Genomic DNA, 127,589 nt, shown 5'->3' with positions numbered 1-127,589 from the left:
ATGTACCCAAAAACAATATTATAAATTGTATATTATATTCTAATATATTATATTTGTATGTTTTGCTAAATTTTAAATGCAATATTTTAAAGAAAAACGAACCATCAACAGTTTGTAAACAACAAGAATATCCAAACCAAGTTGAATTAATTCATATAATATTCTGATTTATGAACTTGTAATATCGGACTGTTCGTACTCCAAGGATGGAGTATAACGATGTAAAAGGAACATGCGCATTGTACTTGGGAAATTTGCAAAATATACTCCCGATAAAAATGTCACGTTTCAATTCGCATGGACATACCGACATATTATACATTAATACATTATATATTTATATATTATTATTATACATATACAAAACATATCTGCGTTAAATTTTGCAATACATTTTGATCGATGACTATGCGATAAAAATACTAATTTACACGGGAATCCGTCAACTATAAGCTGTATCGATTAATCGTGTCACGTCTCGCGTTGTTCATAATAATAATCATAGATTTAATAACTAATAATGGTTATTATGTCTATGATAAATGATAATAATAATAATATATAATATTTGCGGAGTCGAATAATGAAACGTAGGTAATAAAATATATATTATAACATTTCGCAAAACTATACCAATATGTGTTGAACTCTGGGGAACAAAACGAGATCGAATAACACGGGCTCCGTGTCTGTTTTTTACCCGCCAAATATAAATAACGCGTACACGATATCATAATATACACTCATTATTATACAATATCTCCGGGTTGTATATATTATTATAATAATATAATATCATCATACTGCGGCTGCAGCGTGTTAATTTTACGATTACACAGCACGAAACCTTTTTTGCGATTCCGTTCACCGACGATGACTATAGGTGGGTGGGTGCATAATAATAATAATAATAATAATAATAATAATAATAATATGCAGTACCTATAAAGTATTATATCGTATTGTAGTGCCTGCCGTACGTTTTGTGAGCAAATAGTGTTTATTTAATGTTGCGCGCGTGTGCACATAATATAGTCGTCCCGTGTTATGCAAATCGGATAGGTAGGTACTTAGCGAGAGAGAGAGAGAAAAAAAAACGAGAGAAATTAGTCGTGGCGAGCAATAATAATTGCGTTTATCTATTATGATGGTCATTCTTATTTTAATTACAGACCGACGCCTGATAAACGTCCTCCCTTATTTTATATTTTATATCGCTGTCCGTAATAATAATAATAATTGTAATAGGTACGCCGCCATCATCGTGACGATAATTAGCTGAACGACGATGCTGTGTGTACATCATAGCCACCATAATGTGCGAAGTTCAATTGCAGCGCGACAGTCCGCAAATTGTTTATTGCTCCGCCGCCGCCGCCGAGTCGAGTCCGTTTTCACCTCGAGGCGCGTCTGCCCGATTACAAACGTATAATATAATAATGATATTATTATAATATACGTATTAAATTATACACGTACGTCACCGCGTACAGCATCGTTCTGTAAATTTCCATCGTAAAACGCCCCGTGGTTTCACGTTACTCTATACAGCTGCGAGTCTAGGTATAATTTATAATACTACATAGGTATATAAGGTAGGTAGGTGGGTATCTACCCATAATATCTACGATGATGCGTAATATAATAATGTGTTGGATCGTATACGTTGTGTATTTGGAACACTTTACACAATATCATTATTATTATTATTATTATTATTATACTATTCTAATACGGTTCGGATATAATAGGTATAGCGCGCGATTAGCCGCAGCTGCTGTGCTGCTGCAGTTGTATTGAGGCGTAGCGTTTTAATGTTATTATATTTACCAAAGATTCGAAAAATGTTGCATTCACGTGCGAATTATATATTATATGTATCTAGTCCGACGTCTATAGTCTGTACCAAGTCGTTCGCAGTATATTATATTAATTATTATTACGGTCGAAAAGTATTTCTAAGGTCATTTAAATTATGCTGTGTTATTATTATATCGCTGTATATATTATACGTATATCTATTTAAAAAAACATAATATATATTTTATTAGGTCATATATCATCTCAATATGGTCAACTAAAAATAATTCCATCATTCATAACACGTTTTAAAAAATGGTTTAAAGTATCTTAACGGGATTTAATAGTATTATACAGTAATGCGTAATATATTAGAAAAAAAAAAATGCTTAACACATTTTAACATTAGTTTTTAATTTAAATTATGTAATAAACACAATTGCCCGTGATAATTGTGGTTAACAAAATAAAGTGGAATTAATTATGTTTAATTAAAATAACATTATCTTCGTATAATTAATTTCATTATGGTAACGAGACATTTTAATATTGTTTAATTAAGAAGACCTTTCGAGATAAATAATATGTAATTTTTTTGAAACACTTGACTCGTGCCATATAGCTATTTTATTACATTTTGTTATTAGTTTTTATTACGTTATAATTACACGTTATGTTAAAACATATTTTGTATATACATTTACTAAAGTGAAGTTTATTATCAGTTTAAAAAAAGTGAAAAAAAGAATAGTTTGACATAAAACTGTTTATTTAAGTAATTTTGTATGCATCAGATGTTCAGATGTACTATATTAATTAACATATTGGCTATAACTAATTAACACACATTTATTGAGTTACACTTCCACAATTAAATTTTAATGTAATTACGGCGTGGATTATAGTTACGATAATTATGTATGTATGAGTGGGTGCTCAAAATATTGTCGATAGTCGATAGACGGTTGAGTTGATTTTCAAATCGTTTACAATAATTGTTACTGAAGCATACTTTATTGTAATAGCTAATAGGTATTAAGTATTAATAATATGGTTTGTGGTTATGATCGGGGACGGGTTGGGACATAAATTCGGCCCAAATAAACATAATGTGCGTGGTCCTTTTAATTACATTTTAAATAAAATAAACGATACCAGCCATGATCGGTTTAATAATGAAAATAATTATATTTCCCAATACAATGTAATCATTATGATTTTTTCTTTCTTAACTGAGAGTAACAGTGATTTATTAAAATAAAATATATAAAGTTTATATTATAAACTGTGTAAAACTATAGGTTATTATCTACCCGACTATTCCGATCGCTCGATTTTAATCCATACGATATATATTATATACCATCTAACCCACCTTCCTATATGAATTATGTATGGCAATAATTGTCAAACGAATATTTCGGTTATGCTGAGTAAAGTCGTTTTGTTCTTATTTACTCATTGTAAGTTTGTAACCGTACATAATTCATTATTCGTTCGTTACTCGTCAAGTTGTTATTGATTCTGGATATATGGTATATTTTAATGGTTAACTGTCCTTGGGAATATTCAATCAAACTTCGATGCTTTGACAGCGTATTATATATTATTATTTCCAACAGAGCCACCGAGTAACAGACTTATGTAATACCAATACCTACCATTGAGTATAGATAGTACTATCTATACTCGATGGTAATTGGTAATACTCAAATAATATGAATTCAAAGCGTATTTGGTAAAGTACTATTAATTATATTTAAGTGTACCTATTCTTCTGAAGAAACCGTTTACCTATATAATATCCGAATGACTCAGCGAAATCGAAAATGCTATACCTGTAAGTAAAATTTACGATGGAATACATTTTTCTTGGTTATTGTACTCGTATATATTTTTAGATACTAAGCGGAGGGAGGTTTTCAATGACATGTTTTTTTTTAAAATTAAAAAGAGCAGACATTTTTGTGCATGCGAATTTATATGTAGATTGGAAACCGTACAAATCCGCCTCAATGTAGTGCCCACACTGTATTATATATTTTTTAATATATGTATATTATTTAACACACGCATTTATATAGCGTTTGTGTTGCACGAGTTAAAAATAATCCTGATAACATTTCATCACGTGACGGATATGATATATACATTTTTACGTATAAGTACCTAAGTAATTACTGCAGCCAGGTGTGTCGTTTTAGTTTTTTTTTGTTGGTGTCGAAAAGTTTGCTAGTAACTGTAAGTCTATTGCCTATACCAGTCCACAATATATCAGTTATTGTATATGTATACACGATATAGATAGGCAATAAGGCAATTCATTTTTCTTTTTGACATTAAGATGGAAAATCATCATTTTTATTATTATTTGTTCTTTATAATATAATATAATATAATATAATACTGTTATACATTTTAAATACTTACTCAATATCAGATTGGTATAGGTGCAGATTTATACACTCTGGCACTTTCATTTAACTTTTGGCGGACCAAAGATTAAATTTTACAAACGATATTATCGATATGCACTGGCGCGACAGTTGCACTATAAAATATATCATCATCATTATGATTATTAACGGAACATTATGTCCACAGTGCACTGGTGCCGTAAATATTTATGTAATAAAATAAATAGAAGAAACGTTACTCCGTTTTTGATGTCGTTAATGGTTTCGAAATGGATTCCGATTTAATATCGAATAAACACATTCGCATATTATATCGATCCTCTCACCGCCACCCAGGCCTTGAGATGGTTCATAACAAATATTATAATAAACGTATAACTGGATCGCAAACTCTTGCAATCGTAGGCCGATTAACGATCGCCGCCGCCGGAATTGTGTTTAAAATAATATTATTATTCGGTCATCGATATTATTATGGCTCGCGGTGTCGCGGCGGACTTTTTATACCATCGTTTGTAGGTACCTATATTATTATTATATATATTTATATTCGTAAGTACCTATATTATATTATTATTTATTTATTTTCCGACGGCGTTTCTATAGAAAACAGATTACGGGGGAACGTGTATATGCAATAAAATAAAAATGAACTTATATCATCGGCGCACACTATATTACGCGTACATAGATATATACATATATAATATAGGTAATATATATGTACACCGTATACACCTGCGACGGATAGGTCGCACGAGATGCAACTCGATTAATCATTTCAAACGGTTTGCGATCGCCGCTGCTGTTGCAGTATGATCGTGTGACGAAACGGTGCACCGCGTTTGGAAAAGTAGGACGGCCGTGTGAGATGATCGATATACATAATGCATAGTGCATACATCGCGTTGGACACTATAGTATTATATATTAATACACATTAGAGTATAATGTAATATAAATAATAGATAGGTACGTACCGTCAAAGGCGGGCATTAACTATTTAAAAAGTTAAATCTATATAATAGTTAAAACGTAAATTTTTATACTTTTTAACCTATTACATAACTATAGGTGTGCAGTTTTTTTTTAACTTTATAGGTAACTATTTTGCCCAACTCGACTAGTTAAAGTATCCATTGTAACAACACTTAGCTTTTTTATGTTAATTTGAAAAATTATACCCTAAATTAAAATATATAATAATATCTATATAGGAACTGGTTTTTTTTTTATCACGCTTCGTATACCTACAATGATTTTAATTAAAATTAACAACTACATATCCCTTGATTAAAGAAATTAGTTGATTAACACGTGTATTTACATAAACCATAGGTTAAAATATTAAATATACATTAAATAACTACATTTGTAGGAAGCGTGCATAAGAAGGAATAGTAATGGATACATTTTTAACTAAATTTTTAGTTATTATTTAAAATAAATTCAGAGTTGAATAACCGCATTATAGTATATAAGTCACAAGAGATAAATGATAATATATTTAAAAAAAAATAATTAACTATATACCATTTAAATGAGTTAAGTTAAGTTAAGTTATTTACATATGTTTACTATAAACTAATAACTTTACTTGCTTAACGTTGACTTAACTTAACTAACTCAAGCTAATTTTTTTTCTTTAAATTGCCCATCTTTGCATACCATAATGATCTAGGTCTAGGATTTATACTTTCAGATTCGACAGTTATTACAATATTAAAAAACGAATTAAGGCGTTTTCCATAAAAGTAAAACATATTATTATATTATTACGCGACGATCGACATCACAGCACGATTTTTATCGTCAGGATAGGCGGAATGAAGCATTCATTTTTTGTACCGAAACCCACTCGACAGTACCTATAATATTATATTTTTTATAATACGGAATTATTGCAAAGAGGTTTGCAGACTGCTGGGTTAACGGTCGCGTGTTTAAATAGTATGCATAATAATATGTAGGTACTTCACCGTTTTAAAAAATGTTTGTTCACTCGTGCAAATCACATAACGCATAACTTTGGATTTTATCAAAATGATCTGTTTACGGTAAATTGCTCCGACTTATTAGTATACCTATTAAATATTTATTGTTAGGTAATAGGTAGCTATTAAAATGAACCCCAAATTAAAAGTTGAAGTTTAAATAAAACCACAAACATCAGAACTATTACAAAACTAAATAATTGTTTAATCTAGTTTTAGATTCTGAGTGGAACGATGGATGTATTGATTTTACAATGATGTGTGTTTTTTTTAAATTTTTTTTCTGTCATAACTTTTTAGGACAGTAAAAGTGCTTGGATTTTCTTCAACAGTAACTTTTCTGATAGGAAAGTGAATCTAGTTGGTACTTTAGGGGGGTCAAAAGTAAAAATTTCCTAGTAGTTTTCAAAAGCGACGTGAAAAACAAAAGAAAAATTAAGGAAAAACGGGAATTTTTACGCAAAATCTGTTTTTGAGAAAATCGATTTTGGTTTTTGGTGTAACTCTAAAACAAATGACCGTAGGGACATGAAATTTTGACTGAATGTTTATATTAGCATTTTCTATACACCATACAATTTTGAAAATATTTTGACTCTTTTTGAGCTGTTTACGGACATTGTCAGTCTTCAATTTTTTTAGTTTTTTTTTTCTATAAATATCAATAAAATTTTATCTGTTGACTAAAAAAGCTTGAAAATTTTATAGAAGGCTCCTAGGTTATTGTTTCATAGGCAGATGAAAAAAATTAAAAATCCTTAGTCACAGTTTTTATATATAAGCATTTAAAGTTCAAATTTTGACAAAATACGGAAAAATCACGAAAATTAGCAAATTATTTTGAGTTGAGAATTCATAAAAATTTTTCTTCTTAAATCTAAGATTTGAAAATGTTATACAAGATTATCCATAAGTTTGTCTACCTTTATCAAAAAAAAAATGTCTACAAGAAGGTCAAATTAAATTTTTATGAGCGTTTGAAATTCATGTTTTTACAACATTTGATATTCACTCGATTTCTCGTGTAACGATTTTCTTATTTTGTTGTAATTAAAAAACGTATGACTGTAGATACTTGAAAATTTCACTGAATGTTTGTATTAGCATTTTTTATACACGATAACATTTTGAAAATAATTTTACACTTTTTGAGCTGTTTACGGACATTGTCTGTTAACTGTTTTCAATTTTTTTAGTTTTTTTTTATATAAATATCATTAAAATTTTATTTGTTGGGTAGAAAAGCGTGAAAATTTAATGCAAGGCTCCTGATATATCGTTACAATAGCAGTTGAAAAATATTGAAAATATATAGGCACAATTTTTTTTATAAGCATTTAAAGTTCAAATTTTGACAAAATGTATCAAATTTAAAATGTAATCATTATTTTGTAGTTAAAAATTTATAAAATGTTCAACCTTTGTAGCTAAGGATTAAAGGTTAAATATAAATTAATTTATTCACAAAAATATCATCAAATATACTTGGTAATATCATAGGCTGACGGACCGTTTTCGCTCAGAATCGTTTGTCTTATACAATGATATTATATCATTGAATTCAAATTTAACACCATCCATTACAGTGACCCACTTATAACCTACTGTACAGCAGAGCGACATCCACTTACCCACCTTTTTTTTGGTTTGTAGCTAAAAACATCACATTAAAAGTAAAGAATTCGAATGTGTAAGATTGTTTTTGATGTAGCGAATTTGTGTTTCAAGTTGTTAAATTTGTGTATTATAGTCATAGAGTAAAGACTGAAGGTACGCATTAAATATAAAATAATAAGTATACCTATTTCCCATGTAAATTATTCATATGCAATATTAATTTAAGAAATTTCACGTGTTAACTAGGAAATTGTTGAATAATTTTTCTTTATTGTGGACATGTATAATAAAATATACCTTCTCGGATTATTATTATTATTTTTTTTTTTTGCATATTTTGTAAGTTTCTTTTGCCTTGGGCTGTTCTACTGAATTTCTCAACCTTCGTCAGATTATATATATATTGTATTGTTTGCTATATTATAATAAAAATTTAATTAACTGATATGATTCGCACAATCTTTCTATTTTGCTCCTGGCGCACGTATCGTATTGTGTAGGTACATATTTTCCTTTTTATTTTTTGCTAAGAAAATATTTAAAAATATAGTATATATATGACTGGATTTGGGTATAGCAAATATACAATTCGATTGTTACGAAAGCCAATCTATGTATTGTAAAGATTACGTATATTTACTTTCATATATTCATTTTTGCGTTGAGTGTATAATATACATAATAATATATAGTATGCGTGTAACATTAATTGTTATTTTTCTTATTTTGTCTGCACGCGATAGTAAAACTTATAATCTCAACGATATAAACTGCTGGTATATAATATATATTATTTATGTACACTTGTATTAGTATTGAGTGTTCATTTAATATACTTATATTATAATTATAATTTAATTGTAAGGAAGAAATTGAGTTATCACTCATCAATGATTATTCATTGGTTTTGTTCCTAAGATAAATAAGTAGGTATACATTATTTGTGGAGTAAATAACACTAAGTTGTAACTGAATTTTAAAATAAGAGCACTAGTTACCGATTAGTAAACAACTTAATCCGTAGTCGTGTACCGTACCTATATTATCATAGTATTTGTATCATAATAATTATGTAATAGTCTCAATCATTAAAAGAATTATAACTCATACATTTATAACTTATTCATTTTTTATTTTAATAGTTTCAAATTAAGTATCATGAAATACGATACATATTTTTGCCATCAACAACGGAGTATATAAGCCGATACAATTATTATTTTTTTTTATAACTTATTATATTATGCAATAAATATAGCAATTATATTATATTGTATCGAAGGACATTCAAAATAGTTTTTTTTTTTAATTATATAGGAATTTTATATTAAAAATGTGTATAAAATAGTCTATTTGGAATTACCTGAATTAAGTATATACAAAAAAAGTAGGGATAATTTTATTTTCAAGTAAATTAAACAATATTTGATTGAATAGGTACACAAGAGTTTATTTAGTTATACGATAAATATTTGTTAACGTATACAAATGTATGATATTCCATTTTGTTTTATAGAAATGAATAATTCTTCCAATTTATTAAATATTATTAAATCAGAGGTCATATATTGCAATATTTTGGGTAAATTGTTATTTAAAACAAAAATAATGAAAAAGTTAATTTTATATTTACGTTATCATATTATAAGGAATAAGTATTGATTGAAATCAGTATAATTTGTTATTATTATCAATCATAATAATTATATGCTTATAATATGTGGCACTCATTATGCTTCTACTAAGTAGTACTTAAATTCGTAAGTGACCGTAATTGTGAAGTATAATATTGCAAATTATGGTACCTTATCTTATATTCTATCGATGGAAAAATTAATTTTATAAATCATTTCAAGTTTTGAAAATAAAATTGATGGCATTAAGCATTTAAATATACATATAAAATAAACGATTGTTGTATAATATGATATGTTTATAGCCAACCACATTTACAAATTGATAGAGACACTTGTGATTTCTATAGTATGGAGTATGGACACTATAATTGATTCCCATCGTTGGTTAGGTAAGGTTATGCAGAGACATAAAACACGACGATATCGTTAGAAATAAATACGTATAAGTATGTATAGTATGTTAGCTTACATGTTTTATTTTGCTGTTTTGGATATTTCGTCAAAAAAATTAAGGAAATAGACTTAAAAGTATAATCTGTGTTTAACGTTTATAAAATTATGCATAAATTATAGGTATACTTATTTAAAAAAAAAGTTAGATACATAATATTATTTTAGAATTAATAATTAGGTACTTGTTCTACTCATTATCTAAATGAAAACACTTAAAAAATACATTTTAATTTAGAATTCATATTAAATACCGCGAAAGTAATAAGACAATTCTTAGAATATTATTTATTTAGTATAATATAACCTATTTTACAAAAGAATGAAGTAAAATTACGTTTGTTAAGCGATTGTGATTTTAATAAAATTACAGTTCTAAAAAAGTCTAATAAAATTCTAATACATAAAAGACCATCTTCTATTATTATAGTGGTACACATAATTGGTACTTTGCAGTCGGTGCAATTTATAATTTATAGACCATTTTACTAATGACTGGTAACGGTAATTATTCATTACATCGGAGAAAGCTTCGAGAGTAGCTTAATTATTATTCATCTACACGACTCCATTCATTATTAAGTTATAAAATACAGTGTTAGGATTTAGACTAATTTAAGCAGTTTTACACTCTGAGCAGCAGTAGTTACCTTCACAGCACTGCAGACGTCTCATCGTGAACTTATAAGTGTGAACTAAACGTGTGGTTACAATTCTCATTCATCGCGTAGGCTATCAACCTACCTTACATTTAGACCTACATTCATCACAGACGCATTATATTATACATACAGTTGCAAAATCATTAATTTGTATTTTTGTCCATCGTGTTTTAAGCATACCAATTTATCACAGAACACGTGTTAGATCAAATTCATTGATTAGTGCTGACTGCAGAGTGATGGACAACATGTAGAATAATTAATTAGTACATACCACGTATTAAAATAATATGCTTAAAGGTATTTAGAAATTAGTTTCAAAACTAACAAAAATAATTCTAAAACCAATAACACGATCTACCTACATAAAAATTAATTTTCTTGGCCATTTCCAAGAACAAAGTATAGGTTTCTAATTGAAAAAAAAGAGTTGCATATAATATTTTTAACGAATAAATTAAAAATTCAATAATACTATACTATTTAGTATTTACACAATATGAAGCCCTTTATCAGCAATATTCATGCTTATTTGTTCGTCTTATTTATAGCCGTTTTAAATTAATTAATTACAGATTTCAATATTATACGCATGTGTCTGATGTCAGTTCTCTAAACTATATTGACAGATGGTTATTGTAAAATGACCACATACAATGGATACATTAATGAAATGTATTATTTATTTGTTACATAGTTAAGTTGGACATTAAAATATAAATGACGTAATGCACAATGGTATATTAAGTATATTTTCATAATTTCATTACATAATCTCTATTTTATTCATAATTTGGTGTTTGTTGCTGTTAAAGAACAAATCCTTATTTTTAAGCTTAAACGTAATGTCAATAGTAGGCGAGTGTCTCAAGTCTCAGTATTATTATTATCGTATTATTATATTATTACCATTATTTAATTATAGTGACAGTTTCACTTATGTAAATTTAAATAAAAGATACATTTTCAAACATTTTATAATATCATATTATTGTATAGCACCTATAATATATGAATCGCAACGCGTGAAATTTCGCCCGCAGATCCGGGCCATTTGATCAGTAATCCAAAATACCTACGTAGCTCATAATAATATGTCGTAACTATATTTGGAATATTATTATTGTTTATAGGTTTGGTATAGAAAGTCCGGCTTAAAGGAAATATAATATTGCGATTGTGATAATGATAGACCATGAGATTCAAATTCGATCATGTGTTCATAACCTCAGTATCTTTAATATCATTGCGGTGGTCCTTATACGCTGCTTTGCGATTTTATAACACATTTATTTTTTGCAATAATATAATAACGTACACGCGCACCTGTACAGTATGCGTTATACGATAGGTATACAAATTACTTTAATTGATGGTGACTGACTTGACGATAATATCCTTCGGGCAACCGCTTTCTTTTCAACGCCGAAAGACTACCTGACTCAATTTACCGCGGTATGGTCTAGGATCTAATTTTTTCACGATCTTCATGAGACAGTCTATGGTCAGACATTTTTTTTTTAAACTCGCTCAATTTAGGTTACGTATTATATTAAAGTTATTGAATCAGACATTCAGACTGTTCATTGGATATCTAAAATTAAGGGAACGTCGTATCTGCATGTGTTGTTTCCGTCTTATATATCAAAATGTACGTCAAACAGTTCCAATTTTGTGTTGTTAGCTTAAATATTAGAGTGATCTATTATCAAACTTAAATGTAGGAACTTCTCTCACTGGTTCTTCGCAATATTTTTATTTTGAAGTGAGATATGAGTATGTACAATATTAATATTTGAAAATGCTCATAATTCACTTTGAAAATTAATACAACGTAAAAAAAAATAAGAGAACACATATGATGTTCATACGTTTAAGTTTGATAATAGGTCAGTTCATTCTAATATTAATTTAAGTGAAAAACACAAAATTGGAACTGTGGACGTACATTTTGGTATATTATGCGTTAGTAAGACGATGATCTCAATTGTTTTTTTCATCGATTACTTGCCTAATCATTAGTCATATAAATTATTGTTATGTTTGAAAATGCGTTTGTGGAATTATATTTTTAATTAGGTAGACAAGTGTATATTCAGTTTCTATAAGTTTCTACACTTTAAAATATTACCTATAATATCACGTTTAAATAGTATAAATTACGATAATATAGCCAATATAGGTATTAATTGTTTAATGTTAGTTAGTTAACTACAATTAATAAGAACGACAACCCGATTTTCTAAATCACAACTATTTTTAGATATTAAAAAAATGTTTTTTAAAACCAAACCTTACCTAATAAATTGTGCAAAGTGAAAACTAACACAATATTTCAGTTGTAGTTTTGATTTTACGACTATAATATTATAAGCACAATATGTATTACACAATTATTGTATTTTATTATTTATTTGAAATTAACTTTTTAGGTATATTATTTTTGTCAACTTTCTGGATAAATTACTCACAAATACGCTCCTCTGAAACTGACGAACTTTTCATCAATTCTTGGTTAACTAGGGTTCAAAGTACTAGGGACCTAACCCATTAAAACCCAACCGGGTCTGGGTATTTGAACCCTTTAGTTAACCATAGTCAATAATAACATAGTCTATGGATGATCCAATTAACCGATCCTACAGATCAGACATTTCTTTCAAACGTTAATAAGTGAATGTCGTTATGCATAGGAAATTATTATTGTTTCATACCACGAAGTACCGGTCTAATAAGCCTTATTTGCTTGAAAGGTTTGTAGTAGTGGTCTGACGTTCGAAGGTTTTGCAGATCCCCATATTTGGATTCTTGTACATACGAGCAGACAGGCCTGATTACGGACTTTGATATTTGCGTTTTATTAGTTAAGCTAATTTTCGATTTCAGTATAAGACAAAGTAGGTTAAGGCAAATGTTGAATTGTTTAAATGTTATTTTTGTACATTGAGACATATTTTGTCGGGTGATATCATTTGAGCAGTAAACAGTTTGTCAACTGAAGTTTAATTGGAATCGCAAGTTAATGATCGCGGGTGAAAATGTGCTACTTAATTAAGAAGCGTACTAGCGTTCATTTTCTGATTCAAACTTTACTGAAGGTGTGTGTTTTTAGTTAAGTCAACGCTTGTGATTCACTACACACTACTCGTATTAATTAAATGCAAAGGGCACGTGGTCGTTTATGCCAATTCAAAAAATCAAGAACAACCAGTTCAGATCATGCCGTGCCTGGGACTGAATAAGCCTTCAGGGTTTGCATACAGAAGTTAGGACTTGTCTAAACAGCCAGACCTGTTCAGTCGAGTTTGAAATTAAAACTTAACGTGTTGTTTGGAGGTTATTAAATTTGTTCAATATATTTATTGGGAGCCTTTGTTTGAGACTAGAACTATTGTATATTAGTATCTAACCTAGAATTTCTAGCCAGTATGTAAAAATGTCAAGTATTGTTGCTTGTACGATTTTTTTATCATCATTGTTCACTTTTTCGGGAATTTTTGTGTCCAATTATATGAGTATATAGACTTAAGGCTAAGTTTTAAATTTGATCACGTTCTAATGCGAATTTGCTTTGATTTAATTTTATCGATAAGCTCTCATAGTTATCTTTTTTCAGTGTACGTATTATGTGAATTACAAATTGGTATACCGACTGAGTTTCCATTTAGGAAATCTGAGTTTATCGACACGTGTTTGGAACAAGAAGCCATAGTGGCCATAGTGGTTTGTGTTTTAAAAAAATGTTCATGGAACTTTGGAGTCTCCGTAGAGAAATTACACAAAACTATTATTGTCGCGGAACCTGGAAATACTTCACCAGCGTTATCATACTGAGAAATGTATCAGCTCCCCGTTATAAGAAGAGGTGGTTAAAATACCACCAAAATAGTAATATTATTACTTATCGGTAAGTAATGTAGATTCATGATGCTTTTATTACTTTTATTTTTCATTAAAATCTCGCTTTTACAATTTTTATAAGTACTCATCATATTACCATATAATTGTATTTGGTATTATCTGAACTATTATCACTGTAAAGTGAAAAATGTGGATTACTTTGTACAAAATAATATAATTACGGCATTTTAAGATAATGTTTTGTAAACGCACTAATAAATGTGTATTGCAACCCAATAACCCTAACAGTTTCGATTCAAATACAAAAAATAAATAAATGTGTTATGTAATTTCACTTTATATATTTATCAGTAATTTATCATTGGTCATAACTTTAGTCACACAACATGCCGTCTTTAATTATCGTTTTTATCTTAGAGTGCACTGGGTATATAGCGTTGGCAGTATACAATTTTACACTGCACGTGAACTGTTTGAATAGAACGGCGTTTTGAGTATGCAATTTTAATGTTGATCGTTATTACATTTTTATATGGTATTACTTGTCCATACTGTACCAATACATTTTGTGGACAGCAATATGGGAAATACTTTTACGCAATACGCAATACAAAAATAAAAATCTATAACCACAGTTGTAGTTAAACTAGTTGTGCATAAAAACATCAACATTATGGATTCTAGGATATTAATTTATTAAATAATATGGTCTTTAAAAATTATTTATGGGTAAGTATTATTTAAGATGATAAAAAAATATATACTATATATAAAAAGGTAGATTACAACTTAGTAGTACGCAATATCGGGAAAACGATGGGAATCTTCCACCGCCTTTCACAATCATATGCTGTGCTGTTATATTATTTCAGATATTAAAATATTAGCCGATCAAAATACGCGGAAGTCGTGTTCTTCTCACGCACACGACTGAACGAAATTCTGTGTCTTTTACCATTTGCATAATATGGAGATTAAATGGATATTAGGTGGGTATATTATGGTTTGTAACAAAACATATTATAATAAGTAACGTCTAAATACTGCTTATTACCTCCATAGTAAAGTACATGAGCCTTTCAACTACGTTGTTCGAAATTGTAATCCAATATCCGTGGAAGTTCACATCAAAGTCCAATATTGAATTTTAAATAGGATCGTTCGATGTCTCACAAAAAACGAATATTTTTTTGTATATATAGCGTCGCCTATAGGTTACAGCTTACAGGAAACAAAATAGTTATTATAAATATGGATATAATTTCAAATTTGTATTTTATGTTTGGTCAAAACTATCCGAATGACTGTGTTAAAAATATTTTGACGTGAGTATAGTGTACCGCGGGGTTTAACAAACAGGGTTTTACGACTTATTTTTAAAAAATTAGTTACGTTACTTGATATTTTTCCTCTGTAAGGAAAACTATATGAATAATAAATATGATTTTGGCGAGGGTTACCACGGTAACAATAATGTTATAAGCGTTACGAAAATCGGTAGGAAAAACAGTTGTAACCAGCTCAAAAACAAAAATTAAAAAAAAAAAAAAAAAAAACTGTCATGGACGAACCTTATGGGTCGTTATAATATTTTGTACCCGTTTCGCATTATAATATTACATTATTATGTTTGCCGAAAAACGGCAAACCTAACCGATACGACATTGTCATAAAATCGTATCGTGTCATATTATTATTATTATTATTATTATTATTATACACGCGATCGGTCGGTCGCTGTGCGTGCGCAACGGCGGCGGTGATTCGACGCACACGACACCACCACGACGATAACATTTGACGCTGCACAGTGAAAGTAAAACCGTATATCCACTGGCGGCGCGCTCATAGTCGGCGGCCCGGGCGCGCGTGTGCGTGCGGTCCGCGCGTGAGGGCACCCGTCAGTCGCGCGCCGGACAATCGTCATACACAATATAATAATAATATATCCACATGCACTCACACACAGACACAAACACACGCGCGCACACACGCACACACGCACGGGCGCGCACATACACACATCGCGAGTGCACACACCTGCAATAACACCGCCGTGCACGCTGGCGAACGAACGCACGCCGGCCACTTATCATCGATCCGCCGCCGCGTGTTATCGTGCGCCGATAACGTATATAATATACAATAATACACAGTGCTATAAAATATCAAAAACGTCGAATAAAAAATAATAATATATTTTAATATTCATACCAATACGTGATATTATATAATAATAAAATAACAATAAACAAATAAAAATTCGGTTTTTGGAATTTTTCGAGTTTCGCTCGCGTCTTTCGTGATAATTTTCGGTTCGATTCGTCGTCGTCGCCGTCGTTTCCCCCGGGCACCGGGAATTTGAGTTTTCCCCCCCGTTAGAATCCCGTCTATTTAAAAATATTTTTCTCATATTTGTCGACCGGGAAATAATCGGTTTGGTTTTTTTCGCGTGGTTTTTCTTCGACATGTATGCGTCGGGCGACGCATCCGCCTAGGACCCTCGGTGATCGCCACCAACTGCATCTCCAACAACACCTCCTCCACAACCACTGCCAACGACGACGATGAACGCGATGACGACAGCACTGCTGTTGGCAGCCGCGTGCTCGTTGCTGACCGCCGTGCCGGCCGCGTCCGGTTACAGGGCGGTTCGCACTTCCGGTCCGCTACCGGTGACTGTGCACGTCCGGTCCGGTGGTGTAGTCGCCGGCGGCCCGGTCGCCAACAGGACATCGGGCGCCGGAGTCGTCTTTCCGGCGTCTGTGGCGTCGTCGCCAACGACGACGACCACGACGACGACCACGTCCACGTCCACCGGGGCTATGGCGTCAGCCGCCAACGCTGCCGCGGCCGCTGCCGCCGGGTTTACGTCGTTTTCGACCAGCAGCTCAGCTTCCAACCACACCGCCGCCCGGAACCAGACGAGATCTGAGCGACTCAGAGCAAGGTGAGTCAAGCATGCCACTGTAAAATAAATGCTGTAATAATAATTAAAGTGTTGACTATATTATGCGACAGCCGTTATTTGCTTGGTCGCAGTTGGAGACTTTAACGCGCGCAAGACGCACCAACCCCCAAGGGCGTGTGAAAAAATTCGAATCCTGTAATATTAAACTATGCATATAAAACACTTTCGAGCAGTGGCCAAAACTTTATTTTCTTTCGTGTTCTATTATGGTGCTCTGTGGACAATATATAGGTATATTATTATTTATTACTATGTGCTCTGCTAAATAATATAGTCTCAAAAGTTACGAGATCCGAACGGTGTTCCTTTTTGAACACGTTGCATACGTACTATAAGTCATAAGTTTATAACATTGATTTTACGTAGGTATTAGCATTATCAATATAATATTATTGTTGGACTAGATATTATTCAAAGAAACCTTATAACTTTGAAGTTTCCTTCGATGTTTTATACTAATCTCGCGTGTACCAAAGACATAATATTATTATACAAGTATACTGCGCGATTGATCAAATTAAAAAATATAATTTATTTTTTATTTTTAGGAGATAATATACAATCTATATCGTAGATATAATAAGTATTAAGTATAATATGTGGGTTAAGAAAACAATAGAACACGATTTAAATAATTTGAGGAGATAAACCACCCAGTGATGACACTTTCATTTGGTTTAAAAAATATAATTTAAAAACATGTTAAATTAGGTTTTTTATGCAATACTTGTTAGGTAGGTATATTAGAATAGTTTAACTCACTATATTCATAAACCATTATTTAGTAATAAATCATCGATTAAAAATAGGTATACATTTAATTTTAATTGAATAGAATATTATTAAAAAAATTATTATTATAAAAAATAATAGGGATTTAGTATATAATAAAATATAATATTTTATTGTTTTATTATAATAGTATTATAACAAAAATGATACCTATAGAAAATTATAACATTTCTGAAGTGTTATATATTATTATATTAAAGTTTATTTTCATAATCAATTATTATGATCATAATATACCTAGTAACACAATAAATATTTTATTTTTAATCAACAAAACGGAATTCATATATTATTAGTTATTATTAATAAATATCTTATCACTAAAGTGCCTATAAAAAAAGTATCAGTTTACTATGTTCTTTTGGATTTAAAATTGTATGCTGTTTCAGGTTTTTATTTCTGTCATGGTGGATTTATTATTAATAATAGTTGATAAATTAAGTTTAGGTAACTTATTATAAATTTAAATTTTTGCTGTTAATTGAAAATTTTATACTCAAAACTACAACTTAGAATATTAAAAATATACGTATTACACAGTGTAATAAGTTAAAAGATTTACTGACTAAACCCATATTAATGGAACACCCTATTTATAAATGAATACTACCTATTCATTTTATTAACTGGTTTTGTTTATTTTTTACAATTTATTTTGTATTTCATTTATTATATCCTTCCTTTAGTGGCATTCATATTTTTTTTAACATTTCATTCTAATAAACATTATTCACATGCTCCGACGATATATATATAAACCCAAACGAGAAATACTACATATTGTGTCAAATGAACACATTAGTCGTTTTTCTTATATCTAAAAGAATAATGAAGGATCGACTATATAGGATATATAGGATATAGGATAGTATTTAGTTTAGTTTAGTTATTTTTAGAACTACACCTCCAACCCAAGTTTCAACTTAAAAGACGTGCAGAAATATTAAAATGTATGTGTATATTATGTAGCATTTTTTTGTTGAAAATAAAATAAAATAAACTAAACTAAATATATCTATATACCTATAATGTATATTTAAACGTACCAGCCGGATTCGTACATCATACGTACACTGATATTATAAGAACTGAAAATTGATTTTAAACACATTTCCTATAATGACAATGATGTAGTGTCGTAATCCCTTAACTCAACTGGTTTCCGAAAACAGTTAGTATTCGTGTGGCACGCGGTAATTGTGTGTTACTATAAAGTGACGTACCTACCAATATAATAGCCGATCCGTTCTATAGAATATTTTAATGAATCGCGCAAAGCCATATGGTTACAGGTTTCGTCGTTTCGTTGGGTAATGAGCCAGCGGTCATTTTAGAGCCTCCGAGCCAAAGACGTAGGACATTCGTCGTCGGCGCGAAAACCATGATATTTTATTTATTTCATTCGAATTGCCTAGGGACATGTTTTTTTTTTTAACATCCGATCAGTCTAAACACTATGTCACTGTTACTAACTGTTTGGGCCAAATATAATCCGTTCTTAATAATAGTTCAGTAAACAGTGTATAAATTATAGCTATTAAAGACTATTTATTTGGTCCGTTATTATTTTAACGTATAATATTGTGTACGTCTCAAATAGGTTATTTTAAATTTGGATTTTAACTAAAACCATTGGGCGACTATATAGAATATAAGTCAGAGTAGAATAATATTATTTGATTTGACTCGTATCCGTGTATTTACGCAGTACGCCTGCAGTATATATAAGGCATGCACGTGAATTCAAGTATCGTCATCTATATGACTAAATACCTACATATAGTATGGTATTATATCGCTATATTATTTATTATGTTATGAAATGATGGTAACCACGTGGTTATGTAGAAGCTATTAACAATTTGTCAAACCCAACGAATACGTTTATGATTTCGAAAATCCGTTTCAAAAACACTTTTAAAAATTAAATATATTTAACCTTTCACTATTAGCTTGTTGATCATTGTTCCCTTCTAGTTTTAAATGCCACCTGTGTTAATTAAAGTACGCCCACCGGGCACGAACCATTTCCTTAATTATCTAACGTCAACTGAACTTTTAAACCAACAGTTTGGCTCTCTTTTGTTATTCACACGGATACATGAAAAATCATTAGGTATCTACTTGGTGAAAAAGAAACCCATAAAATAGAGTTAATAGGTATGTATTTAGGTTTTGTTTGAACAATAATATTGTAGATATATCACCAATCTTAAATTTAATTCATTATATCCTGAGGAAATTTTTTATTCATTAATTTTAGATTTTAATTATTTACTTTGACTAACACTCGGAGAAATTATTTTTACCGTATTATTATTTCCCATTTAACCATTACTATATTACCGCAGTAGCAAGTACACACACCGAGTTTTCCGTATATGGTGTGTAAAAAATGAACATCACGCTCTTCGATTTTTAGTATTGTATAATACGATATACTACCAATTATATTGATAATAAAAAATAATAATTAATTAGTCCGCGGAAATCGTTAATTTGTTTTAGTTATTAGAACTGGAGAACTTACTTAGGGAACTATTTATAATAAAATACAGGCTAAAATCATTATCAAACTAAATATATTGAATTAAACATTTTATGCGTGGCTAACACGCAATATAATAAAAAATTAATATTCTTAAGTTTTAAAAAATATGAAATATGAATATTATTCATTATGAATTATAATATATAATTGCTACAAAAAAATTGTAATGATACAAATTTAATAAATTACGTCTCATTTTGATACCCAACTGCTGGGTCATTAGTCATTTTTCCAAAAAAATTTTTTTGAATGTATCTAACCTCTCTCTACGACCAGTTTAACCGGTTGCCGTAGTATTATATGGTGAATGAGAAAATGGTAAAACAAGATGATACACATGTAATACGTACATTTTAATTTTATTTTTATTACATTAGCCCGATTGTTGGTGAAAGCCAAGTGATAAATTAGAAAATTGTATTAACCAAATGCCGATTTCTAGATTAACTGGGCCTCCTCAAATATTAATTTAGTAATAAATAAAAACAAATGGATATCTTGTATCCTACACATTTTTTTGCGTTTGCCCGAATTATTTATTGAGCAAAAATATTTCTTTCGGCTCTCCCCTTAAACGGTGTATCGACTTACTTTTATATTTATTGGTTTTCGTAATGGATTAAAAATTGTGAAAATCGTATCATTTGTTTTACAATATTATTATTGTTAAATCTGTAGCAAATTTAAAACTAGCAAATTCTACTTTCTACGTAGAGCGCTTACAAGAGTACCTATATACCTACAGCATTATAGATTATAATTATTGAATCGGGCAAATTAATTACGGGTTAGGTTACGTTTTTCGACAGGAATCTCGTCGGAATTCCGACCGTTTAGCGGGCCGCCGTGCATGCGTGTTGTGCAAGAGCAAGACTATACCCGTATTACTTCGGTCCTAAAACAGTCAAAGTAGCTGCTGGCCAGCATTATAGCTACAGAGTCCTGACAGCGGTCGATACTATATCATAGTGCTGTGATACCATAGAGCAATAATTACGCCGAGTAAAAATAATACATATTATGCTATCGGAAACCGGAAAAAAATTTATTGCAATTTGTTTATAAACGGTTATGACATCGTGAAATTAATACGATATCGTGTTATCATTATTATGTACAATATATAGAGCCATGGAGGTACATCACGATACAAAATAATATCGTTATGATACGAGTCGTATGCGCACCGGTAGACGACGACGGGGCACCTCATATAATATTCACGATCGAAGAGTGGAAGCAGTGGCGGGAATCGTAACATTCGTAACGCGGCGGCGGCGGCGGCATCGCTGTTGGCGTCTACCTGTCTGTCCAGTTTTTGCAAAACACATGCTCTTCGACGGTACACATTATAACGCGCACACCGTTGGCACGGGTTCAACCGGGTCATCGGAGAACCGTGTTTTACGTCGGGTCGTTATTAAAACATAATAAATCACGGCGGCGGCTCGAATCCGCGCGCGCTAATATACGCGGAGACGAAGCCGCGTATTTATAATATTATTATATAATAATATACATAATATTATATAGGATATAGATATATAAATGTATAAATATACGAATATGTATATTATATATATATATGTATATATTATACGCCTATATACCTATATAATATGTATGTACATTATATATTAAACGCGCTCGCGGTGTGCCCCCATGCTATAAAATACATATACTATATAGGTACGATATACCTAATAATATATCATGCAGCGTACGAAATACGTAAAATACGTTCCATTCCGGCCCTTTCGCCTTGATCCATATTGCAACGCGTCGCGCACGCCATGAATTAATCGCGATATGTGTCTGTGCTTGTATATTTATAATAATATTATAATATACACTGCAGGCGTACGAGTATTATTATTAGTACCTGGGTTGTTGTAACGACCATGGTAATATATATAGAGTAATATAATATTATGTTGTATTAATAACGATAATATATGTATATGAACATCGAATACTTGTTGCGTCTGTGTGCGTGCAGTGTGTTGTCTGACGAGCCACCTCGGCGATCAAAAGAGAGACCCGATGGCGCGCTATCGAGAAGAGTGCCGATTAATAGCGCACACGCGATAATAGATATCATACCTATTATCATTATAGATATAGGAATACCGACCGGCTTACATAATAATAATATAATATTATTCAAACCGTAATTCTGTGCGTAAATATATTATAATATAATATATAGACCACTGTTTCGGAGTGTGCGGTACACATACAGGGCGGAACAGGAAGATCTAACAGAAAAAAAGACATGTTATTTAAATTTTTGACAAAATTTGTTATAATTATATGATTAGTAAATAATTTGAGAAATATACTCATGTAACGTGTTGGCAAATTCCCAACAGTAATATTACGGAAAAAGTTATTACATTCAAAATTAATTTAATCAAAAATATATTGATATTTTGAAAAATTCTAAAAAATAAACTACTAAAGTTAGATGAATGTTTTTTCCTTAAAAATTATTCTTATAATTGCAAATTCATAAATTGGCTATTTTGAATTTATACAAAAAAAATTAAAATTTTTTATTTTCAGTATTAAAAAATAAAAATATTTTTTTTTACATTGCACGTGTAACGCAAGCGAAAATAAATTATATATATATATATATATATATAAAAAAAATATTTCAAAATATTGATTAGGACAAAAATTATTACATCTGTCTGGTCTTTCTGTTACACCCTATATACATTATACATATTATATTATATCTATCATCGAACTGTGCTGCAGTGGACTGTTGAATGCGTAACACGTGTATAATATAACATCATTATTATATTCATAATATGCATTGTTGTTAGTTATTACATACGATTGATGTGTGGAGTAGTGCGACCGGACTTTTTATCTCGGGACGGTTTATAATCATTTAAAGACAGATTCGGCTGCAAGACGTGAAGTAATCGTATAGGCGTCGAACGATAAAATATAATAATTTTGAAGAGGAAATCACCGGTGTCGGTCACAGTAATAATAATTATCCATCCAACGTCATAATATAGCATTATAATTCGAGTCCAAACGGTATATCGCTCCGAGAGATTGACGAAGAACTATTTGGCACATGTATATTTATTATGATATGCCTTGCTTACTATTATACGCCTTATTATTATATTTCGGTTCGGTTTTGTAACTGTACAGTGCAGGTAGGTACATCCTACATAATATTATGATTTTCACATTCACATAATAGTTAAGTATATATTTTCTAATCTCGCAGGTATATGAACTTGCAGAGTGTTGTATTAATTTTATTTTATGCGATTACTGTTTTTAAAGTTACATTTTGTTTAAGAAAAATAATGTGTATGATTGAACATTGCAATTTCTCGAGTGATTGAAAAGGTTATAGCTATATATAATATTATAACCATCAAAACTAGATTTAGGTTCAATTATCAAAACGTATTTATTTACATCAATGACCCAGATCTAATAACTAACTACCAATAAAAAAAAAAAAAAAAATCAGTTTACATTACAACTTCTTATAATAATCAATCATTGGGGAAGTAAAACTATTTGTCGAGGACGATGACAAGAGAACCTTGGATTTTCGATAAAAAAAAATAAAACAAAATTACATCGACCAGCAGATCAACGGTAATTTGTTCTTGTGAAAACATGTACACAGTATATCGTGCATGAGTCTATTGTAATAATTGACTGACAAAATTGATTTCTAGTTAAATAATATTAGTTTGAGTATATGGGTGTATACCTATAATTGCTGATAATTATCTTAAAATAAGTTGAAAATAACAGTGCACAGTAAATTTCGTACTTGCAGTTTTGTAATTACATAATTTATAATATTTTCAAGAAATATTACATCTTAAAATAAAAAGTATATTATATTTAATGGATGGTTGATAAAAAAAAATGTTCAAAAGAGCTCATAAGTATTTTAAAATATTCAATCAATTGATATTGCAATTTTCTTTCATTCATATCGTGAACTTTTTTATATGCTTTTATAGGTAAAAAATGACTACGTACAATGTTATTATTTTTTTTTTCGGAACTTTCATGTTAGTCATTCTAATCACCGATGAGTTATGGGGGCGTTGCCATACTCATTTCATTATGACACTCCTCGCACTCATATCCTTGCGACCTATTTATCTTTTATTCGCAAATACGTTACTTATTAATTCTGTCGGTTCGGTAATTTTTAAATAATTTTAAATACGATCCAATCTATGGGAGTGAGAGAATTGGAAATAAAAATCAAACCATTATGCGTCAGTTAGGTAATATCGTCCTCTGAATTCTGCAGCAGCTGAACTAATCAGGTCTCAATCGTGAGTTTTTAAAGCACAATTAATCAAACTGCAAAATACTTTTTAGCGGAAGGAGTGGACGGGGGTGCTTTGTGTGCACAACCGAATGCCGTTACCCATTAAAACCTAATGGTGTGCAATACTCGCACTTTGTATAAAACGATAGAAGGAAATAATAATAATATACAATATTATCTTCCTGTTCCTCGACATAATGACCTCACACATTATAATGACCGATATACTGAATCTGGTATACATCATACACTAATACACTATATACACGTCATAATACTCCGGTATTATTATTTACGTTGGACAAACACAATACACATTAAGTAACAATAGTTGAAATGGAAAGTATTTATTCCTATATTAAAAAAAAAAATCTCATCGAACGATAATTATTATTTCCACCAAGTTCCGTCATCGGATCGAACCAAAATTAATCAAATTAATAAACGAATTACAAATTTTTTGAACGAATCTATTTCGTATCGTTCCATCCAAAGAGTAAGAGGCAATAGCTAGGCATCAAATAAAACCGTATTAATTTTATTGCATTTTAAGAAAAAATTCACATACATTATACAAATAAAAATTATTTAAATGATTGTCTCCAAAAACCTAGGCTTGTGGATGAGACAACATTCAGTTCTTATTTTAAAGGTGTGTTTACAGTTTTAAGACATCTACATTAATAATTCTTATCAAACTATTCAAATTAAGTTTAAACATTTAAATAAGTAATAATTAAATGATAACTTATAAGACAGGGATACAATTTAAGTACAGTACAAATTTATGGATGTGGGTTTTATAAATAAGATTTCAACTTATACTTAATATACAGTTTATAATGTTCATAATTATTATAAAATAATAATTGTTTAATAGGTATATCATACTTCATGCATAAATGTATACCCAAATTCGGTATTATATTTGTTTAATCTAAGAACATTATAACATTAATTGTATATATTTTGACGAATAGAATAATATTATGGTTGAAACTGACACTTTCAAATTTATAAAAATATAGATTTGTTAGTACTGAAATAAAAATACATTTGATTGGTATTAACATCGAGTAACGACTATGGGACTGTAGATAATATACAGACATATATTAATCATGATTATAATATTATTATAGTACTGTGTACCTTTGTGACTTTTAGTTTTCGAATAATTTATTATTATATACCTACGCTTGTAAATTACCGATACTTTTATGTTTTTGTAACGACCAGGTATCCATAAAGTGTTGGCATATTTATTATTTACTTTTCGATTAGATAATTTAACAATGTACACCGTCGTAAAGTTTATTACAGCAAATAGACGCTTTCTATATAATAGTATCCGCTGTATCCAAATAAAGTGTATGATATTGTATTATATTGTACTCGTAAAATTCACTGTTATAATATTGCGGGGACAGTGAACACGAAAAAATAGAGAGTGTCAATGTACGTGACCGAAGTATGAAATGGTTATATTAGGACGGTCACTGGAAAAAAAAAAGTATATATATATATATATATTATATGTATACACATTCATATGTCATGTTTTGCATAGAATAACAATGCGTGAAGATGCACACAAATACTAAGGACGGACGAGATGAGTAAATAGTAATAATAATAATAATAATAATGATAAAAAAAAAAACTCGTTTGAATATTATTACACGATGGGATATTGTATTTGAATATTATACCAAGGTCAACAAAACAGAAAGGTGACGTGCTAATATGGTCACTGTCGCGGAGACAAATCACAAATCATATTATTCTAAACGTGCGGCCGTTGATATTGACTAACGCGTTATCTAGTTGTGATATTATTTACTTTTGGCGGAGTAAATCATTGTAAACGGCACATATTAATACATAAGTTATCGTTGTGTGAAGTTATAGCTGGCGTCAAGCACGACGACGACGACGACAATATTCGCCGTATAAATCACCGCGACACAGGTGCACTATTATAATAACGTTATCGTCGTGACGCAATGAACCTTCTTTAAGACGTATTACCTATGTAGGAGGAATGAAAAAAAAATACGAAAAACAATTATAACCTTTACATAATTATTTCGACCACTGCAGCAGCAGCAGCAGCAGGCTGTGTATAGTGCACGTGCCCGCGAAAATGTTGTAAATTATTAACCCCGTTCGGCGGCAATAATGAGATTATTACGACGGGATCAGTGTTTCGCAATGATTTCGTGACGTGCTCGTTTTGTCCGACAGCAGAAATGTTTTTTAATGATTTATAATATTATGGTCGTTTTGTGAATTATTGCTTGTTATACACTCATAATATACCTATTAAACAATGAAAATTAGCGAAAAAAACATAATAATAATAATAATTACAAATCATAATAATAATATTGGCCATTGGTGCAACGCGAACGAGCCCGTGTTATAGCAATGGTTGGTAATAAATATAATATTATACTTATGTACCTAATAATATACAGTAGGTATATATCCCCAAGTCCGCCCGCGATAATAACAATACGATCTATAGGCAAACACTTTCTAGGATATCTGATAAATATCTATCGGACACGACCGTTTGTAGGTGAGTAGGTGACCGACAATTATTATTATTATTATTATTATTATACATCGAAGCCCGCTGTTTTATTTTAAAAATGTTATCGTGTGTCTATAACCTATAATACAGTTATAATAATTATAAGGCTATAGGTTTACATTCTATACAGTAGTTAAGTCCTCACGGAGCAAATCAATCACGGAGGCAAAAATTTTCGTAAAAAAAGCAAAAACTATTAACGAGCTAATAAAATGAATATTTTTTCATGTCGTATGTTCGTGTATTTAGCTGTTGAAACAATATTATAATTTAACTGCCTTCTAAAATGAAATATCAAATACCTAATAATAATAATACTAAGTATTCCTAACGTTGCACAATACATTTTAAATTTTAAGACATTTTTTTTTCGTAATTTATGATGGCAACGATGGCTCAATTTTTCTAATGAATATTGAATGAATACCTATTTTTAAATGATGGCAAAAGGTGTATGACGCAATATTTCATTTACATTTTGTGGAAGACAATACTATCTTAGATGAAGGTTTTTTTAATCGGCCTTAAAATTTTCAAGCCTCAGCATTCTTAGGATGCGTTTGTTTCGAAGACAATATAAAATATTCATAGAATTTCTAGTTTATCAATAATCGATTGATTGCGTTTAGAGTTTTGGACACTTTTTTTTATACAAACTTTATTTTTGATTAGATGTAAGTATACTTTTTTATGTGTTGTTTAGTTTTTACCACTAACATTTAACACCATTAATGTTATGAATAATATATTCAAACATTGAGCAAATTTTTGTACAGTATACTATATATAATATTATATACATTTGTGTTCACATAGCTTTAGGGATATCATTATAAAGTTGAATATTATATGCTTGAAATGTCTATCGGATTTTTAATCCAAAAAAATATTATCTATGTCGTGTTTGAGTAATGCACCGATAAAATTGGAATATTTTTAACATTACAATAATTATTCACTTTATAATAACTAATAAGCTCATAAAAGTTTTACATATTTGCTTCATATCAGTGTCTTAATTTATTCATACTGCAGTTCTTATATACACGTTTTATTAACGTCTACACAGGCGATAAACTTAATATAAATTAGTTGTTAATGAAATAAATTATAGATTATGCTCTTATGTTCATTGTAATTTTCATATTTTTCAAATTTATTTAATGTGGCGTGTACACCAAGTATCTAATTATTCCACTATATTTTCAATCAAGTGTTATGAAAAAAAAAAAAATAAAGTACGTATGTACTACGTTCCAAACAAACTTGTAAAATATCATCACTGACATTGCAGCTTATCGCATAAACAAATCAATATGGGTCATACGCGTATGATTAATTATACCGGTTGTATCGCATTATAGTTTTATTTTTTTTTTTTACCTTCAATAATAGTATGTTATAACGATTATGTAGTTAACAAATTGGTGGTTAAAATAAATTCTCACCTGGCAGATGGAAATTACGCGGCGTGAAAAATTGGTTTTCTCGTATTAACACCCCGCACACTAGTACCTATATATAGTGACCTCTCGGTGAAATGGGCGTACCTTAGATTATAACACGGCCGCGCAATAGTTGTCGCTGTTGGAGATTTCCGTACGATAAGACAAAACGGTCGCAATTCGGAGGCGCCGCGTACGCCTATATTACAATGTTATACACGATGCAATAACAATACAAATAATAATAATTATCGTTATGATGAATTAATGATTATGTGCGATTCGATTGCGATGCCCGGGGATTCGGTGCGATTCGACGCGCCAATTGCCAACTACACAATATGATAGGTATACTAACCTAACCTAACCTTTTTTTTTATAGTAATAATATGTATACATTGGGTACTACAGTCGTGCGATTCAAATTGTCTCGGTCGGCGGAGATGATAAAATCGACAATTCAAAGCGTTTTAGGCGCGTCTAGCAGGCTGCATAGCCATCCGTATCATATCCGTACCACACATTAGAAGTAATATTTTTTTGAATAGCAACAGGTGTTTTCAACACGGTACACCAGCTCGGTGTGATAGGGTTTGTAAGTAATTTTCACATTTTATACAACCACAGCTCTAAAACAAAAATAGTCAGAATTACAACGAATCAATTAATCATACGAGTTTAGATTTAAATTATTTAATTTTTCAAAGATCATCCAAATTTTGACGCGATGTCACGTATGTATTTTGTTCACGCGATTTACGTGTACGCCAGTCAACGATCGTCGTCGTTGGACGATAATACGCGATTTATATAATATTATAATACGTCTCTGCAGCTTGTGCTGCGGCGTTCCGTTGCGCAACGCGGTCGTAAAAATTCGTAACACTGTTTCTATTATATTATAATAATATAATATGTATATACGTACAACATTAAAAAATCGACGCGGGCCGAGACAGACTTATTATGCGATATAATATATATATGTATATAGACAGGCACCAACAATAAGCGTATATAATGTTATTTTACAATATAGTCCATCGGACACGCGAACTCGTAATTCATGTATACCCACAAGAAGGGACGGTGTACAATATAATATATTTGTGTGTGTGTAAGTATGATTTACGATCGATCGCGTTTCGCCAAATCCCGCTGCACCTGTTGCGATCGGATCGGATCGGCGCGTGTTTCCCGGCGGGGTTGTTCCGCCTCTTTTGCGCCGGGCTCCATAGTGTAGTCGCACACGATTGTCGTGCAACGCTATGGCGACCGCTCGCTAAGTTTTTATGGTCATTATTATTATTTCGTTTTTTTCCGAACACAATCGGTCGGCTAATGTACAAGTAATAACAATGATAATTATCGTTATTACACCGTGTTATTATCTGCGCACCGCGACCGTGTCAAGCGTCAACGACGCCGATCAGAAATTCGTTATAATTATAATGGTTAATAATAATAATGGTACGGAATAATAATATCAATATCGCATATACCGACCGACGGCATATTATACAGGGTGATTTATTAAGCGTAAACCACTCATTATCTCAAAAAGTATTAATGTTTTTGAAAATATTTTTTTACATAGTTGTAGTGGTCACACATTTGCGGGGTAACCCCATACCACTCTACTCCGCCCATCTAAACTTTAAATGCTTATAACTCATAGACTACTCGCCCTAAATTAGATTTTTATGAATCAAAATACTTAGAAAAATATTCTGCTTTGGAATATGAATTTAAAACTCTATGCTGTCATTCAAAAGAGTAAAAACTTAAAAAATTATATAGATAAAAAATATTTAAAAATATAATTTTTTAATAAAAACATGGTCTCTTTAACAACTTGAAACTATGTAAAAAAATATTTTCAAAAACATTAATACTTTTTGAGATAATGAGTGTTTTACGCTTTATGAATCACCCTGTATGTATATATATATATAGGTACCTATGCTACGGCTGCGGCGGTGGTATTCTCTCCGTCGGGTCTCGCTTATATAGAAAGGTTCACCGCGGCGACGTGCCCGCACGCTGACATGACGGAGGCGGCGGCGGCGATGACGCCAAGGACGAGCGTAAAATAAGAGAAGAAAAATGAAATCCAACGCGTCCTTGCGCCGGCCGCCGAACACCCAGCTCCGCGAATACCGCCCACCCACCTGAGGATTATTACACGTGTGATGTACGACCCGATCTGGACTTTACCGGAGGCGCTATAAACGGTCATCGGGGTTCGTGGTGATGTTGTTACGCACGCCCATATACAGGGCGCTTCGCCTATGATAATAATATGCTGTCCACCCCAATTAGATGACTTTTCGAACATTTTTAATGCGACTTGATCGAAACTCGCGCGAGTGGTTTTTGGGTTGATATTGCGTGCTGAGGACAATTATTATTTGTCCGCACGACGAACAGGTTTTGAAGATGTAATATAATATGGTCCACGGGGGCTACGATCGATTGGAAATTATGGATAATAGTAATTAATACTAATTTACAAGGCTGGGCAAGTTGATCATTTTTTTTAACTCAGTTAAGTTAAGTTAATATGCACCAATAAGTTAAAAGTTAAAGGTTAATTTAACTATAGTTAATTCAGTTAAGTTAAAAGTTAATACACACTTTTTATTAAGTTAAAAAAAAAGTTAATTTATTTATACAACGCTAGCGTATACTTAATTTTTTTCCAACCCAAAACTAAATTATAGAATATAGTGTTAATACTTCATACAGTATTTCCATATAAGTTAGATTTGAATGATATAAATTTTTAACATTAAACAATTTACGATATAATATATTATTTGACATGAAAACAAAATATACTGAAATAGTGAAATATTGTAAAATTAAAAACAAAATAAATTAACTTAACTTACTTCTTAAAATGAAAAATTAACTCGTTAATTTCACGTTAATTAAGAAAGAAATTTAGTATAAGTTAACAGTTAAGTCAATGAAAAGCCAAAAGTAACTAGTTAAGTTAAAAAGTTAAAATAAAATTAACTTTTTGACTTAACTTCAACTTTTTAACTCGTTAATGCCCAGCCTTGCAGTAATGTATTAACAAGTTGTAATAATCGTCCGAATCTATTTATAGTACCTGATTAAACATTACGTAGGCACATTTAATATTTTCGTAAAACCGTTTTCTAAGCGCCATCATCTTGTTATAGTGTATATACTCGTACGTTTTTAAAACTCACAGAAACCATATGCGTTCGGATTTTAATTTAGATTGGTACCTACACAAACAATTTTATCCAAAATAAAATATATAGTAACTCGCTATAGTTTACGATAAAAAAAAAAGAAATTTCGGTTCTCGTTTGAACGAAGGACAGTTTGCAGCAATGCCGCAGAAACTTATTGAACGGTACACGAAATCTACGCGAGGACGGTGAGCATGCTTGGCCAATCACTCTGTATGCACCGACCGATGCTAGCATAATATACCCATTACTCGGTAATGGGTATGCATGTATAGTATGAATATACGTGTGAAATTACAATATCATACGTGCCACGGCGTGCGCGCTAAGATAACGCGCATCGACCAGTTCACATAATCCGCGATTGTGATGATATAATAATATTCGTATTATTGTCACACATCGTTATGTACGCGCCGCCGGAAAAGTGTCCGATGGGATTGCAGCGGAAAAACGTATTTTTATCACTATATACACATCGTGATCCAGGAAACCGCTGCAGCCTGCCGGGGCTGTTGCATTTTCGTAATTGGCATGCCGCACGCGGAAACCCATACGCCGACCTAGGATTTTTGTGTTCTAATAACCGGACGTTGTTGCCGTTGCACCGCATCTGCACGGTGCAAGTGCGACAGTGATAGTATCATAACGTGCATTCAACAAGTCGGTCGTGCGCGTGTGCCGCAAGTGCATTTTAATGCATTATAGGTATTGTACACATTGATCTCTTTTCGTACATTTTAACGGTAAATATTCAGAATATATTAATTCGTTATGAATTACACAACGCCCAGTCAACATTATTGTTCCGTTCTTATCGGATAGCGCAATATTATAATATTAGCGAACTAAATAAAAGGTATTACTTTAGATATTACTTTTAGTGGATTCAATTTTCCGCGAATTCAGGAAATGTGAGAATACGATACGAGAAAGCATGCCGAAAATGAGCTTGTAAAGCTTAACGCGATAATGCTTTTGTAAGAAATAATTAAATTAAAAGTCAAAACTATTAAAAAAAATCAGTTTAGGTGCCTATTTATTTTATTTATAAACGGCATAGAACAAGTGTGATAATATGATCTATCATAATATCGTTGTAATGTAGGAATTCTGTGGAAAAAATAAATTAAATTGATATTATCAATTTATCATTTTTTAATATTTCCAATCATTATGTAACGCCACTAACACACAACGTAATTATTAATGACTTTTATGAACTTTTACTTGAATTTTTAGAAGGTAAACAGCAACAGTGTTCCTCCATGCAAATTTACTTTTCAAACACTATTGCATTTCTCAAAAACTAGTTTTGTAGATTCGTATCAATAATTCATTGCTTTATTGTGGTGTTTACTGACGTTATTTGATTTTAAATTTATAACTTTATTTTGATGTAAGTACCTATATATAATAATAATATCATCTATACTTGTTTACTTGTTTATAATAAATTTAGTTATTTTATATTTCTATTTGACACACTGTCTACGTATTATTATAAAATCGTTTCAAACAAATCAATTAATTAAATATACTTACTGAAATATAAAAATAATAAATTATACTCATAGTGTTTACATTAAAAAGCTTATTCTTAGTTCGCTGAATTCAGTTCGAACATTAATTTTAATTTTTAATATTCTTATTCCATTATTTGATTGTACCGACTTATTATTCGTTTTTACCAGTAATCCGCAAGTACTCGTATAATATATTTTATGCGGCTACATATTATTTCAACGATATATATATATATATTATATATTATTCGGCCCTCGTCAGATAAAAAAATAATAACTGCCATTTGTATCATCGTCGGCCGAACGATCGATTAAATCCGTACACGAATTTCGAAATTTTGGCAACAGCATAATTTTATGGCGGTAGCCCACGGGCTGGATATTGTTCCATAGTAATTGCCGTCGTATTGCATTATAATATTATATAGTGTATGGTCATCGAGTTTTTTTATATTTAAATGTTATCGATTTTCAAGGATAACTGTATGGAAAATGTGGATCAATTTTTTAAACGAAAAAAACGATATTGGACAAAATGTACCGTACGGCATTGTTGCGAAGTTTTCAGGTCAACAAACCCATGCATTTTTTTTTTTATCACCTGGATTATTATAGTATATATGGACCATATACAATCATTCAAAACGAGATAACTTGGCCTTGTGCTGGATTGACAGCTTGCCGCCTTACGATAATTATCGTGTCCGCACATTGTCGAAAGTGTATTAACATTTAACACACACACACACACACACACACACACACACACACACACACACACACACCATACCTTTAATATGTGTGTATGGTGAAGATTATTTTATTCACATTATTAGACATTCATAATATGTATAAGCCGGGCGCGCACGGTGTGGGCTTATTTGGTTCTTCTTTGGGTCCACGCGCGGCTGAGGTGTGAAACTTCCAAGACTCCTCTTCTTCGTCACAATGGAGCGCTGTCATCCGGATTTCTCGGACGTCACAGCCGCATACACTGCCGAATATAATAACAATATTATGCGACGTGTCGACATTATGATATTTATTCGACGAGTTTAATAGCCTACGGATCTCACGCGGTTGGAGTTTATACCGTCGCGGTAGTAGCAATCTGTATATAGGAGGGATGCTGCGCAGAATGAAATGTATATCATATACGTATGTGTGTGTGTGTGTAGGTATGCATAAAATATATGGCAACGGAGTTATTCGTAGATTGTCATATTTTTGAATCAACCAACAATATAGTATTATGTATAGTCAATACATTTTATAAGAATAATATAAACTTAACATATATTTCACTGGAGTAAATTATTAACGAGACTGCTGCAAGATTAAGGTATAGTTGGTTTTTTTTTAAACATAATTACTCAATAATATAAAATTATGCTCAATATAGTGACGAACATATTATATACAATGATAGAGAATAGTGCGCATAATATTCTATTCGTGAGATATATCACGTAAACCTGCAATAATATAATGACCGTTATGTTTAGTCTCTATAGCAACGAGATTATATACCATTCATACGAACTTTTACTTATGACAATACATGATATTGACCTCTCTTCGCGTTCAGTCGTCATCGTTAATGTCGTTTTGCGTTGTTGACAGTCGCACGTGGAGGCGTTATATACAGCGAATAATATTGTCAAATTTCCTGGTATAACATTGAATAATGTATGAGACCCGCCTAGCATTATTGCAAAGCGACTTAAGGATAATTAAAACAACCCTGGGTTTTTTTTTCTATTGGATTTTCATTTACACATTTTAATATTCTCATCCGGAGCGTACCTATTTATCTACTACAATTAATGCAAAAAAAAAAAAAAAGACACAGGATCTGCGGGTCCATAACTTACTGCAGATATGCATACTCATCTTAGTATTATTTCGTCCTATTGCAAACACTAAATGTTTATAAATTTAAAAATTAAAATCGTATACTTCATGCGCTGTCCACACTACATTATAGGTATCTACCACATATTTTAATTATAATATAGTAGGTAGGAGGTACCTATAATATTATTATGATGTTGAACTTCACGGAGACTTAAACGACCGTTACGTAATTTTATAAATTAATATTATATGTTAAGTTATTCAATAAAAAAAACATAACAATGAACTTTATAATGTGGAATAAAAGCTTCGTATTTTTAAGTATATGTTATAAAACCATAAAATGTAGTTAAGTCGTACTCACCGTTTGGCCCCTCGGATATTTATTCATTCGCCCTATATATAAGCGTTATATATTTACCCAACTATTGACTCTCAAGTTCGATCATCACAGTTGAAATTTTGAGAAAAGATAAACGGAGGGGGTGAATTATTTGACTATATCCTCTTGTTGAAGACTGTCCAAGCGTACCTACTTACATTTTATATTGAAATGTTTGTAATACTTACTGTTAATAATCACCAAATGTTTGATATTTATATATTCAAATAGGGATTGACTAAGTTACAAGATCACCTCACTCAAAACCACCAATAGATCACCACCGTATGATCGACGAATACGAATAAAAAGGAAACTTGTTTTAAACTTAAAGAAATATGTTTGATTTATAATTAAGTGATTTAGGTCAATAATTAAAAAGTTCACTAAATCAATTGTACGACATTAATAGCATGATATATCGGTTATCTAAGGGCTAATGGGAATTTATTTATATCTGTGCGTTATTAGATTAGAAGTGATAAATAATTATATAGCAATTTATCTAATGCTACTTGTTAGATGGCATATACGACCGAGTACATATTATTTTGAAACCGGTCCAGATCAATGATCATAACACCTTGTACCTTTTACTTTGCAAAGACAGTATTAGATCACAATATATTAATTGCAATAAAAATGCAGCATTAAAAATATTTAATTATATAGATATATTATGTAGGTACCTACATACATATAGATTATTTTTTTTGTCAAGTCTTATATGTAAGTATCTACTTTTCATTTAATGCATCGAGCTTTTAGAGGTCAACGTGGAACCATTCATTAATACATAATATTATGTTAATGCGTATATTATATTGTTGTATATTTTTTTCATTGCAAATATCTCAAGTCATGTCGAAGAAAAAATTAGTTTTCGTGTACAATTTCAAGTTGTTATGAAAGTATACTGGGTGGCCTTATAGTATTTAGTTGCATGGTATATTATGAATGCATTATTCTGAACATTTTTGGACCACACAAAAGTACGAAATGTTAATTGACATAAGATTATTAGATGATAATACGCCGTGGACGGTCACAATAACTCACAACTCTAAATTGAAATTCTGATTGAACAGATATACCTAGTATATAGCTCGTATAGCTCACACATTTAATACGAAAGCATATATGAAATATTATAATACAACATTTATGTACCTACAAATACCTCCATAAATGATAAAAATATGTTAAAATTATTGAAATATAAATTAGAACTATTTGGGGTCATTTTCATGGCTATATTTCACGCGAACTATAATAATACATAATGGTGATTACTAATTACTAAGATTTTAATAAATACTTTTTAGATTGTCAGTGTGGAAATTCAAAAAAATACCTATGGCGTAAGACGAAAAAAAAAATGAAATATCATTCAAACGGAACGGGGTATGGTTATGTTTCATAACTGTTATTATTAATTGTCCCACAATCCATTATGTAGACGACGTGAAATCACGAAAAAAAAAAGACCCCAATTTACTTATTATAGGTATATAATATACTAAAAGCTAGGCTTAAATTTTCTTAAGAATAATATGTTTCTGTGCCAAAACATAATTTGTCGAGAATCGCGTATATACGCAATAAGAATACGGTCGGCCATTGTTTCGAAATTCTCCACGAGTTGCCCGAAAATGTAATATTAACACGATTTCGTGTATAGCGTATTGTTCGGTTGAAACAAAAACGGAACGATGCTTGGCATTATAGGTATCGTTTGTGGACAGTTTATCAGTTGATATTATTGTAATAATACTATAAAACTAATACGATATTAATTACGCGCGGTCTGTAGTTTTTCAAGCAAATCGACCGGAATGGACACGAAATGGGAACGTACCGTTTTACTCGAGCGACTTTGCTCGCGCGATCCGCAATCTATATTATGTACCCGTGCGTATATATGTATATATACACTATTATACATATTATTATATAGTGCGTGCGACACAAGATAAAAAAAGACGAATGTTGTCATTGATATACACACCTAGGGGGCTGACACATTTGAAATTGAATCTATGTGTAATTATAATGACACAATCGCATATATAAGCTAGCTAGGCGTCTGTAAAAGGAAATTGACCATTGTCCAATACATAATTTATCTTCCACTTTCTATCTGCGCATTTCGGATCGAAGGGTTGCGTAATCGCGGGTCCTTTATTGTACGCGCGCGTATAATATAATACACGTGTATAATATACACGTACATATAGATATGCGGCAGTTGTGCACACACACTCCACGCACACACACACACACACACACACACACACACACACACACACACACACACACACACAATAATAATAATAACATATAATACGCACACACTATGATATTATATTTTAAACGTCAGAGTGCACCGACCGCGGCGCTAAAAGGACTCGTAGTCGCATGTCCTTTGGTTTTTTTTCTCCTATATATACCTAGGGTGCCGCGCTGGTGTACACGCTCAGAATGGTCCGCGAATATGTACACTAGTCGGCGGCGATCACGAATTTGAATGATCAGCGTTCAAGTGCACTAGAAAATTATATAAATCGTTTCGACATTCGCGCATACAATAATATTATGTAGGCACTATTACTATACCACCAGCACTATACTATAATACCCACTGCGTCTGTGTGCATATTGTTATTGCGCTGCCGCAACCAACGATATTATTATATTATACTCGGGCCCCATACTCGTCCTCCTCTCCTGCTCGCGAGGCGCGCGCGCGGGGCGGCACGTTTGTTTGTGCGGCGTCTCTATCAGTTATATTACGATGATATTGCCGACATGGCGGACTTCTGAAGGAGCTTGTTTCGGCTTTTCCCACGACACGTATATGATATATAATATGATATAGAAATACTCAGCCGCAGACTGTCTCAATCACCGCACTGAAAACACGTCAACTATAATATAACGGCTATAATAGGTATGTACCCATACGTCGCATACACTGCGCACTGAATCCTTGTAATAATATGTGTTTGTTGATATAAAACGTTAAGACTATGCGTAATGACTATATCATAATACGAACCTATATGTATAATAATATTATCCCGTAGCAATCGTTTCGTAATTCATTCGGTTCCATATATGGTATATATATATATAAACAAGCGCGATAAGACGAATCGTCGCAAAATATTTAATTATACATATACGCCTACGCTGCAATAATGAAATCAGATAATATTCAAATTAACTGCTGATATACCGTTGTATAGAGGCGTACATGTATATGGATAAATAATACATCGTTAATTAATTACATTTAAAATTATCTAAAAAGTTCGTATGCAATAATATACATTTATATTAAATATTATGACCACTAGGAGGTATATTCACACCTTATTAATAAATGTCGATCATCAGCTTTTAATATTATGTGTTGGAGCTATTGCAAGCAGTGAAGGGAATATAAGATCGGCGGTGTTGACAAAACACGATGGCGATAAATTGCCATAAGTACGTTAAACGCACATTTTTCAACATTTTTCTAGTCGAAAAGTCCAAGGTCAACACTGTAGGCATACAGTTAAATTATGCGTATAAATGTATATAATATATTATTATTATATTGTGTGTGTGATCGTATAGCCTAGGAAAAAACTGCATTGTACGACTTTTACTCGAGAAAATATCGATGGCCCCGCTAGTCGACCGGTGAGGCCGAACTACTTTCCAACGCGTGTGATATAGAGCGATTTTTGCAATTTCATTATTTTATCCGACGCCTCTGTGACCGGAATCCGCTCGCGTTTCGTAATTCGAAAAATAGGCATAGAATAATATGACATCCATCTGGACAGGGTAAAAACAGGTAGATACTTATTTATATATATGTATACGAGAGTAGCCGCGGGAACCGATCATCGTCGCGGTCGCTTCGTCGAAGTACGTTTGCTTAACTCGCGCGTGACCGGAATAAAGATGCGTTTTTTTTTTCACGGTAAAAATATATTGTTACGATATTATATTAATACCGCAGCCGTGCCACAGACGTTTATTAAAAACCGTTACGTAAAAATTCCAGAAAAATGATTGAAAGACTGAGAGTGTATATTCCGCGTATAAGTCGTCAAAAAAAAAAAAAAAAAAATGCCATTATTTTCTTTTTAAACACTCGTCACTCGACTCGTGGTATCGACCGACTACTGTACACCTACACATCGATATTCTCGTGATTTGCACCGCGATTGTCATATTAAAAAAAAAAACTCGTAACATCGCGCAGCGGACCCATGCGCGACCTAATCACAGTCTCGCGCGAATTCTCGTTTCGTATTGAGACACAATAATTACGCGTAAGTGGTGCAGCACCCGCACCGGTGTAAGAATAATAATAATAATAATAATATGAAATTACAAAATATATAACATACGACGGGGTGTTTTCGAACGGTCGGAGCGGATAATATCGTAATGTTTCGCGTGCGTTAAATTCGACCGGCACGACGCCGCCGCAATAGGTATAGTAGGCGACTGATGTATTTAACTAATATTGTCTTCTTGTGCAAACAATATGCGTTCGGTTCGCGATCGCCGTGGCAGTACTCGTCGTTGGGGGCAACTTTAGGCCAAAAAGTGATAGGTATTAAAAAAAAAAAAAAAAGTATTAAAAAACGGTCGCGATATTGCGCTGCAGCGTGCTGTGTAAAATAATATATTATTATATATACAATATACGTATAGTGTATACCGTGGCATTTCGACCGAACGTGACCGCGTTAATATTATAATGGCTGTGTGTGTGTAGAAACAATTTTCGCGTATAAACGTGTTGAAATAATGCATCAATCATAAAACGACGGCTGCTATTATTATTATTATTATTAATCCGTTTTTCACGACCGTCGTCGTTTCCGTCGCGACGTTTTTCCCAACCGGTTAGGCGCCTCGGGCCGCCGCGGTGGTTCGTTGAACCGCAAAGCACAACAATGATCGTTCGGACAAGTCGCGTTTGTTACACTATTTACCGCTTACACACCGTATAAACATAAGACCCTGCGATACATATGTGTGTGTGTGTGTGAGTATTGTATGCCGTATTATAATCCTCGTATGTCGTGTAAGTATATAATATGTAAATGAAAATGGATACACACATATATATATAGGTACACACAATATATACAGCTCCGTATAAGTAATGTAATAATATATTATATAGTCGTAGATAATAATATGATATACTATTGTAGGTTATATATTATTATAATATGCGAGTGCATCGCGCGCACCACGCGTGACCTTTCCGATGGAAAAGAAAAAGGAAAAAATTGGGAGAAAAGAATATTATTACAACAAGTGCTGATCGCGTCGTAGTCGTCGTTTATATAACATAATGTATACCTGCATACCACCGCGAGTTCGACCCATTATTGTAATAATATTATTATATTATGCTAATCCGCGCTCGCGCATAAACCTTTGCCGACGACGACGACGACGACGACGACGACGACGTATATCGATAGCTCCGTTATAATATCGACCGACTTGCTACAGCGCATATATATATATGCATTCGGTCGGGCGATGTGTCTTTCATATATTGTGTGTATAGTTATAATACACTGTTTCTGCGGTGGCGGCCGAGACGCGACATTGTGAAAGTACCTATATATAATATAATATAATAATATTTTCTGTACGGTTTTACGTTAATATAATATAGTAACAACGCCGCGAATACAATGCACGCGTGTTTTTTCAGCCAGCTCGACGATATTATTATTTTCATTATGTATTTAGTATTGTGCGTGTCCGCGTTATTGTTATTATTGTAAAAAAAAAAATATATATATAGTGCGCCGCGCAAATCCTTGCACCCCCGGAGGCTGTAGGAATTCGGTCATCCCAATGTAAATATTGTTTTTGGGTTTTTTTTTTTCCACTCGGTCGTGCTATCTAATCACATAATATGCCACCCGTGTAGTAAAACGCGTATTGTGTGTGTGTGTGTGTGTGTGTGTATATATATTAGGTATATTATGTATACGATGTACGTCTGCAGTGCCTATAATATTATAATATTTAAGCGGCGATCCGTCTGGCTCGGTCAATTATTGGTTGTATATTATATTATATACCTACGCGTCCTAAACGCGCTCGCGGAACGAACGTGTTTACGATTGTTATTACAGATAAGAGCTCTTGTGGGTGTATCCGTTTATGACGGCCATTACACGTGCTAATCACACACCGGTGTAGTATACATAATGCGTCTTGACGGCGGCCACGGCTCCTGCGCGAGATGTACCTACCAATATTATACAGGTATAGTGTATATTATGTAATATATTATATATATATTATAATGTGGGTAACCGCGGTACATGAGAGTATCGATCGTCGGCGTCACGGGATTCTGCGGGTATGCGACGGGTTAGGTGTATTCGTAATAATATTATGCGTCGGGCTCGGGAAAAAAAAGTTCGCGGCGACTATTATAGGGCCGACAACATTTTTATGTCGAAATATGTACTGAAACCTACTTGCCTCCTATAATACTGTGCAACAGGTCTTCCTGCGGGAATCTCGCTGCTTCGCACCCGGCGGCGGAGGGTCACGAGACCGCGGGGCGTTTCGATTGGGTTTCCACGATGCGCGCGCCGATCGGATTTGTATCGTTTCTCGTCGCCGGCACAAAAGTAGAACAGGAAGTCATTTCGTCTCGCCGTAACATAAACGATGACTCGGTGTTGAAATAATTGTCCGGACACCTTTAAAGGGCAATAATTCCTTAAAGCGACATTTCGGCGTTTTAAGAGAAGTCGCAAAGTCTCGCCACATATTGTTACGACTTGCGGTGCATAAAATATAATATACAATATAATAATATTATTATGTATAATAACGGTGCGACTTGTAATTTTTAAACTGTTGCTATTAACGCGTTTAATAGATGTTGTAAACACGTGTTCTATACACAATTTAACCAGACACATTTAATCCGCGCATTATAATAATATTACTATATATAGCTGGTATATTATATTAATATTAACTATACATAGCCAAAATGTACAAGACTATAATACATTTTCTTTTATAACCTATCAGAACCGCGAGAATTATTGTGGCAGTATACTATTATATAGGTACCTACTTAGGTAAGTAAAATACGTTAAATTCACATTTTAGATTAGCATTTGAAATATGATTTCCTCTATGGATATATACTGCAATAACACGCGTATAATGTTCATTTATAATATACAGTAACAGTATATACCGATCTGTCCGATTCGGTATACCTACTATTATAAGGTATTTATGAATTATGTGTAGGTACCGTACTACCATAATAATATACTAATCGTGGACCGTTACGACGATTAACGATAATATAATCTATCATATAGTTCACTATATTATACTATATTAAAAGAAAAATAATATTTGTTTGAGTAACTATCCATTTGTGCTTGATTTTAAATCACAATAAATACTATAACGACTATTATGATTAATTTTTCACCAAAAATGTGGACGTCGAAACTATAATTTATGGGTAATTTCAATTTTAATGGAATACCTATATTGCTATATATACAAGTATAACTTTTGTAATTTTTTCGTTGTTTTTTCTAAATTATTTTTAAAACTATTTATTCGTACAAACTATGAATAATATAATCCAATAACAACTATAATAATATAATAGGTTTATAGTTTGTCTACTATAGTCGATAACGAACTGAACATCTGAAAATTAATTTCATTTACAGCGTTGGTTGAAAAAATTGAATACAAATATGTATATAATTTAACTATTATTTCACTTTATTATTATTATTTATAGTTTCATATACTTCTACGTTTTTTGACAAGTTTTCGGGCGTGGAGTTAATAAATTTGTTTGTTATTTGCATGGAAATTCAAAGTAATAAATCATTGACCAAACTAGTCTACCGTTTAAAAGCAATTCAAATATATGATGTGCCTAGTTTAGTGACGACATGTTTTTTCTTAAATCTCATATTTAGACGATTTAAGTGTATTATAGTTATCAATTTATCATATACGTACACCTATAACGTGGATAAATAAATATAACGTTTGAAATAGACAGATGAGTCACACAATGTATTAATGAACAGGCAAGTAGACCAATCGTTTGATAAGTGGTTTTGTGATAGGATATCATTCAACAATTAAAATGTAGATCATATTATGATATATGAGATAACCCGATCTTTGACAGTTTACAAATTAATTTCGACAGCGCGCTAGGATCGATAACAAGTTTTCTAATGAACTACCTAGTCGAAGACTTCGCGGATCGTATACGAATTACGATAACTTATTTAAAATAAAATTTAAAATAACTCCGGATCCTCGGTCCAATTAGCACCAAGTACCTACCGACACAAAAACAAAGTCTTACAATTTTTAGTAATCGTGCGTTTTGAGCTTAAATTACAAACTCGTTTGTGATAAGCATCTCTATATTATATATATTTTTATTATACCATCGCACTTAATAAAATTACTTATACTCACCTAATTTAGAAAATTACAAGAATAGTTACAACTGATTATGTCCACCTTCAAATTTAAATCGATATGCTTACCTAATCGAATTACGAAATTTACTTGTTGCTACATTTGAGGCTTATCATAAAAAGATCAGCTTAACATTTGAAATTAGAAATCATGTTTAATTTTTTCTATGCGATCTTGGTCATAAATATATAGATATCATCTACAATGTTTGTTAATTTTTCTGATGAATACAATAATATTTTAAAATAAATTAAATCGTAGTAGGTTATTACTTTGAAAAATGTTGACAGCAATGATGGACATCGTTTTACTCGATGTAATTTCAATAATCAACCGGGTTTCCGAACAAATTAAACAGAGTGAAAATATGTTAAAGTCATTCGAATTATCATTTCCACTAAATTGATTGTGGTTTTGTGTAAAAATGTGTAACTATACTCTGTACGTATACATATAATAATATATAATAATGAAATTATTCCGACGCGTATTTGCGAATCATTTCTACGTGTCTGGTACCTGGTACCTGCGGTATTTATGTGTGCCGTTACCAATTTAAGCGGTAACCACAAATCTCGCGCATAACACGCGAGTGGATTCAGATTTTTAAAATGCATGCAAAAATGTGGCACTTTATTGTTGGGCAATAAGTTGATTATCATACACACGTGATTCATTGGATCAAGTTGATCTCTATTTCCGTAAACATCTGTTGGGCAATTATGATTTCTAAAACGGTTTATCGAAAATTGATTCAGCCGTATATTATATTATTATATTATTCGATTTACATATATTATTATAATTTTTATAATATACATTAACAATATTTCGTAGCGTTAAATTGGCGTCATTTCAAAGGTGTCAGTGTGTACACCTAAAATATTAAAATTAAATCGAGAAAACTGGATTTAGACGCCAAAACGTATAGTCATAACATCGTGAAACCGCGTGTCGAAGAAGAAGAAGAAGAAGAAAAAAAACATTTTCTAGATTTTGTTCACATGGGAGGGAAAGGCGCGGTAAGATATAGTAATATACAATACGCATTTAAAAGAATAATATGATATACTATAATATTATAACAAACGCCGGTAACGGACAGGATAAATGGCTTATAAAAAAACGTGATGATCATATTATAATATTACGGCGGTCGGAAAGTAATTCGAACCATGTATTAAATTCCGAAATATTCTATTAAAAATCTAATAATAGTTTTTTCAATAAAGGTTTAACGCCTCGCAAGTGTAATTAAAAATAACAGATAATATTATGGAGGATGTCTCGCCGTCAGATTTTTGTGTGAAATAAAAATATAATATAACGCGTGCGCCTATGCCTTTTTTTAGACCTCATATATATATATTATTATATGCGTTTATTATTATATATTATGGTTTATCGCGTACACGGTACAGCCGGCGGCTCGTATAATAATAATTAATTTAACGTATTATTACGTGTGTCTTATATTATTATATACACGTGAATAGGTGTTGTCTCATTTTTTTTCGCGGTGACTGCGGCGTCCGCGGCCAAGACCGCGACTGTGGTATGCGTTTGTCGGAAAGAGACTTACCATTACTACCATAACATGCATGTATATGTAATATACGCGCGTATAATGTAATACATCAAATATGTATTTATACGTAGATTGTACGCCTGTGTACGCCGCCGCCACTTGTGCCACCGGCGCGGCCAAGTGGCGTCGGCGGCGAGAGGAGATTTATACGCGTCGTGGTGTGACAAGTCGAGTGACGTGTGAATAGATAGTAGTCGACCACCAATTACCGCGGACCGATTACGACGAACTTATGGTATCGGATGGACAGGAGGAATACGGAGAGAAAAACGAGGAAGAACAGAGAAAGAAGAGTTGGAGTACTAGTTTTCGGGTTTTGAAACTAGGGGATTATAGAGAACGCGCGTGTAGGTTTACCACTTCCGAAAAAATACGAACATTTTATGATATAATTCGTACGGACTCGACACGTAGGTATGATTATTAATCGAACTTGAAGTTCTAATACACTATAATATAATTTTGTTTGAAATATTATTTGATGACGTTTTCGCAAGAATAATAACAATTCAAGTGTACGAATTCAGATAATATTTCACTATCGGAAAGTATGTGTAGCATGCCAGAATACTTTCGTTCGGAATAAAACGCATTTAAATTGTTATAGGTACTCATTTACTTAGTACAGTTGTACACGTTTGTTGCCGCGTCGGACTCAAAGACATTGGAATACAAGACAAGACGATGATAGATAGATATGACAAATTTAGGACTTTCAAAGTTCACTGCTGCAGGATTCTTACACGGTTACATCCATTTCTTACACACACGCAAATCGTTTAATATGTTTGCGTGTACAATAATGATAATATAATATTGTGTACGATATACAAAACGCTTACATAACGTCAAAACCATAGGGTCGGTTTTTACTGTAACGCGCGCACACGCGACGCGGCCACACCCGTCGGACGTCGTATACAGCTCAGCGAGTGTACACTTATACATAATATAATATACACAACATATAATATATTATTATATGCACACACACACACACACACTTATACTAGGTATATACCATTATACCATTATACCTACCTACCTACCTACCTACCTACTCGGCGGCGGCGGCGGCGGCGGTCTTGCGCACACGCCGGTCGCTGCTCGGAGCAACGCGAAATAATATCAAACGACCGCGCCGCCGCTACGCTTTCACTGAGGCCGAAGAGACCCGCGGAGACGTCAGCCGCGCAGTGACACGATGACCACTGTCCCGGCGAGTCTCGCCCCCACCCCTAACGCCCGGGAACAACGGTTTTCTCGGTTTGGGGATGGTAAGGGACGAGGGATGAAAACCGCGTCGGGCCGGCTTGATTACAATGTAATTATTGTGTCGACGCCTATGACCACGACGCTGCCCGTTTTCGTTCGCGGCTAGGATTTCGGACGAAAAAACCGTTCGTCGTTTCGTCGAGGAAACTGCAATGTTTTGTATTTGTTTTTTACCCAGGCGTGTATACATTGTAATGATATTATTGTTATCGTCAAAAACCCGTATCGGCGCGTGCGCGCTTGTGTGTGGCGTGCCGCGTTTCACGGTTTTCACGTTTTTTTTTTTCCACCGATTTTGTTCGCGCACGCGTTTTATACGGCTATAGGTACATTATTACAGTAATATTCCCATACTCGTGCAGTTTAACATTTTAATCAAGATTTATTTTTTTTTATTATCGGGGTAAAAATCGTTCAAGGCTCACGGCTACCAGTCAGACCCACTCCGCCCCCGTCGTCGCCACTGCCCGGGGCTTGGCTATTATAGTATACGATCCGTCGAAAAGCTTTTCATTTTACCCGTTTCCCACGGGCGGACGCATTTCGTTTTCCACACCCGGTTATACCTGCCCACCGATCGCCGACGATCCCCACACGTGTTCCTCCATACCGCCGGAGACCTCGCATTATTATTCATTTCACCGGTCCTTCCGGCGGGGGTCACGGTTTTTCACGTGCGTTTATTCGATCTTATTATAATCCTCATGTACGAGGCCGGTAGCGGTTTAGACCACCGCTACCGTGTGCCAGACGCGAGTTTGTACCGATATGTAAACCCATATAATATTATTATGTGTGTGTGTGTGTGTGTGTGTGTGTGTGTGTGTGTGTGTACAAAATAACGTGTAAATATATATAATAATATATTATATTCCGTTTGTCGGAACTCTGTGTGCTCCGCGATACAGGTGCGCATAATAATAATATATTAAGCGCGGCGCCGCGGTGTTGAGCGAAAACGCGTTATAGGTAAACGAATAAATCCCGAAGAAGATAAACGATTTCTCCAACATATTACACGAGGGTGTTATATCTCATAAATAACGTCCAATCGATTACCAGCCACACGCGTTAAAGTATAATGCATAATATATTATTAGGTTACACACATAATAATATGGTCTCCGTCGCGCAGCACATTAATTAGTTTGAATTCTTTGTTGAAAACCTTATGTCGAATATTATTCGTCATCGCCTTTCTTTGTATACATACTTACTTAATTTATGATAATAACATACTCAATATAGGTATAAAATAGCTGGTACGGTAAGAAGTGTTCGTTTTCAGAACGGTTAAAAATAATCGTATCACGAACAAAATGACAAAGAGTCAAAGTGTATAGTTACTGTTAGAAGTTAATTATATATTGACGAGTGATATGTATACGTTTTGTTTATATTGTATATAATATTAATCGTTTAAAGAGAAATTGACGTAGAATTTAAAAACAACGTTCGTAATCAGGCGTACAATGAGAATACGCGAAAAAAATAATTAATCAATTTTTTTTTTTTTTTTTTATTATATTATATCCGCGGCGACTATGGCCATTGGACGACATTAATGCTATACAATACTATACAGGGTTAGAAATTTTTGTATATAGATACATTAAATATGAAGGAGAAGAAAAAAAAAGAAAAAAAAAAAAAAAAAAAATACAAGAAAGAAAAGACAGTATAACATAATATAACTTAAATTTTGTTGAGAAGTCCTGTGTTGTGTAAAAAAACCAATGTCGTTGTTAGGTTGCTCTGTTCGGGGCTGAGTGATTCGGCTAGCTGGTCCGGAAGGTTCAGTTCCCTCCTTTCATTTTCATATCTTCGGCATTCTGTGAGGATGTGTTTGACAGTAAGTAGGGAGCCGCATTGGGTGCAGATGGGAGGTTCTTCTCCCTTCATGAGGTGTTGATGGGTGATGTGTGTGTGTCCTATCCTGAGGCGAGTGATGGCTGTCTCCTGTTTCCTGGAGATGTTTGCAGGGAACGGCCAAGGGTATGTGGTTCTTTTGATCTCATGTAACTTGGTTGTCTCAGCTGCCCATTTGTTTTCCCATTGGTTGTGTGCCTCTTTGGCAATGATCCTCTTAACATCCTGGTATGTAAAAGCCAGTGACGTAAGGGGGTTGTTGGCTAGGTGGGCCTGTTTGGCAGCCTTGTCAGCGAGTTCATTTCCTCTTATATTACAGTGGCCGGGAATCCACATGAAGGATATTTGTTTACCGGCGAAGGTAGCGGTGGAATGAGCATTATGAATTTTTCTTGCTAAGTCAGTAGGTTTCCACTGGTTCTGGATACTCATGAGAGAGGAAAGGGAGTCGCTAAGGATAATGATTTGTTTGGCTTCAACTTTGTTTGTTGCAAACTCAATAGCTTTTAGGATGGCTAGTGCTTCAGCTGTGTAAATGGAGCATTTGTTTGATAGTTTCCATTGGATATGTGTATCCCCGTGAATGATGGCCATTCCAACCCGATTTACCGCGACAGAGGCATCCGTGTATATAAGTGCGTGTTGCTGTTTAGATGAAAGTATTTCCGTGAAGAGATTCCTGTATTGAGTGGAGCTGGTATATTTCTTGGGGAGTTGGTGTAAGTCCAGGATGATGTTCATCGAGATGAGCCACGGAGGGGATATGCTGATTTCAGTAGTCATTATGTTGTCTAAATCATATTTTTTATAATTGTTGAAAATGTGGTTAGGGGAGGAATGAAGACCTTGGGGGGAGCGGGCCATTCTGGCTGCGGTTTTGGATGTTAGTTCAGACCATCTTATGTCCAAAGGTGGAATGCCGGCAATGCTGAGTATGCTACTGATCGGGCTTGATCTAAACGCACCAATGGAGAGTCGGATCCCTGCGTTATGTATTGATTCCAGTGTTCTAAGGTGAGATGGTTTGGCGGCGGATATTAGAGAAGCTCCGTAATCTATTTTTGAAAGGATGAGTGTTTTGTGGATTTTCAGTAGCATTTGGGTTTGTGCTCCCCACGCTGTATGGGAAAGTGTTTTTATCAGATTAATTCTAGAAAGACATGATTTTCGTATGTGTTGTATGTATGGGCGCCATGAAGCTTTAGAATCGAGGATTACCCCAAGGATTTTGACTTGAGTTTGGTTCTTGATGGTGTGGTTACCCATTTTTATTGCTATGTTTTCCTTTTTTCTTCTCTGGTTGATGAGTATGAGGCTAGTTTTGTTCGACGCAAATCGAAAACCCGCTGTTTTTGACCAGGATTCAAGTTTGTTGGTCGAATCTTGTAGCATTTGTTGAATAGTGTTGCTGTTGGAGCTGCGACATAGGATATTGAAATCGTCAGCATATAAAAGAGGGATGTTGGGGTTGCGTATTCCTTCGGAGATATCATTGATGGCTATTAGGAATAGCGTCACTGAAATGGTGGAACCTTGTGGTACACCGTTCTCTTGTGTAAATATGTCGGATAGGGTGTTTGAGGTTTTTACCTGAAACGTCCGGGTGCCGAGGAAGTTATTTATGAAGTCTAACATGTTACCTTTAGTTAGAATTTTGTTGAGCTTGTGGATTATTCTGGGTCTCCAAGCTGAGTCATATGCCTTAGCAATGTCAAAACTGATCAATCCTAAACTTTGATTGTACTTTAGGGCTGTTTGGATTTCATTTTTAATGTTTAAAATATTCTTAGTAGTGCTTCGATCGCGTCTGAAACCGTTTTGTTCGGGAGTGAGATAGTTAGATTTTTCCAGGTGCCACATTAGACGATTGTTAATCATTTTCTCGAGTAATTTACATAGCGTATTTAAAAGACATATGGGGCGGTAGCTGTCAGGAAAAAACTTGTTTTTGTCGGGTTTTAAAATAGGGATGACGAGGCCATGTCTCCATGTGTTGGGGAAACAATTATTGTTCCAAATTGAATTGTATATTGATATTAAATGGGTAATTAATCAATGATATTATCTAAGAGAAAACAATTACCACGCGAACTATATAGGTATATACTCTGCAGGTAATTTCCGGTTTTTAAATAACGCCGTTAATTCTTCTATTAGGTATAAAAGAGTAAAAATAACAGAAAAAAAAAAAACACAACATAATATACAAACAAATAATCCATATACGTCAGCTTGGTTATTAGATTTTCCCTTTTAACACTTATTTCGCCATTGGGAATTTTGATTTGCAAGGATTTCGATTATCAGTGTACTATGGATATTACCCATGATGTGGGTATAATGTCTATATTTTTTTATGAAAGGTTTTTTGTCAATGATAATAATATCATATACATTATGTATTATCACATCTATTGTATAAAAATATAATATATATATTATATAGGCACAGATCGCGATTGGATGTTAGTGTACTCGTTTCATTGGATTTAGTCCACCACAGACGATAATGACATTCTATTTGCGATCACTATTTTTAGTGTAGCTACTATTATTAAGGGGTTGTGTACGACATCTGAAATGTGTAATTTGAATCCTGAAAAGTAATATGCATCGGTCGTGGTGCTCGCGGAAATTGTGGATTAAACGTATATTTTGTAAACACGATATTAATTCATATTTCAGTTTGTAAAAAAAAAAACTAGTCTTTCCGGAATATGTTGTATACGCGTTGTATATTAATTGAAGTCATTCAATAAAAAAAAAAAAAAACCAAATGTGTTACGACTTACGTTACGGTTGTACAGGATGAGTCATTCCGACTTTAAAGTATTATTGACACGACTCGATTATTTGTTGTATATTGGAAATTATGAGTTTGCGTCTAAAATATTATACTATAATAGTATTGTAGTGTATACCTACTTTCCGATGCAGTCTATATGTACAGCGACATGTCAGATTTAATGGAATAAAATATGTAAAAATAATCGAACACAAGAAGAATCGTTATTAGTTAAAGTTTCTATATAGTGTCGAACGTCAATATTAAATTAAATAACCTTTCACGTTTCACGCGTTATTTTTTTTGTACGCATACGAGAGTCATTCGAAATAATAATATATACCTACTAATATACTTGCTACCTGTGGGTTTCGATAAGCTCATTCTTTGCTATTCTCACGGATTTGTGTTTTGTGCGGGATTTTTTACTTAGCGTTATTACAATGTCTGCACATTATAATAATAATATATTATTCACGTGTCAGATGTGAAAGTATATCTTGTCGACGTTTAGGCTCGATTTACGTTTATGGATGAGTATAATATATGTTAAGCGTAAACATTGTTTTAGAAAACGATTATATTATTATTTCTGTGTAGTATATATACGAGTACTGAGTAGGTATAATATAAAAGTGTGGAAAAACATAAAAAAAAAAAACTAGAAAAATTACCTCGTGAGAAGTGTTCCAATTATTATCTATTCTCAAACCGTTGAGCGTAATAATATTATCGTATATTATATTCATGAACCTACCACGACGATTTCCATACATTGTACTACCCATTATCGCGTAAGAAATTGTCCAAAAATTATGCGAATTACTCTGTGTAGGAAAAGTATAAAAAAAAATTTTATTTATAATCAAATATAATATGTATAGAGGTCTGGTTTATTTCCTTAAAAAACACGAGTTTCGCTTGCGTGAAAACTGTGAATTTTAATTATGGTCACTATTTACTTCCTTTTGGTCAGTAAAAAAAAAAAAAAAATGCAAATGTTCCGAAATTATATTTCGGTGATTATTTAGATTGTAAATATTTTTAACATGGCATATGATATTACAATTTAAGATACCTAGGTATTATATTGATTAATATATATATTATATCTATAGTTAAAGTGATGAAAAACGAGTAATAAAGTTATACCATTGCGATGAAATAGGAAGTATCATTGATAACGATTCATTCTACATTTATTCATTGGAACTTTCCGTAATATTTCAACAATAAGAATAATAAACGAATAATCGATGATTGACGAGTCTTGCGATATAAAGGTTTGATTTTTTCTTCTTCTATATTGGGGTATATTATAATATTTTGTATGTACAACAATAATATAATATAAAATCTAGTTGATATTATTATTATCGTAGATCATTGCGTGCGTCCTTCGTAGAGACGATAACCGTGTATTTTTTTTTTATTTTTTTTTTTTAAACATTTGAAAGTGCCGTTGCGTAAAGCAGAGTTTGAATTTCGAACAGGAAAAAATGACGTTATCCTTGCCTGCGATACACATAATATAATATTATAATATTATATACCTACACACCGCCGACCGCAGGTTTTTTTTTCTACAGAGATACAAACGCGGTTTAATAAAATGTTATAGTAGGTTTTTCGCGGGACAATTACCATCTATATATACACCGTACTTAGGTATTATACACAATTAAATTATAATATTATTTACCATCGAGCGCACTTTCCTGAATAAGTTTATATTATATCCGTTTATGCACACACACGCCCATATATTATATATTATTATTATTAGTTGCAACGACGACGACGACGCCATTCGCGATTTTCAATATAGCTGTAGACACAAATTATTGTCCGGTGCGTATGAATTTTTTTACTTTTTGTTTCCTACTAAACTTCTCACTTTTTCTCGTGAACCCGTTTGGCGTGCGCGTTCACGCCAATACAAGCAAAACCATACGGTTTTTTCAGCGTAATAACGATATGCGGTCCGTATAAAAGCGGAGCGTCGTCTGCAACTGCAGGTGTGTTTCGGAGGGACGGTCGTCCGGATAAAAAAACTCTCGCAGAAATAAGTCCGGTGCACGCGTTTCGATCATTAATCGCAATTCGTTCGGTTTGCATAACACCGCATAACACAAATACATAATAATAATATAATATTATATATACCTATACCGTGGTACATTAATAATATGACATAGAACGCTCTCTGCGGGTCCGCCCCGGCGGGATCCGCCACCGCCGTTGTCCACACGCGTTTTTGCACGCGACCGATCGCGCATTTATACGTTGCGTGCACCGGCGACAACGACGACGGCCGCGACGGGTTCGCCCTCGGGTTTCTACTCGTTCGTTTTTTTTTTTTTTCTTTCCATCCACTTTTAACATGTGCGCCGGACAAGGGTCTCCGAGGCACAGTGGCATTTGCATACACGGACAAAATAATATAATATGCACGTATTCCAATGATAAAATATACGTCTATATATATTTGTTATATTTCATCGGAATCGTCGTCGTCGTCGTCGTCGCAATGCCGTTTTACATTTTGTGCGCGTATAATATTACAGCGCAAAACGTCTGGAAAACGTTTCGTATTATGTTTATTATTTTTTCTCCTTTCCGCAATAGTGTGGGAAATAATGCACAGACGCCGCGCGCACCTTTCACTCTGCAGCCGCCGCCGCTGCTCTGCACTGCTCTGTGGCAGTGGCGGTGGTGGTGGTGGTGGCGGCGTGCCCACGTTGGTTCTCATCATTTTGGCGGAAAAAAAAATGTTCGTAATCGATTGCTGCAATCTGCGGGTCCATTAAACTCGAGCACGGTAGTCTCTGTATAAGGCAACCGCCGCGGGGACAACGGCACAACTCATTCGGCTTCGGGACACACATAATAATATTATGCCACAGCATTATAATATACGAGTATGCGCTTATATTATGTTTACTCGCGCAGTCGCATTCAAATTAGATATGCGTATATATAAGGTATACGCGGTACGATGGTTTTAGTATACCTACATATAGACGAAACAAAATTATTATGATAATATTATAATATAATATACGTATGGGCGCCGCGCCGTGGCACTGCAAGTCGAAAGTGCAAGCTCGGGCGGCAGATAGATATGCGGATGCACGGCCAAATCCATGATATATACGTACTCTGTTCGAGTTAAGAAACGTAGTCGGCGGAGATGAGTTTCTCGGAGTCGGGCGACACCGCCGTTCGCAGTCACCGCCGCCCAGTAATGCAGCTGCCGTGTAGTATTGCCGCGTAAAAGTCTACTACGTTTCTTGACCCGAACTGCAGATGCACTGTACACGGAAATATTGGCCGTAAAATTCCTGACCGGGATTTCACTGAGAAATCACCTAGGTACAATCCGGCGTATATGCGCTCATCCCCGCGGTTGTGAACGCTCTGGTTAGGTGCTCGCGCGTGTAGATTATATATCCGAGGGATGTCCCCGTGAACGCGCTATTCGGAAAAATCCACACGAATTTGCGGGAGTGCATACCGCATGTAGTATAGTCTCGACGGAGAAAATTCTACGGCGATTTGCCCAAATACGATTTAGTATTTATATTTATATTTATCTATACTCTGGTTAGGTGCTCGCGCGGGTAGATTATATATCCGAGGGATGTCCCCGTGAACGCGTTATTCGGAAAAATCCACACGAATTTGCGGGAGTGCATACCGCATGTAGTATAGTCTCGACGGAGAAAATTCTACGGCGATTTGCCCAAATACGATTTAGTATTTATATTTATATTTATCTATACTCTGGTTAGGTGCTCGCGCGGGTAGATTATATATCCGAGGGATGTCCCCGTGAACGCGTTATTCGGAAAAATCCACACGAATTTGCGGGAGTGCATACCGCATGTAGTATAGTCTCGACGGTGAAAATTCTACGGCGATTTGCCCAAACACGATTTAGTATTTATATTTATTTATATATATCCGTTTGGCTCTCGTTGTTATACTCTCCTGCCGATTCGTCCGCGTCGTCGTTCTGTCAATCACGCGTGTTATACATAATATTATACCTCTATAATACACGGCACACCATCGAGATACGTGTTTTAAAATTTTTTCTCTCCCGAACCGTACGCGTATTTTTATTTAATTAAAATCTCTACGGCAATAATAATCGCGTGTCTTTGACCGCATAGTTTTTCAATTATATAATATTCTACTTCACTATGGGTGTGTGCACGCTCTCGTATACTATTATTTCGGTATAGGTTTATTTGGACGTCGCGTCGGACCATTAACAGCGGTCTGCAGCGGATTACAACCGAAGAAAATAGAAATTCGTTTTCGGATTATATTATATAGGTAGGTACGCCGCCATATCGACCGCATGCTTTTAATGCAATTTGTGTACAATACATGATATTATAACAGGTGTGTGAATCATATTATGATATCATTATAATAATAGTATAAACATATAATATAGTGTACGACAACGATAATTGCCGGTGTTCTGACGGATAACCGTTGAAACTTATTGTGGGTTTACAATGCGGTCACGTAAGTCCAAAGAGCTGCAGGGAGGAGTGTTTGACTGTAAGCTACTTGGCTACCTATAATATATAATATGAATATGTGTCCCGATGATTGGACGTAAAACGCTTGCGTATTACGCGATTGGCAGATTATTCGGTCTATGTACTTATATAAAAATAGCAATACATTCTAAAACCAGATAAAATGACATGTTATTAAATCTGTATAATTGGCGGTGTTGGGTTGCATATTCGCATTTCGTAGAACATTTTCTTGGCGATAAAAATGACGCCGTTTTATTATTTTCAGATAGAGCGATTCAAGTGGGTACTAAATGTTTTCATACACGCTAATAATTGTATTTTATTTCTTACACCAACAACTATTTATGGCATAATAATTATGATATAATATTGGTGATTAGTGGTTGCAATTAAGTGTGGAATTAAAATAATAACAAGCGAATATAATATACGAGTGTCATCATAGGTAATAATATATTGTTTGTCCAAGTTATGCATTCAATCAGGAAAATAATTTAAAGATAATATTCGTCGATCGCGAAAGGATTACAATAAATTATATTATATTTATCGTCGTCCTATATAGTGCGTTTGAGTTGGAACGCTATTAGGATTGACCGATGGATGATGGAAACTTTAAGTTCTCGAAATGTAAAATATAACAGTTAAACATGGCGGTGTTGTCGCCTACACGTCATTTCGATATAGTAAAACATTTAAAAATATATATAATTTCTGATTCGAATTCCTGAGATATTACTTAACACGTTAATTATACATGCGTCTTAATACATCGTTTCTTTTAACATAATGTTTTGTATTGCATTTATATAATTTACTACCTACTTTAGGAATAAATTAAAAATAATAATAATAACAACATTATAATATAGTATGGGATAACGTTTAAATTTATATTTGATTTAACCATCAAAACTAAATTATATTGTAAGTGTAACATATAGCTTATTATAATATATTTATTAGGTAGGTAGTCCTAAAGATTGAAGATAATGTGAAGAGCAAACATACCTATATTTTAATTAGTTACATTTAAGAATTTTGATTCTAAAGTTCTGGTACCGGTTTTAAATTTGTTTTCACTATAAAGTGTCGAAGTTAATTACAGATTTTAATAAATACAAGTTAATAGTATAGACACAAATTTTATTTTTTGTTATATGAAATAATATTATGTACGATGTTTTGATGTGTGTATTTATATTATGTTGTATGTATTATATTTTATACACAAGGTGTTGTAACTATAATTATTCACATCTTTTAAAAATACTCGCATTGAATCTCTCATGTATTATATTACTATTATTATTATTAATATATTGTTTAAAAGAATTCCTTCGACTAAATGCGCATAGTTCCCGTTTCCCGGAGAGGTTATAGCAGGCTGTATAGTCAAAGTTTCCGAATATTTTCATAGTAATTAGATTAGATTAGAACAGCGAACAAAATAAATACAATTACAGTTTTTAATTCAGAGAAAGTGAATGTATATAATATACGTTTTAATACATAAGATAATTTTTTTCATAACATTTTAGTCAAAAGTTTTGAATACCTAATTTGATGTATACATGTATGATTAATAACATAAGATAACATTACTCAATATTTACGAGGGGCTTTCTATACATAGTTTAACGAATTAATCCACTTGGAAAGATCCTTGTTTTTTTTTTTTACTTATCAGCTTTAAAAAATAGTAATTGTACGTTAAAAATATAATTATTCTTCAGATAGTATGTAATATGTATATAATATAAACTATAAATACACGGTGCTTATTAATTAATTAAAATATGCAATCATTTTAGATTTATCACCGTACACAAATTTATGATTTTTATTCACCTTATTGCATTAGGTACTTACATTAAACTACTTATACATTTTACGTACGTACGTACGTGTGTGTGTGTGTGTGTGTTATGCACGCTCACTGACATAATATAATATTCAATTATGCGTTTTACGGTTTCTTATGGATTCGCTGTGGGTGACTGGCGGTGACTCATATATTTTATCTATGAAAATAAACGAACCATATTATTAAGTTTCAATTAATTGGCCACTGTTGGAATAATAGGTATGTTATTTGCTCTCATACGACGGCTGCGTCCGTATAAATTATACGGTTTCAGACACTCACAAAAAAAAAAAATAATAATAATAATAATAATAATATTATTATGATCGACGGTCTGACGTCGATCCCGTTTGGGAGGACATCGAGTCCTGCGGGCTGAGTATGAAATGTATATCAACGCCGACAAGCCGTTATGGGAAGTGTTCCGATTTAAGTATCGTGCAAGGTTTATATCGATTCCTATTTTTTTCCCCAGAGATATTTAATTGACATTATTTCCACCACAGAAAGTCTTATTATCGCCTATACTGTTATCACAATGTTATTTTAATTGCGTGCGTTTTCCGACGGTGGCCGTTGCGCTTTACATGCAAAACACACATTTTATCATTGTCATGTATAGGTTGAAAAACCAAACGATGTAAAAAATACTGCCACATAGTTGGAATATTACGATAAACGAAAACAAAAGGACCGTTGTAGGAGCCCCCCTCGAAACGGTTTGTACAGAAATCGATTAAAATCTGAAGGAGGTAAAAATTCACTGATAACTACTACTTACCTACAGTTACTATATCATGAATTCGCTGCAGTTTCTATATAGGTAAGGTAACTAACTAAAATAATTATGATGTTAAAACGATAAAGCTAGGTCATGTCTCAGATTACGAGGAAGTATATATTATTATACACTATTATGATTTTAGTGTCCGACACGATAAATCCGCTTATCCTCTTGTAATAGTATTATACAACATAAAGCATAAAGGATATGCGGCGGGCACATTATAATATTCTATTATAATATTATTAAAGTATACGAGTGCGTGCGTGTCTGCAAACAAGCCGTGACTGAGCTCTTATAATTTATATATCGAACGCGTATCCATCATGAGTTCCATTTGATTTCGGGACCATATAAATGACCAAGCACTTATATCCATATCGCGCTTAGCCGTTACCGAATGATTTCGTGTCGGAGAAAAAAATTCGTACACCTGTATATCCCGTAACGACTACCTGTGGAATAACCACCGCGCCAAGAATATTGTTATATTATTATGACTTATTATGCTGCACACGGCTGCCTACAATGGGTATCCATATTATAGGCACCCACTACCTCTATATTGTATTATGCGTCTATATATATATATATAGGAATCTCTGCTGCAGGGAAATATATCATTATTATATCGGTCCGTTGCGACGTAATAATATGTACGCACCTGATTGAAATAATATCGTTTTCTATATTCGTCATAATATGTAATATCACTCGGAACCCACAGTGGTACAAGTATGGTACAGCGTAATATGTAATATTTGTACCTATCACCTATGTAATATACTAATATATATATGTTATCGTCTACCGCCGTTGTCGTGGTGGTCGTTTGATTCCCATTGCAAGACTAGAGGCAATTCGTATATGACTTTCGACAAAATTACGCGTACTGTACCGACTGTAAACTATTTCGTCCAGTGACGGCTTGACAATTGTTTTCCCCGACTCACATTTAATATTCTCACACCACCACCCATCCTAAACATTATTTCACTGATTGGTTGTTTTAGTGGTTAAGAAACGTTCAAATACTACCCGCCTTTTCATTCCACCGCCCAACCAATTAATATTTATACGTGAACCGGCCGATTCGAATATACCTCCATCGGACCGCCGCCGAATTCGTCTATACATGATTTGTATATTTTTCTTCACCCATTCCATCATAACAATATAACGTTTATTGTATGATACGTACAGTCGCACATTATAATATTACGTGTATTATTTTCATCCAAAACACGTATCGTAAACCGTATATTATTATAATATAGTTCGTTTTATTTGAGAGATAGTGATCTCCGCTCGATTATATACACATACATAATATTATTAGGTATGTTCTCTCGAAATTCGTACATACATATACAAATATATATAACTAATGAGAATTATTATGCAAATACGGATGACCCACATTGCGCGTAATATTCTTCCTCGATGATATAACGATGGGGTGATTATTAGTGAGCGTATATTATGGTGAAAAAACAACCTATGTGTGTATAAAGTCGCCGGGAAGTGTGTTATTAGGAATATAGAGATTAATAATATTAACCACGCCGCTATAAATATGTAAATTATCTCGTAATTACCGTGTATTTGTACTCGTGCGAAAAATCTTTTTTTCCTTCTTCTCGTGATTAATGTACAGCTGTAATATTAATATAGTCTATAATATAACAAAACAATAATATTATAATATAGGAAACATTTAAGACCCGGTTCTACCGGTAAGTAAATTCGTTTTAATTTATTACGAGCGTGATAAAATCACATTTCGATATAATAACATACGCCTTAACTGAACAGATTATATTAATAATACGCATAATATAACATATTAATAAAATATACTATGGACACGGATAGAACCGACTCGGTGGGGGGGGGGGAGGGGGGGGACTTATCAAAAGCAACGAATGCTGCGGCCGCTGATGCATAGAATAATGTTATAGCTAACGAAATGAATGAATTCGAATATTATAAAATATTCGTACATAAAGTATATAATATTATTCTGCTCTCCGATTTCAATTATTATGATATATTATGTGCGCTGCGCATGATACATATGAAATAATTCGAACGGCGTTACGTAACGAGTGCGTATAACATTATAAAATATACCTACCAGGTAGGTATTGATAAAGAGTTTTAAAATATCTACTTCTCCGCACGTCGAGTTTGACCTTTTGCAAATTTCGAAACAGATATTATACTTTTTTTTTTTTTTTTTAAATTACTATCCACCCGTGTACAATAATATGTTCACATTATTATTATGCACAGTATTACATTTTCGCATTCGTTCGTGCCAATGGGGAAATGTTAAAAATTCATTACATGCGCCCGCCGCCGCACCGTTGAACCGTTCGGAATATTATTTGTCGTATATACGACTACGTTTGAAATGTAATAATTTTAAACGGTTCGTTGTAATGAACTTTTCGGCGTAGGCACCTTAATATATATATATATGTTATAACACAGTGTGCGTATAGTGTGTTCGGTTTGGGCGGCGGCGGCACACATAATAATAATATATAATATTACACGGCCGCGGGGCTCGACACGAGGACAACTGCGTGCGATATTTGAATAATAACACTATAATAATATATATATTATAATATTATGTATATTGGTGTGTGTGTGTGTGTAAATATAATATGCAAATATATATCGATCGATTGAGCGTAGTTAAGTGCGGGTCAGTGTTATTATTATTTTTTTTTTTTCATCAATAATGATAATAATAATAATCGTAAAAAATAATCTTTGCAAAATGTAATAAATAGCCGTTATACAATACGACAACAATGGGAGTTCGTTATGTCGCCGTTCGGAAGGACCAATGGTTGACTATACATTTGCGTAGGTTAGTGTCACGTTGTTATATATTATTATATTATTATACAGTATATACTATTAGATATAGATATAATAGCGTGTACATATGCATCCGATTGCGGAGCAGTGGCTGCAACGTGACCGGTTCGCAGTCTTAAAATTTTTTTTTTTTATAAATACCGTTTTCAAAATATATATTAGACGCGACCGTGTGTAATATACACCGCACGTTTTGTACAACCGTCCCCCCGGACTAGGGCACGATTTTATTTTTTTTTCGAATTTCCTAGCGAAACAATATGAAAACTCCACCAACAGACAATTATTATAATGTTGCAATGATATTATTTTTATTACATTAAATATCTCCGACGAGCACTACACCTACCTGTTTGATTTTTATGCGCACCTTAGTTGCGTCCCGTAAAAAAGGTGTACACGAATTGCGTCCCACTATACATGGGTTAGGTAGTAGAGTTTTATTTCGTTTTCAGCGGTTCTCCGTGGTGTGTTAATTATTATAAGATAGCCTGGGCTCTAATATTAACGCACGTGTCCCCAACCCCCCGTCCAAAGAAAATCTCGAAAATTTCTATCCAAATATTTTGTACGTCATTTGTATGAATTTGTATGACCATTTTTGGAATTTGTACGACACCAGAATTCGAGCAATATCGGGAATATGGAAGGGGGGCTGGAGACACATGTCTCCCCTAATATAAATAATTAAGTATTCATACATTTTATACTGCAAGATTCAAGAACGCTATTTGTATGAATTTGTATGACCGATGAGCTCGATGTGAACAACTACTATAATTATTACTGTTTATTTATTTTTGTCAGTTGTTTAAGAACCCTTGATTGAAATACACGAATCACGTTCTCGATTTTTTTGGGACGCAATTCGTGTATACCTTTTTTACGGGACGCAACTCGTGTGCTCCCCCCACCCATCGACGCCAGCCGTTAAAAGGGCAAAACCTCGCGTACCATTCACGGCGTGCATAATATATATTATTATAATCTCAAAACGAAACAATCATTGTGATTTGCTTTCTAAGCGGTGTGAATTTTCCGTTTTACACATCACACCGGCCGAGTGGCCCGTTATTATATTATATTGTTATACTATACCGCGGTTGCTTCCATCTCGCATATACAATCGCGTGTATAATACCTCTGTGTACCTAAATACATTATATTATGTTTTAATTACACGCAAGTGGTGGAAAAAAAGAACAATAAAAAAAAAAAAAAAAAAAATGTACACATAATAATAATAATAATAAATCGCACACATCGCCGACGACGGTATGGCTATATGTATATCATTATATTATATTATATCCTCATACCCAGGCACCTAATAATATTATAATGGCAAGGCGGCGTGCACGCGAGAAGGTTGCACTGTACAAAATATCCGTCCATAAACCGTTTGGGGGCAATTAAAACGCCACGGAGAACGCGTGATTTTTCATTCTTTCGAAACGGGTTATCTCCGTGTGTTTGTTCTCGAATAATTATTATGTCTTTTAAAACGATTCGCATGGCTCTATTATGTACTTTTTGTATCCCTCTCGACGAAAAGAATAAAAAAAAATCAAATCAACAACGCGAGCGTACACGTTAAAGGTACAGCAAAAACGAGCTAATTGAGCACGTTTCGCCCCAAAAACCAGTTCCGAAAAATTATGCGTGCATGGCGCCAAATCGTGTTTCTCGTATTATGCCCGATACACTCATTTTGCCGAGAATCAGTACAACCAGTCATATTTTGACATAACGATCGACGATCGGCGATGAAATACGTAATAAATACGGAAAAGTATATACATGATTTAGTGCAAAAATAAAAATAAAAAAATACACGAAACTAGTTCACTGCAGACAGTTATGGAATGTATAAATTCAAAAACAATACCGTAAATATAATACAATATTATGTATTAATGACTATTATGTATAATATTATATTCCCCCCCCCCCCTCCTCCTATATCTCACAAGAATTTTGCTTGTCAAATCGCTTTAATTTTCACACAAATTGGTTAGGAAAAAATCGAATGTTGCAGGCACATCTATATAGTCCCGAATAGTTCGTGGGAATCAAACGTAGGTACCCAGGTATCAGAGTGCCGTTTGTGACGTGTGGCCATAGAGACCGATGAGATACCTACGTAAGAGTGTTAGAACAATACAATTTTGCCACGTCGTTAGATGAAACGCGAACATGTACTGTAACGACTTGTGAAACACTAATTATTAGAACATTAGAACATTCTGAATAATAAATGCATAGACACAATAATATTATCGTATTGTAATTGGGTCGGAGACTTGACCCGTATATTATGATGGCAAAACAAATAAAATATGTCTAACGAGAAAATTAAAAAAATCTGATTATATAATAATGGATATTTTCTACGATATTAAAGAGCTCATAACTAGCTAGTTTTAAAAACAATTCGTTGAGAATTATCGAATATAAGAATTGAAGCATTTTAATGCTTGGTTACAAAAACTTTTTAAAAACCTTAGTAGTTAATGTCAGGTATAAAAACGTTTTTAATGGTAATATTTATTTAATAGAACTTAGAATTGATATAAAATAAAAACCACATTGGTTTTATTTTTCATATTAATTAAGTATTTAATTAAAACAAACAATATTCATCATGGACAATTAATCATCATAATTAATAGTTGAAACGACTATATTATTATCATTATTATAGTTTCTTGTGTTTTTGTTATTTCTACCCACATGCACAAGCTTTCTCTACATAATATGTTATTTATACGGTTTACAGCCCTTGGTCCATATTCTAAAATAGATAGATACGTTGACATTATTGCATATTAAACTTAATGCAAGCATACTCTATGAGAACTCTTAACAGAATAATAATTTATTTCACCATAAATCATTATCGTACTATACATGGGATACCACGCGATTGACTTTTAATAAAATATGCATTTCAGTTAATCGTCTAATACGTCTCGTTACATACAATATACGTTCTATATACTTGTGGCTTTGTTTCATAGACATACTCTGCAGCCTGTAGACCCTTATTATTTGGAACATCAACTCCAGTTCAAAAGCATTTCAGTAAAAAGTATCAAAATTGATTCAACATAATATTACGTTTGTGTAAAGAAACGCAGTGAATTTGAATCAACATATTTTGTTGGTTTAATTATAGACTTTAGAAAATAATTCAAGCGTTAGATTTGTAGAGAAATCGTCAATTTCATTATTTACGAATATATTACAAGTAGTTTTTTTTTTTTAAATAGTCGTAAACAAATAAGGAAAAACACAATCGGCTATTATACTTATACGATCATGTCCGGATTTCTATAATAATATATAATTTATAAGTCTAAAACAAATACAACCAATGGTAAACCGGACCAACGTCTAATAAAATTAAATATTTTCATATTAAGATTAATACATCTATGAAAACTAAACAACACGTGATAAATAATAGCAGCTAGGTAGGTACAGAAAATGGTGTATGCGCCGTATTCGTTGTAGTAGCGTGGCAACTAATGAGTAGAGAAGTTCAAATTCGAATAATGTAATAATAAATCGGTTTACAAAATATCTTATCATGATATCCAAAGAATGCAAGCTGAAAATATCGTGAAATTATGTTCACTATGTATGCCATATTTAATTATTTGATATTTTGATCTAATCAATGGTCAAAGCAACGAAAACCACGACAGACGGGCATAGAAAGTATTCTATAGAAACGTAGATAAACAATATTATTTGTGATTACTGATTAGAGATAATAATTAATTCATAATGTAGAGATTTTACATCATGGTTATTGGAATGAAATTACATATTACTTTAAAAAGTAGTCAACTATTAAAATCTTAATTAAAAATGATTATGACTTTCGCTCTGTCAGACCGAAAATGTTCAGGATTTTGATTTATAAAGGCGTACCTACACCAGTTTCTCAAATGTTCTCAGAAATACTGTCTGTGTTCGATTTTCCATCCATGTGGGTATATGCACGTTGAACTTTCTTGCTGTAAAAAATAACGGTTTTCCAAAAAAATCCGTTTAATGACATAAAATGAACGGTGGGTACAAAGCTGCAACATAATCTTATGTACGACGTGTGCTTTTGCATTTTGGTATGTCAATACGAAAGGGACATTGCAAGGCTCAAATTCTGAAAGCTCAGACTGAAACATTAAATGCTGGCTTGAGAAAATAAAAATTTTGAACGTAAATCGATCTGTAGTGGAAACCGGTTGTGGAGTGCCGTCCAAAATAAACGATTTTGTTCAAGCGGCGGGTCACAGTCCACCTGCGACGCAGTTAACATATTGTACCTAGGTACACCTATAATAATGGTATATTATACACTGCGTATTATTATAGTGTAATAAGGAAGTGAAGTTTGTTCGTGACCGATTAAAGTTCAACCAGGGGTTAACCTGGCAGTGGTTGGTGAAAAAGAAATGTTCCATTTTTCCATCTGGGGGCCTTATTATTATATAAACGAATATATATTATTATTATATTATCGTTGTTATTATTACTATCATCATATTATGGGTCCGTATACCGGTACAACACTACTCGACTATACGTATACCCACAACCTTGACCTAGTGAACATACACCTCTCACCGTACGTCTGCGCCCGCGTGTCGGTACGTACTTTTTTTCACGACGTATCATATTATTTATTTCTCGTCGTTTTATCTCACACACACTCTCTTGTAATGTACTTTTTGGTCTGTGAATAATGTACACACACACATTATATTATACATTTGATACGCGTTGTATAACGACGGAATCGTGATCGTACATATGGTAACGGGTCGCCTCTTTCTGGCGCCCCGCTGCTGTACGGGATCACCCGAACGGAAAAATAAAACGGATCGAAAAGAATAATAATATCGACCGGCCATCATCGTGTTTCGTTAAAGTCTCCGCGCAATATACCACGCACGCATCTCGCGCCATAAGATACGCATTGCAAATAATTTAACCGGGTTATTTAAGTGCATGTCCCTCTCCCCCGGCCCCAGGGGACAACAGTTTTGGGCAACCGTGTAATATCGTACAGGTACCGTACTGTACCGCAAACGCTGACGGCGCCGCCGCCGCGACGCATAATATTTATATTATTATTTTATGATTATTATTATTATACGCACGCGAATCGGCGAATCGTATACGAATTTTCGTCGCCCTACCAACCCATATTTTCTTTTTGTTCGGTTTTTTTCTTTTTTTTTTTTTTGTACTCTCCGACAGTCGGTCACGTTCGTCGCATCGTTTGTTTTCCGTTACGCACTGTTATTATAATGATAAAAATATAATAATAATATAATACGCGACGTTATTGCTGCAGTGTCGTTTTTCGCGTTCTCGATATCCGTCGTATAATGGCGAATGGCAATAACGGACACGGAGACAATAATATTATTGTGCATATAGGTACTACGTCTCGATACTCAATACATTGCAGCAGTCTACGCGCATCGTAATAATAATATATATTATTATTATTATTATTTGGTTTACATTATTGTTGACGTCTAGCCAAAATCAGAATCGACAGAGTTCAAGTTGGCGCCTATATAAAAAAACATCGCATCGACCCATAACAAAGCCGGACGACAAATAAAATTGGCATATTGTGTATTTTATTCACATCGTACCCACGACTACTCCGCTGATCATTAAAAATTCAATTCGTTTGGTATTCGCGGCCCGGTATGCGCCGTGTGTTCAACAGTTTGATCGTAAACACATCTTGACACTAAAATAAAGAAACGCACACTCTATACAGTGTATATAAATACGCGTGTCGTACATCGTGTATACCATTATTATATTACCTGTAGCGCTGCATCTAAACTTAGGTATACTACTTACTAATATTCAATTCAAAAGCATTGAGAGGTACAACGATATTGTTTAACGGATTCTGATTTCGAGATTCGAATTCACGCGTTGATTGACCATTAGGTTCCATAGTATTACGAACCGGGGAGTGCAGCTGCAGCACTTATGATACAGACGAATAATCGAATTACATATTACTGTTGATGATTTGTGCAAAGAAGCAAAACATATCGAAATACATACTGAACGAGTTCGACATTTGATCACACGCATTTCTTCGCCATTCGAATATAATATAGTTCTCACAATAATTATATTGAAAAGTACCTACACTTAAAAATTAACATAAATAATATTAACATACTCCCATGAATGGATCATTGAATGTGTCAGTATGAATAAATATCAAATAAATATTTTAATTTATTTTCAGAAGTGAGCGTTACAAGGTATATATATACACGATAAACATAAAATAAATAGTTCACGCATAAAATATTGTATTTTATTATGCATATTTATGATTGAATTTGAACATAATGATAATCGTCGACTGTTAGTTATTTGTCTGCAATTCGAATTAAACAGAACCGAATGGGATTAAATGATCGAAAACTCGTTTAAAATGTAATAATTACCAACGACAAAATTATTATTAAAATATTATAAACCACCGATTTTGAAACTATTACAAAACTCAAACACACTAAGTGCACCTAACCTGACTGTTTGAAAATATGCTAACTTACTGCCTTAAGAGTATGAACTATGAATTCGTAGTATCCTTGTATGAAGAAACCTCTGAAACTATAATATATATTGTACTAGGTACAAATGTATAACTCTATAAACTCATATAATTTTCTTGAATCATGATGACCTATGCGCGGCAGGGTTTATTAATTTATTTTATGTTGCACGTTTTCTGTTTGATTGCGAACACACGGAAAGACCTTGGTAATTGGTTACCATAGTGTCCGTGACCATCGCTCATCTCGAGTCTGAACGTCTTTATTACCATTATCCAATATGCGATACCAACAACGAATGTAATCTTGACACAAACATGAAGGATACTTATGTTTTCATTTCCTTCAACGATATACTATACAAAGCATTTAAAAATATATATATTTTTTGAAACCGAAGTTTTTTTTTTTATCAGTATAATATTTTAAAATAACATGAATAGTATTGTTGTTTAAATAAACGGATAATATCATTCTAATGGTTATCTATTATTAAACCGATTCAACTATACTGTTTGAGACCTGTCAATTTGAACCGAAATGTTCAAGACTATACGTGTTAATTTATTGATAAGCTAATTATTTTGCTTGTTTATTTCTTTGTACAGACGTTTTATACTTACAGTTTTGTATTTATTTTGTTTCAGGTGAGTTCAAGTCTCGTATAACATACTCTTAAGTCGATAAGCACCGTATAAGCTGGTAACGGTAAGATGTACATTTATCTTTGATATGGACAAGAGTTAAAAATTATAATCAAACATCTAATGGTGCTAAAATATAAAGTGTACCTACTATAGTATACAGCGTAGGGTCTACACTCCATGTATTTTTTTACATCATAAAAATAATATAAAATGATATTCAATAAAATAAGAGCATATTATAGAGTTGACTTATATATATTTATTTTAAACGAATCCGTCCATCGTCATAACTTATATCCAAACAAGTTAATTATGTTCGACATCTAACTCGCGCATTCGTAGGTGTATATAAGTACTTCGTTCACGATCAAATAATTATAAAACAAAAATAGAATCAACTCAATTTTTTATAGCTTTCTTTTTTTTAATTACTTTTTTTTTCTCATGCTATTTAGTACCAGTACATCGTTATACCAGTACTAATTTTACCGGTGCTAATTTAAAAATGACTGGTGCTAAATACATGCGTAAACATCCCTCTAATTGCGATAATTAATATGGTTTATACCTATAACAGTGATGAATGAATACGGCTGGTTAAGTGTCTGTACGAAACGAGGTGGATATCAAAGAGTTAAAATTATCATAACTAAAACAACAGCGGTTTAGAATTTAAATATAGATAGCACTATACATTTTCGGGCAACGGAGTCTTAATAGTATAATGCGGTTCGAAACAACGCATTTTGCAAAACGTTTTCAATAGTTCTTACTACCTATATAATAATACAATATCATCGTAATGGATAATCGTGATTGAACAATTTGATCGCTTAGTCACTTAGGTACATAACATCGATCACGTCCGAGTCATCAGATACGATATAATATGTTATAACTTATATCATTATACCTACTTGTAGCTGACTATAATATGGTCATAATATAATATTATGTCGATACTATTATAATATTCCAACGAATAACGCTGATTACCACTCTCGCCGTCTGAGACCCTTGATAAGTTTAACGTAATCTCATTACAATTCGCCACGTTTAAAACAACTCGACTGCACAACACATGATGATGATATCTATATTATGATATATTATATAGGTACACACCTACAAAGTACAATATATCTATCATAATTCATAGGGATAACGGCAAGGCTGGGAAAGTTCGTATTTTTTTTTTTTAACTCAGTTAAGTTAATATGCACCGATAAAAAAAAAATTACAAGTTAAAAGTTTATTTAACTATAGGTTAACTCAGTTAAGTTAAAAGTTAATACACACTTTTTATTAAGTTGAAAAAATTAGTTAATTTGTTTGTACAACGCTAGCGTACTTAATTTTTTTCCAACATCAAACTAAATTAGACTATACTGTATACTTTATACAGTATTTCCATATAAGTTCCATTCGAATGATATACATTTTTAACTTTACGAAATTCACGGTAAATATTTTTCGACATGAAAACGAAATAGACTGAAATAGTGAAATATAAGAAAATGAAAAATAAAATGAATTATTAATCCGTAAATTTTAAGTTAATTAAAAAAGAAATTTAGTAAGTTAACAGTCGAGTTAACGAAAAGCCAAAAGTAACTAGTTAAGTCAAAAAGTTAAAATCAAATTGACTTTTTAACTTAACTTAAACATTTTAACTCGTTAATGCCCAGCCTTGTATAATGGCGAGTACACGCGACGTACTCGTGTTACTCTGGTCACTCGTCGTTTGTTTAGCGGTCGCGACGATAATGATATTATACGCGTTTCCCTTATCCCCGCCGGTCGCGTCCCCTTTTAGCCCCGGAGACGACGTACCCGTATAACAGTAATAATAATAATAATAATAATAATATCACAGCGAGTTGGCCGCCATAGCCATCGCGGTGGTGTAGTTTACTAGGAGTCTTCGGTCACGACGACTGCGGCGGACACTTTCATAATAATACATAATATAACGTGTGGGTCACGATTCGCGGTCGAGAGGGGAACGAAAAATAAAGAAACGAGAAAAACACATGATATCATAAAACGTCAATCACACGGCGGCCGTTGTGAACTACATATTATAATAATATCAAATAATGATATAATATTTAAGTAGGTGCCTATGTGCCGCTGCTGAGGTGCAGCTAGTGGTGCGATTGCGTTTTCGGAAGGGTCACACGAGCGTTACGACCGATGATTAACCTGTCCGGTGGATATGATAACGGCCACCACTAGTTCATAAATATTATGTACAATATGAGTAGTATTATCGCGCGGCACGAAAAAAAAAAAAATAGGACGAAACAAAAAAAAAAAAAACGACCGTTGGTGATTAGCTGCTAGCACACATTATAATATTATATCGGTCAATTACATATTATTATACTATTATATATATTTTTAAAAATTACAATATATTGTAACTATATTTACTATTATATTATTATATACGTGCACCGCGTAATTAACTCTCGGGATCGTTTCACGCACATCGCGGTTAATATGATAACGCGTCGTGTGCTATACGTCTATAATGACTTATAATAATATTGCCCATATAACTACGCCTTAACCAGGTATTAACGTGTTATATTATTTATTATTATTATAATATCATAAGCATATTATGCCACACACATATAATATTATAATTTGATATCACTGTACTTATAACGATAATAATAATAATAATAATAATATATAGGTAAGTAGTTTGTATATTTTACGCGGTGTGTATTACATTAAAATATATTACGTGCATTATGGGCTTTCTCTCTCTGCAGCTCGGCCGGGCAAGAAGACGTCGTCGTGTAATGCGTTTTTATCGTTGTTGTAAATAATTATTTCGATTGCGACCGTTTTTTTTTTCTTTTCGTTTTTATGCGAAACGTATTTTCACGTCTGACGTTTACGGTCATCTGTAGGAGTTACCCACAAAAACTGCTTTTGGTCCACTGATTCGTCTATATATATATATATATTAAATATTATTATACCGACGGGCACGAATACCATTAGTGTACATAATATTTCGTCTCGTTTACGCGTATCGCGTTACGACGACGAACCTATCAAAAATGGACCGATATAATATTATAATGGAGACGATTGGAATAAGTCGGCAAACCGTATAAACAAAATCGTATAACATTTTACAGGAATCAATTATCTTTTTTTATTTTTTGATTGAGTCCGCACTAGTCTGCTGTACGACTGTTGTGATGCACAGTGTACTGCGATCGCATAAAACATTTACATATATTATATACCTATGTTATATCTGTATATCGAACGGACGGAGACGTGCCTCACACATCTGCATATATAGTGATTAATGTCGAAAGACACACCATCAACAAGTTGTATAGTATTATATCCACCTGTTGCACGGACCGGAGATGAGAATATGTTATTATCACAATCGATGTATGATCGATGATGGCTCGGAGTATAAAAGTTTCAATCGTGATTAATGAGCATTTGTATATTCGTGTTATTATCTTGTTCGCATATTGTATCGTTTATTCCGTCGGTTTTCGTTGTCGAGTAAACTATGTAGTACCAGCTATATAGATACCTAAATGATATTATTTTTCATGAGTTTGGAAAGACCAAAAAAAAAAAAAAAACGTTTGATTTTATTCGACGTATCGATAATCGTTTTGGTTTTCTGTTTTGACGAATATTCGCCGAGTTCTTCGACCTCCTATTTCACGCGGTTTCGCGACGGGCATATCGCATACATATATATATATATAAGGATACACGAAAAAAAAAATAAAAATGGTGCTCTGGTGTCGGAGGAATTGCGTAATGAAATCGCGATTACAAAACCTGTAGATCCGGATGCTTTCTCACCACCAAGTTTCTTTGCAAGCACGCCAGAGCGGAAACGCTCAGATGCCAGCGACCGACTGCATTCTTCTATTGCGCTCGGTGCACGCACCTCCTTCGTATATTGGTATTACGAACCGATTACTAATTGATACATAATGTTTATGAAGACAACGGGTCAACGTGTCCGTTATTGGCTACGCGCGCACAATGTAATATCGTTAAACCCGAGTGAAAGCATAGTATAGTAATAATATTATATATATATATATATATATAGCACTGCAATCTCGACAATATTGTTACAGATATGTGTGAGAGATTTTAACGCGATCTACCAAAACCGATTTTATGTTACACGTTGTGTGACGTCATAAAAGCAGACTTAAATACATGGAAGTTCAAAGTAAAATAAAAAACAAATGCAATAAATAATATAATATAATGACTCTACAGCTACACACGCGCACACACACAAGTACGACCTGCGCGCACAATGCTTCGACTGCATTGCAAGATTTATCCGAGTCCATACGACTAAACAATATATTAAGTTCAATAACTTCTCAGTCGACCTTAGTCACGAAAAATAGATAATTTTAATTTTGTTACAATCGCCGCTTTAAATTTTAGGGTTTCGTTAGAAATATATTGTAAAAGTACCCATCCACTATTTTTTTTTTTTTGTACTCGGGTATAGTGTATACGTTTATAATATTTTCCAAGTTATGCATACTGGAAAGTAAATAAAATACCACTTACTTATTGTGATCGCTTTCGATGAAGTTCTAACGGTTTTTAATACCTTATTTATCAATACAAGGATAACAAGGAAATCTTGAAGTAACAATTATTATTATATTGTAGTTTATCACCGATCTATGATATAATAATATGTTAAAAATAGAAATTTAATAACATTTTTATTGCACCATAAAGATATATATGTATTTATTTTATCATTTTACGAGGGTTTTAAATGTTTAATGAAAATGGTAAGACTATAAAAATCTAATAAAGTAATAAACATAAATTAGTTTTGTACTTTTTTTATTTACTTAAGACACTATTTATTATTTTTATATTTGATTGTTATAAGTAGAAGTATAGAATACACACAATACAAGCTGATCATAATATACAATATTAGTACGTACTAATATGCAAATAATATATTAAGTAATAAATAGTTATATAGTACAACAATTTAAATATTTTATCAAATTAACCGTGTTTATCAAATAGAATAGGGCTATTTTCAATTTTGTTTGTTTGATATGATTGTAATGGAATAACGCTACGCCGTTTGTTTTACATTTAAGAAACATAAAACGATCTTCTAAATATTCTTTATAATTTTAATAACCATAAAACACAATTCACAGTTCATCACTTTCGATATTATTAAAACGACATTTAAACATTGAAATTTTTGTTTTACGTCAATTAATAACATTTTAACATGTGCACCTATCTGTTCATTTCTAATGTACCTGTTTGACAATACTTATACTAATTTATTCTAACAACGCCCTTTCATCTCTTTAATTTAAAATATAATTTAATGTAATTTTTAGTGTATTATTTTTTTATTTTGTCATTAACTATTATCATTAAATTATTGGTATATACTGTAATTTATTGTTGATAATGCAACATAGTAGCTCTGTCCATTATTATATTATTTTTATTATAAAATTGTATGCTATAATATAATAAGTGCTTTACTCTTATAGTCTTACATATTTCAATATTTGTAACAATCTTACAACGTCTAATTAAAAAAAAAAAAACCAGTTATAATAGTCTGCTAATCTTGTCAGTTAAATATAATTTACACATTTCAAAAAACTTGCTTTACCTTACAGGATTGAACATTATTACAAAATTATGCTTATTCATAACGTTTATTTATGTGGGAAAAGTCGTATTTGAACCACTATTGAATGAATTTCGTTAACAGGTAGAGTACACTCCTTTAAAACGCCGATAAACGAAAGCCGAAGGGACTTACACGATCATAATTATAATACATTATAAATTTAAAACTAGGTTTGCCCAAAGAAAATTGTTTTATAGCGTAATAGTACGTAACATTAACATTTTTAACAATATTTTTAAACCGTATACGAATAAAATATCGATTGAACAATTCACTATACTATACTGCATTCGAGCTTAATTTATCTGGTCAAAAATACTTTAATCTACTATAATTTTGTATACCATTTAAATTGCAAACAGTACCCATTCAGTATACTTTCACTTGTTGAAAACCATGCGTACAATATTTATGGTCACTGTGAGAATAAAAATAATAATGAATTATGAAATAAAAATACAAGACACTTGTACTAGATACTTGTTTTACACCTAGTTCGATCGGCGTGTAGAATGGAAGACGTCTACGCTATAGAAACATCCTTTTATAGGGAGGAACCGAAGGTCGGAAAACCGCACAAAAGTAAACGGTATATATATATTATAAGACATATGGTCGAAAATACGAACATAAAATATAATGTTTAGAGGGTCTGAAGTTTTCACAACTTCAGCTATAAGTATAAAACGTAAAGTTTACGTCGTCTGTAATAGATGATTGGGTGAAATTAATTAATGGAATTTCCTTTTAGCAGGACTAAATCTCCGAGCCTCTTTTACGCCTAGGCTCAGTCTTGTTAAGAATACTTTTCAAATGTATTCAGAATACGTATTTAAATACTTGGTGTAACTTGTATTCAAACACGTTTTTTCAAATGTATTTAAATACGAGTGTTCGAATACTTGACAAGACTGCCTAGGGTAAAGCTGTACTTAGCTTGCAAAGTGGTGAAGTCAGGTGTCGCGTCAACAGAACGCAGGCGATAATTCGACGCACGTAATTTTAACACTGCAACTACATTAATTTAACCAACGACAATATTCGCGCATGATGAATAAAAGAAAAAAATATCAACACACCTATCCTAATTACCAGAAAATTGTAGGTATACCCACAACTATAAAATATAGTTAGTATGTAGGCGTACGTTTTCTTATGATTGCAAATTTCAATAGAATTTAGAATTTTAAAAGTTAAAAAAAAAATCATTTGTTTTTGATGACTAATTGTATAATTCAACAACCAAACTATTTATTTTTACCTTTATTATTAATTATTTATAAAGACTGTCCACATTTTAAATATTTATTCAGGGGTTATAATAATATACGTGGTTTAATTTTACAATCCATTAATAAAATGGATTAAATATTTTTTTCGTTTATATTATTTTTATTAATTTCCGGAATTCGTTGATTATATTTGTTTGACGTTTATCTGATAGGTACTAACATAATCACTAAAATCACTTAATGTATTTAATTTTGACTTTCGTTTTGCTTATGAGTGGGTATCAAATGTTACATTATTGATTCATTTTTGTATTTATATTTTGGTGATGTGTGTAATATGAAGTAGGTAATATGATATACTTATATAAATATATAGTGGATATACAATCGTACTGCTGGATTTTGTATTTGATTGTAACGTTTTATATACTTGGTAATATTTTAACTAAAAAAGATGATGAAATATTGGAATAATTAATGTCAAATAGTTGAATACTTTATTTTTAAAACGAATTTATCGAAAGAACAAGACGTCTACAAATGTATTAAAAAAATGTAAATATTACGCTATACATTATACAGTATAATGTACGGGAAAAAATACTAAGAAATATCTATAATTTGCTCATAATTGAAAATCTGGTTATTTTTAGCCGTCACCAACTGCCGCAGTAGTTGCGTTTCCCATCTGAATAATTAGTAGTTTTAAATACGACCTACTAATAGGTATAATACATATACCTATAGCGTATAATCAATTACTAACAAAAGGAATGCTTTTTAACCTAAAAACCTAAAGTTGTTTTATCTTACAAACCCGTTTGATAATATTATTATTGACGTTAGGTAAATACCGCCACGACCGCCGTGCGTTTTTGTAGTAAAAATACTTTGTGTCTCACGATGACACATTAGCGAAACGAGGTAGTCGTAATGTTTATGCTGCTCACTTTATACGCGCTGCAGAACAGTACTACGTGTGGCCACGTACATAAGATACTTACAAGTCAAAACTCGGGCAATAAAGTTGTGGGTAGCTCGTGTGCTCGACGGTTTTCAAAGTGTACACGGTCCGCGTTTGGAGTTTTTAAATTACCGTAATAAATAAAACGAAGGAATGTTATCTACCATCGAAATTTTTCCGTTGTACTTCCGTTACTCGGTTTAATTAATATTACGTTACGCTAACGTTGTATACAGTTTATTATATTATTCAGTGGATTTCGTGCACCACGTGATAATAACATAATGCTGTTTACCGCCGAAAATCAGTTTAGAATTTGTATTTTCGTGCAAAGTGTCTACGAAGTCACCGCTGGCCGGATTAAAAAATCAACTGCAGTAGGTTTAGGTACGGTCGGACAACAACCATCGTTTATGACCAAAGTCCGTGACACAATTAGTGTTTTCACAAAACCTCCAAGTATGATATTGTCGTGGCGATGTCTTTTGGCTTATCGTTTATTCAACGGTCGATTTGAATACCTACTTTAAATAGCAGTAACTTTGCACGAATCGATTTCCAACGCGGTAGGTATAATGATAATAATATGCAACTAGCGCATTATTATAATATAATATAAGATGGATTTGGAAAAAAAAATCAGCACCGGTAAATCGTTTGTATGGCTTGGAAAATAATTAAATAGTTTTGTTTTGTCGACGCTTGAAATGCACACACATAACATGATGCCTATAATATATACACACCTACACCACATAATGTGTTGTATATATGGATAAAATAAATTACAATAAATAATTACTTATAAATTATACTCGGTATAAGGTGCCTATATATTATTATAATATTATACTCGATGGCTGCGAATTCGTGGTTCGTGACCGATACGGCCCAACGTGCGCCATGTCTGCACACCGTCCGCCGACAGAATAATAACGCGAAAACCATGGCAGCACGGGACATAATAATAATAATATGCGAACCATACCGGACGACGACGAAGAGTGTGACCGGTGCGCCGGTCGTAGGGTACCACCCTATACAGGGTGTCCCTCAGAGATCTGACAAATGAAATAACTTTTGTTCTAATTAATATTTTTAAAAAATTTCTTTTAAATATAATTCATAGACTATTGCGCTACATTTTTAGTATACATTTTTTATTTTTTATTATTTAATATTGAAAATAAAAAACTTAAAAACTGATAAAAAAAATTTCCAAAATATCCAAAATAGCCAATTTGTAAATCTGATTTTCAGAAAAATTTATATCGTAAAAACATTTATTTAAGTCAAGTGGCTTATTTTTTTACCATTTTTTTAAATATCAATATTCTTGTTAAGTAATATACGATCTAGTTTATGTTAGAAACATTATAATTTCAAAAAATATAAATCATTTTGAAATTATTTTATATGAACATTTTGTAACATAATTTCAAAATGATTTATATTTTTTGAAATTATAATGTTTCTAACATAAACTAGCTAGATCGTATATTACTTAGGTAACAAGAATATTGATATTTAAAAAAAATGGTAAAAAATCAGCCACTTGACTTAAATAAATGTTTTTACGATATAAATTTTTCTGAAAATCAGATTTACAAATTGGCTTATTTTGGATATTTTGGAAATTTTTTTATCAGTTTTTAAGTTTTTTATTTTCAGTATTAAAAAATAAAAAATGTATACTAAAAATGTAGCGCAATAGTCTATGAATTATATTTAAAAGAAATTTTTTAAAAATATTGATTAGAACAAAAGTTATTTCATTTGTCAGATCTCTGTGGGACACCCTGTATGTCTGTATACCTAGGTACCTACAACGACCTGTTATAATAATATATAACGTGTATAATAATGAACAGGTATAAACGAACCGAACAATACCGTGGTACCGGTATACTATATTGTAATATCGCGCGATGACGGCAAAACATCCTGGCCGCGCGATATGATATGGGTGTACAATATTATCGTAATGAATTATAGTTGGAATGTATAAGCTTCTCACGTAATGCCGCGTCGCCGACGGAAATATTGGCGAATCGGCGGCGGCGGCGTGCGGTTAATTATTTGCGGATTCATCGTGAATATTATTATTATTATTATTATTATAATACACTGCGCCCACGCCAAGTCACGACCAGACCTTGAACCTGCCGCCGCCGCCGATCGTGTACTCTGAGCGGAGTCTGCGGCCCGTCCGATCGGCAGACGTCACGGCAGAAGACCGCTGGAGGAACGCCGTCGTCCGCGGCAGCTGCCCTGCCAAAGCATATTATATAGGCACATGGCGGCGGACGACCACCGCGGTTGGTATCGTTTTCGCGGTCAGCGGTTACCGGAGGGCTCGGAAGTGGACGCGCGCACCGAATGAAATACGATTATCGCAGTCATACGTCACTATTATTATAGTCATGACGTACTATTTGAACACGAATCTGCACACGGTCGATCGTTTGCATATATTGTAGTGCCTATATAATAAGCAAATAACGATGGAAGATTCACCGATCGCGCATCATCTGCTCCTCCGATCGTGCATAGTATATCATTTAAATTATAGTTCGTACCCACATGAACGCCGTATAGATACTCGGATTTGCAGTAGGTGTGTAATTTCACCATTTGTCTCTGTCTTCTGCAGAGTTATAAATAAACGTATGGTGCACTATGCGCGAGGGCAATAATAGTCCTTATGGCAATTTGAAAATTACCGTATAGTATAGGCGTATGATCAATCTATTTTCATTTTGTAGTTTGCAAACAATGTCAGAGTATAACAAAGTGCGTAACTTTACTAGTACCTACTACCTATTACATAGATATGTATAGGGTCAGCTCCCGTATCTAAATGGATTACTGTTTTTAGTTCATCAATACCTTAATATTAAGTATTCACTACTCTTTCTGATTTCGATTTAGAAACATAACGTTTCCAAAGAAATCATCTGCATGACAGCGAACAGTAAAAAATTAGAAAAAAATTAGTTGTTCGAAATTGGATTTCATATATTGAAATTCACAGAAAAATATTCTATTTTATAAAATTAAAAATGTATGCTGTCATTCACTCATTAAAAATAGATTTAACTAAAAAAAATGATGACGACAAAAAAGTAAAATACATAATATATGTTTTTAAAAATGATGTCTTTTGTGACTTCAAAATATGTAAAAACAATACTTCCTACAACAGTTAACACTTTTCGAGAAACCGAGTTCTAAAAAATCACCTTGTATTATAAACTTGTATTGCTATATAGTATATAGATTTAACTATTTTGTACTGCACCCTGCGGGAATCAGTGTAGTTTTACTGTTAATTTAGTATTAACATAGAATGTACAGCAGATTTGTAACAATAAAGGGTGATGTACTGCTAACATTAAACAGGACAAAAATATAACAATGTTTAACAAAATTACGTATTTCGTGATAAAAAAGTTCTACGATGTTGGATACGCAGGGGTCTCTGAAAATCGTTCAAATTCAGAGATCTTCTAGATTCAGTGTAGATACATGGACCTTGAATCACTCTGTAATCCGCAGTACACTTCTATTCATATGCAAAATCGGTAACTGCAGAAATGGGATGTGTACACTTTTTATAATTTTTTATTAGTGACAAGAAACATATTATGGACACGTCTCTTTTTGTTGTAAACTGTTATTTTTAGATGTTTGGACAGTGGGATTCGTCTCTTTTCTACAGTAAACGATGCATGATTTACGTGTACCTACTTAGATAAAATCAAAATTGATAAAAACGAACTTGTCCCATTTCTGCAGTTAGCGATTATCTGTTTTTCGATAACGTTCTATTGTCTTGTTAGTATTATGTCGGTGTTCGTAACATGTATATTATAAGTTGCTGATTAATTTTTTTATAATCAGCGATATTTTCCGATGCTGTTACTCGCGATGATCCTTTTGGGAAAAAAATTAATTTGAAAATCCGAAACAGCTTCACGTTACACGTGCTTCGACCGTATACCGACAATATTATCATCCGACATCCTAAAAATCGTGCACGATTGTAACATTTTTAGTGTTGTGTTTCTGCAATAATATTATAATATAGACGTCTGCGAAGTCGCAGCTAAAGACTCCTATTGCCTATACGCGCCTAGCTGTTATATTATTAACTCTACGTCGTACCTACACAATATTATAATTATTATTGTATTACGGCCGCGTAGTCCGTTTGCCAGTGCTATTCGAACGCGAAATCTTGTGCAGTGTAGTTATAATATGTTATTATATCATTATAACAGACGAGACGACCGGCGGATGTTGCGGCGGCGACGGATAAATTAAAATTGTGCGTGTAAAAAATAAAAGCAAAAGATCGTGTGCTCCGTCGCCGGTGATTTAGTGGATTTCGTTTATTTGAACAAGCCGCGACCCGAAGCGTGTTTGCGGAATCCTTCGGGGCGAGCACGGCTCTCTAATTAACGTGGTATAAATCGTGATGCCAAACCCATTAGTGATTTATCGGCACTGCGACGGCATGCAGTCCGTTTATTATGGCGAATCTCCGGAAATCGGAGTGGCGGGCTACGCATATTGGCCGCTTTTGGTATCGTCGAGAAAACCCATCGTCGTCCGACCGATCCGTCTATAATATATTAGGTTTCTAAACAAAAGTTCTAGAACACCAGCTCATATCACCGACCGTGTCCGACCGTTAGTTACCAGTGTACGCAGTTACGTGCCTACGATTGTTTGTATTATAATAGATGATTGTATAACCGTGGTTCTATTCAGAGTAAATGCATACAATATAATATACCCAGCTGTGGCCAGTATTAAAAGATATCAAAATATGATAGTATATTTGAATACAGATTCATATAGTAGCCAATATTAAAAAAAAAAAAAAGGCACCAAAAGGTTTCCAAATAATTATTTTTAATTTGTATATTATGGAATATTGTACCTATAGTGTATTGCGTTGTATTTTAAAATTAGTTTTGGCAATACGATTCAGCATGCTCGCAAGCTAACTTGTTATATTATAATTAGATATAGTATTAAATATTAATATACTATCATTATATTGTATTGACAAGCTTTTGCTTTTGCGTTTTCGCCAAGTAATGATACAATATATTATTTTATTTGTGTTACGCTGCTCGACTCGACTCGAGCCGTTACTATACAATATAATATGATTATTAGGGTAATAACAGGGTGTTGGAGAGAGAAACCCGGGCCCGGGGGTAATACCTTAGGGGCCTCACTATTTTTGTCCGACCATCATTACTTTGTCAGATAACTGTTGAGAGTTAATGTTTTCCGATGTGTTCATCAAAATTTTAATTTTAATTTCTGGCTCCTCTTAAAAATACCGTGCCCCCGGGGGGAATTCCTCCATCACCCCCTCTCGACAGGCCTGGGTTCCGTATATTATAGTGTTCTAATACTAAATTATTACTTACTACTGTATACGTATAAGACGTGAGACGGATTTTTTTGACCTGGTTTCTGAAAGTTATAGAAACGTCGTATACCTAAACCGATTGCGATTACGTCTTCTTTATGTTTATAGTTACTCCGTTATAGACAGTCATCGGACTACAACCGTATTATGATGTATTATCATAATAAAAATCAGAACGTACGAAAATATTCTGTCGGATTGCCCCGTACCTGCGTATCATAATAATTTAAAAGTCGTCATCGGGTATATAATATATCATGACGTTACCGGCGAGTTGATGAAATACGCGAAAAAACATGTTCATAAACTCAAAGGTATTAATGACCTTCGCATAGGCAGCCTATATTTTTTGTGAAATCGGCGGAAAATCGAATCGAATGACGACGTCGTTCTACCACGACCGTAATAATTATCAACCGCGATACTGCCATCGCGGGTTTAATATTTGATGGCCGTGAAAGCTTTTACGGATTTCCGGCGTTTCGTGTGGGCAAATTTGGCAAACGAACGCGTACAGCAGTGTGCAAGGTACGCATAATATCATTACATTAATGTTGCTTTACTATATGATACGGCTAATAAAACGTTTATCGACCTATTTATATTATGCGCACAAGAAAACGATCTGGATTTGCTCGCCAAACGGAAGAAAAAACCGGCTGCAGTTTCTCATTGGAAACAAAATAACACGCGATAGATAGCACGCATAACTTTGCATATTATTCGACGGGTCGCATGCGCGCTTTCGAAGAAAATTAGGAATGCCATTTAGGTACCTAAATGGCTAAATTTTATTGTCATTATCGTCGTCGTCACCTGATATAATGCACTGACCGCCATCGCCGTGCACGGTATGCGTTTGATAACGTTTTGATGATGGAAAACATAATCCGTTTCGAAATTACACATATTTTATTATACTGACATGCACACGCTATACATATAGTACTACCTGTAGTCTCAATAGTTTGGGTTTAATAATATAATATTACGCAATAGAAACGTACAAAATTAGCTTGTGACATTATAAATTGCTCGCTACCGAATAATTATCGTTTACATCGTAACGCTGTACGTCGTCACGGACGAGCAAAAGACTCACACTCGTCACGGACGAGCAAAAGCCGCACATTCGTAACCGGAATAAGGGTATGATGCCCACATAATGCGGGTATAAAGGCTATGTCACCTCGGCAATAATCTCCTCAGAGGATCGCCGCAAAACAAATTACAATTCGTCATATTATCATGACGAGTTTTGTGAACTCTATCGTGTCCAGTGGTCGTCTCACACAGTAGTTTGCGATGTCATATCATTACTTTTGGAGGTCGTAGGTATTCACAACAACAACAATAATAATAATATTATAATAACGACGCTGCTGTAGTTGCAGTGTCCTTCCGTCTGCTGCAGAGCAGAGGATAGTTCTCACGGACGAACGTATTTACGAAATCTTCCTAAACGATCACAATATGTACTTCACAGGTACCTACATAATATATAATTATAATCATAATAATTTTAATGACAATAATATATGTCACTGCGTGGGTGGACGGTGCGAGACACCATGTCAACACGGTTATGCGAACCTATTCAACACTCGTCGTGTTTGTTTTGAAGCAAACATGTCTTAAGCTCTATATCGAAACGTATTCGATTGTGCCGCACTAAGTCGTCGTTATCGTGTAATCCGTTTAACAATACATCGTCATATTGTCCTGATTTTGCGTTAAAACCAGTGGCGTGTAGCGTGGGGTCCAAGCGTTACTCAAGCAACACCTCAAATATGGGTGGGTGGGTATTGACGGAGGAAAAAATAGGAAATTTTATAGTTCGCTACAATGGTATTACGAGGGGAAGGTCACCTAAAATTATTTGAGCAACACCAATTTTTTTTTTATGTTACACGTCACTGGTCAAAACCATACGTCGTTAACATTATTTTATGCGTTGCAGAGTTAGGACAAAACGAAGTTAGAACACAGTAAAATTATTTTTCGCCTTCGCCCACCCAATTCGTAATATGATTCGGAGAATGAAATAAATTCCGCTCACCTTATCGTTGAACTGCAGTATAGAAGGTGTGAATGAAAAAAATAATGAATCGCATAAAAAAGTCATATTATTCGATTGTAGATATTGGCAATCTACTCAGGTATCTCGGGTTCATCTTTGTATACTTGATTATAACCGGAAACCATTTACCACAATATTTAGCATTTTATAGCTATATTTTAGCTTTTTTAGGTACTTATCATGACGATTACCAAATAAAAAACACTAGGCACCTACATTTAATAAAATATTCTTTGATTACCAGTTCCTATATGCCATGATTTGATGCTGACGTAAAAATCATCACAATCGTCTTTTACGCAGGATCAATATAAAATATGGTCAATATTTACTATTGACCCCATTCATTTTTTTTAACACCGTTTTGTGCAAATATCGATTGTTATTTGAATTCATAATTTCCAGTTATCTGCTGTACGTTGACCTGTATGGTCGTTTGCGTTTTACGTCGGTCTCTTATCGTAGTTACCGTTTTATATCCATTTTTCCCGTGTATTTGGCAATTACGTCTATAATATAAAAATAAAATGTTGTTATGTGGAATTTGCAATGAAGAAATATTTGAAAATGACGATATTAAGTGTACAAAATGTAAAGTGTTTTTACATTTTGGATGTGCTGGTCAAAGGGAAGCAAATTTTAGAAAAATGAGCCAAAAAGCTATAGAAAATTGGTCATGTCTAAAATGTAAAAATATCATTGCAGGAAATGAATTATCTATTGCTACTACTTCGCCTATAAAGAATGATTGTTTTACTGGCTCGAATAAATTACTTCAGGATTTAACTGACTCAGTTAAATTCATGAGTGACAAATTTGATGATTTCAGTAACCAAATACAAGATTTGGTAACAGCGGTTAAAGATTTAAAAGAGGAAAACAAAAAAATAAAAGAACAAAATCTGAAATTAGGAAACGAATTACATATAATGAATAAACGAATCAACATATTAGAACAAGAACAACTTGGGAAACACGTTGAAATAATTGGTGTACCCATTCAAGAACATGAAAACTGTGGAAAAATAGTAGAATCTATTACATCAGCACTGGGCGTTCAATTAACTACAGTAAATGCATATCGTGTAAGATCCAAAACTGTGAACAATAAGTCTGGGAAAATAGTGGCGGAAATGAAGACAAAAGAAGATAAAGCAACTTTAATCGATTTAGTAAAAAAGAAAAGACTGTCTGCGAAAAATGTGAATGACAAATGGGATAATAATGGTATTTATATCAATAATTATCTAACTCAATCGAACAGAAATCTTTTTTATAAAACTCGAATGTTAGCCAAAGAACACAGTTACAAGTTTGTATGGTTTAAAAACAATAAACTATTTATAAAAAAATCAGAAAACTCCAATACAATCTATATAGATGATGAAAGTATCCTAGATAAAATTAAAAGTTAATTGTTTAAAATAATCTAGAGTTAAAAATATAAAATAAAAAAATAATTTTTTGTTACATTATGGACAGTATCAGCACAATAAATAGTTTTTTTGAGTACAAAACAAATTATTTTGAATCATTTTCAGAGTTTAAAATTAAATATAATATTGTACAAGAATCTTTTATAAATATTTTGAGTTGTAATATTAGAAGTATAAATGCAAATGTAGATGAATTATTACTTTTACTTGAAAATGAAAAAAATATTTTTAAACCAGATATTATAGTATTAACTGAAACCTGGCATGATACAAATTCTTGTAATATATTTTTACCAGATTATGACATGTTTTTTTCAAAAAAAAAAAGAAACCAAAATGATGGTGTAATAATTTTATATAAAAATAATTTATGTTTAGATTGTATTGAGTTTGATAAAACAGAGGCAAACATTGTAAAAATAACTTTAAATATTGTAAATAGTATTGTAATTTTTTTCTGTATCTATAGATCACCGGCTATGGATAGCTATGACTTTTTGACCACTTTTAAAAATATATTATTAAATGAAAAAAATGTAAATAGTACGTCTACAGTAGTTCTGGGTGATATGAATATAAATATAGTGGGAACACATTCAGTAGATAATGATTACTTGGATATGTTATCTATGTGTGGTTTCAAATCTTATATTAATGTATACACAAGGACTCCTTTAAACTCTAGGCATTCATGTTTAGATCATATTTTCGTAAAAAATAACAAGTTAGTAGGAAATATTGAAGCTGGTGTAATTCAAACAACTATTACTGATCATTACTCTACGATATTAGCAATTCCATTAGTAAAACAAAATAACTCTAAATCCCAATATAATATTAAATCAATAAATTTTGATAAAATAGTTAACAATTTGAAAACTGAACTATGGATAGATCTATACAATAGCAAGAATGTAAATAAATGTTGTGATATTTTTTATAACAAATTAAACAATAGTATATCCCTGGCAACGGAAGTTAAAAATATAAGTGCTAAGTACAAAAGAATAAAACAATGGATGACTGCAGGGCTACTGTGTTCAGCACGAAATAAACAGAAAATCGCAATGAAAGTTAAAAAACATCCAAATAATACAAACTTACTAAAGTATTATATCAATTATAAAAATAATTTTACAAACATTTTAAGACTCACTAAAATAAATTTTTTTAAAACAAAATTTAAAAATGTTGCATCAAGTCCAAAATTGACATGGAAATTAATTAAGGAAATTACAAACACTGAAGTTAACTCATTGAACGAAATAAAATCTATATTAATAGATAACAAAGTCGTAAACGCCGTAGATAATCCACACGCTGTTTCAAATTTTTTTAATAGCTTTTTTACTGAAATAGGGAAAAATACATTAGAGCATAACACAAATTTTAAAGATAACGAACTTAAAGATAATAAAAGTGATCACTCATTTGATGATATTTTTAGTACAAAAATTACAGAATCAGAAGTCTCAAATATAATTAAGAATTTAAAAGATGAAACAGCTGCTGGAATTGATACAGTAACGGTAAAACTAATTAAGTACATTGAATCAATTATTATAGGACCACTAACTTATTTATATAACTTAAGTATTGAAAAATGTGTTTTTCCTGATAATTTCAAAATTGCAGTAGTAACTCCTTTATACAAAGGTGGTGATCATAAATACGTAAATAATTATAGGCCGATATCAATGTTAAATAACTTTTCAAAAATTCTTGAAAAAATAATCAAAAATCGACTCATTAATTACTTAGAAAAATATAAACTACTGTCTAAAAATCAATATGGTTTTAGACCTGGCTTAGGGACAGTTAATGCACTTTATAACGCCACGAGTCACGTATATAATGCCCTTGATCATGGTAAAAAAACTTTAGCTGTTTTCTTAGACCTAGCAAAGGCATTTGACATGGTTAATCACGAAGAACTAATAAAGACTCTACCTAGTTTTGGCATAAAAACAACTAGTTTACATTGGTTTAGAAATTATCTAAAAGATAGGCAACAAATAGTTAAAATAAACAAAACATTGGGTCAAAAAAGGAAAATCATATGTGGAGTCCCACAAGGTAGTGTTCTTGGTCCTTTATTTTTTATTTTATATATTAACTGTATATGTAATATAAATATAGATGGTAAAGTTGTAACTTATGCGGATGACACTTGTCTACTCTTCACAGATAGCTCGTGGCATTCTGTACAACTTAAAGCAATATCTGAGCTCAAAAAAGTAGTAAATCTTTTTAACTCAAAGAAATTATCTTTGAATATAAAAAAAACCTACTTTATGGCTTTCAGTATTTACAATTCGGTTATTCCTTTTCAGGAACTAACAGTACATTGTTGTAAAAATATCGCTGAATGTAATGATGATATGTGTAAAAAAATTTCAAAGGTCCAGTCTACCAGATATCTAGGTATAACATTTGACAGTAATTTAAAGTGGAATTTACATATAAATAATATAGTAATGAGGCTACGTTCTTCACTCCACAAATTTTATAAACTAAAAAATATCCTGCCTGTAAATATATTACGCAATATATATTTAGCTCTATATCAATCAGTGTTCCAATATGGATGTTTAGTATGGGGTGGACTGTCCGAAATTTATTTAAAGCCATTACAACTTCAACAAAACAAAATAATAAGAATCTGTTTAGATAAAAAAACTATGGTAGGCTCTACAAATCAAAATTATAAAGAGTTTAAGGTTTTGCCTATTAGATCGGTTTACAAAAAAATTGTAATATTTTGGTTAGATACTAACAGAAAAACATGGTTCAATACAGAGTTATACAAAAATAAAAGACAACACAGGGCATTAGATGCATTAGTAAATTATGTTAAAACAACGTGTGGTCAAAAATTCATTGACTACCTTAAGCCTACTACATACAATTCATTGGATTATGATTTAAAACAGAAATTACAATACTATACAAACAAAATTAAAAAAAAAAAATTAATTAATGAATGGTTATTGTGCAACTTACCTTAAATCAAGTTCTTTTATATTTTAAGTTATGTAAAAAATTTTAATCTATATTTGTTTTAGACGGGTATGTTTGAATATAATGTTATTTTATAGTTTTGTTTTTATAATGTACAATTTCTAGGAAATGTATATTGATATTTGTTTATTTAGTTTTATATGTATTTAAAATCTTAATTTAATTTAGTATAATTTCTTTTATTAATAATTATATTACATAATTTAATAACTCTCTATCTCCAACACAAGCTTTGCTTAAAGGAGATAGATAATCGAAAATGTTATCTTTAAAAATAATTTATGTATTTCTTTCTTTTCGATAAAATAAAAAAAAAAAAAAAAAAAAAAAAAAAATAATGTTTGTGTAATATATAATATTTTGTTCTATAAAATAATTTAATTTTACTCGTTTATCATTTCAGCTCTGATTATGTGTTTATTTAAATTCCCTTTATTTAACCAGTTTCATTTCATATTATGAACAAAATAAATTTATTTTGGTAGCCGGTACGTCGTTCACATTATAGTTTTATTTTATTTATGTGTAGAAACATAAAATACCATATATTATATAGATATTATATTTTGTAGCTACACCGTTACCGTTATGAACGAATAAGATTAAAATATTCACTTTTTATTTAAAAAAAATGATGTTCTTTTCTATTCAGTCCCATCATTCATTAAATTATACTAATAAAATATACTTTCTAGTAGTTAAATAAAATATATTTAATTAAGAAAGATAGCAAGAAATATGTCAAAACTTCATTCTTTACATATTGAATTATAATGAGATAAACATTACTAAGTAGTTTTACTTGTTTACTATCAAATATAATATATAATATGCACATACCTATTATTTAACCCGTAAGGTTATATTTATCGCATTTGAAAATCATTTTTACTTGTTGATATTTACAGATAACATTTTTCTGTTTTATAGTTTAATATAGTTTGGTTAAAATTAATTTGAAATGGTAAAATTAAATTTATTTAAATTGTTGCCCATAGTTTAACTTACGAAATGACCTATATTGCATTATACGTATTTCTTATACTATAAAAAATATTTATTTTTTATTATATATTATTGTAACTAGTTTCTATTGTTTGTAAGTACCTACCTACCTACCTACCTACCTGGTGAAACATCATGTGAAATATATTGCGTATGTCTTATAAGTCTGTTATAAACTTATAATATACTCTTTAATTAAATATGATTTGGTTTTTATTTAATAATAATAATTATGAACACATTGTCTCGTATATTTAAATAATGGTGTTACCTTTTGTAAAATGATTAAGCTTATTTTAGTGCAAACATTTTGTTCAGAAAACACCGTGTGAATATTCTGGACTCGGAGTTTGCCTCGTGTCTTATTCGCAAGGCCTTTATTGTAATATTATTGCCCAGGTATAATTTGAGTGATTTAATAGATGGCATGCGTTATCCCGACGGAGAAGTCGTGTATACGATAAATTGAGAAATGTAAGTGAGAAATTAATGTATAGAAACTTTTAATGAAATAATAACAACTGATAGTAGCCGGTCGTATACTCTCATATTATATAATATAATATTGTATTTTATGGCTCAAGTCACGGATGCCCTTAAACTCTGTACACTACGTCATGACAATAAAAACATACACGAGTCTATAATAATTGAAAAATAAAAAGAAGACGTCTCGTTGAAAATCGATAATGATTACGAGATTACATTGTCCTAAGGTCGTTTTAATGGCCGCGATGACGCGATGATGACGCGATAACGAGCTAGAGAATATTAAAATATGCTTCCGGCGTCCGACCCCTCCGGACATGTCATAACAGAATAATGTTTTTATTTTTGTCTGGCGCGCCGACTTCCAAACTGAATCGTACCCAAAAGTCAATACTTCACAATTTATTGGCCCGCATTTTTTTTTTTTTTGTTATTTTCACCTCGTTCGTGGCAATATTATAATTCTACTTTCTTCGTTATTTTAAAAAAAAAAAAAAAACAAACACCGTAAACTCGAGCTGAAGTATACAACGCCTAGCGCCGGTGTGGCATACCTACATAGTTATGCGGTCGGTTCCTCGGGCCATTCGCGGCGATCGAGATCAAAATGATATATATAATATTATCACGGGAAAACGGAAACAAGCAATATAGTAACAATATCGCATAAAATGTCTGTCCGCGTGTATATCCGTGCGCGTACGTCTATGCATATGTAACATTATTACAGGTACCTAACCTATAAGCGATTCCAGTAGACGTATGTTCGTATTATTATTATTATTATTATTATACATTATATACCCGCGGTTTGCATTTGCCTACACTTTTTCTTCTCGAATCCCCTTGTATTGCGACCCGCAGCTCCAACATATTATAATATTGTAACGTTATTCTCGCTGCAAGTTTCTACTTTCGTTCGTCTCGCTTTCGTTTTCATTCCTATACTGCAACACTGTACACATACATTGTCGCCTAGGACGTTTGTTCGTTTGATTGTTGTAGGTATACCTGCATACAAGTGCAAGCCATCGAATACTGTACTTACTACACAGTCGACGTCTTCGTAGGGTTTTTTGGCAAATCTTAAGTTTACCCAAACCCATAACTATTGTACGAGTGCGTATGGCTCGTATACATTTTACTTGCCGGCCGCCATCGGTTTGCATTATGTATTATGTCATGGAAATAATAACTACACCAAACTATGGCTGTACGCCGATGTGTATATTATACGGTACAAGCAAACGTTTTTTTAACAATAACATGACCTAACCGGATTTCGTTTCGGATTAATCGAATCTGTAGCTGAAATCACAACAGTATGTATAAACTAGCCAATCCGTTTATTTGTAATAAACAAACACGGGGTGCGAGATCTGTTGTACACGATAGGGTGGAGAAAGTTGTCCGAAGAATTCGTAGGACAATTGACAATGGTTTTGATCAAAGACGTTTTATGCGTGCGAGCTACGAAAGATAGATTATAATAATATAATATATTATTATATTTTCAATTTATAAATTATATAATGTAAACATTTTTTTTTTTATTATTACTATAATTTTTTGACATTTATTTGAAATATTATATATTATCATAATCTGTAAATCTATGTACAATAATCGTACGTGAGCCGGTAATTTATGTGAGCTCGAAAGACAAGTCAATAGGAATTACCCAACAGTAATACTTTTGACGTGATTTTTATTATACGATAAGTCTTTACGACATTTTCTCTTTAGCCTTCCAGGGGGTTTTCCTGGGATATTGCATTCCGAGTAAGGGCAAAGATCAGTGGGTTTAAATATCATTTGCAAGGCAGGAGAGAAATAGTTTGTATAGGTAGATGTAACTACTTATGAGAATGTCTGAATTTTTTTAAGTCCCTGAGTGAAGGGTACGATTAAACGATATGAAACATAAAATGGCTCACATGTTACAGTGCACTGTTATTTTAAAATACATGAATAAATCTGCCATGGAAAAATGTAAAAACCTTTTCATGCCAAGATTGCAAATGATGATAGGTGCTATACAAATGTCTTCAGTTATCCCGCCAACTAAGACTACTTCCGGTTAAACACATTTCAAGTTAAATTTCGGCGGCCAAAGACAACCATAACAACTCAAAGTCACTTTGACCCATCTCTGATATTTAATCAACTATAGTTTCAAACTTAAATTCTATAATTTTTCATTAATTTCGTTCCCACTAACAGTTCTCAATTGTTTAGACTAAATACATTTCTCACTAAAGGCACTACCCCTCAATATTTCTTATACCCAAACCCATACCACCATAAACGATACTAGTGGGTGGCTTTGGGGGGGGGGGGGTGGTGGGCTTAGCACCCCAAAAACTTTTAATAGCCCATCCAAAAAAAATATTATATGGCTTCCTAAAATATTGATAAATCTTTTAAAATTCAATTTTAATTCTTAATTCTTTATTTAAATGTTATAATTATTTCATTTGGCCTATGGTAAATATTATCGTTAGCTGTACAATGCCTGTATTTGCTTTTAAGAAAACGATTATTGTCGGTACATTGGTAAGATTATTATACATAATTTTACAGTATAATATGCACTGAACTATTCTATTATACAGACAATATATTATTATTGTAAAAAATTAAACTTGAGTAAATAAAAATTTGTTTTTTTTTTATACAATTTCTTCATATTTTAAGTGAATATATATGGGACTGTGCTATCATGGGTTATTTTTCATGTAATATTAGGTGGTGGCTACAGGCCCCGACATTTATAATTTTTAGCACTAGTTTAGCCACAGCATAACACATATATCACATATTCATTCACATTCAAAACTTGTTTATATTATAAATAAATTGTGTTATTATATTATTTTATAGTCATTCATTCAATCATTTATAATTTTACTATCCAGTTGTAACCATTAGGTATCTATAAAATATATATTTTACTGTTACGACTCCGTACTTGTACATGCAATATTATAAATTATAATCGTCGAGTCATTATTATTTGTCGAAATAAATAGAATTCCCGCTGAGTGCTGATATTTTAATCATAAATGAGATATCTTACAAAAATAAAATATTATGTTTATATCTAAATATGTATTTTTTCATATTTTATTTTGGCTTTTTCAGTTATAGTTAGTTTAGATTTTTTTTAAACTGTTACCTAGTGTAATGTGCTTAGCAGTCGAAAAACTTATCATGCAATACATTATCTTATTCCTAATAAAAAAAAAAAAACATGCGGTCACGGCATTTGTTTTAGACTCTTCCGTTCTTCAGTCAAAACCTTCTTATGCCTACGTTGTTTTCGACTCCAAAATGATCAAAATACTTAATAATTCTATAAACGATACGTTGTTATCGTTCTGATCTAACTTCACCCTCTCCTCCCTATCACACTTATTTTCGCAGTATTACTTGTAATAATAATTTACGCAATAGTGTATTATTATATTTTATTTGTCTGTTCTTTAATTACTATTATTTTTTTTTTTTTGTTTATAAATACGCCTAAACTACCAGGGTTATTGGCTTTTCGGAAAAAAACATTACATTTCATAACTTCTAAAGCACATTACAATCAAAGTTATATACAAAATATTTCTGATATGATAGATACATTAATGGTTATTGTGATAAAATCTATGAACTTTTGTCATATTTCCTGAATCAGGTTCGTCTCTTTGAGGAGTTACAGAAGGATCGGTGTCGTCATAGTATTTCGCATAGGTGGTTGTAGGGGAGCATCAGTTTATCTCTGGAGTCTTTTGTCAGGAGGCATTCGGTTAACGGGTTTCGTTTAACAGTACCTAGTTGTGGTGTAATCTTTAGTTATTATTAGAACGCCGTTAGATCATATGTCATTATTTATTACTGCGATTTAAAGCATTATACTAGTTAACCATCGGCTTCCGGCAAGGGGACGTATGAAACGACTACCAAAAAAAAAAAAAAAACGCTCCAAACGGTATTACTATAGTTTATAATAATATAAACTGTTGATCCACAATATTAAAGATGTATATTATGTATAAAATAGTATTTTATTAGTTCTAAATTTTATTGCTAGGTATTTTTTATTGTCACTTCATAAATCAATTTGAAATCATTTTATTTTGGAGCGATGGGTAACCAGTACAATATCTTAAATCGTGTTTATTACTGTACTTATACCAGATCGGCATAGGTTTTTAGTTTTATATTTTTTTTTATTATTTTATCATTACAATTATATTATTTCGTTTATATTTTAAAATATTTTTAATTATCTGTATTTTTTTATCAATCGTAATTTGAAATATTATTAAGCTAATTTATCATAGTTAAAGGCTTATAAAAATAGTAAATAAATAAAAATATGCTTAATTCATGTCTATGTTGTAAACAATAATATTTATTTTTTTTGTATAATATTACATAATATACTGCACAAATTAATATCACATTTTAATTTTATAAAGCAATTAGAAAATATTCTTATGTAATTTTAATATTTTAAATGTGTACTTATTAATTATTATGCACAGATCGTTTGCCTATCCACTTTTTCCAAAAATAAGTAATAGGTAAATTATGTTTTTCATGTTTATCATTTATCTTCTATCGTTAAAACATTTAATTTTTATTGTGTACGTGATTACACATCACAATCAATTATTTTTCATAACCTTGATAATTAATATTTCATTTACAATATTCATTGATAATTTCTTAATTTATGGGTCGTATATTAATGATAATAATTTATATATAAGTATGATATATATCATATATTAAAAAAACAAGTTCAGTCCCACGGTTATTGAAATTAACATTAATTTTCACAATTGGCCTATATTTCAAAATTATTATTCTCATAAATAAACTATATTAAGGTCATTTATGATTTGTATAAGAGTTAAGTATCGTACAATTACATGTAAAAACTTTTTTTTCTATCTACACATTAATACAAAAATGAGTAAATTACTTTAATTTTGAAACACGTACCTACTTTATATAATAATAATAAGTACCTATTTTCAATTAAACTTCAATGGGTGATAAAATTATAAAATAAAAGTAAAATTCACAAAATATCAAGTTTTTGATTATTTTGTTTAATAATAATTGCTGTATTAAAAATGTTAAATAACGCACATGGGCGTACACACAATTTTCTCTTAAAGATATTAAGGTTAACATGTCTTGGAAATTTTATTTAATGCAAAGGATTAAAATAACTAAACAAATATTTAATTGCACAAATATATATATATATATTATATAGGTATATTGGTAAGTGTTTTTACTTAACAAGTATATGATTTTTTTTAGCATTATATACTTCACTTGGAGCGATTGGTTGAATTGGTATACATTTTACATTGACTGTTATATTGCTTAGACATCGAGATTATGTAGCAATAATATTTAATACCTATGATGACACAATTTTTAAATTTATTCAAGTACATATTCCACAAACAGTTCAATCTTAATTTTTTATCATCTGATGTATTCAATATGTTTTATAAAACTAAAATAGTAAAATTACTGTTGCCGTGTAATATGATAGTTGGTACTAATAAAACCCTTATATACTATTTACTATTTTAAAGACAATTAATCTGGACAACAGGTATTATTAACGTCTGGAAATTAATTTTTCCAGTCGATTCATGTTTAAAGTATGATTATACATTTGGATTTCGTAAAATATCGTGGGTATACGATTTAAATAAAATATCCTGGATTATTTCACACGTTGTTACAATGCGTTTCAATAATCAAACACGCATATGTGTATGGAAATTATATGTATCTTTACATTATTATACTGACATATTACACACAACACAGCTATATACATATTTTGAAAAAAAAAATAGTCATCTAATTGTTTATGCCCCCGTCGTACCTAAAAAAATATTATAATATATTTATAGGATACATAGAAAACAATAGCGTCATATATCATAATATTTTAATAATATTTAAAACCATAGTAGGTGCCTACGTGATGGTATAAAGTAACAAAAAAAGTATTAGTAAGTGCCTTATAGTCATTTTTATAAAATTAAAATTAAAACGTCTAATCCATTATAGAAATATATCGTTTCATACCATAATAGATATATATATAATATATATTAACAATAATAAATGTATCGAGGTAAAAGTTAAAAAAAAATGGTTCAGATGATAGTTGAACGAAAGTCGGCTATCGTTATTCTCATGAAATAAAAATACGATGTAAACTGTATAATATATGGTCGGTAGTAATTTCTTGGGAGAAAACTATAAAGTATCACAATACACACGTAACCGCACTCGTTAAGGAATATTTATGATGTACGGTGGCACGGTCCGTAGAGGTTAAATACTCAAACGAACATAATATTATTTAATATAATATATTTCCATCACTCTGCGTTAATCGATATTTTCAAAATGAAAATAATAATATATAAATTATAATAACTCCGAAAACGCCACTGCGACGAGCTGCGGTACTACAGCACTGCCATTTGAATACAAACGTTATTCTTTATTATGTTCAATTATTGTTCAATTTTGTACATTATTACATACTCACAAACGCGTAAAAAAACGATTTTCCCATGCTCAGTAGTGGACTTGCACGGTATACTAAAGTGCGATCGCCTGTATATAAATATAAACTGTAAGAGTATTGATTATAATACTGTATACAGTATACAGTATATAATATGTACTCCGAGTCTTCGATATTTGATCGAAATGCTTGAAGAATAAATGTAAAACGTATGTAACTATATTGCTATAGTATAATTTTAAAATGTTTTTTTGGATAATAATATGCTATTACTATTATTAAACGTCACTGCGTGCATATTATTGCATTTAAAAATAACAAAAATGAAACGTATAGACAATAGTAGTGCGACGATATATTATAATAGCTAGGTATAATGGTTGTGACTCTTCGAACACAGCAGCACGCGCGACTTTATCTGCTCTTATAATATGGCGATTTGCGAGCAATATTATCGTTTATCACAATGTAAACACGGATTAATTGCATCAGATATTATAATAACACACGCGATCAGAGTATAATATATAATATTATATAGTGGATAATGGAACGAGTTCGGGTGGAGTCGCGGTCGGATTTCGCGTATTTACGATCGTTTTATTATTATTAGTATTTTATTATTATTTTTTCCTCAGTATATTATATGCACCTAAATATAAATATATAATAATATATACCTACACCTAATGTATATATAATATACCTATCCGTTACGATATTCAGCGTGCGCTGCAGCACGCAAAGTATCTCGCGCGGCTTATCGCGGTCCGACCATCGCGGGCTGCGTATTATTATTATTATTATTATACACGGGTGGAGGTATGTATTATTATTATTATTATTATTATACCATACGACTGTGCGCCCCGAGGAGAGACCAGTTTTGCGAGCCATTATGCCATCCGGTCCGAACTCTTTCGCCGAAATCTACCGCACACGCGCGCGCGTCCACCGGGAGACTTTAACGCGCTGGTCACCTGCCGCGACGACGACGACGACGACGCCGCCGCACCACGTGCTATAATTGCGGCGGTCTCACGTGCGTACCTATGTTATTATTATTATTATCATCATCGCTGGATAGGTGACTTCGCCTACGTTTCTGGTGCGTTTTAGTCTTTAGATGTTCGGCGGCGACGATATAACATAACGTATACCAACGCCCATATAACGTGTACATAGGCAGTATATATAATATAGGTACCTACGTGTATTAAAGTAGTAAAGTGCGTGCCAGATACGAATTCAGATAAACTACCTATATTATATTATACACGTTTGTTTCTTTACATATATATACGTGAATACTGTATTTCCGGATGAAATCGGGATTGGTCGGATTATACGAACTGCTGCAGACGCAGTGGACGACGGACGCGGGCTAAGAAAGTCGACGGATGAATGATGATAATGTGCATATTATGATTTGTTTTACTAGGCGGAATGGCGTTGTGGAAATTCAAACTCGACGAGTCTAATGGAGTACGCCATAATACGACTTAGAGAGTAATTTTTCAATAACACAGTTTACACTATTACTGCACATTTATAATGTATCTACTAAAGTATAACTATACTAAGATGACGATCTCTGCAAAAATAGATTAGAAATAGTTGGAAAACTGCCGACAAACAAAAAACTAAAATATATAATATAAAAGATCCACCTCCTTGAGGGGCGTTCGAATAATATACAATATCTATACGTGTGGGGCGCGACGAAATTAAACAGTGCGTGTTATTTTGTTTCAAAAATTCAGAATCTTCTAACCGCGATATTAGAAACTCGCCATATAATAATATACCCATAAGCATTTTAATCGAACACGTCCTACTGGAGCCGTTAGAAACATGTGAAACGCATTACACGAATCACAGACCATAAATGCGTGTGGAATATAGTACAACATGTTAACGAATTATTTTTTACTCCAATGCCGCAAGTTGTAGGAATTTATTGTACTTGAAAACAATCAAACGTAACAATTGAACGAATATTATAGGCTGCTAGAATATTATTGATCCAGACGTTATGTAATTTAATTTAATTTGCCCGTACCTATAAACTTGAGTATTGTTAATGATGTTCGTTGCATGAAAAATAATTGAAACAATGTAATTAAGTACGCAGAATAAAAAGAAATATCAACACGATAAACCAACACGTCAATAAAGTTGATGAATTTAAATCACTGGTTTTTAAAAGTTTAAAAATGTCCCTCAAATAATAATAGAACAATGACCAATATTTTTAAAAATTATAAATCATTTCATAGCTATAATTTTCTCTTTTGTTACTCGGCAAACTTTCTTTTTTTAAGGTACGGTGACAATTTTATACTCCAGAAATTACATTAGTTGTATATTGTAATTTGTAATATAATACTTTTAATCAAAATATTCTTGTTAAATTATTTCAATATGGAGTTTACAATGTATTTATTATAATATACTATTCTCTTGTGCTGGTAAATGTATAAAACAGTTTTCTTTGTGATTGATGGATGTAATTTTATCAACAAATGATTATGGTTTCAATCACATTTCACGTTCATCTAAAATATCAACAGCATGGAAACGTGAGGAAATCTATTTACGCAATGTATTAATGTTTTCACTCAGTTAAACAAAATATTATAAATAACGCGAGTAAAAAACATGACTGTAATATTCACGTTAGGTGCTTTCGTCCAGATAATTTATTTAATCTTTCAACGTCAATGAAACGATCGAGACAGTTCCATAATTTTAAGATTGATCACATTTTTCGGTCTAATGAAACGTTTTGTACTCTCGTATATAGACTTACGCGGTTCCGAAGACGGCGTAAATCGCATTATATCACAGCAGGTCGTAAAAAGTGCACGAGTGCAATCGTCGTCGTGTTATCTAACTCGTGGAATATACTGTAACGAATTAAAAACTGGTTTACTATGTATACATATACCGCTGCCATGCTCGTCCATTCATAACACAGTCCGTGCGTGCACCGAAGATCGATATACAATACTATAATACTAATATTTCAGTGTGTTTGTGTAATGTGAATAATAAATATATATAAACTGGACACGAGAGTGAGTGTGTGTGTGTGTGTGTGTGTAAGTGTGTCGTGATCGTATCAAAGGGTATATACCTACGTTTTATATAGTAGGCTTCACAAATTGGGTTATTCCTCGTATGGAAACCACACGCGAAAACAGTTTTGGTATCACAATGTACGTCTATATTTGTGTTGTGTAATTGTCAAACGTACGTGTCAGTACTACGGTGTCGATAGGTCTCGGCATACAATGACCTTTTTTTTTATTCTAGAACCATTGGGTGTCAAGGAGATTTTCTCTTTTAAAAATATTTTTAAATCTGTTGTGCGTATACTAATTCATATGATTCGAAATATTTTATATTTTATATTTGACCAAATCGCCATAAAAATAAATACGAGTTTTTGTCTTTAATCAATACACCTATATATATTATTATATTCGACAATTTTTTTAATATCATCAATTCATGACGTACCTGTATATAATAATTAATAATATATATCATGCATAAGTACATTTAAAAAGTACCAACATTTTATGGACATAATGTCATATGATAATTCGGTAATGACAATTGTATAGCTCGTTTTACAGTGAGGGTATCAAACTTTAGTTAAGATTTATTGTTTGTGTATATAATTATTTAACTAAATATTGAATTGCAAACTTGCAATAGACTGATTTTTGTTTATAGTTTCTTTTAATAACATTTACGTGTGTGTTATTAATTCATTATTTCGTTTCAGGGAACAATACTTGTTCAACGTGTTTGAAGTGATCGTTTCCACATTGGAGACGAAACTCCAGAGAATAGAAAACTTGGACAAAGCTGTCGAACACCTCATGCGCCGAGTAGAACAACTAGATTCGCGAGTGACAAACAACATCGACAAGACAGAAGCTGTGATCGGCAAGCTGCGGTCGTTGGACACCAAGCTGTTCCAAAAGGAACCCGGTACCCTCGGTCATCATCTCGAGAACAGACTGACAACTTTGGACCGAAAAGTGGGTGACATTGACACCAAGTTGGTCGGGCTAAAGAGTCAGCTGGACAACAACTTCCTGGCACCCGCAGACGATATCAACGCCGAGGCGAGCGAAAAAAAGCCCGTGAACGTCCACCACCTGGACGTGACCAAGCTGCTCAACACGCAGATGGACAACATCCGAAGCAACACTGCCAACATCGACAGGAAGCTGCAGTTCCACATAAACATGGTATCGGACGGGCTAACCAAGATCATAAGCATGGTGTCGGACGTGCACGGCGCCATCGTTGAACAGGACAACAATAACAACAACCACAACCACCACCACGGTAGCAGTCGGTCGGGCAACAAAACGACCACTACCACACCGGCGTCAGCGCCGGAGCGGAGCAACAAGATCGACCAGCTGGTCAGGCAGATGCACCCGATACTGAGCGTCAGCGAGAAAATGGACGAGGTGTGGAATGTTGTGGTCGGCACCAAGAGCTCGGTGGATGACCTGGTGCCCAAGTCTGACGAGCTGCTGACGCAGACGCAACGCCAGGAGCGGGCCATTAGCGACATTCACGACGACCTGCGCATGAACACCAACAAGATCATCGCCAACTTGGACGTAGTGGAGCGCAGACTGAAGAAACAAGAGGATGACGTGGTCACGTTGGCCCAGCGGCCTGTGCCAGCCGAGATGCTGCGCCTGGACCCGACCATCGACGATTACTCCCGGTACGACGAACAGCTGCAATCCGAGTCCACTCCGCTTTCCTCCTCCGTATCATTTACTACCCCTACCAGTGTCAGCAGTGGTGTCGGCGGTATCAGCGGTATCGGTGGTCCTACGCCTGGTACGCCTCCGGACGTCCAACTGTCGTTTCAGACGTCCAGGAACGCGCCCCAGAAGAACAGAGGAGTGGTGTTCCCGAGCGTCAAGAACAAACCGCCACCGGCTAACATCAGTTTCTTGACCGAGCAGTTCAACCGCGAAGTCAAAGTGAGTTTTCATTTTTCGTAACATTGCGGTAGGCGACGAACGTTTAAAACAACTATATAATAATATATATTTACATACAATAATATTGTATAATGTTTATCGAACTCGGTTTTGCCGGTTGAGTGTTCGTGGTAACTGATTAATGATAACTCGAACACGCAGTAATCAAATACTCGTCGAGTTCTTAAATCCCAATTAAATATTTCATTTTTATTTTGAAATCTATCTAGATAAAAGACAAATGGTTTTATCTTTGCCTAAGACACGAATTTCAAAACGTTCCATTTATAGTATATAATAACTCTGAACTCGGACATTCAAAAGTTCTCGTTCAAACTGGATAGGTAAATGTGAAAAATCTACTTCCAGATTGTTTCAATAATAGAACATCGAATAGAATATAATATTAGTTCAAATTATTAATAGGAACTTTCAAGTGTCACGGCAGTCTAATTAGCTATTATAACCGATATAACATTATAAATTACCTATACGCTTTACAGTTTAATAATTGTTAAATAGGTATTTATTATTTTTATGTTCACATTTAATAATATTTTTAAAATTTTTGTTGATAACTTATAGGCTAACCACGGCTACAATATTATAATATCTAATTTTGAAAATAATAATAATAATTAGCCATGACTTAGTGTAAGCGGGAAGTCTTATTAATTTAACTATTATAAAATTATGTACCTAATACCTATGTTGTACCTATATATATATATCAATATTTAGCCTAGATATATGATTATACGGAACTGAGTTGATAATATAGGGAAACCATCAGATAAGTATTCCTACTTGTGTAGCGGTCAAACAAATAACATTTTATTGAACTAAATACACGCGCACGTAATTTCATTGTAATACGATACGAACTACACGTAGGTAATGAATCAAACGAGAAAACGATATTTTAATCCGTTTTTTTAACGCTGCTCATTAAAAATGCGTGTGTCGCACGTTGCATAAAAGATTTGCCGGTAGATTAAAATATGTAATAACCGTTGTTTGAAGTTCACTCCGCTGTTGCATAAAAGACTTTTCAAACTTTAACACGAATTTAAATTATAGGTTACCGTGCGAGTATTATTGTATCTCAGATCTGATTTTAGTGACGTGTAGTTTTTTCAAACGTCGTTTAATTTAACAGGACGCGTATTAAATATAATGTATTTCACTAGCTTGACAGTCGGTAATATTTTCTTCGGCTCACAAGCTACCATTCAACTTTTTATTAGGTATATATCAGCTCTTTATTTTGTAAACGGTTCAAATTAAGGCGTACATTAATTACACAGATTAATTGATAATGATTTTGACAAGCCGCACGCATTAAATAAAAAAAACCGATTAGGATATACAGTTTCAAATAGATTATTATAAATGTAGGTGTATTATTCGAGTGAAATTATATAGCTATACAAATTACACGTATGCCTACTTATTATAGACTTGTAAATCGTAGATATATTATATACTTTTTTGGAATTAAAAAGCGAAAGATTTCTGTGATTCATATAACGTTATTAGTTATTATTATTATTATTATTCAATCTTGAAGAGTGGTTTTATTTTTTTTTTTTTATACTCTTTTGAAATTCATAAACTAATAATAGTGATCATTAATGACACCATTTCGTGTGAACCTTCAACCGTTATAACTTATAATTTACACGGTTTCCGCAAAATAGGTTTCTCGCCGAGAAGTCACCGAAGTCTGTATTCATTAAATGTTGCTTATCGAACAGGTTTATCTATGTACATAAAGCAATCATAATCGTATTAAATTTATAATTATGTCAATTTTAGCGTATCGTGATCGCATGTATAGAAGGGTCCGACATAATCAAGCGTATGAGTACACTGTACACAGCATACAATATCATATACGATATATATTATAGGTATATTATAATATAGTAATAAGCAGAAAATTATTATTTTAAAATAAGCCAGCGGATAATATTATAATACGTCGTAAAAATAACGCAGCGGGTGTGTTACCAAATCGACGGATTTTCAACCGTGTTCGTGCAACGACTAACCGAGTCGTATCGATATGTTGCTTTAAATTTTTTTGCTGTCCGCGAGCTTCTAAAACCCAACGCGGAAATCGAGGATTATATTGTTATACCCGACAGGGGCGTTTTAACAGTGATGAGACTTATTATAGATATAGGCAGGTATAGTGGAAAACGGCGGTCCAACACGAATATAGACAAACGATTGTTACCTTGGAGTTTGAAATTTGAATTACCTAAATAATATTACAGGCACACTACAGGCGATAAGGTTTTCTACAAGTATGGGTGAACGTAATTAGGGGTAACGAATAAAAACTTTCTGTACCTACGCGTACCATTATTATTAATGGCAAACGGCTATAAACTATTACCTGTTGCGGTAACAAGACACCGACAAAACTAGATCAATGTTGTTGTTAACATCAAAATACTATACAATCGCATAATAATAACAAGTACAGGGACGAGAATATGCGATACGTGCCGACTTAAATCTTGTATTGTATTTTAATTCTTATAAACGATCCTTGAGCTACTTGGTGAAAATATTATTGATCAAAATAATTTTGCTAATAATCTGATTGTAGAAAAAAAATATAGTTCTAACTTTCTAAGTTGGGTATAACCGCTATAAATTCAAACCATATTTGCCGGCCAATATAGGTTTATTTTCATATTTTCATCAACGGTATAATAAATGGTAGTAGGTACCTATTTACGAAATAAATACTTGTAAACTGTAATTATACATATACGTAGATGATATACCATATACCATTTTAAATTATAAAATGTTTTTATTAGATTTTAATAATTTCACATATTTTATTTTACCACGTGTATCCTATAATATATAGTAAATATTATTATTTATTAAACAATATTAATTTGATAAAAAGCGTTTGAAATGTTTGACCATTTAAGGAGATCGTTATAGAATTCACAAAATGTGTGACGTAAATACGTGATAATCATTCATTATTTTCGTATAAAAAAATTACGATTTATTCTAAACTCAATTTACATATTATAAAATTTTGCATTTCTTCAATGTTGGTATTCAAACAAATAATCAATGAATGTTTTATCATTACCTATATAATATGTTTTAAATTGACATTTTTAAAAATCTACGAGAAAATAATAATTTTTATATTAGGTATATCCATCATACAAATCAATAATAAGAACCAACAAAATAATGGTCGGACGGGAGTCACGATATTTAAATAAAACGCGCAATGAACCGAGGCAAATTGCATAAATATGTTTTTTTAACCATTAAAACTTAATGGTGCAAAATAATAAAAAAAAACAATAACGCGTAGAACGGCGAAATAATAATTTTATCTTGACCTATGTGCAGGTACGTTCAAGGAAAAACAACAACAAACCGTTTGCCGTTTCCTGCAGTGTATTATATTGGTAGGCGGCACTTTGTCATAATTTATCATTGATATTGTAGTATTCAATAATCGGCGCTCGTTAGTTTTTCCATATCAAAGTCCCTGATCCCCCTCGTTGTCGTCGATGGCATTTGGAGGTTGAACGTGCAAAATATAATGGATATATACCTCCAGTGTATATCGTGTGTTGTAGATACATTGCACTAGCATTACTATAGCGACAAAAGACAATCGAAACGTTGAAAACCGCAACCACCTGTACACTAGATAGGACTCGTTCGAAACGGCTTTCGCCATTGAAGAGCCGAATTAATATTTAAAAACAAAATATATTATAAGGAAAACAAAACTCAACCGCCCGTGAGAAACTCACAATTATTATTATATTATATACCTACGTACTGCACACACACACACACATCATTAGAGTTTATAATTTCCAATATCACGTGTGTGCATAATTGAAAACGGGCGCCGTGGGAACGCGCGTAAATACGAAATCACCGAAGGCCGCGGACTTAGAATTTGCTCTGATTCCCATTCCGTGAACTCGCGTATGGGTATATCATACTAGTATATACGACACCGCATAATATACATATAACATGCGTCCAAAAGGGGGACGGGTCATCTGAAGTTATATAACAATAATAATAATAATAATAATAATAATAATAATATAATGGCGACGACGGCGTGTGCATAGTATTAGAACACGATTCAAACAGGTGAGCGCGCTGAAAATGGCGCGAGACGACAAAACCGCGGTGTATACCCACGACCAGTGTTGAATGCACTTGCACTTGCATTGGTGTGCAATATTATGCCGCGTTGATAGGTACCTTACAATATATATAATATAATATACCATAGCTGTTATCGAGCGTTAGGTACAGATCACAATCGCAGAAAACGGGGTTTTAGATCGCCTCAGATATGACCCATTCCGCGTCGCTAAAAATGCACTACATTCGACTTTTTTTTTTTTATCGTACCTGCCTATACATATGGGACGTATGCGATGTAATAACATTTTTTATATTTCTGTCGGCGAAGCTTTTTCCCGCTGCTGCTGCTGCTGCAGTTGACCGATCCACCGCGGGAATATATTATACACGGCTGAATATCGTGACATTGCGACACTCGCAGGTCTCTCTCGTATAAAATAATAATATAATGTATAGTTCTAAAAAAAAATTCACACACGCTCCACTACTCTACTTATCGCTACTATACGTGTATAGGGCGTGAATGGGTGCATATGCATCGAAAACCGGCGCGACTGTGTATCGCATAAAAAATAAAAAATATCATTGTTTATATTAAAATATTAACGAGAAACCGATCAAAAGTCAATAGTGAAAGAATATAATATGATATGATATATATTATGAATTATGGACGTAATAATATTATTATTATTATTATTATACAGCCTGCTTGCTGGCCGTCGAGTATTTTATAACCGCCGTAACATAATACGCATATAATAGCGTAACGACGAATACCTAATATTTTCGATTATCTACCAGGCATCGGTTAATTGATCGATGTAATGGATTATGTTAATTTGACAGGTAAACTCTCTCGGAAAATAAAACGTTGACTTATATTATATTGAACGGATAGATTATGATATGCGTAAGGTCGAGCGGACGACGTTTGAGCTGGTACACATATTATGTGTTGTATCTCAATAATATTCTTAAAATAATGAACCGTTTTCTCCTTGAACACGCCACTATATATGTACCTACGAATTGTCAAGAAATAATTACGATTTTTATATTCATCATGCGAGTGCTGCATGTGCATTTTAAGGATTATAATTTAAAAAAAAAACTTTGCGTGCTATTAACACAACTTCAAACGGTATTTTAACATAACTTAAAAAAAAAAAAAATCATATCGTATTGTAAAAATAAGGAAACATTATATAAGTATCGTGTTGCATAATTTTGTGTTGAGTATAAAGTAGTAATTAAATTTGTTGTTTCATAAATCTCTATAATTATTGTATTTGTTTTATAATTAGTATGGTATATGCCGATTATATTGATATTACCTATACCATATACATATTATAAGTACATAGTCGACGATTTAAGTCCGATACGATTATATCATATTATTATGAAAATGATCGTAAGCTGCGATCGAGTTTCGTTGGTTGATAATACAATAATATATATATATATTTTTTATGTTTATTGCATAGTATTATGTATAATATGTTTTTTTTTTATTTATTAAGTGACACCCTCGAAGGGGGTAATGGGGTACACAAATACACAAACATAGAACAATAAAAATTACAGCGTGCGTACAAGTTAACAATATAATATAAGAGTGCAGGTAGGTATAGGAGGATATTTATGTACGATCATTGATTATAGTATTTATAATCAATGGTACGATATGTTACGATAAAGATATATTTTATAACGATTTAGTAATAGATCAAAGAAATACAGTATACGAATTAAAGTTAGTGGTTGGAAAGTATAAATCTTGGATATGTTAACATTATCGTAGGAAAAAAATCGAAATTTGAGCATATACGGTTATAATTGGGCCGTGTTTGACGAAATTATTCTTGCTTTAATCGGTAAAAAAATAATCGAGACTTCGTATGTCGTATCAGAAGTTGGCAAGCAATTTGTTCCGGTAGATCGGGACGGTCGATCTCATTGTCTAAAATCGTACGGATGAATGATGCGTCTGTGTATGTTGAAAAGAAAAGTAGGGATTTGACATTTTGTGGCGACATTTTGTGGTTATTACCGGCCAAACGGGATTTTACGAGCAACCATTAATTATTTCTGTTTTTTTTTGTTTCCCAGGGATTTTCGTGTCTGGACCTTTTGAACGCGGGCATGAAGCAATCCGGCGTGTATTATTTGCAAATCAGGGGTACGGCCTACTGGTACCTGAAGGTGTTCTGCGAACAGGAGATTGCGGACGGAGGTTGGACGGTAAGTCTTGACACGCAAAGGGCGTGCATATTATACACCGTGATAATAATAATATTATTATAATCATTCGATCCATTAACGAAACGAAACACGTGCACAACGTAAACAATAACAACAACAGCACGCAACAATAGTCATTACAATAGCGCACGATGAGCGTGCATCGTTGTTGCCGTACACCGACGCCTTATTGTACCGTATTATACCGTTTATGGTATGATAATATTGTCGCGCATAACAATATTACGGCGGCGGCGGCATAGTGATAAGATACTGATAACGATAGAGTACAACTCGCACCCGGCGCATCCGAGTTGCAGGGTCCCTAATATTTTTTGGTCAGTACTACACTATACTGGCATTTTAACAGACTCAGAAGTCTATTCAAACCAAAGATATGTTTAAAATTGTTATTTTCTTACAGTTTCTTTTTTTAGTTTCTTTATGCTAATAAAAATCTAAATTATTTGAATTTTACTAATTAGGATATAATATATATTATATATAGTACAAATGTGGGTACAATGTCCAAAATTAATGTCATATATATTTTCACCAACACAAAAGTGATTTTTTCAAACATATTTTGTTTTTATTCGTATAATATAATGGGTAACCTACCTCCTAATATGTATATATTTTTATATATTTTGATTTTTATAATGTTTAACATTTTTTCTTGGAATTGTCCTATATTTTTGATGGCAAAGAACCTGCCCAAAAAAAAAAAAAAATGGTTTAAAATTTTTTTTAACCATACCTTTCGTTTACATTTTAAATATATCATAGACAGGCCTGAGTCTGTTAAAATAGGAAGAATAATGTTAGTGTAGTATAGTTCTCACTAAAAAATATTAGGCACCCAACTATAGTGAAATACCTAAAATATCTCGGGACCCAACTAGTGTGATACCTGAAAAAACCAGGACCCAACTAGTGTATTACCTTAAATAATCCCGGACCCGACTAGATTAGCAATTATTAATTCGGGACCCAACTCGGATGCTCACCCCTCACACCACCTGTATATAGAACAAGACTGTCACAACTCAACGTTAATTAACTCTGAGTTACGACTACTCTAGAGCAGTAACGAAATTAGTTCTAATCAACGCAACAGCGGCACACGCCTACACTATAATTTTTAAATTTTGCCGCCAAAAAGATGTGCCAGTATTGAGTTGTTCATTTTTCAAATAATTTCTAAAGCAACAGAGCCATATTGTTTACTCTATATAATATAATACGGCAGTAAATTATGTTATTTAAACGTATCCGATGATATTCGCATCACCGGAGTCGAGGTTCAAGAATGCAGCCTTATTTCGAATCGAGGCGTTTTTGCTCTAAATAAAAACTCATTTTCGTGTGATACGCGTCGAGTGGAAAACAGCAATATTTCGTGTCGTGGCAGTATTGCATTTTATAATTAATGATATTGCAGCCGTAATGTTTAGCAGCCGGAACACTTTATCTTAGTTTTCGACTTCAAAACGTTTATTCTCAAAGCTTCTATACATTTTGAGCATTGTGACAGTGTTGTCCCGTAGAGGTCTTGAACCGTGACGTGCATAGGTAATAATAGCTGCAGTCGTACGGGTACCTACCTTCGTCTGTACGGCGGACGACACACTCTCGCGTATGATAATAATATTATTTTCTCATTATAATCATTTTTCGGACAACCTCGACGGCAGGTATATCCGACGGAATGATGTAACGCGCCGGCCACGAGCGAAAATCTCCGTTTGGGGACTTTTGATGAAACGCGAACACGATTGTTATAATAATATCATTTAGCCGTCGTCGTGGTCGTCCAAGGCCTCATCGGTCAGCTCACTCGTAATAGTATGTAATGCACAAAGTGTGAAAGTTGTGCCGGGTGTACACCGCGCGCGCGTCGAGTTGAACAACAAAAAAAAAAAAACCGAAAGAAAAACGAAACAAAATAATATGTAGATCGACGGCGGCGGCGGCGTGACGCACCGCAACTACCTCTGTGATATAATACAATGCATAATAATACGACTGCTATTGTGCTTTTCGCCACCGTTTATTATACGTATATCGTTATTATGTATTGTACGGCCGCTTCAACGCCGGAGACCTTGCCGTGGCGGCCATATTATGGGCAGGCACATTTTGAACGGCTCGCTGTGCGAATATAATGATATAGATGGGTATTATAATACGGTACCCACAGCTGTACCCACTACGATATACGGTCGCAGTAGTCGGTTTCGTATTTTTTTTATTCGCCATTTAATTACTCCATAATTATCCCTAATCTACGACGTGAGACAATAACCAGCGCTCGATAACGGCAGACAAAAGACAACCTTCGCGTCTCGTCGTCGCCGTCGTCGTATGGCCATTTGCGGTAAGAGACCGCGGCGGCGGTCACGGACGCGAAGTCTAACGACGCTCTTCGTACTATGCTGTTGTTGTTGTTGTTGTCATCATTTATTTGAGCGCAAACGAAGACGGACAGATCGGTATAATAGTGGCCGATGGGTCGATGTGGGTACCTTTGTCCCTAGGTGATTATTCCACCACTATTAACAACAGCTTTTCGTCGGTAAATATATATTGTTTTTTTTTTTTTTTTTACTCCAAACGAGTTTAAAAACGAAATACGATTTGATTTTAAAACGACGGCAGACGTTTATTATTTACCATTTCGAAGCGAAATACTTTTCCGAGACTTATGATCTGTAAAAATCAAACTTAAAATCAGTACAATAGCAACTATGGTTAATTATTATGGCATATAATGTGCACCGACAGATCGGTATAACGGCCAATAATGGGTCGTCCTCACGGTGGTCTGCACAAATGCTGTGGGTACACCCTTTGTCTCACCATAGGTGATTATTCCACAACTGTACAACAGCTTTTTGTCGGTAAATTGATATAGTTTTTTTTCCTCTAAACGAGTTTAAAAACGAAATACGAGTTTTTAATTTTAAAACGTCGACAGACGTTTTTTATTGAAAATCTCGAAACGAATTGTATTTTTCTGAGACTCGATATTTTTATTTTTAAATTTTTTTTTTTAGAGTATTAATGTCATAAACATCTTAATCCAAGTTATAACGATCATAAGTAATTTACATCGCAAATTAGCGGATTACCTATAATAATAATAATATAATAATACATCAATATTTTTCGGAGAAGCCCTGTGTCAGTGTTCCACTCCGCTCATCGTCTACAGTTTAAATATTTGTAACTATGATAAAACACTTAAACATAACGGTATAATTTTCATTTTAAAAACGTGTAATGTCATGCCTTCGAATTATGCAAGAAAAACATTTTCAAAATCACATAAATTTACCGACAAAACGGCTGTTTAGTGACGAAATAATCACCCTGTATTGTGCGCAAGCTGTAGTGCAATACGTGCTCACGGTGTAATATCAATCATTATAAATTATAATATTAATGACATTGGCAACAGGGCGCGATGTAATATTATACATATTATTCATGATATGTGCGCGTAATTATACATATTTTATTTATCGGAATAATTTATTTAGCGGGTAATAATACATCGTAAATCTGATTACATTATATTATTATTATTATTATTATCATTATATTATAGTTCCATGCTATGTCCGACAAATTACAGCTAATTTAATTTCGCGTACCTACATAATATACAATATAATTACCATATATGCGCTACACAATCGCCTTGCATATTTCACCTATTTTCGTGCATACGCGCATATCGTATTATACGAGTTATTATAATAAAAATTTATGTTGTGTGGATGAAATAACAGTTTTTTTTTTTTTTTTTCTAAAAGCGTTTGTAATTTCTTCGGAAAATCGAATTGCGGTCCACGCGCTATACATATCAAATAGGTTTATAATTGTTTATGAATAATCGTCGAAATAAGCGTAGCGGGGTGAATTGTTTTTTTTTCCTTATTTATATTATGCACCGGCACGACGAATAATAATAATATAATATGGTGTACACTGTTGCAGACCGCATAGTAGTGTACAACCTATGCAGATATAGAGTGTAATAAATCAAAATCTGTATTCGAACATTTTGTTTTTTTTTTTTTACTTCAAAGTGTGTATAAATAATATATAATCGAGAAAGTATAATAAATCAGTTCACGCGTCAAATGCTCACAGCCAATGAACGCTCATCTGGCCCGTATTATATTGGTCGTATAATATGCAATTTATGTTATTGCGTAGCATTCGCGTGAATGCTCGAGTTCTATCGCACGCTATAAACAACCAATTATAAAATTAACGTCAAACATCTGACACGTTGGAATTATACTGCAGTACTGCAAAATCGTAAATTATAGAACACTACGAAATCTACGAATTAATAACAACCATGAATTTTGTCCAGAACCTCGAGACATCTCAAGAACGGTCTGCAACCAGACGACGACCATAATATTATAATAATATGGTTGTTAGTTACAACTACAAAGTCAGGAAATATAAACATTTAAAATTTTAAATATTATTGTGCTGATGCTTTTACGTGTTAATGGTTTTTTAAACAATCATATTCTGTTTTCTAATGATTCGTATATAAAAAAAAAAAAAACTCTTGCCAAGTCAGTGATCGGCATGTAAACTTTCTTGATTTTTAATTTTTAGAAATTCATTAACTTATATCATACCTAAGCGGTATAACGATTTGAATCCAGAAAAATGTCGGTGTGAACAGCCCCACAAAAAATCATTTTCATTTAGTGAGATAGATCTCCGAAACCGAAGAGCGGATTTCGTTGTTTGGGGTCTTGTTAGATTCACATTGGTCAGGAGAAGTGCAGTGAAAATTTCCAGAACTTTATCTTTAATAGTTATTTCACTACAGAACATTAAAAAAAATTAAAACAAATTGTATTGGGCGTTTTTTGATGTTTTTCTAACATAGTTTAGGAGAAAAGTTAAAAAATAGAAATGTTGGGACTGTTCATGCCGACGTTTTTATGGATTCAAGTAGTTATACTGCTTGGGTGTGATATCAAATCTCTTTCATTAATATTTTATATTAAAGCTAGCTAAATTACCTACCTACTCATCGTTGTTGAGTTACATTTGTATTATTTTTCTATTTAACACAAATTCTTGAAGTGCTCAAAATTTAGACTTTTTTCATTTCAATTACCATTAAAAATCAAAAAAGTAAAATATGTCCGAACTTTATTATTTCTTTTTATTTTACAAGTGGCACTAAAATCGAGCCGTTCGACACATATGAACTGCAGTGTATTATAAGTCTAAATAACATTCAAATTTATTTATTGAAAAATATTATAATATTTATATAGCCATATTATGTTATATACTATCATGATTCATACCTACAGGCTACAAATGTGCTTTGTTAACGGAGTTTTGGTTTGAATAATGATAATTTACACTACAATACGGTGTTATTTGTAATAAAATAATATTATGTATTATTATTATTCACATGAATATATAATATATATATTTATAGGTATTATATTTTTAATGCCAACTATTTTATAGTACATTTGTACGCAGTCATTAGCTTATATTATTTATTCAATAACGATTACATTACTTTATATTTATACTTACATTGTAGGTCATACAAAGAAGAGATGATATTGGTGATCCAATACGTGAGAATTTCAATAGAGATTGGACCGATTATAAAAATGGATTTGGTGACCCCACTAAAGAATTTTGGATGGGAAATGAAAACATTTACATGCTGACCAGTAACGATGAATATATGCTAAGAATCGAGTTGGAAGATTTCGAAGGAAATAGAAGGTAATATAATTTTATTTTAGAAACCTTAAGCTTAAACCAGCTTATTGTACTAGCGCTTAAAGACCATTGCGCGACATCATGTTCTACTATTAACTACGAACCATCAATTTTTAGTAAAATAATAAATATAAATGTATATTTACATAAAACACCGTTAAATAAATTATAAATATCGTCGGATGCAAAAAATTTGCAAATTAATCGGATGTTTTTGTTTTAAATTATGTAATATTTTGGTACACGTAATTATAAATATTTTGAATATTAAATTCCAATCGGTTAGTTGTATCGTGTGTTAGATTAATGTCTTCCGGTTTTTTTTTTTTGTTTATACATAGGTACGCTCAATATTCGCATTTCAAAATTTACTCGGAATCCGAATACTACAAGTTAGAGATTGATGGATATGAGGGCAACGCCGGAGATTCACTGAATGACCCGTGGTACGGAAGCAACAACAGTCCATTCTCTACGTACAACAGGTTTGTGACTACATAATATTGTTATTAATCATCTGTATTACCAAATACCCGACCACGTTTTATTTTGTTAATTTATTTCTCCACAGAGACAACGATAGATCGAGCTTGAACTGCGCGTCGATGTTAAAAGGAGGCTGGTGGTGGAAGTCGTGTGGAAGAGGACTCAACGGATTGTATTTAAATGATCCGCAAGATTTAACAGCCAGACAAGGTAAAGAAAAAAAAAAGGGGAAGATATAGGCAGCTTAATAGCCACGAGCCAACGTTGCTAGAATAACATTACGTCGATTTAAAAATATCTCTTTAAAACGATCAAAACTATAAGTTAAAGCACTTCATTATTTAAATTCAGATGGGGGGTACTTGCAGTTTTTCTCAACTATATTTCTTAACTATACTTCTTAATTTTAAATTCAGTTTTTTTATTGCTAAATCGCTTTCATATTATATTCAATTATTTTTTTAAGATTATAAATAAATTATATCATAAGTCTATAAGTAATTATTAAATGTTGATTGATGCACAGTAGAATCAGCTTATAACGATCTTCAAGTGACCTAGAGAATCAGATCGTTATATCTAAACTTCGTTAGATTCCGGATGACAAAAAATACTGCGCGTGAGTTATAAAACCGAACAGGTAGGTGACACGACTGGGAATCGTTACACACATTGGCGCAACTAGCTAAGCCCCCCCCCCCCCTGACTAAGATTTAGCCCCCCACAAATATCCCTTATTGATTTAGATATAAGCCCCCTATGGGTTATTTTTTAATAAACAGTTTTGTTAGCCCCACCAGAATTTTAACCATAGTTGCGTTTATATGATTATACAATATGGCATCGTGATAAGCGGATTATATTATAAGCCAAACGTTATTACAGTGATACATGGAGGGTCCCTAGCCCCCCTATCCCCTCTCCCCTCCTCACTAAGTAGGGGTCTGCGCATCCGGTGTAGGGTTTCCTTGACGGCGAGCAAATAGATAATACAGTAGAATCTGCTTATTCCGATGCCATAATATGTATAACGATATATTTCAGATAAAACGATTGCCAGCCTCGGTCGGTTTTATATCTCACGCGCGCAGTATGTTTTTGTCGTCCGGATATTACGAAGTTTGGATAAAGCGATCTGATTGATATACCTTTGAAATCTTTGAAAAGCGGATTCGACCGTATTTTAAAATTAAACGGTTCGGGTGAACGAGTGGCATAATGTATGCTGCAGATGCTGCGAAAAATTGTCAACGGGCTTTGAACCGTCGTACGGGGAGATGACATTCTTAGATTTGTTAGGAAAATTAAAGGAAAGGGGTCAGTTTAAAAAAAAATTGAAATTATTTTTTTCACCGAAACCGTTTACCGGTGGAAAACCCGCAGCAGGTTGCTTTTTCCAACGCACAATACATTGTTAGCAGTGTTATATAGCAATATTGTATGTTTGAACAATATAAATTTTACCGTTGATATGCCTCTAAGTCAGCGGTTCCCAACCTGGGGGTACTTACCCCCTAAGGGGTAAAAACACGATTTTTTGAGGGGTAAAAGTTAAATTATTTATTTTTATTTTAAGTACTCATTTTAAGTTTACTCATGTAAATGATCATTATTTTTTTTTATTACTCAACTTTTTTTTGATAGGGAGGGGTATTTGTTAATATCTAACCTGACTTATGGGTAATAGTCTCAAAAAGGTTGGGAACCACTGCTCTAAGTAGTAGGTGTACCCGACCGAGCCACCGAAGTATCTTCTCGACGTTTACCGAGTGCCGACGCAATAAATAATAATGGATAGTTGTGCACATAATTATTATATTTTTACGTTACAGTCCCGTCTAAAGTGCTTTGGAGAATGCGCATACGCGTAATATTATACGTCCAATTTAAAATAATTATACAATAACAATAATAGTTCTGATAAACTGCATTTACCGTTATACATACCGGTACACTGCAACACGATGGTTGTTTACTTTAGTACAGTCGAGATTCACAAGCGTGGAAATTTGATTAATTAGAGCCATTTCCTACATGCGGTCAAAAAACCAACTATGCACAATAATAAGAGTTTATAATATTCGTTAATAATTAAGAAAGTATATAATATTTACGACGAAAGTACCTAGCTAAGTGTTCACACACACACGCACAATACGGACAACCCAATGTATAATCACTGGTCTGGAATTATTAATCATAACCGTTATAGAGATAATAATATGATTATTATAAATATATTTCGATCAGATAAAAAAAAAATAAAATAAAATTACGCGTACATCGACAGCAAAATAATAACGAATAATATAGGAATTTGGGTGCCTCCTAGTTGTTGTAAATAAAATTTCGTGTAATATTATAATATAATATGGCGCGTTCTTATTTTCCTGCGCACGTTATAGCCGTTCGTAATAATAGTTAACGGTAATATAATGTAAATGTACGAGTGAGTGTGACCATATCTCGTTATGCGGAGCTTTATAATTAACAGAAAAAAAAAAAAAAAACTTATAATAATAATAACAGTTATGCACAATCCACAAACCAAGGTGCGTGAAATATAATGTGACTTACTTTGTTGTCTTAGGTATCGTGTGGTTCCGCTGGAGAGGATGGGATTACACTCTGAAGAAAGCGCAAATGTTAATCAAACCAAAGGTCACCGTCATTCCACCGTTACCCGTCGTCAACGCCGTTTGAGCGAAAAAAAGATTGTCGCGTGTCACATTATCATATTATATTATATAGAAATTATATAGAAAAATAAAAATATTGTATTAAACATTTGTGTTAAAAAAGGCTAAAAAAACTAATTAAAAACTGTCGATAAAATAGCGTCGTGTTATAATTAGGCTCAAATTATTCACTACTATATTTTATTTTATTCTGTTCACCTTAAGACGCATCTTAGTACGTACCTATGATGACATGATGATGTTTGGTCAAATCGGAAGGCATGAGGATAAAAATGTAAAAATGTATTTATTTTGTAAATATATTTAAAAAAATGTGCCGTATATAATAATATACATAATATTTAGTATAATATATAAATATTATTTAGTGTATTTTTAGATGAACTCTGTGTAATCGTTTATTTTATTATTATTATTATTATTATTTTTTATTTTTATTTTATTGATAATTTTAGTATACATTTTGAGATAATATTTAAATGTTTAGACACATATCCAAATTCATACATTTCCATTTCTGTAATTATTGTTTTATTTCTATTACCACCACGTACGTTCCTCTTTATCCGTCCCGTCAATCTTCATTTATATGAAAATCGTCTAATAAAATTGTTTAATATTATTATAATTAAGACATGTTGTTCGTTTTATAATTGGATCCACGGTAACTAAAATCCTTATAGATTTCACATGGTTTAGGTGAATACTGATGGTATATATAATAATTTGTATACTGAAAACAGTCGGAGTCAATTCACGAGAACGACTAAATAATGTTTAGGTACTCACTTTTGTAACGACCGTGTATGAAAGATAAAAATATATAATTTTATCATGCAGCAACGATGATGATAATATTGTGAAATTATGAAGATCTAGTTAAAAATGTATATAATAGATTATTCGTCGGTACGGAATGATTAATGATACCAATAGGCAATAGTTGATACTTTATTTAATTAGATACTTCTCTGTACCTATATAGTTGTGATGGTTGACTGTCGTATATTATTGTCAGAATAATATTTGTTACCTACTTAGCTCTATTATTTTATTCAAAAAAATGTTCCATAGACCCTGTCTAGTATGTACAATACACTAGTACCAATGCAGTGATATTATATTTTAATATTAATTTGAAGAAAATTCACATTATTCACAGTTGGTCGGGCGTTTAATTCTCCACGTTGGATACAGTATACCTACATAATATATAATAAGCTAAAAACGCAATATTGTATTATTATTATATTATGTTTTGAACGGTGTAAATAATAGGTACAAGAGTGCAATGCGGCTTCATAATATTATAATATTATAATATATAAGGTACATAATACTATACCACTTTTATCGGTTTATATAATATAATAATATGTCAACACACGTCATAATATAATGACCGGCGCTATATCATATTATTATACATTATATACCAATACCCACCTACTTATTTGTAACTATACATAATATTTGTTCACATATTATAATAATATTATCATACCTAATATGTATATATATTTTTTTTAAATTAGCGTTCGATATTTCGTTATAATGGCGGATACGATAATATTATGTGTATACGTATCGTAATATCAGAGTCCTTACCTTTACCTATATAATAATATCGTATGGTATATACCAGGTACCTGCGTATATCTGCGTATAATTTATTGACCCACATCGCGACCTGTGCGAAAAACTCTGAATCGGAAATTACAAAGAAAATTACCCACGAGAGAGAGAGTGAGAGAGAGAGAGAGGGACAGACACGGCGCAGGTCGTGCAAGCGAATAATAATATAAGTAATAACACGTTATAACAATAATAATTGCTAATGGGATTATTATCTGGACATGATAATATTATGCTGTTATTTGTAGATCAAAATGACGAAGCCATCGATACCGTATTATAATAACAATAATAATATCAACAATAATATTACACCGCCAGTATCCGAGTATGTTATATTACGGTTGCCCATAATATTATTATATATTATGTGCACACTGTACACGGTGTATGAATAATTTAATAACTGTAATATCGGTATACGCGGTAGGTAGAGGTAGGTAACGAGGTTTTTTATGCCCATAATAATCAATTACTCAACAACGTTGGATCGAAACAATTACGAAACTATATAGGTTGAGCGCCGACTTTTATTATACATTTTTTAATAATCGGTACTCATATCGAAAGTATCACGTATCAATCAATAAGTCTAAATTTCACTAAAAACCCTACCTACCAGACCTCAACATATCATAGATAATATACATAGTACCTTTGTGTTTTAAAATGTATAGATAATAATATATAGGTACACATTGATTTCGATTTTCAGATTGAGCTGATTAGTTCGAATTTAGAAGGTAATAAACAGATATTATTAATTAATAATATAAACATTTCATGGGTACACAATATTTATAATAATAATGTTAAATAAAACGTGATATATTATATATATTTGCGGACGTGATCCTTATTTTTCAATGATTAACAGAGTAAGGTAAAAAGTATAAGCGTTTTGAGATATTTAAATTTATCTTTTTTATCTTGAGAATTTTTTAAGCCCAATCCCTGACAAATTTTATTAAGAAAGTATTTGGAAAATATGTTAGAAACGTATCTAAACAGTTTCACGTGATAGTTACAATTTTAAAAAATAACGTATAATTCTGAATTTATAGCAAAGTTAAAAAACAGATTTTGAACAACGAATATTTAAGTGAAATATTCGTTCAATATAATAAACAATAACTATCAATCGTATAAAAAATAGTTTTTAAAATGAAATTTAATAATAATTGCTTTTGTAATTATTTGTATTTGTATTATACATTTTTATTTTAGCTATACACTCAAATTGAAAGTGTCATCAATGGGTGGGTTCTTTCCTCAAATTATGCAACTCACGTTCTATTTTTTTTTCTTAACCCACATGTACTCATTATATCCATGATAATATAGATTGTATATTTTCTCCTAGAAATAAAAAAAAAAAAGTTTAATAAACCTTAACATAATAATATTAGGTACATAAATGATTAAGTTTTAGGTAATACTAATGCATATTATGCCTATTGGTTTATTTTTTATGCTACTATTGATTTCCACGCATCAGCATATTCAACACAATGTCAAGAAGATGTTGTTTTTAGCCTTCGATATTATTGTAAGTATTTCATGGATATGAAATAATCAGAGCAGACCAACCCAGACGGAACAGTGCATGGCGAAGCTGCACTAATTATATCCAATCAAATTGAACACTCCCCCCCACCGCTACATACACGAGCACCAATATTCAATCAGCTGGCACAACCTTAAAAATAAACTCGGTACTATTTTAGTTTAGGGGTAACCTAGCCTTACCAGAATTACCCGGGAACCCGACCAAAAGACCCAAGCGGTACTAGTGCCGTGGTTTAAAAATTTCTGTCAAATAGGTAAATAAATAAAAATATAAATATGAAAATTGCTAAATAAATAAAAAATAAAAAGTGTCAGGCTATGGTATGTACTGGAGCTATGTAATGATTCTGTAGGTCCAGTACGTCTCTGCAGGGTATAGAACAAGTCTTGGAGGTTACCAGTTCCCGCCAAAAGCATACCTTTCCCTTTTCTTCCAAATCATAAATTGGTTGATTCCCTTTTTCGTCAAAACTACAAGTTTTCCTTTTCCGCCATATGAAAAAACTTATAGGATCACATTTGAATTAACTTATAGTATACAATTCGAATTATGACTGTAACTAATAGAAGGGCAGAAAATTATTAATCAGACAAATAAATGGATAAGAAAAAATATAAATTATTAAATTAAATAGACAAATTTTTGATTTGTATGATAAAATTGTTGTTAACGAGAAAAAAAGATTAAACATTAAATACAGCAAGGTTCCTCACAATAGTTGCAACACACAATTATTATTACCTCAATGAAAAATTATTAAAAATATTTAGTCACAACATTTTTACATACGTAGGTACCTATTGAAGTTCAAAATTTAACTAAATTTGTCAAAACCACGTAAGTATGTTCATTATTTTTCCGTGAGCGGATAAATGTATAAAGTAATGTTGAAATAAGGTTAAACTCATACTTGACAGTTATGTGTGTAACACATAAGTAGGTAAGTGCATACGTAGTTATGTGACATCTTACGATTATGATTTTAACAGTCGTAAAGTATCGCGGAAAGTGAATTTTGGTTTTGGGTGGAAATCGGCCATGAACAAAGCCTTAAGTGCAGATATTTGTTCGTCCATATATTTATCAGAAATTGATATGAAATTCGTCTGTGCTTGTTTTCATAACTATACTTAAGTGTTTTTGCAATTGTTTACACAACTACCGGGATAGGTATTTAAAAAAAATATATATATTTAAATTACAAATTAAAATTGTTTAATTTTTAAACTTTTTTTATATCTCCCTCGATGTAATGTATAATTGTTTTTAAAATTTGTATTACCTTTATTGTGTTTTTGCAAACAATGAAACAATAAACCAAACTAAAAAAAAAAATAGAAATACTAAATGTAAAAATTTAAAATCTCCTTAGCTCCCCTAAGAAACCAAAATAGGAATAACTATACATTATTGATTATGTGTAAGTATAGAGGTACTTACTCTATCATAACGATTTATTATTGAAACCCGTAACATTTTTTAAAGCAATTATTACCGGTACAAAATTATAGACATTCATATCTTTGTCTTTAATAATCCACTCCAATCGAAGGATTTGTTGTATGTGGCATTATGGCACATGTAATCTAGTTCGATCAACGACGGTAATGCTTTTCAATTATATAATTTATGACTTATAAATTATTAATTATCCAACCAGATGTATTATTATAATGTGTAATATTATACTTTCTTTCTGTGAAATATTTTGATCGGGAAAATTAATTTGCAATTTTGAACAAACAAATTGAAATATGACGTGTACATAATAAATTGAAGTCGAGAGAATAATATGATCAATATTCAGGTTGTATAGTCTATATTCATTAGTCATTATACTCGCCGTTGCAATGAACCTACCTGCCATTAAAAATTATGGTAATCCAATTATTTTATAGTTTCTAAATAACATGGTAGCCGCGGCACACTAATTTAATATCAGTTATAGCTATAATATAGATTATGAAAATTAATGATATAATTTAGGAAATAAGTATTATTATCACGACCGACGGGTTTGAATGTGTAAATATTACGCGATAAGGCCACACACGCAAAAAAAAATTGATTTGATTTCGTCAATGTTGATAAATTTAATTAAATTACGTCGTACGGATATTAAATAAAAGCAAACCTGTATTCAAATTGTTTTCAATATCATTAAAACCGTTACGATCAGCAATAATTACTAAAGACTAAAGAGCCGTACGTCGTGTTTGCTAATTTTTTTTTAATATCCTTCAATAATTAATAAATATTTTTACACGGAGGTAGTCAAATAAACGTTTTGGATTGATATCTAAGATTCGATAGATTAATAATAATATAATATAGATCAATCAGCGATAGAATAAATTTTCCGATTAGGTGAAACTGGCTGATAATTTAATTGTTGTTGAACAAATACATCCAACCCCCTTCGATTTGAATGTTTTCATTTTATTTCACTTAATTAATTAAAGTATACCGATAATTTTTTACAGATTTTTATTTTGCTTTAGATAGAGCGTTTATTGAATATAATATTATATTTTACACTCAATACCTACCATTTTGTAGTCACAATAAGTGCATTAAAAAAAAAAAAATTATAAAAATAATGTGAAATTACTATATGGAAGACTCTTTATGTAGCAATCTCATCTCATTTACGTGGTTAAGTAATTTATATTCGAGTCCTTCAAGATTGGTATTTGATATAATGAATAGTTTATTAATAATATTTATAATATTCAATTTCATATCTGCGTCGGTTACAGCCGTCAAGCAGAAGATTTGCATTTGATTTTAGCTTGTCGTCATCGAACATTTTGTCCATGGCATTGGTCTTTTCGATAATTGTTTTGATTCGAAAATCATCGTAGAGTAGTGGATAATTTGTTACATAGGTAGTAACCAACCAAGACGGTTTAGCGGTGATAAGTAAGAAATTCGATTGAAAAGCTTGAAATTGACTTCTCTAACTGACCCCGATTGGAAGATGCCTATAATATTATGTTATGTTTATAGACAGTGGCGCATGTATACACGCCCCGGGGTGAAATCATTTTTTTCCGCCCCCTTCCAAAAAAAAGAAATTCTAAGTTAGGAAATAACATAATGGGTACATTTTACGAAACAAATCATAAATCAGCTGTTTCGCAATATTGTATTAGGTAACAGTATATGACAGTCTATAGAAATGTGACAAAGTAGACTTAGGAATAAATACAGATACATCTGTTTGAGATGCTGTGATTAGAATTTTATTTCCAATATTCAAGTTTAATTTTTACAATCGGATACGGAATATTGATGGTATTTTTTGGTCCACGGTGTGTTCTTTTGTTCGACTTATCCAATAAGTTAATCACTTTGTGTATCACAACACTTACAATATCAAATATAAACACTAAATTTAAAAAAAAATTAGTTGAAAGGGTTTCTACAGGTTAATACAATATTGTTGTCACTATTACTTAACTTGTGTTATGTAAACAACTTTAATAAATTCAGAGAATACATTCAATCGGGCATCGGCGTAATAACAGCTGTTATTATTCAAAATAGTAATTAACTATAATACACATTACAGCAATTATCCACTAATAATGTTTACTTAATAAATAAATAGGATCGAATCCCTCGAGGCACGTGGCTTGTATGATTACATTTTTTCGTATGGGAAATTCCTCCATATTTCAATTCTTAGAAACTTATAATATTGTTACATGAAAAAACAAAGTCAATTATTACTGGTTAGGTCACCTCCACGACTGGTATAATCAGTCCAGGTGGCGGACAGGGTTTATTTCCACGCAGCCTTCCATATTTTCACATTTCACCCTATGCCAAACATTTGCGTACAATGTGTTGCGGGCACAAAATAAAAATTGTCCGTTCTATTGTGACAAGGTATATAGTAGGTATATAAAATATATTTTTTAACAATCATGAAAAAATTTAGTTTCTTAATCGTTCTAGATAAATACATATTATCACCGTTACACGTTATACGCTATCACAGTCAATCATTATACCTACGTATTACTCGTGTAGTCAAAGTCTTTAAAGAACAATCCTGATTCCTGGTCAATAAAGCCTTACATTCTTGCATTAAAATTTAAATCGATTGAAAACCGTCGGCTTCTCCGCCGTGAATGCCACCGGGTCTGATCCCTGGCACAGCGACAGTGGTAAGATCGGGACCGGATTAAGAGTTTGCCGGGCCTGGAGCCTAGCAGTCCAAAGGGCCCTTACAATATTTATCATCAATAACTCGATTTTATCGCAAATAAAATATAACTTATTGTCCTAGCTGGTATACTGTGAGTGCGCATGATCCGTACTTAATCCGGCCCCGAGCAAGACGATTTGTGGTTAGATGTTTAGTACCACGTACCCACGGTACAAGACTATAATATAGTATTATACATATTATGCATACAAGTGGTTTATCCATATCTCTTATCTATTTTCTACGAGTCTATCACTCGTAATCGTATTCGCGTGTCGCGTATCCTTTGACCGGTGTGTTGTTCGACTTCTTCTTAAGTTGCCTGCCATCTTAGGTCATCCTTTGGCTTTAGCAAAAATTACAAAACTCGTGCCACTATGTGGTACGATACCACGACGCGTGTCACTAAAGGTAAATATACCTTAATATTAAATAAATATCCAATACCTATCTATAATATAATATGACCAAACACTAGTATTATTTCGTTACGTATTATATTCTGTTAATAGAAATAAATAATTTTTAGAATTATTGTTCATTGACTATTTTGATTTTATGTATTTCATAAAACAATACTGTGGACCACTGCACCTATATAAAATAAAACATGAAAAATAAAAGATGGAAATTCTTATAGGTAATCACAATAGTACAATACGATATAATATATTATCGTTATGTACCTAATCGATATAATTTGTGATAAAAAATTATCATGTTTTTAATTTGTCTTGACATTTGTTGCGATGGTTGATTGTTTATAATATCATAGTATCTACTACAGTTAATAATCTTAAATATAAATTATAATATCGATGGGAATATATAAAATAGTGTAATTTGAAAATAATTCACATGGAGTTATTGTAAATTGTTTTGTAGTTAAAAATGCACGAAATCAAAGATTTATCTAAGGTTTTTAAATTTTTATAATATAATACTATCCGAATTAGCCTGAAATATCACCCGAGGACAGCTAAGCGTTATTTATTTTGTTTTTAATGAAATTTAATGTTATTTAATTGATTGAATATAAGATGATTGCAATGCCTTTGGATGTGCGATGCTTTTGTTGATTTCGTTTGTTGTATAATATGCAAACAAATTTGAAACTATTTGGTTTTCTTACACTGGAACATGCAACATACCAATAATTTGCCATGTAAATTTTTTTAAATGTACTATTCAATTATTCCACATATTTCAATATTTAAAACGATTGACCTTGTGATTTGTTTATTGTAACCTACATATTAAAAATGCTAATTTATTTGGAAATTGTAATGCTTTTTATCGGAATGGCAATCAGTTGGAATGTTGAGGATGCGCACGTGGTGTCCAGTTTTTTTTCAAGTCTGCTTTCATCACGCTTTGTCTTTTATATTATGTATAGACTATAGATTTCTTATAAGTTGTTTTTATTAGAGCATTAGAGCTTAAAAACAAAGTTTATCGTTCACCTAATTTAATTTTTTACGAGTGTTTAAAACTTAAAATATTTAATAGTAGACGTAATTTGATATCGAAGCATAAATTATCGTGATTTCTTTTCAGACGATTTTTATTTCGTTATTTTGTTGTAAATTGTAATTGACAAACACAAATTATAGATACCTAAAACATAACACTATTAATTAAATATTTTTTTATTTTTTTATTTTTATAAGAAATATACAATTTATACTAGGTACTTAGCATAATAAGTATATGTGATAAGAGACTTAAAAAAAACATGGTAGACGTGATTAAGAAGTCACTCACTATAATGACTCTTTGCTTGAGGGAAATTAATTAAATATAATTTTCTATACACAACACAATTTAAAAAATATTTAAATACATTTTAATAAGCAATTTACAATTATCAAAAATAAATTAACGAAAACCACGAACATTTCTCAAATTAATCTGTATTCAACATTTATAAATTTTACTTAAAGCTATAGCCGTGCAATATAATAGAAGGTTTATCATAAATTGTTTTAAAAGCAATTAAAAAATATCGAATATGCATGTGCATAATTCTTTTTTTTTAGATAGCTTTAGTTCAATTTTTCACAAAATTGAATATTTAAACAATAAATACCAAAAAAGTTTTATCCCAGTTGATTTTAGCAATTTTTTTTGTCATTTGAACTTTTTTGGTTCCATACATTATTATTTATTATTTTCTATTCATAATGAAACTGTCTAAATAATTGCACACATTTTAGGTTATTTACA

The 127,589-nt window shown here is 32.4% G+C and overlaps 1 protein-coding gene across 1 annotated transcript; it reads left to right on the top strand.

Annotated features, from left to right (window-relative positions):
* Positions 1-16,275: 16,275 nt before the first annotated feature.
* On the top strand, positions 16,276-118,555 carry LOC132939300 (uncharacterized). The gene is made up of 7 exons (XM_061006391.1): positions 16,276-17,388; positions 101,317-102,547; positions 108,830-108,961; positions 114,570-114,760; positions 115,099-115,242; positions 115,329-115,453; positions 117,834-118,555. Exons 1-7 carry the CDS (start codon positions 17,006-17,008, stop codon positions 117,944-117,946), a joined length of 2,319 nt encoding a protein of 772 aa, XP_060862374.1. The 5' UTR covers positions 16,276-17,005; the 3' UTR covers positions 117,947-118,555.
* The last annotated feature ends 9,034 nt before the right edge of the window (positions 118,556-127,589 follow it).

The sequence above is a fragment of the Metopolophium dirhodum genome, chromosome 2 (assembly GCF_019925205.1).
Source record: "Metopolophium dirhodum isolate CAU chromosome 2, ASM1992520v1, whole genome shotgun sequence".
Taxonomy (NCBI): domain Eukaryota; kingdom Metazoa; phylum Arthropoda; class Insecta; order Hemiptera; family Aphididae; genus Metopolophium; species Metopolophium dirhodum.
The sequence above is the reverse complement of the archived record's forward strand: the minus strand, read 5'-3'. Positions and strand labels throughout refer to the sequence as shown.

Coding starts and splice junctions, on each gene's coding strand:
- LOC132939300 (XM_061006391.1), top strand. CDS start 17,006: ATGAACGCGATGACGACAGCACTGCTGTTGGCAGCCGCGTGCTCGTTG. Junction 17,389..101,316: donor TCTGAGCGACTCAGAGCAAG/GTGAGTCAAGCA, acceptor ATTTCGTTTCAG/GGAACAATACTTGTTCAACG. Junction 115,243..115,328: donor CCATTCTCTACGTACAACAG/GTTTGTGACTAC, acceptor ATTTCTCCACAG/AGACAACGATAGATCGAGCT.